Here is a 143,831-nt window from a genome sequence, read left to right on the forward strand (position 1 = left end):
TCAACAAGGCCAAGTGCAAGGTCCTGCACATGGGTCAAGGCAATCCCAAGGACAAATACAGGCTGGGCAATGAGTGGGCTGAGAGCAGCCCTGCGGAGAAGGACTTGGGGATAATAATGGATGGAAAACTGACTATGAGCCAGAAATGTGCACTTGTAGCCCAGAAAGCCAACTGTGTCCTGGGCTGCATCAAGAGAAATGTGGCTAACAGGTTGAGGGAGAGGATTGTCCCCCTCTACTCTGCTCTTGTGAGCCCCCACCTGGAGTCCTCTGTCCAGCTCTGGGGCCCCCAACAGAAGAAGGACATGGACCTGCTGGAGTGGGTCCAGAGGAGGCCACGAGGATGATGAGAGGGCTGGAGCACCTCCCCTATGAGGACAGGCTGAGAGAGTTGGGGTGGTTCAGCCTGGAGAAGGCTCTGGGGAGACCTTATAGCTGCCTTCCAGTACTTAAAGGGGGCTACAGGAAAGACGGGGAGGGACTCTTTATCAGGGAGTGTAGTGACAGCATGAGGGGTAATGGTTTTAAACTGAAAGAGGACAGATTCAGATTAGATATAAGGAAGAAACTCTACTGTGATGATGGTGAGGCTCTGGCACAGGTTGCCCAGAGAAGCTGTGGCTGCCCCCTCCCTGGAAGGGCTCAAGGCCAGGTTGGACGGGGCTTTGAGCAGCCTGGTCTGGTGGAAGGGGTCCCTGCCCATGGCAGGGGGCTGGAACTGGATGACCTTTAAGGTCCCTTCCAACCCAAACCATTCTATGATTCTGTGATGAAATTTGTGCGTGTAAAGTTAAAAACTACTAACAACTGTACCAGGAGATAAACAAATCTGGAGATAAACAGTCAGCCCCAGTTTTCATTTGATAACTTGCTTACTTATCCTACAGGTTACCACTGTGTGTATACATGTGGGTGTGTGTAAGGATACGAATATCATGATGTGTGTGAGGATATAAGAGAGGATACTTGTAGTATGTCTACGTTTTGGTTTCTTCCCTCTACTCTTGCAACAATGACCTAATGCATTCTATTGGTTCTTTCATTTGGTGATTTGATTCCTTTAGGTTTAGTATTTGCCAGCCAGCTGTTGGATTTATGTCCCATAACAGTGTTTCTCAAACTCTGAATATCCCTAAGACCGTAATTTCAAAATGTTTTTAACTACTCATACAGACAAGACAAATGCAGGCAAGGGAACAAGATGTGAGAAAATAAAAATCATAAACGGACATTAAGTTTAGTTTGATTTTTATTTCGCTGAAAATTAAACCAGCCACACCACCACTGCATAAGATGGCCTTTGGAGATTTCTTTAAAGTAAGGTGATACCTGTACAAAAAAAAAAAGGTTGGAAAGATGCTCCTCTACTGAAAAGTTTGCTCTTTTAGGTCTTTTCTAAAGGCATAAGGTTTGGCTGTGCAGATGAAATGAGATTTGCTAGAAAATTAGTTTTAGGATTCAAGCTTTAGCCTTCGTACCCTGCATAGGCCTTTACAACAAATAAACCAGGAAAAACTTAGTTCCTAAAGAGTAGTTCATCTTTTTATTCACAAAACTATAAAAAAGTTGTGTTGTTTTGTTTTTTTTTTTAAGTAAAAGAGAAAGAAATTATGAGGTAGCTCCAGCTCTCATGTAGTATGGTCACAACTCTTCTGAGACTCCACTTTGGGAAGTGCTGTCTCACTGCCACATCTCTCGCTGGTGGGAAGAGCACAGTTCCCAAGCCTGCTGGGCATGTTCCGAAGCTAAGCAGAATGGGGACTATACAGACGGGCACTTCAACAGTACTTCAAGAGAGCAACAACCTGAAGGCTGCCCAGCATCTCACCGCAGGCCAGGCGCGGGCTACACTGAGAGCTGAGGGCTGTCACCTGCCAGCCCGGTCCCGGTCCCGGTCCCGCCCGTGCCCTAGCGCCTCGCTCACAGCCCCGCCGCTCCCCGCCGCGGAAGGGCGGGAAGGGGGCGCTCTCGCCCCGCCGCCACAGCCGGGGAGCAGCCGGGCCCCGCGCCCTGCGAGGGCTAACGGGACAGAGAGAGAGGACTGCGCGGAGCCGACTTCCGCCGGCTCCGGGACGGCATCCCCACTGAGGGGTGGGCTCGTCAAGCATCTACCCGGGGCCCGCCTTCGCCTCAGGCGGCGCGCGGACCGCCCCGCTTCCCGCCAACAACGGCCGAGGCTCCCGGCCCGCCCCGCCGCCCGCGGCCACGTGACCCCGCCTCACATGGGCAAGATGGCGGCGCCCAGAGCTGTCAACGTGTGGCGGAGCGGAGGTGAGTGCGCGCCGCCGCGGCGGGGGGGGAGGCGCGGGCCCGGCCCGGCCCGGCGCGGCCCTTTGCCCTCCTCCCGCCCTTCCCGCCGGCCGCCGCCGAGCTGGGGTTCGCTTTGAAATCGAGGAGCAAAAGGTCCCGCCGCCTGCCCAGCGGGGAGCTCGCCGCGCCTGCCGGGGGCAGCGAGAGACCGCTCCGGCAGCCGGAGCGCGGGAAGGCGTCCCGGGGCGGGGGGTGTCAGCGGGGCCTGGGAGCCGCAGCGAGGTCCAGCAGCAGCCGCCGCCGCAACTGTCAAGTCTCGACTTTTATTAGTGTGCGTTCCCGTGGCGCTGCGCTGCGGCCCCGAGCTGAGCAGCCGCTGCCTCGGCAGCCGGGAGCCGGCCCCGGGCCCGCCAGGGGCGGCCGGGCGGCGGCAGTGCTCGGCTCTAGTTCTGCTGTCATCGCTTTTGCTGTTACAATTTCAGCGGTTGACGGAAAAAGCAATCTGACACAAGTATACGTGTTTCTTCTACCAACCCGTTCAACTGCAGAGCTTTTTGCGTGGTGGCGCGTCAGTGTATGTAGCAGCTTTTCAGGCCTCATTATTCCTCATACTCCCAGGTCCTCCTTAAAGCATGTTTTCTACCACATAACCTTTCACAGTTGAATCACTCCCAGTGTTTTATTGGCTTATTAATACAGGATGTTGTACTTTGCTGAAAAATGCGCTCTCTTGCTGCTGTAATGTTATTATCTCTTGTTCCTTCCCCTCGGTGTTTTATTGCCTCATGTTAAGTAAGATTGGAAGCTCTTTGGGCTGTACTATTCTGAGTGTTTGGTTTTAACTCCCGTTGTATAATCTTAAATGTGTGAACAGAAGGAACTACCTCACAGTGATCCTGATGAAAGATTTGTATGATTACAGTTTTTTAAAGACTGTTAAATACTTAATGTAGTAATAGGGGATAGACTGATCCCACATTAATTTTAACTTAAACATTAAACTGAATGCTGTGTGCTTGCAGCTGAAGCATAATATTACAGTGCTTTACAGCTGACATAACAAAATTTCAATCACTTTTCTCATGTTACTGATTCTGATCTACAGTACTATTATTTTTCATTCTATCCAACAGTCTTGAAAAACACTGGAAAATATATAGGCCTTTCCTTCATAGTCAGTCCTGAATTTTGCAGGGCAGAAGTGCCACATCATGGGTTTTTTTCCATGGTGAAGGCTCGTATCCGTAAGTAAATTTTGGATTGACTGGACTCTTGGAATCTGAGCATCAGCTGAACTTTGGGAAAGGCTGCAATACTTGGCCTCCAGAGTCTCCTATTTGTTTTACTTCTAACAGCTGTCAAAATCTTCCCTCCTTCGCATGGGTGAAAGTCTGTGGAACAGAATCACATTTTTTAGTATATAATACCATACACACAATGGATTTTTTTGTTTGAATCTCAAATTAATTGAAATTTAGTGTGGAGCTTCATACTGTTCTTCATTATCTGCTTCAGCAGTTCTGCAACCTTTCTGTTCTGGATATTGTTTTGGTCCTGTGTCCATGCCTTACCACACCCTCCAGCCCTCTCCACACCTAGAAGTGTGTCTGTCATCTAGTTAAAAGAGCCAAACCGTTTAAATTTGTTAAATCCTCATACTTTTCCTTCAGGCATCAAGCCTTATTTGGCTCCCCTAGTGGATATGCATTTCTAGAAGTTGAAAAAGCAAAACTGTCATAGTTCAAGACTGATTAAACTAAATCCAATTTTCTCTGAATTGGACAGTTCAGTATAATTTAATTTGCAAATAGTGAAAGACTGTAGTAATTTAAATTAGATTTCTGTTCACCTAAGGGAATCTATTCTACCTAAACTGAATTAAAATTACTTTTTTATAGCCTCTTTTGTGATATTTTTTCATATTTCTGATGTTATGTTTTTATAAATGATGAACGGAAAGTTTCCTTTATTATGGAACTGTTTCTAGATTAGTGCATTTGAACAGCAGAGATCTTGGAAGTTTTTATACTGGTTAAATACTTCTTCCACATATCAGAAGGACTTAGGCAAGCCTAAAAAAAACTTTATTATATTAAAAAAAATAGAAGTTGAATGAAAGATTGTAGGAAGTTAAAAAGGCAGTTTGTGCCTTTTCAGCAGCCAGATCGGTAATTTATTTAAATAGACACTGCCTCGCTAGCATCCGAATTGCAACACTGTCAACCCAAGGACAAGGTACACAACTTTATAAGAGTGTGAGTGGCTTGCACAAACCTTTGTGAAATTCTGTATACTCAAACACTGCATTTAAGAGTGGTCTTGCAGTAGGCTGAACTGCATTTTACCTGCCACCCTTTCTTGAACAGTATTTGAAAAGAAGTGTGAATTGTATTTACTGTTTTATAAAAGAAAACTAAGAAACATCCAGAATCAACACATCGAATTGGTGTGTCATGTCATGGTTTGTACTTACAAATAGTACAGACTATATGGTGATTCACTGGTTTGTAAAAGGTCTAATTGCATATTATGACAGTTTCAGGTATTACAATAATTGCATCTGTGATACTTCATTGGTAATAAAATAAAGTAGAAGACATCAAAGAACAGCATGTCTACAAATACAGCTTAGATACTTTAAGGCATAGTAGTCTCTTATTGATTTATTAATTTCAGGCAAGTAAATTACTGTAGAGTAGAAGCCCCTAATTTCTTGTAATTAAGTTTCAGGACTTTGAGCCACAGGAAAATAATTACTGAGAAGACATCTCGTGTACAGTGAGTTAGCTACTTTGTTAAATACTGATATAACTGCTTTCTGATCTTGCTTCCCTATCTCTAACAATGCATAAGTATTCTGTAATAACCTATGTAGTGTATTATTGGCCAGGTTTTTAAAGTTAAGTCACTATAAGTGTGTGATCCACCTCTTAGATGTGTAGTCTTTGTTCCCAGGCTGTCCATTTGCTTGTGCACTGCTTTGTTAAGCCACTTGTGGAACTGGGATTTAGTATGGAGGCTCTTAAACAGGTACTGGTAAACCTGGAACTGCTCGTGGGAAGAAGCAGTAGCTGTCTCCTGCACCACAGTATGTGAGATGTTGTGAGATACTTTTCTTCTGCAGATGCAGAGCCTTTTAGAAATTATTATTTTCAACATTTTTCTGAGAATGTTACTCTTTTCTCTTCCCTCTGTTAGTAAGATGAAGAGGAGATACATAAACGTGTTTGTAAACTTTTTTTTAAAAGAGCAGGGAGGCATAGCTGGAGTTTGATCTTGTTGCAATACAACGTCAAAGACTCACACTTCCAAGTTTGCCTGGAAGTGCTGAGTCTCATGAGAAATCAGAGGGGGGTTGTTTGTTGGGTGTGTTTTTGGTTTGGTTTTTTTTTTTTTGTTTGGTTGGTTGGTTGATTTGGTCTTTTTTTATATTACAGAACATTCTTATTTAGGCCATATAGATCACAAGTTTGGCTTATGGGTCTTGTCACAGTAATGCATGGTTGAGTATTGTCTATACTTCATAGTTAGTCTAGGCAAAATTGAGCATTTCCATACTCAAAGAAATATTTCAATATTTCAAAGAAATAATAAACTCTTCTCCAGCAGGATATTTAAATGAAAACCATCAAACTATTCTGAAGCATTACAGAAGTTAGAAATAATAGTTTGGACCCTGCAGAGAGTGTCCTAATAGAAGAAGGTGTAGCAAGTGCCTGAAGCAGTATGAAGTGATTTGGTTTACATCCTTTAGATAGGGTGCATACATATAATTTTACATAGAGTTTTTCTTTGTGGTCAGACATGGCTTTGCCATTTAGGATGGTAAAACTGCTAGTCAACTTTTAAATTACCATTTTATGTTGAACTCTGCATATTAGTGTACAGAAGCATGCTATAGAGTCTCTAGCTGGGAGGTGGTTAAATAAATACATCAAGTGTCTGCTGTAAATCTCTTCAAATCTCCATTTCCACTGCTTCTTGATTTCCAGAAACGTAGTCAAGATCTAATCAGTTACCTTACTGAATTACATCTATCCAAAACCATTGCAGTTTTCACCACCTGCAAGGGGAGAGGACTGTCCTCACTCTCTGGGAATCTTTTTTTGCAGCAGTTTCTGGTACCCTATTGCTGTCACTAACCCACGTCTGTAAGCAGGAACCTGGACTTGCTAGCATGTCACCTCCTCACCCACACAGCCTGCTACAGGGAATCTAGCATCTTTCTGAATCATTAGCAGAATCTGTATCAGAAGTGAGTTGAAGTATCTTTCCCCCAGTATACTTAGTTTCCTTTTCCTTTATATTTCTTTCACTTTTATTCATTATCCAGAATTCATCAAACACCTCTGGTCAACTTTGTTTCATGAATGCAGCTGAGGCTGCCTGCTGGTACTGGTGGAAGCAGGGGACACCCCTGTGAAAACTAAGGTACTGGACTGTATTTTAAGGACATTTAATTTCCATTACCTTAACCTTAATTTGGAGTCGATCTTGATCATTATTGATATTTAGCCAGTTTGCGCATTCTGTCCAAATGGGAACCTGTTTCCTGCACTCCTGCATTGGAAGTGGAGTTGACGTAAAACATTCAACCCAACTTAAATTGAATGAATTTGGATTAGAAGATAGAACATTAATGACTGTCTAATACAAGACTCCTGTCTCTTGAGTTATCCATAAAAACTTTACTGAATCTTTTACTAAGCGGTATTTTTTGGTTCACATGATCCATATCTTGCATTTTGTTAGTCTTAAGCCCTTGATAATGCTCATGGTCTCATGAAATGCAAACCTTTCAATATTTTTAAGAAGTAAAAGAAGAGCTCAACATAAGGTATTTCATTTTTTGCTGTAATCAAAGCATGCATATCAGATTTCTCAACTGCCATACGCTACTGAATCAATCTATTTCCATCTTTTTTATGGTAAGTTTTGAAATAGGAGTTACATTTATTTTTTAGAAAAGTTGTAGCTTGCCCTTTGATAAGTGTATTTAACCATAAACTTCAACATATATGAAATTATTCTCATGTTAAGAATTAATCATAAAAATCTTCTTAGCACTATCAATATTCAAATGCTAAAAGTCTGCCTTCTTCCGTATTTTCCTCGCCATTAAAAAGAAACTTAGAAATGTACAACTCAAAAAAATTAATCCTCACCTATGGTAACTTTCAATACTTTTAAGCTAATGCTTTTTAAAAATTAACTGCAGCATATACAGATAACAGTTTTGGGGAGACTTGACTAAATGTTGCCTGGTATTCCAGACTGATAATGAAACATGTCCTGTAATTCTGAGGCTTTTTGGCAGATGAGGAAAAAGTGATTGAAAACTTTCGCAAGAGAGTTTTCAAGATCAAATGATGCTTGGCTACACTGTGCAATCTATGAGCTGGGCAATTAGCTGGAAGAAAATATTAATTCACATTTTCCATTAATTTGTAGACAGACTCATGTCTCCAGAATTTGACATTAGCATTATCAGCTGCAAATGATGCACGGTGGAAGTTCAAACCATTTGACTGTAGTACACTTTTAACATTTTTCAAATGATCCTAAGGTAGTTTCATCCCTGTCTTGAAAATAATCAGGCAGACAAGGAATTATTCCCATTTCAACAATGCAGCAATGAGTAACTCTGGGGGAGACATGCACTTTCATGGATTGAGGCATGAGAGAAAAAATATTCCCCTTTCAATAAAGTGTTTAATTATTCTCTTCTTTCAGTTGAGTGGTAATGTATTGTTGGCAGCACACAGAGCCTTTGTTCTGACAAGATCCATCACTTCTGGCTGTGGGTGGATTTGTAGGGTGTGGTTTCTCCATGAGTTTAGGTTTCTCAATCAGCATTAGCTAAGATTTCCTTTAAATGAAGGAAGGTCATTAGCAGATGTCCAGCCGTGGTGTGAATTGGTTCAACTTGTTGATCTACCTGAAAACCAGCTGCGGTGGTAGAGGCTGTGTTGCGGCTGGCAGCTCCCTGGTCCAGTTTGGTGCTAGGAGGGAGAGCAGCTTATAAAGCAGCAGCATTTTCATGTGTGGTTACATTTAAGTGATCTGTGTAAGTGACATTAGGCATTACCCGAGTGTTTTTAATTATTGGCTAGCTGCTGAAACTCAATGTTTTCTGCCATATCAACAGCTTTACTGTTGCACGCCTACTCATGCAGCCCTTTGTTCCAGTATATAAAAAGTTTTTTCTTCTTTGTAGGAAGGTGCCTGTTGACATGGTGCTGCGGCATCACCATTGCAGTTACAACTAAAATCCATGTAGAGACAAAATTAATGACAAGTTCCTGGAGCATACTTAGTTTCAGCCTTTTGTGAATGCTTTCTCTGTTCTACGTGCCTTATATCTTGGATGGCCAAGTCCCAGTCAGTGTCCTATAACTGATAATACCTAGTCTGTGATAAATATATTGGACTGGTACATTTTTAGATACCAGAAGTTAAGTGAGGTAAGCCTACTTGTAATCCCTCAGGCAAAATCGAACTTCTTTGGAAATGTATTTTACATGTATCACTTTTCATTTTGCAGAGTTTTCCTTAAAGCTCACCTGGGCCCTTCCCTAAGCAGAAAGGAGTTGCTTTTTCTTTCCATTCCAATTGCAGAGCTCTGAAACGTTTCCACTGTCTGCAGCAGCTCACTGCCCTGGTGTGGGGATTCGCTGTCAGGGCTGGTGTCCAGCTGCATGAGTAGGCAGCTGACCCTGAAGGAAAATACCAAAGAACTCTGGCAAAGCCTCTACCACGAAACGGGGATGCCTCATCATAGGGACTTGGCTTGCTGCCATGTTTCCAAAGTGGGTTTTACAGTGCTCTCTCAGTCTTCAGAGTTAGATATGGGGATGTCCGAGGGTGAGGAGCATGCCCTGTTTGCTTGCACTTCTGCATTGCCTGCCAGAGGCTGCTATCCTCATCTGGTGTTTCCTTACCTGGCTTTAGGTATAGAAGCAAAGGCTCAGCATAGTACCATGTAATAGATTTGAAAGTCTGAAATTGAAAGTTATATCTGCGATTTTAATTCCAGGTGATCAGTTTAGTGCTGTCTTTGGGCAGCACAAAAGGCAAACTTTGTCTCTTACTGAAGGGGTAGGTCTCCTCAGGCTCACAAATGCATTGTTAACTAACACACAAGTCTTAGGGTTGCTCTGCAAATAACCAAATGACTGATTTAACCTCTATACTCATACAGCAAATGAATTAAATAAAGGATACCACTTCTCTAGGGATTTAATGAAAGAAAAGAAAAAAAATACAGAAGATGACCCTGACAAGCCCATGTACAGGATCAAACTGCAAGTGAAGTCTCTGGCTTCTTGGTTCTTGCATGTTCTTCTGTTGTTTAAAACATCAGGAATAGTGGTAGAATATATCACAGGTCTCTGGCGGTCTCTAAGCTTGTGTACAGTAATATGTAGTGTTTGAAGAGAAAGAATGAAGGACCGAATCATCCTTGAAGAAATTCTGGACCTCAAATTGTGAATGATATTGTATTTTAGAGCAGATAGCTCCACTGTCCAAAATCACAGGATCAGATGCCCTGTGAGCATTTTTTTGCCTCCAAGAGCTCGTAGAACAGGTAGCTGCAGCAGATACAAAGGACTGAAATAGTGAGCAGTAGCTGACAGATGGAGAAAATGTAGTGCTGAGGGAGTAATTTGTAGAGGGTCTCGTGGCAGCGTGGCATCCACAGAATGAAATGGGGCCTGAGGCTGCTCTTATGCCTGCTGCTCCTAAGCTACCAGGCTAACACATAGTTTAATAGTGGATGTATGTGAAGTGGCTTTCTGGATTTAGCTAATGTATTCCTTTCTGCTCAAGCATTTGCACTGAATTACCCTATGTAGACCAGAAGCTGGATTTAAGGTGTGCATAAACCCAATGTACTATATTTGTGTAAAATTTTAGAATTGTGTCTTGTGAGTATTCATTAGCTGTGCAGGGGATATTGAACTGAGCCAGTCTGGCACACTTCCGCTTGTTTCTTGCATGGTTTTCTATGTATAGCTAGAGTTGGAATGTAAGGTTGAGCCTACAAAAAAAAAATATTTCTGTAGTCTCATGGTATTTTATTTTTTTATTCTGAAGAGACCTGAGTTTCTACTGAAGTCAGCTTGAAGACAAGCTACTTCTGGTTTTGAAGCTCTTCTGGTGCTAAAGTTGCAGCAGAAGTCTGTGTCATGAAATCTAAGCTGTTTTTTCTTTTCACAATACTGAGACATACTAGACATGATATTCTGGTCGTGACAGTTGTGAATCATGAGGAAATTTAAGCAAAAGCTTAGGAGTTTTTGAGCATTTGTCAGTTCTGCTGGTCCACTGCAAACTATGATTTCAAAGTAGTGCTTGATCATGTATACAGTCTGTAAAAGGCCTTCTCTGTTCTAAAACAAGCTGTAGGACCTCTAGTTACGATGATCTTCTCGATTCATGATTATATAATTTTTCCTCTTTTTTTTTTTTTTTTTTTTTTTTCTGTACCTCCTTCATTCTCTCCCACTCCCGAAGAAGTACATTCCTGTAGCACTTGGAAATGCACATCTGGCGAGAGAGACTTGCTGCCTCTTCTCTTTGACAGTTTGACGTGATGATGTGCCAACCCTGGATAGCTTGCAGTGCTTCTAGACACCACATCCCAGTGCTGTCGATCTAGCAATATTTATTAGCATTAAAATTTAATTTCAAAACATTTTGAAGTAATGAAGTGGGAGGGGGAGTGGGTTACAGGGCAATTGCTTTTTTATTTTTCTGATGTGCCTGTTCAAGCTGTATGCATTTGTCACAGTCATTTCTTTTCTAAGTATTTATCTTTAAAAATCAATGTTTGTTACAATATACTTGTGTGCCTGGTCTAACCTTCGTATTACATACGTGAAAAAGCAAGAGAACTTATACAAGAAACAGTCTGTACGGGGTACACTCTCTGCCTTACAGTTACTGCATCTTGTAGACAGAGGCTGTTTGGCTACAGCAGTGTTTTAATTTAATTTTTTAGTTTTCAGTTACACATTTCTGGAGTCTCCCTGACCACTGCTGTTACCTGATGGCGCCTATATTTCATCAAGTTTAGACAAGCAGTCTACCTGGATTTAGGCCCAGAGGAGCTGCTGTAACTGATGAACATGATCCCCTCTGCCTGGGAATCCAAGACCTGTAGTACCATGATTCCCAAGGGAATTGAAAGAAAACTGTGTTCAGGCCTGGCCTCCTGCTTTTTTTATTTTCTTTGTTGTTTTTAGGTAGTATCGCCTGGTACTGATGGGTAGTGTACCTCATCACAAGTAAAATCTGGTAATAGTTTGTTGATAATTAGGAGAAAAGACTCTTTTAAACCTAGACTGAAAACAGAAGCAGCAAAGAGCAAGAGCACAGACAGCGACAGAAGTTAGTCTGACATCTCTTGATTACTGCTTACAAATAAAGTGACAAGTTATTAAACAAAGCAACAAAAAATGTTGCAGCACTAGTGTTACCATGTTGGGGTTTTTTTTACTACATTATCATTTTTATGCTTCCAGAGTTTAGTGGATACAACTGCGTATTTTAATTTTGTTCTTGCTTGTTTCTCTTTAATCTGTTTCATTCTGTTGGAAAAACTGCATTATATAAACAGTGTATATTATTGTAGCTGCAGAATATTATCATGGTGAATTTTTTTATTTAGAAAATGTTTTTAGATTTTTTTATGATTGCAGAGTGAATGTTAGTGTTCAATGTAATTAAATTTAATTGCATTTCCTGTATGTTTTATTTTTAGTTTGCTCTTATATGCCTTTATTTTCATCAGAGGTTGTAGATTTTACATATTTTTTTAAAAAAGCATGGAGTTGGCAGTCAGACACAAGCTCACTTTAAAGCAAGGAAATAATTATCTTAACATTCTTTTAAATATGGGGGACATGTAGTTTCCACTTAATGATCAAGAGATGGTTCTTCACGTTGTTTTGGATTGTGTGACCTTGTTAGTTTTTTTCTTTTTAAGTTTAAAAAATTAAGATGGGAAAAAGAAATAAAAGCTGCTTCTTTCTTCCTATTCTAGCTTTTATGTCCAGGTCAACTGGTCAGGCAGGCAGAACATCTTAATTACTCTTTTAGCTACATATATTTTTGCTGTTGTTCATTTATCTTTTACTGCTTGTGTTTGCTGAACTAACGCGTTATAACATTACTTGTAGACAGACCTTTTTCCTTGATATCTTAAGAAATAGTGTGGAAGAATTTGCCTTCAACTATTTTTTGTTTTTCTGTTATTGTAACAGTTTGTCTGGCTTACTTATTTTTTAAACCTAAACTGTTTGCCCGTGGAGGAACTGCAGTGGCTGGAGAATTTGTAAACCACATTTTGCAAATGTGAAAACTGAACGGATAAGGATTCTCAGATTTACTCATTTCAATCTAGTGACTAATAAACATCTGAAATAAAGATGTCATTACTAAAAATTCATTATTGTTTTTCTCTGTGTAAGGGAATATAAGGTCTGCTGTAGCACAGTACAGGTATTGTATTACAGTTCACATCTTCCAGGCTTCTTGTCTGCTCCAGATTTGACATTCCTGGTATTTCTGAAGTTTAAAAAAAAAAAAAAAAAGCATGGAAAAAAAGCTGTATCAGCTCTTTTTAAACCTCAAAAAGGTAAAAGTACAATTATGTGGTATAATCACATTAAGATTTTTTTTCCATTCACCAGCGAGTGAGAGAGTTGCCGTTCTTGCTAGACAGAGTTCATTCCAAATTTTTGATAGAAGACGCCAGAGGAGTGAAGCTGAGGTTGTTTTCTTGCATCGTGGCAGTACTTGGAGGCCACAGACTTCACGTTTCTGTTGTCTGAATTGTAGGAATCTCCTGCCCTGGAGACTGTGCAGCACTTTATGAAATAAATAGGGGAGAGAGGCAGAGGCTCTTGCTAGCACAGAGGCTTTCTCGGCTCGCTGCTCAGTGGTGAATCAGTTTGAGAAGCTATGTTGTGAGTCTCACCTTGGTGTCTTGTGGACTTCCCACTTCCTGAGGTCGGTGTTCCTGGTGGGAGCTGGTGATCCTTGGGAACTATTCTGGCTTTGGGAATGGGAGGCTCTCCTGCTAGTTTGAGGCTGTTCTGCTCGCAGTAAGACAAGTTCTCCTGCAGCTGCGTGGCTGAAGAGAAGGCATGATCCCAACACAGGGTGAGGCTCAGGTCCTTCACTGGACTAGGAGCCAGGAGCTAGTGATGTTGGAGCTGGTGGTGTGCATGGCTTTGGATAAGTGATTGTACTTTCAGTGTCTTTCTCCACCTACAGTGCAGACATTTATCTACCTTGCAGGTGCATTGGTTGAGATTAATGAGTTGTTTGTAAAGCACTTGGAAGATGAAAAGCACTATAAAAATGCGAAGTATTATTATGTATGAGATCTTGAGTGCATAATGGCTGTTTGCCTGCCAGTATTTAAAGCAATTTGTTACATACTAAGTATAAAAGGCACTGTATGAAGTCAAGTTCTAGTTTCCATTTAAGAAAAGTCACTTGTATTTTGTGTTCAGCAGTTCAGGTCACACCACTGGTCTTTGGTGTTATCTCGAGTGAAAACAGACTCTAGAAGATTTTTTAAAAGGAACCGTTTCAAAACTTTAAAATCAGGTTATTATTATAATAAAGGTCTTCCCAATCAGTTATTTCTTACCCTCTTTATATGTCTTGGGTTTTGTTTGCCAAATTCCCAGGTCTTCTACCTTCTTCCTTTTTGACAGTTGTTTCTTACACTTCTGTGTGAACTGCCATAACTTTTCTCTCCCTGACCTTTCCATCCATCTCTGCAGTTGTCACCAAAGCTCCTGTTCTTTGCTCTGCTTCTTCTTGACAGCTCTTGCCACGTTGCACAGGTTTCCTCAGCCCTTCGTCTACCCGACCCTCACTTTGGTCATTCCTGCACCCAGGCTTCCCCTGCGCTCCTGCCCCAAGTAGTCTGCTGCCCATGCTGCCCAGTATGGTGCTCTTCTTCAGGATGCTTCTCTGATAAATGTCAGAATGAACTGCACGTTGGACAGGCAAAAACATCCACAGAAGTGGCAATGCTGCTCTGTGTTTGAGAGCAGACCTCCCTGTCTGTGACCTGTTGGTTCAGTGATCTTCAAGATTTTTGAGCATGGGTTTTTCTAAGCATTCTCCAGTGGCAATGTGGACTCCCTTGCAGGGAGCTGAAATTTAATGAACTTGCTTCCTAAAAAAAAAGTCTTTTCATGGTATTTGCATGTGGCCACCAAATTCCCAGCTTCCTCTGAATCACAAGTTGAAAACAACTGTCTTGTTTGTTATGTATCAGTACCATATAGTCTGTCCAGCTTGGATAGTAAAATACTCACTTTGGCCCTAACCTTGGTTTACAGCATCAGGTTAGAGAGGTGAAAGAAACAAATGCCCCATCTTAAATAGATTCACACATATATAATTACTTAAATGCAGTCCCCTTCATTTTGTACGATGTGTGTCATAACCAGAATAGTGCATGTTTTAATTGTATGAGTAAAATATGAGAGGGTAGGTGTCATGGTTTGAGCCCAGAGGGCAACTGATCACCACACAGCCACTCGCTCACCTCTTCCCCCTCAGGAATGGGAAGGAGAAAATAAAGCAAAAGTCTCGGGAATAGAGATAGGGACAGGGAGGAATGACACCCATTACAGTCATGGGCAAAAGGCAAACTCTTTAGGGGAAGAAAAAGAACGTTAATTTAATTCAAACACTAACAACAACAACACTTAACAGAGTAGAACAGTGAGAAGCATCTTAAAAACACTTTCCCTCATCCCTCCCTTCTTTCCAGGCTCAATTTTGCTCCGGATTTCTCTACCTCCTCCCCACCAGGAGCACAGGGGGCAGGGAATAGGGATTACAGTCAGTCTACCACTCCCTCTTCCTCAGGGGGAGGACTCCTTGCATTTTTCCCCTGCTCCAATGTGGTGTCCCTCTCACTGGAGACAGCCCTCCATGAACTTTCTCCAATGTGAGTCCTTCCCACAGGATCCATTCTTCCCAAGATGTTCCAGCATGGATCTCTCTTGCATGTTGCAGTCCTCCCAGTACTGAACTACAACAGTGGGGGCTTCTTCCCTCAGAATCCCAGCCTTCTTTGGGCACAGCCACCTGCTCTGGTGTGGGGTCCTCTACAGGCTGCAGGTGGATCTCTGCTCCACCGTGGACTTTTATGGACAATAGGGGTGCAGCCCTGCTGTCTCGCCATGGACTGCACTGGCGCACACCCCCCTAGTTCTTCCTCCTTTCTTCCACTGACCTCAGTGTTCACATAGGTGTCCTCCTCACAGTTCTTCCTCACAAGTCCCAACTCCTCCTAGGCTCCCCTTCTTAAATACGTTATTGCAGAGGCACAAACACCATTGCTAATTGGCTCAGCCTTGGCCAGAGGTGGATCCAACTTGGAGCCGAGGAAACTTTGAGAAGCTTCTCACAGGGGCACCGCTGTAGCTCCCTCCCCTGCTACCAAAAACCCTGCCACTCACACAAACCAAGCACAGTAGGCATGAAAATTTGTGTACCACAGAGTAAGGTCTTATAGTTTATTGGATGTAATTCAGGCAGGAAAATACAGTAGGTGGCTATGTTTAGTATGATAAAAAGTGTCAGAATTCTCTATTTTGTATTAGTTACTGCATTATCTTGCTAAGTTTTTAAAAAGATCTAGGAGAAATCATTTAAGGTATTATTTACAAGCTGAACTGTTCATTGACAGAGACCTTTATCCATATGATAAGTGGCTGTACCTTGGAGGTAGTTACTACAGATGTTCCTAGACAAGGGAAGTTTGAATTATTTTTTCTTTTACATTCCTTTGAGATAGTTCATATTAAAAAAAAAAAAAAAAAAAAAAAGTTGAGTGGAAAACAACCTGGAAATGTTTCATGACATAGAAACAAAGTATGGAAAGTTTGTCTATTCCATGGGGAGTTCTCCTTTAGAGCCATTGTCCTTTCCAAATCAGTAGATGGCTTTCCCTTTACTTCTTAATTTCTGAACAAAGAGAAAAATGTTGGAAACCAAGTGTTCAACAAACTGCCCTGCTGCATGGAAGCCTTAGAAAAGGGGAATAAAGGGCTCTTCAGAGCTCCTCAGAGATCTTTTGGCATGCATACTCTGTAGCATGCAGCCTGGGAAAACTTTCATGAGTGTTTTTGAAAGTCACACTGTTCTCTTTCGAGTTTAGATGATAAATAACCAGCCACTTTAACCAGCTGTATAAAGTCTCCAACTTTCACATTTTAAAGATATTTACTTTCAGATATTTATGGCTAAAATACCTGTTTAAAGCTATATTTCAGTTTCAGATCAAGCTCATTTTGAACCATGAAGGACTATTGCAGTAATGAACATGATCTAAATTCATACATTAATACTTATGGAATATCAGATGTTCTCTAAAGGAATGTGTACACTTCTCAGATCATCTGTTTCATGTTTAGTTGTACATAAACAAATTAGGTGCTGCCTTATGTATTTTTTAAATTATGAAAGTCAACAGATGGGGCATAATACTGAAAGAAAATGGCAAAGAAATTGTTTGTTTCTCACATAAATTCCAGCTGTTTGGTCTCAGATTTTCTGATAGACACAGGCAGAGATGGATTTTGAAAAAAAGCAACGGTGAGCTCCTAACCTCCTTCCACAAGTCATAAAAATTAGGTGCTCTATATAATAGATAGTGCAGTAACTGCAGATCAGCTTGTATGCTGCTTAAGTTTGTAGCTCTTGAGTGTGCTTGGAAACTCATCTAGAGGTGTTGAGTTGAGGTCCTTCTCCACTGGACAAAGTGGATAGTCATCTTGCAAAGATGTCCTGGTTTGACACCAAGATGAGGTGTTGTCCACAGTGATTTGTGTGAGTCTGAGAATCAAGTCACACTTGCATCATGAATGAAATGGTAGGCAATGACGAGACTTGATTTCATTGCCATGTGCTTTCTGAACTAACACCTGTGAGGTGACCAGACAGGTCTCACCCCTCTGACCTATTTCTGGTTGTTCTGCACTGATTATTATTAACATACTTATAGCTCATGACAGAGACTTAAAGGAAATGGCTGTTCTTTAAGGAGATAAATAGTGTGACTTCTCTAGCTTTATATTTATTCATGTTCTGGCACACCCTACTAATTCAGCAGAAGCTCAGCTCATACAAGTTCTTCTGGAAAAACCTAAATTGGTTCCTCCAAAAGCTAAGTTATAGCTCTGTCCCACTGGTTTTCTGAGTGGTATCATTACATTGTTTAAGAGTTTTGGGTTGTAGAGTATTCTCCTTAACTAATACATATTTTCTGGCAAACCTTTAATTGCAGAGTGACCCAAAGACTGCGGGAGAAGTAGCTGTTTCTAAAACCTGTCTTGCTTTTGTTCATTTGGGGTCTGTTTTGTCCAAATAACTCTTGCAAAAACTGTTCCACAAAATCAGGTATAGAATAAGGTACCTGGTAAACAGACTTTGGCAGCTTTTGCTGCAACAGTATCCTCAGCTGTGGGAACCAGCTGGAGGTTGCAAGCGGGTTGGTGGGCAGTTGGCAGCTGGAAATTCAGCCAGCTGAAAATAATCTTCTGGGGTGCCTGGGGTAAAGGCACGGGTTCTCTCCTGTCCCCTCTGGTGCGGCAAGTGGTGATGATGGACTACCAGCCACTGCACCATGAGCAGGTATGGCAGAGGCACGGGCACAACGCTTCTGCTGACTGTGCTGTTGCAGCTCCATCAGAATCAACATTGCTGTAGCTGTTTGCTCAGTGAATGTAAATCAGGAGCCCTGATGTTTATGACATTGTGGCCAGGGCCATAAAATTCGAATTCACAGTCACTTTGTAGTGGGCCATGAGGGTGGATTAAAATGGACTTTACATTTTCTGTGATTAAAATATGCAGCAGGATTCTTAGTGCATAATTGACTGAATTCAATGTTTTGGAGATGACTTTAGAGGCAAAAGGAGTTGAGGCCTCCTCCTGTACATGTCTTGGCTATGATTTTGTCAAAACACATAACTTCTGTTATCACATCTTTCATATATTTTAGCACCAAAGCTTCTCACTCAGAATTTATCTAGGCATTGGATCAAAGTCTTACAAGAGACAGATGAAAGATATGACGTTGAACACAGAAGGTGCCTGGTTCTGTGGCTAGGCTTCTGCAGAAAGTTGTGGGAGCACCAGCACTTGTTCCAAAGTTGAGGCTTTTATACTCTCTCTGTCCAGCTCTATTTTATAAATTTCGGAACAATTTATACTTTATTATGAATCATATGGACAGAGGTTTAATGAACAACTTCACTGACCTAATTTTTTAATTAGAAAAATAGTTCCTCTGCAGCTGAAATCACCGGTAAAATTGAGACAATGGTGTTTCCCCACGCAGATCTGCAGGTTTAGTAAAGCACTGTCAAGATGAGTCTGCACTATCATCAGATTTACCAGAGGCTGCCAAGATCACTGGCCGGTGTGTACTTCTTGCCACATGCATGGCTTTATTACTAGCCCATTTTTTATTTGTTTTTTCAGTCCTCCCCATGAAAAATGCAATATGTGCCCATGCATGACTCAGAGACAGCTATGCAGCCTTTTCTTCCAGTCATGTTAAATTTTTCTTAGTAGTAAAAATGCCCTTCTTTTGTATCAAATTGAATGGGAAGCCTTTGCAAAAATTTTTCTTTTTATGCAATTAATATCTTTACAAATTTTGTCTCTCGTATCTGTCGTGCCTCCAGAGATCCTTCTATCTAACCAAAGCACCAAATAAATAAATACGAAAGTGAGCTGTGTTCTGGTTGAGACTTCTCACTTGCAAGCAGCTGCCTCCTGTCAGAGCAACTGGAAGATCCAGCTGTGGGCTCAGGTTGATGCTCACACCGATCTGTCTCTCCAGTGTGCAATACTATTGCAAACCTGTATATTTAAACCACAAACCTGTAACAACAACAAAAAAGGAGAGTTGAGGTGAATGTTTGACAAATCATGCAAGACAATCTAAAAGTTCTGTGTTGAGTTTGCAAATTAGTAATTGGTTAAGTGGGATGTCCCCATGGAGAATTTCATGGATTATTGGCCGGCTTTGCAGGCAAGGTAACTAAGCCTACTCTGAAGAAATGTCTATCATATTTAGCTGGCAAGTTAGATTATCGTCATCTTGTGGAAAGCAAAACATTTATTGCTTCTTATAGATTTACTATCTGTGCAGAAAAGAGCTGTGTAAACACTTTTCAGTCTAGAAAAAAGAGTTGAAGACCTAATTTCTTGCAAAGACCCTTTGCTTACTGTATCCATCTTAGAAAATCAGATGGTGTAGTAGTCCAATAAACTGTACAAAGTGAGTGAATAGCCTGATAAAGATAGTTTAGAAAGTATTCTAATTTTTTTAAGTTGACCTGTGTGGGGAGTGGCTGTCATGGGCCTTGCCATACCCATCCTTGGAGCACCTTATGCACTAGGGAGGTGTTATATGGGTGACCGATACCTGTACAGTGTGCATAAGGAGAAGTGACTGGAAGCAAGATCAAGATTTGGAGGTGAGAGGCACTGACTAAAGTACAACTGGACTGTATTGCATGATCCTCTCTCTAGGAATTAAGCAGCTGCTGTAATTTGTGATTTCTTGTCTTTATTTCAACAAGGTAAGTGCTTCTTGCAGTTCTTCCAGGAAATCTCCTGTGGCAGTAGCTGGGGTGTTGACTGTGGGGTATGGGACAGTGGAGAAATCCAGAGGTCATTCTTTATTTCTCAGGGCTCCCAGCTAGCCCTTGGGATCCAAATGTGACATTTTCTCACTGGAAAGCAAAGGGCCAGATGGGCAGGGCTGGAGCCAGTCCCAAAGACGTGCTTTAGAAACTCTCAGATGTTGTATGTCGGTTGTCTTAACTCCTCCTGATGTGCATTACGTGGGGCAGGGCACAGGGGAAGCAAGCATGCCAGATACTGACCTGCACGTGGGTTGTCACACCATGAAATATGCTGACCTCTCCTCCATGTTCCCAACACCTAGGAAAGGTCACGGCGAAGACTGAACCTTAGTCATCATAGTGGTGGTTATTGTGTAATTTACTACCAGGTCAGTAAGGCCACCAGGTCAGTGCCCACAGATGCCTTAGCTCTTTGCACTGAACAGTTACTGCATCCCATTAAGATGCCTGCTGTACCCAGCTGTTTATTAGGTACTGGTGAAACACTTGTCCAGGACATGAGTGTTGCAAATGGAGTCTTGTGAGGTCTGAATAGTTGGAAACCTCCTACTTTGCCATATGTTGATTAGTTTACTTTAAAGTCTAAAGCTCTGTTCCTGCCCCGCTTCTTTTGCATCCATGGATTGGAAAAGGAAGCAATGTGAAGGCTGTCAGAGGAAGCCGGTGGCCAGTGCCCAAGCCATGTTATTGGTTTTCATATCTCAAAGTCAGTAATTTGGGATTGTGTTGGCAAGTGAGTGGCCAGTATCACTTCTGGAGAAGAGATGTTATGTGTGCTGTATCACTGACACCTATTTAGCAAATAACAGCTACTTTCAACAGTAACCAAAACCAGTTTCAGGAGTTTGTAACTAGAAAATAAACTGAAACATTGATGGCTGTGCTGTTATCAGTGTGTCTAAATAAGGATGGATGCAGAGACCCCTCACTGGTAAGGCTTAACCATCCACTGCTGGATGTCCAGCAGCTGTGAGGGTGGAGGTAAAGGAGTCCCACCACCCACCTGCCCACTGCTTCACAGCCCCTGCATCCCGGCTCTGAGAAGCTCGGACCTCCCCTCTGTTGTCCAGCAGGATCTGCCCCCTGGTATGAACAGCATGGGGTTTCCCAGGCAAGCTCTGCCAGCCCTGTTATATCATAATATTATCAAACACGTCATCTCTGCCTTTATAGAGATTTTGTGCTGTAGCAGTACTTTTGTGTTTGAGGCAATCTTGATCACTTTTTTTTTTTTTAGTCCTAATAATATATTTATTGGATAAATGAGCCTGAATGTTTGGTACCTGATCATCCTGTTACTTTCTGCCTGGTTTGTAATTATGTTCTTTCCCTTTAGCATTTACTAGAACAGCTTCCCTTTCCACAGAAGCACTATGCTATTTATAAATGACCATTTTATTTGCAATATGCCATATATGAAATGGGCCGTAGATGATGGTTACATGGCTTGAGAATAGAGCCCTTAATTTTGATGTGTTTTATAAACAATTGGCAATAAACGGCCTGATCCTGTGTCCTTTGACTTTAGTGGGAGTTTTCCAACAAGTGTGTTTACAGAAGAACAGCCCGTCTGCCAGCACAGCGTCAGCGGGCAGCACGCCTTTGCGTTCAGCGCAGTTGCACGTCCCCTTGCCAAGAACGAATTTTGCCGATTCAAATTTGCTCAGTTTGTCAACACACAGCTCCCATTGAACTTTGCGGGATGAGAATCATTCTTGGCAGAGGGCCGCGGGCAGCCCGGGGAGCGCTGCCGGCACCGGCTGCGGCAGGAGCTGTGCACCAGCGAGAGGAGCAGCGCCCAGCCTTGGCTCCCTGGCTGGCGAGGCTCCCGGCTCCCGTCCCATGTGTTTGCTGTTGTTTGACTAGTGTGAAGAGTCGGTCATAAAAAGAGATTTCCTAGGTTAGTTTTCAAGGCTGCTTTTTTTTTTTTTTTTTTTTTTGGTGGCTGTCTGGATGATTAATGTGAATAGGAAAATACTGTTGACCCATTTAAATCATGTTAGACGACATCCATTGCTCATCTGCATAATGAAATACACACTGAACATTACAGCCTAAGCATAAGAGCCAGTGAACTACAAAAATAATATTTTACTCATTTAGATTATGAAGTAAAATATAGGACATTAGTACTAATCATAGTATTAAATTTTAAGCCATGCAAATTGTAATTGTCAGTGAAAAAGGACTATAAGTTGAAAAGGCTATTAGCATTTCAGCTTTAACAGTTAATTTGAGTAATCTTTTTTTTTTTTTTTTTGCTTGTGTGAAGCTTAGAAAAGTCTATATGCAAAACATTTAATAGTAAGTGCAGGACTGTCTGTTTTATATCATTTAATTTCAGTTGTTAAAGAAATGTTAGAAATATTAATTTGCAGTATTGAAATGTACTAACATTTTGTATTGCGAAGAGTAAAGTGTAATCTTTACTTGGATAAAATCAAATATTGAAGGCAAATTATTAGTAACAGTGAGATGAAATAATGTAAAGCATTTATTTAAGTACCAAAGCAAAACCTGAAAACTTTAAAAATATGGATTTCATCAAATAGAAGCATCATTTTCAGCATCTTAAACTAAATACAAATTTTAAAGTACTGAATTTAGGCTGTCAGGTTTCTATGGTTACCTACCTTTCCAGCAGTTTGGTGAGATGTGTAAATAGGCCTATGAGTCACTTGTAATTATTTGTTTTTTGTTTGTTATAGTTGTAATTCTGTGTTCAGTTTGAATCTAATATAGTTCACACCACATGCTTTGGTTTATATATATTTTAGTGTGTATGATTGACAGTGATTGAGCATTTCTTATGGAGTGCTTGTTTTTTTTTGTCATAAGTGATGTATGTTGGTACTTCTGAAAATGTAAACAACTTCTTCCTGTATCACTGTTTGATAAACAGAGACTTTTATGATAAGAAAGAGGTCTTTGTAACTGTTAAGCAAGGAGATAAGTGAAAGGTAATGTTTAAAAAAATTAAAACAGCTCCCAAGCATTATACCATATTCTTCCAAATTTGATCCATAATCCTATCATTATAATTCATTCAGTGTCCCAAATGTCACATATTCATGAATAAGATTCCAATTTATGCATTAATAGCATATACTAATGACTGACAGGTTTAAAAATAAATGTTTTAATAAGGATGCTGCAAGTTATCTGCAGCAAGCTCTTGATTGGAACATCTTCCATGTGCAGAGTATCTTCTTGAAAAAAATAAGAGCTTATTACCACCACCACCACAATAGTTTAGTAGAAACAGCTGTAAACTCTTACACCTCTCTCCGCATATACTTTGAAGTCTGGGTTATAGGATGTTATTCCCCAACCTTACACTCTTTACTCTAGCAAAGGACATGTATGTGTTTTGTCAGTAAAGACTCATAGTCCTAATGTAACTTGTGTTTTCATGTGAAAACAGGACAATACAAGTAATTAACAACATTTCATACAAGGCAAGAAACACTGCTAGCTGTCATTTTACCAAATGAGTAGTAACGTAATACTGTTTTATTCAGTTATTCATCCAAAAATTGCTAGCAGTGTACACTTTTTTTTTTTTTTTTTTTTTTAATTTTGAGATAAGACTGGCTTACAATTCAGAAATCACCCTGTATCCTTACAGATTCAGCTGTAGGTGTATTGAAAATAATTACTGCAGTGGCTCTTGTATTTTGTGAAGGGAAAAGACTCCTGACAGCCCATTCTCTTCGTATGCTTCAAGCTACTCAGAAAATCCTGATACAGTGTTCAGGAGCACTCCTAAATTTTCTGTGCAATGATTGCTCTTATTTCAGCAGCCTTGCTCACCCACTAAAAGGGTGGCGAACATTTTTTGTGGTGACTCAGACATATTTTTTCCATTTCAGATTTATTTTTAACATTTAATGTCGTATCAGGCGTGTATATAGGGCATAAACATGCCAGCTGAAAAACAGTTGTTTTACAGAGCACCTGAAAAGATTTTATCCCGGTAGGATTCAATGAATGTTAAAGCTGTGGGTGGGTGCATATTAACAACAAGATTCGGTATTGTGTGTCTGTGTAAGGACTATTTGAATAGCTTATTATTTTAATCTGAAACAACTCCTATTTTTTTAAACTGAGTAACTTGTTCCAACAGTTGTTGCTCCCCTACAAAATGGAAATAATGAATACAATAACCAATCTTTCAAGCAAAAGTAATTTCTCTGATCTTTTAAAAAACCTAAAGATAGGTAGAGAGTGATTGAAAGATTTATTTATATATGCAAACTGGAGCAGATATGTTTATCATTCTAATTTATTCACTTTATGATAAATTAATTTCCTCAATATAGGAATGCAGTAACATAAGAGTAATGTTTCTCCTGCTAGTCACAGAAGTTGAAACTTGCCAGATGCTGTGATCTGGAGCCTAAATTCCCCTGATATTAACCGTATGTGAAACTCTTAATATTGCTTTGCCCAGCTTTTGTACCTGACTTGTTTCATTTTGCTGTGATACAGTTTCTTTTTGTTTTCTACTTGTGTCCTTCTGTTGGAGAGAGAAAACATACTAGAAGTAACACTGGGATGTAAGGCTCTATTGGAGAACTGCAATGCCCTGTTCCCAAAGTTAAGGCTGTACAGCCCAGTCACATTTTCTGTAATAGACAATTAATTTCCTTTGGAATATGAATGAATATAATTCAGATATATTTAGATTGTACTCTGTATTTTTTAGATCCTATAATAAAATGGGAAAGTACTGTTTAATGATACCAGAATTTTATCCAGTCAGTGAATTTCTTTCTTATACTGGCTTGCTGTGACTGTGTGTACATATATGTTGCTCAATTGTTTGAAGGGCTTTTTAAGGATATAAAATTAATTTTTCCTTTTCTTGTTGTTTGTTAAAGTTGCACAGTTGGTTGCTGCTGATAAAAGGTGGCACCAAGCCAGCTTCCTGAAGGAGCTATGGGGAGGGTCATGGCTTGTCATGACCTGGGCACCGTTACTTGAATGTTGTTATTATTGGGATGAAGTACCCTTAGGCTGTCATCCTTCCTGTAAATAGAAGAGGTTCTGATTCTCTGTGGTTTCCCAGTTTACCAACTTGTAGAACAGCTATTTTGTTGGCCCTGAGTTTGACTGAATAATGAATTAGAAGAACGGCACTATTCCAGAAGGCACCGATTCATCATTTTAGTGTGCTGGTCTAGACTAAGTCATAGTAAGTAAAGCCAAACAAGAATGTATTTCCATATAGTTTATAAATTTAAACCCAATTAAAAAACTTATTTGTATTGGCATACATCAAACAAATTGCCCGGTTCCGCTCTCTGTGAAATAAGGGCACAATTCTAATTATCAGGGAGCATAACTGGTCCTGAGGGCCAAACTTGACTTTTTTCAGTGTTGTGGAGGAGTCCCGGTGGTGTTGGCAGAGGGACTGACTCTGCTTCCTTGGAGTCGGTCAGCATTTGGCCATTGCTTTGCTTTATTGCCTCTTATGAGAGTAACTAGAACAGCAGTTCTATTAATGCCTTTATTAACTAAACAACTTCTGTTGTTAATTTTCAGTTCATTTCAATAATTAAATAAAACAATGCCAATTAGAATATAATGTTTGCAAGATACTGGCCTGTGTTTCGGTTTGTCAGGGTAGAATCATAAGCATGCTGTTGTTGAGGTTTTCACCAATGTGTTGCTGTTGTAACTGAAGTCACATCTATCCTGATGAATATTTCATTTCCCCAATCATGCTATTAAAAACAGAGTGTTTTTACCCTTTCATTTCTGTTTTCTCTTTTCCAGTACCATCATGACAGCTGTGGCTGCGTCCTGTTTACAAATTGCTGCTAGTCACATTTTCAGTAGTCCTTGTGGGTTTTGCTTTCCCCTAATATGGGCAATTAGGAGGAAATATTTCTCACGAGCATGGACTTGCTCTTCTCCTTGTAATGACATAGTCCTGCAATCCAGGAAACAGTGCTGCATGGTGTCCATGTCCATGATTTCCTGATGTGGGAAAAACGTGTGGAAAGCATCTGGAGAGGAGGAGACCCCCTTTACCAGCTTGCTTCCTGTAAGCGAAATTGGAAGACCTTGTCTGTGCAAATAGATTTCAAAATAGAGTCTGCCCTTTGACTGTCTCCATAATTACACAGCGCTCTCTGTATTTTATTTGGCTGCCAGAGCAGTTAACCCCTGGAAGTAAGGGGCTGATGATGGCGTGACCAGCACGGGTATGCAGACATGACCATGTGAATACACTCTTGTTTGGAGAAGCCTGTCGTTAAGACCTCGTTACAATATACTTTTACCAAATTTAAAAATTATTACGTGTTGGGTTATGTTGATTAAGATACGCTATATCCTTAATGTATAGAAAACGCAGAGGTATTAGTTGCAAAAAAGGAAAAAAAAAAGAAACAGAAAAAAGTTCTTTCAAGGCTTTGATGTAATCAACATCTGTCAACAGAATGAATTTGCTTTTGTTTAATTTCAAGGCCTCTTGTCCTTATACTTTACCCAATCGGTTTCAACTTCTGCCTCAGGCATTTCCCTATGTTGTTCTTTTTTTTTCCTCTCCTTTTTTTTTTTTTTTTTTTTTTTTTTTTTTGCAAATACACAGGTTATTGCTTGTGAAATGTGAGCCTCTCTTCTGCTACACAGGTTACACAGAAACAGAGAATTGGAGAGAACCTTTAATCTTTCCCATCCTATTTTTGAAGCTTGGATGTACCTTTGCAACACAGGGATTACAAAATTAGTGTTTTATTAGACAGTTACAATTACAATTACAAGTTAAATGTCTTTCAAGCCTCAACAATTATTTCAGATTGAAAAATGGGAGCATTTGGTAATTAAAGGTAAAAAGCTATATATTCTTGCCTAGGTTGGATTTCACATATTATTACCCTTAATGATTTTTAATACTTCACTTTAAACTTCATTCCTCTGAAGTTTCAGCAAAATGAATATTTGCATAAGAAGCAAAATTATGATATATTAAAATGACCTGACAAGCCAAATAAAAGATCTCTAGTGTTTCACCCTCAAGTACATATATGCTAAGAAAACCTCCACAGTTATTCTTTTTTTTTTTAAGTTAAAAAAAAAAAAAAAAAAACCAAACAAACAAAAAAAAAAACAACCAAACCCAAAACAATAAACAAACAACTAAATTGCATATTTTAAGAAGTGTTATGAGGACAATGCTTTTGATGTTGTTAATTGTTCATGTATATTAAGATTTACTTTGTCAAGAGCAGGTTGATTTTATTTCCTAAATGGGTTGGATGTTAATTCTTGTAATTCTAAATAATTTTGGTACTGTGCTTCTGTTGATAATATGACCAAATTATTTTAAAATATGTTAATTTTATTTCTTGGCTCTTTTAAGGTGCAGCCTTGTATTTATTGTACCTTAGAACTGTAATGAAGTTTATCCTTTGGTAATATTTTTGCTAATTGCTTGAAAATTTTAAGTCTTTCATAAATAAATACCAAAAAAATAGTTGCTAACGATCACATTTGATGAATCATGTAGAAGAACAGTTTTTTGCATAGCTACCTCATACCTCATTCATTGAAAACATAGCTGATAAATTGCTGTAACTGTTAAACAAGAAGCATTAGAAAAGGGTTTATGTAAGAGTTCATTTCCAACATCTCCCTTTAAAAATACTTCTTGACCAGAGGAAAATCACATTTAAATTACTAAAATCAACTTAATTAAGGGTCATTAATAGAGATACACATAAAAAACTCTCTACTCTGTGAGTGAAATGGGAGCATTTCATTATATAGTGTAGCATGCATGAACAGATAACAATTAAAATAGACCTAGAGTAAAAGGCTAATAAATATAGGGCACATTGTGCTGTAAAATCAGTCACTTAAAATGCTCCCACCCATCATCATACTTGAATTCTGTATTCAGCCCCTCTGACTGACTCGTTTAAAAGAAAAAGAAAATGTAATTTCCACACAAGATGAGTTCATCTGGTAATTCACAAAAGCTCACAATGCGTATTTATATTATTAATACAAATTAAGGCCTGGAAGGTATGCTGAGGAATCCAGCGGCTCCGGCAGGACATGCGTGCATACACATTGCACAGTGTGATTCACTGGCAAGTCAGAGGAGCAGTTGTCTGTAATTTTCTGTGCTCAGTACATCGTATCTGCTGATGTGATTCAGTAACACTGGTAATAATTCCCCTTATTGCAGCTGATAGTAAATATTTTGTTACTCCTGGCAGGTGATGTAGCCTTGCTGTTAGGGGAGAGAGGGAACGTGTAAAGGGTCAACTTTGCATCCTGGCTGTGCTGGTGTCTTACCGGGCGGCCCGGCTTCAAACTCTGGGCTCTCTCTGATGGCTGCAGTTTCCGCTGGAAGATGCATAAATCCTGAGTTAATGAACTTACGGTAATTAATATATACAAAAAGCTTAACAAAAAGGATGTGCTTGAGCGCCAGTGTTGCAGAAGTAAATAAATCTCTGAGGAAAGCTTTGATAGGTGTAAGGGATGGGGAGGAGGGAATATCTGAGCCAGGCTTGGAGAATATAGCCAGTTGTTCCTGTCTCCAGTGATTGATGATATTGCTATATTGAGTTAGCTGTGAATATGGGAGCTTAAAAAATAAAAGGAGCTGTGGAGGCATTAGGAAGGCCTTCTTAAGGAAGTGTGTGGATGGAGTCCAGATTTTAATTGTAAAACAGTAACTTCATTATATTTTAATGCCATTTTATTTCATTTTATTTTTACTTTGTAGGAGAATGTTTTCTGTTATTATTTTTTATATTTCAAATAAAGGTTTAGTTGTCCTGTGTTTATAATTCTTGTGATGTATTTTAGGAGTCATATTATACTGCAGTGATATTTATTTGGTTGTCGCATTTCACCTGTTCAAGTAGTAGATATTTTTGTATGCGTCTGGTTTATAATGAGTAGTTAGTAGAATAACAACAGACTACAGTACCTTATTATCCTGTTACCTTGTGACAAAACTTACAGTGTATCTTTGGGAGAATAGATGTAAAAATTTTATTCCAAATAAAAAGGTATCCCTTCTGAATGTGGGATAGTCGATAGGCGTGCACCTGTGAATATAAACTGGTGTAATGTATTTAAGATTGTGTATTTGGGACAGTTGGAATTTTATTGTTGAATAATTGACAAGCACACTTGCACCTTTTCTTTCCCAATTAAACGTTTACACGATAGACAAGGTGCCTGGGCAGCATGCTGTGCATCAAGGAGAGCATTTGAAATACACCTTCACGTGCTGATGTCTACATGGACTTCAGCTGACCACATCAGTGAGTGTGGGTTTTCAGTGTATTTATAATACCTTCAGCTGTGGTAAGAAGAAGGTACTTCCACTGCACTCTGTAAAAGAGCTGCCTTAGCTTATGCTGACAGACTGATTGCCAGCTTCTGATGGCCCAGAAGTTGCTACATCAGCAGATTCTGTGCTTCCAGAAATGGGTGCAAACCAGCCAGAGACTTTGTAGGATACTTTGGGCTCTTTGGATGTGTATATATGTTGTTTCACGTTAGATGGCCCAGATTTTTTTTTTTTTAATTATTTTTTTCTTGTGAAGGAGACCCTAGGAAAGCAGTAGATTATGAGGCTGTTGATTAAATTATAGTTAAAACACCACCAAACCAATCCAGCCCTCTGTTAACTGTGCAACTCCACTTCCATGGGGACATTCTCTTTCTTTTTGAAGCGGACAACTTCCATTGGAGTAATTAGGTTATACTGAGAGCTAGAGCTGAGCCGCGCTCTCCAACTCTGCTCTGTTACTTACCAACAATTAAAGAAAAAAAAAAAAAAACCAGTAGTAATTTTCTTGTATTGGGTAAAAGTCTCTACAACCTTTCAGATATGGGTAACTAAATGTAGCTCTGATCAGTGTGCAAAGAGACAGTTGGGAATGCTTCTAAAGCAAACCCCATGCAACTATTTCATTCATTCTGGGGTTTGGGGCTCCAAAAAAGGTGTGTAATTTGTATCTCCTGTATATCATGGAATGCTGTGAAAGGGCTGTGTATGCAGCCAAGTGTATATGTGGAAGGATAATTTCTGCATCTGAACATAATAAATGCATCCGATGGAAAGGAAGGAAGGTACAATAAAAGCATACAAGATATGGAAGAAGATCTTCTAAAAAAAATACCATTTTTACATAGTTAGAAAGTATGCAGTAGATTAATTTATGTGACATAAAAATGTTTAGTTACTTCTGTTTAAACAAAAACATTTCCTTTTTACTAAGGAGTAATTATTCGTATGGGTTACTTGCCATAAAAGATCGCTCTTGTGTTTGTATACATATGACATTTTTCAGAAGCAAATTAACTATTATGTGAAACTTATGTTTAAAAAAACCCCTCTGTTTAGGTTGGAGAGTGCTTGAGTAATGGATATATGCACTACGTGTAATTGTAGTTTAATTGGTCAGTGTCAATAATTCTTTTGAATTTAGTGTATTTCCTGGTTTTGATGCAAGCATCGTCTTTTGTGATGCATTATTTTGGTTTTGATGTCTCTGACAACCTTTGGGCCTCAATGCCCTTTTTTCCCCCCCTTTTTTTTTTTTTTTCTTTTTTGAGGGGAGAAAAATGTGTCATTACCTGACAACTAAGTTTGAGCAATGAATATGCTGATGTACTGCCATCCCGAATTCCCAATGTGAATTAAATGGAAATTTGTTTCAGATGTTCCAAGACAATTACAAATTTTAATTCTTTCAATTACCTTTGACCAAGATTAAAAATATCTCTTGTTAGTTTGTTCTGTTACCCTGCTAGGCAAGACAAATTGAACCTCCTTCCTTGTGTCTTGGCACTAATGACGAGAGCTACATTAACTTGGTTAAGCTCAAATCTGTGACCAATTCTGCAAAAATACAGCTGAAAATATTGTCTGAAATCAACATGAAATAATTTTTTCTCTCCTCTTTCTTGCTATTGTCCCTTATTCACTGTTTGGCCAAGCCTTGAACAGTGCAGCTTCTAGCCGTGCAAATTGCTCCAGGCAGAGGCCAGTTGGAGTGTCACTTCTGGCTGTAATCCTTGGGGAGTATGCCCATGCTACTTTTTAATGCATCAAACCAAAACAGATCTGGTATTTTATAAAGCTGCAAAGTATTGTTTGGGGAGTTTTTTTGTTCTCATTGCTTCTCAGTGTTAATGCTCTTCCTTTAACGGTACAAGATTTGAACAATCTGAACTACCCTCAGCTACTACATGAGTTCTGTGGTTTGTTTTACATGATGCTTTTATTTTTGCATACTTTCCATTTTGTAATGTGGTAGTAGAAAAAAATGTTAACCATTTTTAACTTATCTGTTAACAGGCTCTGTTACTGGCTGCCACGTAATCTTTTCTTCGTGCAATCGTATCTACCTGCACAAGCAGTCAAGCAATCAACAGCAAAGATGCTTCTTTCTTCAGGGACAAAGAAATACTGCTTTCAGTATAGTTTGGCCAGCCACAGTATCTCCAGCTCACCCAGTTCCTAAGGTACTGCAATTTCTATTATCTAATCTGTTCTTCAGTCAATACAGAGTTCAACTGCAGGCATGATCAAGTGTATTCGTTGTCCGACAGCTGGGGGTTTGGATCACCATCCTGTTGCTTGGTCTGGTATTTGAAATAGGAGTGCTGGTGAGAGAAGTTTTCAGCTGTCTTCCATGTTAAACGCTGTGGCATATGTAGTTATTAGGGTGTTTAAACCTGGGACTTTTTCAGTTATGGTGGTATAAATGTGGAATATTATAATCACCTGTCAACACTTAACACTTCTGGGTCCAGATTCTCATTTTGAGCAGTTATAGATGGTCATACCAAAAGTCAGTAGGAATCATTCATGATTATCTGACTCCTTTTATGTATAAATCTCTAGCAAGCTAATTATAAAAATGTTTATATTTTGTTGAAGGCTTTTTAATTGGGTATATCAGAATTAGGAGGAGAATGCACAATACCTGCTGGTAGCTGCCCCTCAGCCCCACTGCATGTTCTAAACTTGTCTTTACTGTGCCTGAGTGTTTTTTTTTCTTGCAACATATACTTTTATTTTTATTTACTTTAGAGCCAAAATTAACTTTTTCATGCAATTTTAACACATGTTCCACTTCTGATTTCGTTTTTTTTATTTATTTTTTTCCCTATTTAATTACAGTGTACAGATTAACTGTTTAGTATCTTTCCTTTAGCCAAAAGAAAACCAGTGCTTTTCAGGATGTATATTAGTAGTTTTTAAAATTTACTTTTAATTTCATTGTAGATTTCTTATGAAAAATATGAGGTATTTCTGTGGGCAGTAAAAACAGTAAAAAGTTGTTAGGTAGATAAGCAGGTAAGGATGCTGGATGTAGGGCTCTTACACCTAAGAGACTGTAGAAACTGTGTGCAGAGAGAACATAGGGTTACAGGCTTTATTTATTTTCAAAGGTTTAAAAATTGTAGCATTTACAAACTTTTTTTTCTATTTTTAGATGCTTCTCTTAGGATAAAGAGGGAGAAATATATTGTCCTACTGAGAAGTTGTCTTCACAGATCAGAGTTCTCAGACTGTCTAAAAATCAGTCCAGTTCTTCAATTCTGAAAACTTGAGGGCAAAGTTATTACTTTATACAGAGTATGTCAGAAATCACATTGAAATAACATGGTTTTTTTCAAGATTTGGTGTGAAGCTGTATACACAGGCATTTGTATGTGTGCTGCTGGGGGCTTCTCCCTGAACAGATCTTACAGGTCAGCAGGGTCAGGTCTCAGCAGTTACTAGATAAGTGCCCTCCAAGGGGAAAGCAAGGGTGCTGCTGTGTGTGGAGTTGCTAATCCAGTTAAATGATGAAGTTTTTTCTAAATTAAGTCCCAAACTACTGCAATAGGATGTTGTTAGGGTTGATGTGCCATTAATTTGAACAAAATGTAAATTTGAAATTCTGTTGACTTAAGTGCACTAAAGATAGTTTCACTTTTTATCAGAGTAGAAATGAAATACCCGTAGAGGTAACAATAGTCTTCCTATTTAAAGTCCTGCTTGAGCTAATTGGTTGCCCCACTCTTCTTTATTCCTACACCCTGCTGTTTTATGGTCTTGCTGTGCACAGCCCAAGTGCCCACTGTGTTTTCTGCTTGCCATCTTGATTCGGTATGTTGTGAAGCCAGGGCAAAATTCACTCTGTGGCTGAGTGGCAGAGAATCAATCCAGCTGTGGTGGGTGAGGGGACTCTTCCCCAGCCAGTGAAACAGCCCAGGACCCTCCAAGAGAAAGTGCATTTCCCTGTCTGTGCAAAATGTTGCCATTATTATTAGTTTGTTGTGTTTATACACGTATCATGAATGTTTATGGATTTAAAAAAAAAAAAAACAGAAATTAAATTACACCTCTGTATGAGGGCTGAGAACTTTAAGTGTGGAAAATAAGTTTATTACACTTTCCTTAACACAGCAAATTGGGATACCCTCGCATAGTGTTGTAGATGGACAAATTTGTGCACAACATATGAAGTAGATTAGTAAGTAAAAACCTCTAAATTAAAACAAGTTAAATCCTAAGAAAAAGCAATCTCATGGAAGTTAACAGGAGTTTTGTCTGAACGAGAAAATGAGAATTTTATCAGTTTTATTTTTGATCCTAATTCTGTATGTATGTCTTGTCAGTTCCAGTGTTTAGATGCCTTTTGTAGAAAATGTGCCTCTTTGCAAAAGAAAATGAAGAGTTTTTAAGTCTTTCTCTCACAGTTTCAAAACTTGTGAATGTCTGTGCTAGAAGTCGGCTGCAGTATCTGAGGTTTCAACACTGGAAGGCTAGCAGACTGTGTAAGGCAGTAGTAACAGGCAATGTTAAGTTCAAAAGGGCAGTGGAAGAAATACTGAGGCAGCCTTGAGGGTTTGCCCTGATGGCTTAGGAAGGTCGATACTACGACAGAAAGGGCAAGCTGCCATGAAGCAGGAGGCAGTATCTGAGAAAATGATCCCATTGTCATGCTCAGTTTTCTGATCTTCATTTTCAATCCTTTTTCTCCAAGCACATAAAGAAGCCAGACTATGTGACGACAGGCATTGTACCAGACTGGGGAGACGACATAGAAATTAAGAATGAAGATCAGATTCAAGGGCTTCGTCAAGCTTGTCAGTTGGCCCGTCACGTCCTACTTCTGGCTGGAAAGGGCTTAAAGGTAATAATTACAGATGTCCCATAGCAGCTTGGATATATTTTATGCTTTCGCTTACTTGGGGGTTTTTTCTACTATTTTGTTTTTTTAACTTTCCCATAATGTGCATACAACTTTAAGTGAGATCCTGAAAAAAAGAAAGATTTATTAACTTTTTATTCAGTCCATGATATGCCTATTTAATTATTCATGTATTTTAGACCTATGTAGTACTTAGAGTGAGTTGCTAGCTCAGGTGTAGTCTCTGTCTGTCATCTCCCGCTGTTCAGATTGTGCCAAATCACGTGAGTTTCTCATAAGGCCCATGCTACATTTTTTTCCTTTTTTTTCATGGCCCATCATCCTCATACATCATGTGTTCTGGCTCTGCATGTGTGCAAGTCTGAAGGACTGGGCTGCCTTCTCCATTCCCATCCATCCTTCAGCCACTCACTGTCCCATGGTGTCCGGTGCGACTCATAGAGCTGCTGTTGGAAAAAACAGCTGTCAAATTCTACACAATTTTCCAGAGTGCATTGATAATAAAGCCTCATGGTTTCCAGAAATGTTTCTACAGAATGCTTTTTGGGACACCTCCCAAGTTAAAATGTACTGGGAGGAGCCTACTACCAGATTTTGCAGATGAAGGAGTGCTTTTTTAGCCTTGCCTTGGTATTTCATGTAATAGCATACTGGATAGGGTAAAATGAGTTGAGTAGCTATGAGATGCAGGGATAGACAGAGACTAGAGGTCAATGCCATTGACTTAAAAGGGGGAAAAAAATACCAGTTTACCATGCATTTTTCTTTTGGCTATCATCACACTTTGCCAGAGGTTTAATTCTGAAGCTGGGGTGGCCAATAACAAAACTGCCTGAAGCTTTAATCTTGCATAGGCTTATGCGTGTTTAACTTTTTTATGTGCAATTATTTCCCAGTACAGTAAAACTTAGTAATGTAAAGTTAAGGGCATATACATGTTTCTGAATGATCAGGGTGCAGTGCGGGTTTTGAATGAGAGCAGTTTTCCACTAATACTCTTTGGTTGTTATCATGTATAAAATACATATGTGTGCAGCGCGGTGTAACTTATGATGCAGTTCACAGTATGTGCCAAATCATACGTAACAGCAAATTACTGCATACACGTAATGAACATTTTGGAGCAAAAAGGTGGATAAGGTAAGAATTATGTGACCAGGAACTGTGGACTGGGAGGGAGGTGGCATTTGGAGTTCCGGTGCCAAGACTGCTGCCCAGGTCAGCCACAGACAGGTCATGAGCTCCATTTTACACCAGCAAGCGTTTGGCCAAGACACCTCTGACAGAGAGGGTGCTCCAAAACCCTCCCTCATCAACAGTGAGCACCTTCTGCTTTCTAGCCTGACTCTGCACGTGGGCAGTTTATACCCATTTGCTCTTGTGCCAACACTGCTCTTTAATTTAAACAGCTTCCTGCCTTTCCTTGAGTCTGTCCCCTTCACGCAGTAATAGAGCTATTACAGCTTTCAGTGTGCCAGGCTAAACAAACCGAGCTCTTTTAGGCTGTTCTCATAAGGTAAACTCTGCATTCCTATTTTATCTGAAGAGCCCTATCCGTCCACCTGTTCTTGTTGTCTTGCTGAACCCGCCTTGCATGCAGCCCTCCAGACCTGCTCTTGCCTGTGCTTTAGCTAATGGCGGTAACATCCCCCAATATAACAAAGGTTCATTATAGTGCATGGATGCAGAGAGACCAAGTTTGGTCTGAGCGCGGTTTTGATATTACCATTTACTGCCTGTGGGACTTAAAAATACAATATGGTATTGTATTTTGAATAATAATTATTATTATTATTATTATAAATAATAATGATAGCATTTCCTGGATTTGGGTTAAAGATTTGGGAATAAAGCAGCAAATTCGATAATGTGGAAGTATTATGCTAGACACCGTCAGATTGTCCCAGGCCAAATACGGGATGAGGTGTGCAGTAGATGCCTCCCCAACCTTGCTCAGCTAGCAAAAGCTCCTTTAAAAGTAGAGCAGATACTGTTAAAAGCAGAACTTTTCACAGTGTGTAAGCCTGCCGCACCGGGAGCACAGATCTGTCTGCTGAGTGTCCAAAAGCCACATCGAATTCCTTGAGCAGAGCAGTAGCAGACAGCACCCAGCCTGGTACGCAGCGGTTCAGTTTGTCTACGGGCTGAAGCGGATAGATGGGTGAGCAAAGGCAGGAGCAACAAACCCGTGCTTATCCAGAGCCGAGGGGTACAGCACGCCGGGGCTGCAGTGGCTACTGCAAAGCAGGAGGGTTGCACAGTAACCCCAAGTCTGGGTCTTGAGTGGGTTTATCCCTCCTCATCTGCCCAACCACACTTTTGTGCTGAACAAGGTGCAAGCTGAGCAAATAGACCTGGTTTTATCCTCAGCACAGTACACAAGTGCACTCCACTGTATTCACTGTGCGTGATCACTGAATATTTCAATATATGGATAAGTATGCCTCCTGCGCCACAGCCTACCTACATTCCACATGTTACTAAAAATTCCTCCAAAATCACAGCTACTGTAGTGTATGTGTACGAAGTATGATTTTCAAAGGCTCAAAACTCATTCAAATCAAAATCAATTTGCAGAGGAACCCTCAAAGGCACTTCTTCTCAATGAGGAAGGTTTCCCTACCAAATTTCAAATTTCAGCTCTAACCATTCCAGAGACATAGTCAATCCAAAAGAAAAGTGAGAAGAATGTTATTTTAAGCACGTGCGTTTTCCACTCCATGGATACTCAGAAAGTGGCTGAATGATTTATGAGAGGGGGTTTTTTTAATATGTAAAATCATGAGAAAAAGACACGTTTAGAAAATGTCAAGCATAAAAATGAAGATTTCTAAAAATGATGGATAAGTGCTTGTAGATTCAGTGTGATCATCCAGGCAATGGCAAGTTTAAGTAAAATATCCTCAAGATATGGAGCCAAATATTTAAATCTTCTATAAAATTAAAGAATACTTGGAAAACAAATTCATAAAATGCACAAGTACATTATGATAAATATACTGGGCAGTTCTAAGAATTAAGATCCTTTCTTTTACAAATAAAAGGGGAAAGTAATGTTGTGTTTTAGAGGACTGAAAGCATTGAAACCAGACATTTCTATAGTAGCTACTGAAACAAGATGCCATGGAAAATTGGTGTCTTTGAGAAATCAAATGTGGAAAAAAGAACGGAAGGGAAGTAGACAGTATTTTACGTTTTCTAGGAACCTTTGAGTGCTCATTTCTACTGCATGCTTTATTTAAAACCTTTTTCTCTTTAAAAAAAAAAGGTCCAATATATCAATAAAGTATATCAGGCAGTTTAGTGTTTTGTATCAAAGCAGCGTATTTGAAACATCCAAGATTTCATTGAAGCGCTTGGCTGCAATCACATTCAGTAAATATGAGAAACTATCTTTGCTTTTTTAACAGGATGTTATGTTTGGTATTTTAGGTTGGCATGACAACTGAAGAAATAGATTCCATTGTTCATCATGAAATAATCAGACAGAATGCCTATCCGTCACCTCTGGGCTATGGAGGTTTTCCAAAATCTGTTTGTACTTCTGTAAACAACGTGGTATGTCATGGTATTCCTGACAGGTATTTCCCCAATAATATACATTTTACCACCAGGAATGAAAATGTTAAACAGATATTAATAAATTGTGTTTAATATTGAACATACTTCAGCTAAACTGTCATATGTAAACATATTGCAGATGCATATCATGTTACCACACAATGCTGATAGACATTATAGAAATGTATGTGAAATAGAACAAAAAATATCCTGTTTGTCCAGATACTTGAAAAAAAATAGCACAATGCCTTCAGAGTTGAGTGTGTGGAAAAAAAACAAAAAAAAAAACAAAAAAAAAAAAAAACAAAAAAAAAACAAAAAAGAAACCAAACAGTACAGTCTGAGGTTTTTTCCTCCAGCAAAATAAGTATAGGGTAAGGAATAAATATATTTGCATTTATGTGTTTTTTTTTTTTTATTTGCGATACATTCAGCTACTCACAAAGTAAAATATGAACCCTAGTGAGAGAAAAAGAATAAATATAATGGTAGATTTTTCAGGTGTTGGTATGTTTTTCTGGTAGTCGTTTCTCATTAATTTATATTCAGCTACACTTATTCTCTAAGTAGTGAGAGCTGAACATTAAAAATGGTTATTCTGTTTGCCTCTGGCTTCCTCCATCACAAAATATCTACCCTCTGATTTTTTATGTATGTGTCATTAGGTGTTTATTCTTATATTCCCTTTGTTGGGAACTGTCTGTCACCATTATTTTTTTTTTTTCTGTTTATGTTTCAGTCGACCTCTTCAGGATGGAGATATTATCAACATTGATGTCACGGTGAGTAATTCATATAAAAAATAGTCTTTGATCAACTTTAGAATCACTGGTAGCAACAGGAAGAATAGTGGATTGGAGATGGGGGATGCACAGATGGATGTGCTGTTTACTTCTGAGCCAAGTCACAAGCAGCTGGTTTCCTTTTTTGTTTTTAACTGTGTGTTTATTCCAGCTAGACCCAGGCCTGACTTGAATTTAGGACTGGAATCAGATGCACTGAGATCAATGTTGGCCTAAGTGAAATGTCAACCCAATCCTGCTATGTGTCATGTTTTTGAGAAGGTGTAATTGTTATTGATCCACTGTGTAGTTAATGCAGAGCACTACAGTACTGGGCAGCAGCTGAAGATAGATATGTATGAGATGAGCTAACATGAAGAAAGCCAGCATTTTTCCTTCACTCTGCCAAGATTGATCTTCCTCTTCCTGCTGATTTTGAGTGGGGCCTGTCATTATCTTACTCTGTCATTAGAGGCTACATTGGCCTGTGTATGTCAGTCTATTTGGACAGCAACTCTTTTGCTAGCAGTGTTCCCTACATTTATTAAAATCCCCGAAGGTAGTGTTGTGTTCCATTTCTGGTATAAAAGCCCTGAACCTTCTGCGCAGAAACAGAAATAGTGTGATATAACTATGACTTAATATTTCCAGATAATGGTCAATTATAGCTATTTAAATAAACACTGGCTGGATTTTCTTAGGAGCAAGAAAGTACAGAAACTGGAAGCCTAATTCTCATTTCATTTATTAAAAAAAAAAAAAAAATTCTCACAGAAGCTTTTTTTCTTTTTACTGTACATGTTTTTATTTTCCCAAAGTGCCATTTATTTCCAATATGAACACAGACGTCTTTTGAATCCCACTGTTATTTTGCAATAACATCTCACATGCAAGGGAGTAACATCTCATAAAAACAAGCTTTTTTAATCATTAAAGAAACTCTTGGTAACTTGATACTATTTTCCATGGGCCCAAATTTCATACTGACAGAAGCAAAGAAATCTCCAGCAGACCTACCTCTGAGCATGAGATTCAAGCTTTCTAAAATATTTTTGCTATTAAAATTAGGGTCAGTGACCTTTTTCCCATGGTATACTCACGTGTGATCCAGAACTGGGTTTGGTTTCATTAGGTTTCTTAATCTTTCTAAATTCTTCCCCATCTCCATACTTTCTAATTGTAGAATTCTAACTATCAGGTTTACACAGTGTGATCTATCATTTTTAAAGCATATTTTTAGCCTACTTTTTTACTTCAGTGAACTGGTGTAGCTTTGCTCATTTTATTAGACTAAATCAGTTTGCAACAGCTAAGGATTTAACATCTGAATTCTTTGTATCTCATTAGGGTTCATTTTATTTTTTGTTTTATCTGTCAGGATAATAGTGTGCCTTAGATTAAAAAAAAAGTGTAGATTTATATCACAGATACTTTCCACGATAAACTAAACAAAACATTTTTATATTAACTTAGTGTGCATATCTTGTTTACTCTGCTTTACAAATAATGTCTGACTAAATGTTGCTGGTCTTTTTGAAGACATATTTTTTTGTTTTCTGTTTAAGCTCATAAAATAAAATAAATCTTGACGTTTCTGTGAATGTGAAGATTCCTTCAAGGATGGGAATTGCTGATTAACTTTGTAAGATTTTTTTATCATTTAAAACTGGACTGTGCTGTGTTTGATAATTATTCAGTTCCAAAATAGCTGAGGAAAAAAAATACTGGTTTTCAGTATTGCTAACTGATCTTTTAGCTTATTTTTAATGAACAAAACTGGGACGTTTCACAGGTGGACAGAATAAAAATCAAAGTAAATATTGCACAACCAATTGTTTATGATTGTGTACAGGTTCTATAAAATGATTAAATAATATTCTGGTTATTAAGTGTAAACACTTCATGCTATGTACAAATTATTTGAAGAAAAAAATCAATTTTTGCACAATTAAGATAGTAAAATTTCATAGATGAAATACAAATTTTATTGAATTGAATCATGTAGCCTTTAAAGTGTATTTTAGTGTAGAAACAATAGCATTATCCATCACTGAATCCTCATCACAGTGCAATTTTCAGCCTGCCATTACCAGGTTAATATTTCTCACAACTTGGTTGTTTCATTGACTTTTAAGGAATTAGTGTGTTACAGTTGCTGTGTTTGTAGCTTATTAATGTCAGAAATATGTAATTGCAGTTGATGGGCTGCAGTAAATATTATTATTCTTAAGCTCTTCTATGTTTTAAAACTGCATTTGCTTTTCCAGGATGATGATGTTTAATGCTGGGGTTTTGTGTGTTGTACTTGCTAGAGCTAAAAATTAACTAGTTTAGTTTGAACTAGCTAGATTAAAACCTGCCCAATGGGCATTAAATTTAAAAAAAAAAAAAAAAAAGAAGATTTAGTGGCAGTCTGGACTGGCAGAGGAAGGTGTAGAGCAGGGGATCTCAGCTGCTCTCCACCAGAGTGGTGGCAACACAGTTGGGCCTTTGCTGTCACTCACCTTTCTTTAAAACACCTCTTGCTCCTAACTGCCGGCATTTTCTTCACATCTCAGCCTGAACACAAACCTGGCCTTGGGATAAACTGTCTGTAGCAAATTTTGTGGTTTTTTTTTAGTTTGGAATTGACCAAAAAGAATGTGAGTCTGTCTTTCACAAATAGCTCACCAGTGGCAAAAGTTCAGTGCTTCGAGCTTGGTGAGTTATTAGTCCTAGAAGGATAGTTGCCCACTGTTTGGGGGAGAAAAAATGTTTTAGAAGATCAAAACTGTGCACCATTATAATTTGTCTTTCTGTAGGGAAATTTGGCTTGATCTTACAATTATGTGCCTGCCGGCCATCCTGCAGAGCTGCACACCCCACTTCAGTGGTGCATTGCCGAGCTCCGTGGTGCATAGCCAGGGTTTCCTGTGCCCGGCAGAATTTATGGAGAGCTGACATTTAAAACCTGTGAAATGTACCCCCAAAAATGAATTAATTAATTCAACAGGGTGCTATGTTTTCAGCACATGAAACTTTGCCATGCCAGAATGGTACATTTATTCTCTTTCAAAATTCATGTCTGGAAATCAGAAGTAAATTCCGATGTTGATGCCACACTGTAGTTTAAAGATGAGATTAAAGAAAACGTGCAATGGCTGGCAGTGGATTTGGCCCATGCTTTCCATGGGGCTCCCTCTGGGTGTTGGTAGCAGGGCACATAGACCACTCACCCAGCTGTGCACAGCATCACCTCAAAACCCCACTGGGGAATGCTGGTTGCAGAGGTACGGGTCTCCCAGCACTCACGGCCAGCACCGGGGCTCGACGCCCTACCCCTGTGGGGTGCAAGCAGGTCCCTGGCCCCAGGGGCAGATGGCAGGGGGGTTGGGTACCTGACAGCCCCCAAGGCCCCCTTCAGCTCACGCATAGCTCCCACTTGTCTTCTCACACACAACCCAGTTAGCCTCATGTCCTGTGGCTGAGCAACATCATCATCTAGTGCACTGCTGGGCAGCAATGCACAAATTTCATTTTTCTTGAATTTTTAATTGGCAACCCTTACACACCTTGCAATCCTTCCTATTTTTTTTTCCTCTGCAATGTTTCACTTTTCCAGTCTCATTCTTGCAAATACAGATTACCCATGGTCTATCTGTTGCAATATATAACTCGTTCCTAGAAATAATGGATTTAATTAAGGAGGTGATCTGTTTCTGGATGCAAAACAGGAAAACATCTTTACATTTCTGCATATGTTTAGGTGTATTACAATGGCTACCATGGTGACACTTCTGAAACCTTTTTGGTGGGAAATGTGGATAATTCTGGTCAAAAGTTAGTGGAGGTTGCCAGGAAATGTAGAGATGAAGCAATTGCAGCTTGCAGACCAGGGGCTCCCTTCTCTGTAATTGGAAACACAATCAGGTAAGCCTTATATTGACAAGTAAAGGGAGGGCTGGCAAGTGGGACAAAGGTTATTGGTGGTTTGGTATAAAGCTGATGACATGTTTTATGATTCAAAACCATCATTTCAGTCTGATATCAGTATGTGAACTGCCAAGCTATAACGTTGTTCCTTGGGTAAGAGATTTTTTTTTTTTTTTTTTTTAAAGTGAATTATACCATGGTCAGCAAAGATAACTATAGAAAGAGGCAAAGATATTCCTAAGGTAGATTTAAATTAACAGATGTAATTTACGGTGGGGTTTTGCTTATTTTTTATTTGTGTGTGAAACTACATCACATCTGTCTAACAATGTAAGAAGGTTAGAAGCCATTGTTTTCGTTGTATAGCAATAACAAATGTTACAAAGGAATTAGTCAACATAAATAAGTCTCTTTGTTTAAAAAGTACAAAAATATTTAACTCGAGAGCTTCTGATCTTACAAAGAGCAGTGCTACAGGGAAAAAAGAGCTCACATTCAGAGATTTTTCCCTATTTTGCATCTCTTCTAGCCTTCATGTAAATGCAGTCATGACTATTCTTCTGCTGGCAGTTTTGAATAAAAATATGTCTTAGTTTTTTGAAGGTACCTATGGATTATTTTAAAATGTTTGCCAAAAAAAAAAAATAGACATATATCATATACATTTCATTAAGCAATACTTCTCTGGACTATTAATGGTCCCAACATGCTATTGAATACATTCTGATTACTTAAAAGCTGCAAGGCTTAGTCACCTTGAAAGGATGCTGCTTTTTTTTTTTTTTGTAAATCTTCAAATACTTTAAGGAAAAAAGAGAACGGCAAAATATCAGTTAGATGTATTTATAGCTTTAAAAATATTGTAACAGAGTCTGAATCAAACTTTAGTAAAACCTCTTTGGGTTATATCTGAGAAGCTTTTATTGAAGACTTTGTATAAAATTGTGTTTTTGACAGTTTTAAATTATAGGCTAACTAGCCTGGAGAAAAAGGATAGTGTCTTTCTGTTCTTTCATAGGAAATGTTGAATCAGACCCCTACTGGGAAAAGAAATTTAATGCATATCTCACTATCTTACTGTCCATGAATATAATAGAAGTGAATTCAAAATGTAGTTTTCTTTTTGCAAATGGGATGAGTCGATAGATGCACCTCATATTTTTGAACACCTAGGGTTCAACAAATTTACTGGTGGTGCTCTTGCATTTTAACAAAATTTATTCTTGAGTAGAAGGGGGCACAGAACACTGGATTCTTATTCAAGCATTCTATCGAGCTCTGCATTCATGGCTGTGTCTAAAGGGCATGTCAGCCTTTGATTCTCTCTGAGAGGTAATTATCCTTTTCCTGTCACAGAACAACAAATGATAGCTAACTACAGAGGCACATTTGCAGTAGTCACATTCATCAACTGCAGAAAAAAAATTCAATTTAATTGTGCAACACAGCTGCACATAGGCTTTTTGAGCATTTCTGTTGTTCTCCCTGTCTTGCTATTCCTCCCTCCAGATCTATTTTTTAAACTTTTTTTCTGGTTATTTTTTTCCCCTTTTTTGTCTCTTCTTCCATTTTTACTCTCTGTACTTTCTTGTTAAAGTAATTTTCCTTTGTGGCTCTCATTCTTTTTTCCCCATTGAAGGCTATGAATGTAGAAAATTATCACAATTACTCATATAATTGAGCCTCTTTGTAGCAAGTGCAACTCCAGTAGCCTTTCTCCATCATGAAAATGGTTTCATTATAGGGTTTTTCATATTCTCTGACACCATCTACACAGAGGAACAGGCGTGCAGATGAGATGTACTAGGAACAGGGTAGATCAGTAAGGTCACAGTAGGAATAATTAGCTCTGCTATGGAAAGAGCATCTAGGCCTTTTACTGCTACATAAATGTACTGTCCGTGGCTTTTAGTCACAAAAAAACTTACTAACAAATGGAGCTCCCGCCTACTACTTTGAAAAAAAGATTTGTATCAACACTACAATTTTCCATCATTAAGACTAATAACACAGAGCCTAGTATACATCAAGGGGAATAAAAAGAAAAATCTCACATTCAAGTGGCGGCTGGGTGCTGACCTTTGTTCCCTTTTTTTGTGTTCAACTTAACTCTTTACAAAAAAGAGCCACACGCCACACCAACATGCAGGTGAACTCCAGCTAGTGCTAGCAAAGCATGGCATTCAATTGGAAAATCTGATAAATCTCCATGCAGGATAATGCATTTCATTACAGATTCACTACATTAATTCTAGCTGTATTAAAAAAAAAAAAAAAAAAAAAAAAAGAAGAAGAAAAAGAACAGAATTGAATGTGACATTGGATTTTTGCTGTGTTGGTACAGAGGTCAGTTTACTTGCAAAGTGTAAATATATAGTCAGCGCCCCCTTTGAAAAGCAGATTAATCAAAGCTAGTAGCTGTTCAAAACTACATATGAAATAGCAGGTCATTAACTTTATTTCTCAAGATTTTATGGTGTCAATGATTTAAATGTGCTGATTTGTTTAGAACTACTTTAACACTGCCTCTGCTGAAAGATCGCCTTGGTTTGGTGAAGCTGTGTGTTTGGTTATTTGTCGTTTGACATCTGAATGCAGACAGACATATATAATACATACATAAATCAAAATCTTAAGTTTCAGGAGAGTTAGATATCATAAATACCTGAGAACAAGCACAAACAAGCTGAAAACATTTAGGCCCATCAGAATGGAAAGGCGTCTAGGTTTCTTTCATCAATATTTCTCTAAAGGTGTTCAAATGATATGCAGAACATATCTTAGGCACAAATAATCAGGATATTTCCTTTCTACAATAGGTTTGGGGATAATTATACCGCAGAGGTAAGTTTGCATTCAGTATTCTAACACAGTCTTTGTTATGGAAGCTCGAGAGCTAACACTGAGTATTTCCTGGGTAGCAGTTCCTTTTCCCATCAACTACAGGTTGCAAATAAAAGATTGCATGGATTCATGAGTTATTTTGCTTAGAAAAATGTGAATCTTTGCTAACCTGTTCTTATTGAAGGTGGTGGCAAAACTGTTGTTCAGCTCCAGTGGAAACAGAATTGGGCCCTATGTTCCATATTCTTCTACCATTTCTGACATTTTTCTTTCAGACAGATACAAATCTAGTTTGAAATCTACTTTTTAGACAGTGAGTTCAGGTACGTGGAAGTGTTGTGAGTGTAGAGAGCTAAAAAACATAAATGTGATATTGTTAAATAAACCAATTTCCAACTCCTAGGAAAAAATAGTAGTGATGAAAGTATTAATAAATGGTTTAAAATGTTTAACTCATAAGTATATGTTTTCATATTAATTTAGAACAATATAAAGCAGATTTTTTTTTTTAAATCTGTTTCTATCAGATTATGCACATTTAAACAATAAGTGGCTCAGGCAAAATAAGTCATTTTAATGTCATCTGTGATAGATTTTCCTTGACAGCTACTGTAAATTACAATTACACTGCTTCTCTCTGCACTTGAAAGTAAGCATTGCAATAAATTATCTTTTATTTCAATCCATCATGTCTGCTTTCAGAAACAGAGAACCTCAAATAAAAGTTCAGCATTATTGTAAGAAAAATACAGTAATTTGTGTTCCAGTTTGAAACTAAAATGTACCTTTCTTTCAAAAAACAATTGTTGGCTTTCAAAAATATTACTAATTATACCTCAACATTTATTGTCATTATAGGGAATCCCTGAACTTGTGCATTCCCTCAGTGTAGTATTACTATTTAAGAGAAAAATACTTTAATATTTTCCCTGTAGAATTTTGTAATTTTTCAAATTAGATAATAAGCTACTATTCAAAATATATATTTTTATCATGAGCAAGTCTAGTTCAGGCTGATGCAGTTTTCAAGAATTCAAAAAGTAAAAGAGCACATATGCCATTCAGTGGTCATTTTGCTAACAGTATATCTAAGAAAAACATGATTACTTCTATTTTAAAAAAAATATATATATATATGTTAATTTAGATCCCCCTAGTTAAGAAAACAATTATCATAGATCTGTTATCTCTCTCAGTGTTTCCCAAGAGTATTCACAGCCCAGAAGTGTAAGACAGATTTGTTCAGCAACTTCAGCCATTCTGCAAGACTGCTCCTCTGCAAGACTGTTTTTGATAAAGTTTCATGCCTGGGGAAAGAAACTGACAGTGCAGGAGAAGTGTCCCTATCTGGGAATTGGTTCACTGGGACCTTCAGCCTGGGTAGCAAAACTGTCTGTGCTGTCTTCTCTGATCAGCCAAATTCTTCTGTGCCACCAGAGAGAAGCAGTTGCTATCAATACTGAAAATGGGATTTGTTTCACTTTATTTCTTCTGTGAGGGCTTAGAATACTGGACCAGACCTGCCTTGAAGAAAAAGTGACAAAATTTGGTAAAAAGAGAAGATCCAGGTTTTGAGGGGAGGGTTGGAGGGGTTCCCCCCACGCCCTGCCCTGAAAAATGGGAGTTCTAGTCCTAAAACTGAATGGATTGTTTTTCCTCTGGAGCTGGGATGGCTGTTACCCTGCAGATGCTCCTAGAAGCTATCTGCACAGGGCCAGCCCCCTAAGGAAATTCTTTCAACCTGCTTTTCAGCTTCTTAGTGAGGGGCATTTATCACCCAAGAGCTCCTTCCAGGGGAGGCTCCAGAGTATCAGGGAGAATTTTGTAGAGAGTCGATCCTGCCTGTTGCTGCTTCATGGCAGTTTCCCTGTTGGGCTGCTGTCGGGACAGCAATGCATGTCTCCACACTCATCCCTCCTTTTGGAAAATTAGCTGTTGTCTGGCAACATGGGAAGAAGGATTCTCGGGAGGGAACTGACACCCAACTCTCCTCTCTCTGCCTACTCTCAGAAGCATGATACCACCATACGAGAGGCTCTGCCTATGGGTACAGCCTGGACCTCAGTGATATTCCTTTACTGGCTTGGTCACTGCCAGTCCATCCCAGCGCCAAACACTTTGCCTGGCTTTGCCATCAGCAAAAGAGGTGCAGCACTGCAGGTACTATTGACTCCTCAGCCACTGGAACACATGGCAGCAAAACATAAAACCAAGTACGGGGCTTGTTAAATGATTATGCTTTTAATCCTGCCCAATTCACCTCTGCCCAACCATGCAACATGGCTCAAAGAATAAAATGTGTGATGATAAGTGCTGTCAATGGATATTTTTAACAATGATTATTCTGAAGAACCTTTTTTTTCCCTCGATGCTGACAGTGTATGTGGCTCTGCTGCCCCAGCCTTTGCTCTGGGAGCGATTTGGCTGAGGCGCACCCCGCAGCCAAGGGGAACTGGCAGACTGGCCTATCGATGCCAGACAGCCCAGCTCAGCCATGCTGACTCCTTTCCCGCTTGCAATCAGGACTCCTTCAGCCGCCTGTCTGCAAGGAGCAGCGTGTGGAGCTGGGGCTGCAATCTTGTTAAGCTTGCCTTCCAGGGAAAGCTGGAAACAAAGGCCACCGCTGACAGATCCTGAGCTGGACAATGAGACAGCAGGACCAAAATGTTGAGCAGTTGTCAGCAGCAAATAGCAAACTTGTGCAAAAAATGTGCCACTCCATGGCACCCTGATTTTTTAATCAAATTCCACAGCTTGGGAATCCCGGAGGCTGGAGAGGCTGACCAAGATCAACAGTTCAATTCACTCGCTCTTCTCCCAGCTGTTTCAGAGTCCTGCCAGCATTTACAGCCAGTATGTACATTTAAAGGCTTACCTTTGCAATTTGTAATTGGGGTTAGTAGCTTTGTTTTTTTATGAAAGCTGGGTGTTTTACTGGAACTCCACAAGGGTGTAAGAGCTCACTAGGATTTTTTAAATACTCCAAAGTAGAGCTAGTAGTTCCGGCATGAAATTCCCCATAAGGTGCTTCTGAAGCACATTCAGATACTAAAACCAGATTGAACATGACTGAGTTTCATAACCCGCAGCTTATTTTCTCCACAGGTTTTCTCATGTGTCACTTCAGGTTCATTGACCATGTTACATTTTATGTAAAGAATACCCAAGCTCTGTATGTAGACATTATTAAGTGGGAAGGAGGAGAGACACAGGCATCTGTCAGTGCAGATGTCAAAGCCCTGCGAGCTCCAAGGTCCCCTATTTTGATCACAGACAGTAACCACTGAAGTACCGATGCCAGCAAGAGTTGTTTTCAAGCTGTTTGGCAAGAAAGTGGCAGAATTCACCATTGAAACGCACCAGAACTACTTCTTTGACCTGCATGAGGACAGGATACTGTCTTGGCACTGCCTTCTGTGTGCCCCAGTGCTTCGTGTGGCCGGTGCCCAGCACGCAGCAGCGGCTGCCACCGTCACTGCCACCCTCCTGGGCAGCAGCTGGGTGCTGGGGCGAGAGCTTCCCCTGCCCGCAGGCGAGCATGTAGCCGTGGTGCTCAGAAGAATAGCTGTACAGAAAAAAGCTTTCTGTCTTGTTACAGAAATACAAGGCATCTCAAAAAAGGACCGTGCTCTTTCAGTGGTCAGGGTTGCCATGTAAGGACATCAGCAGAGCTGAATAGCTGGTGGAATTGTTTGTGCTTTTGCAAAAAGACTTGCAGAAGAAGGTGAAAGAAAAGCTTATCACATGTTGCATGGACGGCTTCTCCCCTCTCTCTTCAGAGAATCACTTCACTCATATGGGAATCATTATCTGCATTGCTCTGGGCTTGGTCACTGGAGATCTTCCATTTTCCTTTGTGGGTTTTTTCTGAGCAATCTGGTTTTCTAACTCCTCACTACTCCCCATGCTTCTTCCTTGGCCTTCAGCATCGTCATAGCCAGCAGGCCAAGGCTCTAACCCAGATGTGGGTAATGTAATAGAAAGGCAGGGGATAAAGTCTTTTCCATCTCTAGTAGGACTTTTCGCTGCATAAACCTTCATGATTTTTTTTCCACATGAATGATGTAGGAGGTCAAAGGCTTGACTTTGAATACAACCAAATGAAGCCCAACTTCTAGCCTTATTGGTAACCCTCTTTGCCAGTACTTAGGAGTTTGGGGGTAGCTAAACTTGAAATCTCCATTCTTCTCCAGAGTTAATGAAAGAAATGTGATGAGTCTTTGTATCAGGGCAATGGGTAGATAAAAGCTGATATACAAATCCTGTTAAAATGTGCTCTTAAGGTCTGAACACTGCAGCATTATTAACCGTTGACCCAGCTCTCCTCTCTCATTGCTGTTTCAGCTGTGGTGGAGCACCATGTCCCTCAATTGCAGTGGCATTACATTCTGGGATGGTGACCCACAGGCACTGGAGCCAGCACTGCAGGTCTGTGAAGCCTGGTGTGCAAAGGGATTTACTGCGTACAGCAAGCTGAGGCCACTTTGCAGCTGAATAAGAGTCTCTCCATGGGGTTTAGCATGCTTTAAGTGAGAGCTTACACCTTTATTTGAGCTTCTTAACTTTTCCTGATTTTCCACCTGTAGTCAAACTCTGAGAAAGCATTTGTTAGGGATGTAAATACAGGCAAAGCTGACGTTTTTAACTGCCTACCTTGGTTTAAAATGAACAAATTAAGCTTCTAATGTTGTAGGCAAAATCTTTTCAGGCTAAGTGTCTTCTTGTCTTGCTCCTGCTTGATTTTAGAAATTGTGTGGGGATGATATGCAGGGACAGGGGTAGCTTCCTCATTACTTCTAATCCAACTCCAGGTCCTCCCAAATCTCCGCACATTTCTGTTTCGGATGTGAGCAGTCCTGGCTGAGCTGCCTCAAGTCACCCCCTCCGCCACTGCCTGAGTAAGGGCAGAGCCTGAGAGTGGAGCCTGCAGGCACAGGGTGGCCCCGCAGCTGGAGGACTGCATATCTCCAGATCCTCCGGTTTTTAGGGATCGGGGTAGGAATTTACTTTCCTGACATGGGTAGGGATTGGTGCCCAGCCATGTTCCTGCAGGCAGCTCTCAGAGACGCTCCTCCCTGAGGCAGGCCATGAAGGCAGGACAGATCTCCCAGGCAGAACTGAAACACCGTAATTGTTATGATTTGGTTTTGCTACTGTGGTGATGGGTGCATTAAAAATACATTGTTAATTAGCGTGAACAAATTTGCTGGATTTTCAGTACATTTTGGTACTGAATGTTTGCAGTATTCTGAAAGGGAAGGGGTAGGGCTTGCAGCTCTCCCTGTCAGCAGCAGGACCCTCTTGCCCTGCAGAAGACCCAGTGCAGGGTGGTGGGTACAGTGGCCCAGCACGGGCTCTGTGCCTGGGGAGGACTCAGCAGAGGCTGCGGTTTGGTGATGTACTGGGGCCTCGGCTGCACGACTTGTCTGCCATTTAGCTGTCCCATGTTAAAATGAGTTCCCAGTGTGCTGATGGAAAGGGTTACCCTCCATCAGACAGGGAGACAGCACACTCCCATCTTGCTTAGACAGCAGGGCTGGCACAGGAGCTACCAGCCTCTGCTGGCAGGCGTGTTAACTCTGAAACCTAACAATGGCTCACCAGTGCTAGCTCCGATGGCTGCTGTCTTTTGGAGCAGGCGCAAAGTGGTGGCCCTGGTGCTGGGGCACGGGTGAAAGCCTGCGGGAGCCAGGGCGATGCTGCTGCCGCTGGCAGGAGGCGGTGGTCAGGGCTCGCTCCCTCAAGGTGTCCTCTTTGCCCCCAGCAGCTCTGTGGCACAGCAGGGCAGCTTCCAGGTCTGCCCCTTCTTCGTCGGCCACGGCATCGGGTCGTACTTCCACGGGCACCCCGAGGTGTGGCACCACGGTAAGTGGCCCCCACCAGCCGGACCCGCCTCCCCCCGCGCTGGCTCCGCCGCCGGCGATGAAATGACTCCACGGGGGACAGAGGGAGGGCGGTGAAACGAGCAGAGCTCCCCCCTGTCCCCCCCGCGCGCGCTGCCGGTCTCGGCGGGGGTGCCGGGGGGGGCTTTCCATGCTGGGAAGCTAGCGGGCACCCTCGGCCTTCGTTTTCTGAGGGTCGCGCGGGTATTTTTTGAGGACAAATTGCTCGTTTAACAGAGTCGTCGGGGCAGCTTAAGCCCCACGGACCGCCTCCCCCTCCCCACTCCGGGCAGCCGCCGTTTCCCGCGTGTCCGTATCCCACCCGCGCCCGAGCCACACAAGAAAAGTTTGTTACGGGGCAAGGAAAAATCTCTGAAACGCTAAAGCCCCCGCGGAGCCGGCCTGGAAGGAGCCGCCGTCGGGGCGGTCCCGCCGCAGCGGGGGTGGCCCCGCTGTCGGCGGGTGCTCCGGTTCATAACGGGGACCGGCGTGCGCGGTACCTGCGAGCCAAAACCGGGTTTAAACCAAGTGCTGGTTGCGTTACTACAAGGGGGGGGGGGGGGGGGGGGGGGGGGCGGAAAATCCCAAACATCCACAAACGCGTTTTTATTTTCTTTTGTAGCCAATGACAGTGATTTGTTAATGGAAGAGGGAATGGCGTTCACAATAGGTTAGTAACTCTCTGCTATGGTTTTCTTTAAAAAAGCACACACCGATCAGCCCAGATCCTTTCCATTTTTTTATTGGGGTATAAAAATATCCATGTAGATAGAGAGATGTCGGCGACACTGGCCCCTTAGGAAGGAGATTGAAATACCATTTTTTAAAAAATGCATTAAGGAACCGATTGGGTGAAGTAGCTTCCAAATGGATAAGATTTAGCAAATGAATGTTTATTCTAAATCTTATGAAATGGCATAATTGACGCGTATTTTTGGCGAGGCGGAGACTCTGCCGGCGCACTTGGGCGGTGGGGGCTGAGAAGGATGCGGTTGTGTCCCCGAAGCCGTGGCTGACCAGCGAGCAGCCCGGTGGCTCCGGTGTCACCCGGGGCCGGGGCCGGGGCCGGGGCCGGGGCCGGGGCCGGGGCGGCGGGAGGCAGCCAGAGCCAGAGCCAGAGCCTCGCCCCGCAGCCTCAACGTGCTAAATACCGATCATGGCGAGCTGAGGAGGGAAAGCCCTCTTTCTCACTGCGTGGCTAAATGGCGCGGCAATTAGAAGGAAATAAGAAAATTGTTGTTTTGCCGATTTAATGAACATTTTAAGCCTGTTTAAAAAATTCCAATATTTAAAACTATCCGCTGTTTGTAAGTGCTGTTGGTGCTTTGGTTATTATCCACGGGGTCTTAATTAAAGCTTGATTAAAATTCCCCGCTTTTACAAAAGGGGAATGGGCAACTTCCCACCTTGATATATTGTCTTCTTCTTTAGTTCACATTTTAGTGTTGCAAGAGAGTGCCGGCCCAGGGAGAACAGGACATGTGTGGAAGGGGAGCTACCTGCTGGGACACCCCCCCTTCTTGCTTGCTTCACAGTCTGCATGAGAGTGGAACTAACTTTAGAATACATTTTGTTTTTCTTGCTGCAGAGCCAATAATAATGGAAGGATCCCCCGAATTTAAGATTCTGAAGGATAAATGGACTGCAATTTCTGTAGACAATAAAAGGTGCCTGATTTTATTTTTTGATCTTTCCTAAGCTGCGGAACTGATCACTGACAGCCTGGAAAAGAAAAAAAAAAAAAAAAAAAAAAAAAAAAAAGGTGAGTTTTGCAGGAATGGTGAATGCATTTGCCCTCTAATAACTACTAAATGTGCATTTCAGATCAGCGCAGTTTGAACATACCATTGTGATTACCTCTGAGGGAGCAGAAATCCTCTCTAAACTGGTGGAAGAAGCCTAAGGATGGAGCAAGGAGCGGATGGACTTGCTGTACTTCTGGGATTTCCAGTTTCACTCGGGACAGAGGCAGTTTCTGTAATTTCTGTGGGGAATGGGTGCGGCATAAATCACTGCAGGGGACAGAAAAAGCAGCTTGAGGGATCGGCTCTGGATATAGTCTTTTCTGTGTGTTACCTGGTGAGTATTTAATAAAAGAACCTTGGTTTGTTTGTGACCCTGGAAGCATCCATGCACAGCCTGCAAGTGCAAAGGCTTTGGGTTATTTGAGGTGAGGGGCAGGGAGCAGGTCCCCTCTGTCCCAAATCCTATGTGGGACAAACACCTATCAGATGACATGGTGCCTGTGCAGCTGAGAGGACAGAGGAACATAGTATTTTCCCTTTATAGCAGAGCTATGGAGTCCGTTTGTCTTCACTGCGATTAGCACAGTGCTGTTTCCCAGGCTGTAACTTCTACTAGGATGGAAAAAAGTTTCCCGAGGGTGGCAGGCAGAGGCAGCAGCCTCTTCCCCCTCAGCCCTCCCATCAGCAGTCCCCCCCTTCCTGCCTCAGCTAATTTCTCTTTGCACAGCACAAAAAGTGATTAAAAATGAGATAGTGAAGCGCGCTTCTCTGGAGATCAATAATTGCCCTTCCTGAAGAATTAGCCGGTTTGGGGTAATCACTGCTCTGCAGTGCCCGTGTTAGTTAAAGGAGAGGCACTCTGCAGGTTAAGCGTTTAACCGAAACAGAGGAGTTTGCAGTCTGGAGGATGAGCCCCGGCTCCTTCCCAGAGTTTGGAGCTGATGGTCCTCATGAGCTGCGGGTCCCACTCGGGCCCGTGCTCGCTGCGGTCCTGTCGCGGGCCTGCCGAGTGTGGAGGGTTTGATTTGCAATTAGCCGATTGCTGACCGCCCCGTCGGGCTGGGCGCGTCACGCCTTCCTCCGTGGAGGCTTCTGGAGCAGGACGCGGTGCCGTGAAGCGCGGGGTAGCCTTGGAGAGAAGCGAGTGACATCCAGAAGTGCCCCAGACCCGCGGCAGCAGCAGTGCGGTTTTGGTACAAATAATTTGCCCTTAATTGTAGGCAGATGCGGTCCTGTGCCGAGGGCTGCGCATGCAGGCGGCCGGGACTGCTCAGCACCGGCTCTCTCAGTGGTTCAGGGCAGAAGTAAGCCGCTTACTTACAGCTTTACTCTGCTGTTTGTTTTCACTCGAGTACAGCGAGCTGTCAGCTCTAATAGTTTCTAACAGCATCTTTTCAAAAAGCAGGACCCCCCCCGGAACACGGCTAGCACCGCGGGGCAGCGGCTCAGCTCCGTCCTCCCCGAGAGGAGCATGGAAAGCCTTAAAACCTGTAAAAACAAACGGTGCAGCGAGCAAGTTTACAAATGCACAGAGGTTAAACAGCGCGCTGCGGCCGCGGGAGGCGAGGGAGATCCCAGCACTGCCCGGTGCTGCCCCTCCCGCCCCCCCCCCCCCCCCCCGAGGGGCTCTGGGGTTCCGGGGTCCCGCCAGTGGCGCCTCCGGGGGGGGGGGGGGTTGGCCGCGCCGGGAGCCCCTGGGTGGCACCGCAGGTTGTTACGGTTCCCCCCGTCCCCTGCCCCTCCGCCGGGCCGACTCTGCTTACCGCGGCGTGGGGTCAGGCGGGAACGGGGCAGCCGGGAGCAGGGACACCCCCTCCCGCAGCCTGGCGTAAGGGGCACGCTGGCAGCTCCTGGTAGACGCTGTTTGCTCGGAAGTCCCCCCGGTGACTGGGATGGGACCGCGGGTTTTAGCGGCTGCCGGGGAGCGGTGGCGGCCGGGCGCTGGCACTGATGCCGCCCGTTGGTAATCCTAATTATGAACGAGCCTAAAGAGACGCCTCGGCTGTGCGGGGCCAGGCAGCGCCTCGTACAAGCCCTTCACGCAGGAGGTCTTGCCGGGCACACACGATGAGAGACCCGACGGGGCGATCGCCCCCGCGGGGTCGGGGCGGCCCCTCCGCGCCCGCCGAAACCCGCGCTGCCCCGGGACCGGCGCTGCCCAGAGGGGCGGCCCCGGCGGCCCCGCTCAGGGCGTGAGCAGAACCGCGGGGTTTTGGCGTTGCCGGCCGGACTGCGGTTCTCCCCAGGGCTGCTTGCGCCCGGCCGAGCGGAGGAGGTGGCGGCGGAGCCGGCGAGCACGGAGCAGCCTCCCCCGCCCCGCAGCCGCGGGGCTGGAAGGGGACGAAGGGCCCGGAGCTGCCGGGGAGCCCCATCCCCTCCTCGGACAAGCGCGCAGACCCGCCTCGGGTGGTCACTTACATCGCCGGGGGGGCAGAGCCGGCTGCTGAAGTCCGTGTGGGGAGACACCGCTACTGCCCCTTCCCGCGCCAAGCCGCCGCGATTTTGTGAAAATGAACTTTGCGCATCACGAGAGAAAAAAAAAAAAAAAAAAGGAAGGAGGGGGTAAGAGGAAGGAGGAAGTAAAATAGGCGTTAGGAAATAGGCAATTAAAACCAACAGAGCCACTAATGAAACTTAAAAAAAAAAAAAAAAAAAAAAAAACAGGAGCAGAGGGGCTCGGTCTTGTCAGCTTTGAGCAGCCATGAGCCGGTGGCTGCCAGGCCCGGCGCTGCCCGCGGAGCCCCAGCCCCGCTGCCGGCGGCGGAGGTCGGCGCTCGGACCGGTAACGGCATCTGCGCTGCGAGTTGTTTTGAATGTTCACTTTTATTGGTGTTCTCCCTTTGCCAAAATGCGCTTGATTACATAGATGTGGTGCCGTGCTAACTGCGCACCCTAGACAGCTTAGGTGTAACCGGGAAAGTTCAGCCCAGGCCAGATCAAATCCCAGGCTGTTTAACGCTGGAAGGCTGCATGTTGCTATTAGTGTTAAATATATGGCTAATTATGCGTATGAAAATTAAACATCAGTGTTATGCTAATGGGGCCGCCTTCAGCTGTGGATCAGAGCACTTGAGACTAGCATTTAATCAAATGAATCAGTAACTAATACATCTGCACGTGTGAACTTTCACAAGATCATTTTCCTGTTACAGTCACACCGCTGAATTATGAAAGAAATAATTATCAACACTTTCTAATTATCTAACAAAGTAATTTGGGATTCATCGTGGGCTTTCTGGGGAGGATCTCCCAAGTCCCACCTCATTTACCGCTCACGCACGCGGAAGTTTTCATTTTAAGCTCAAATGCGCCGTTTGGCCCGTTCAGGGCGAGTTTTGTTTCGTTGATTTTTTTTTTTCCACCCCCCCTCCGCTTTAAGAACAATAACGCCGATAACCGGGCGGCACGCTCCGGAGGCGCAGGCGGCGCTGGGACCCGCGGGCCGGAGCGGAGAGCCCCTGCGCGCCCGCGGAGTGTGCGCGGCCGGGCAGCCGCGGGCCGCCCGCTTTGTCCGCGGGTCCCGCCGCCGGAACGGAGCGGGGCGGGGAGCGGGACCCCCGCGGCGGGTCAGCACCCCCGCAGCCCGGCGGAGCGCGGCTGCCGTCCCCTCCGCGCCGCCTGCGCGGCGAGGGGCGGAGGAGAAGGGCGGAGGGAGGCGCGCTACCTCCCGCCGAGCTGCGGCTCGGCGCCCTCCGTCGCCGGCGGCGGGAGCAAGCGGCCCGCGATGGGAGCGGGGGGGCCCAGGCGGCCCCTCGGCCGGCCGGGGGGCGGTGGCGGGGTGCGGAGAGCGGGCCCGGGGTGCGGGCCCGGGGTGCGGGGCCGGCGGGGCGTGCGGCCGGCGGTCGGGGACGCGCGGCGCTGCCAGCCCGGCTCTCCGCGCTCACCGGGGTCCGGGCGAGCCCCGAGCGCCTTGGACCAATCCAAAGCGATTATGCAAGACGGCGGACCAATCAGCTCCGCCAGCTCATGAATATTCATAGACTTGGCTGAGTCAAAGCTTTTAGGCGAGTTTGTGTAGATGTACAGCATCATGCTTAGACTTTTCAAAGAGACAAACTCCATTTTCTTATGAATGGAAAGTGAAAAACCCTGTTCCGCTTAAATTGGGTTCTTTCCTGTCCTGAGAAACACAACAGACCCCAAAAAGGCAAGCTGAAGAGAGAACACACACACAGACCAAGCGACAAGAAATGACCATGACTACCATGCCAGAGAGTCTAAATAGCCCCGTCTCAGGGAAGGCTGTCTTTATGGAGTTTGGGCCGCCCAGCCAGCAAATGTCTCCTTCTCCCATGTCCCACGGACACTATTCCATGCACTGTTTACACTCCGCGGGCCACTCTCAGCCTGACAGCTCGTACAGCACAGCTTCGTCCTTCTCCCGACCGCTGGGCTACCCCTATGTCAACTCGGTCAGCAGCCACTCGACCAACCCCTACATCAGTTCAGTGCAGTCCTACCCCAACAGCTCCAGCCTGACTCAGACCCGGTTAGAGGAGACAGGTAGGTGCACTCGGCTTTGGGGAGGGGGGGAGGGGGGGGAGGGAAGGCAAGGAGGGAGGGAGGGTGCTTGTATAAAAAAAAAAAAAAATCTGTCGGGGGGGGAAAAATTAAATTAAATTACAAAATATTAGACAGGAGAGGCTGAGGATCACAGGGGAGCAGTACACAGAGCACACAATGCCTGGCTGGAAAAGAAATCAACCCAGATGTGCACGTATTAGTCTTCGTAATTATTTATTGCGTAGCTCTATAAACAATGTATGCAATTAAGGGTAATTAAACCTAAACTGCAGCCTGTAAAAATAGCAAACTTTCTCTGGGAAGAAGCCTGGGCTGCCATAATCGCCCAGAGCCTTTGTTAGCGTTACTCGAGCTTCACTTTTCTTCCTTCTCATTATTGTTATTGTTGATGTTGCTGCTGTTATTGTTACTACTGCTGCTGCTGCTATTGCTGTTGCTGCTATTACTACTATTGCTGCTATTATTATTATTTATTCTGCATGGTTTGTTGTTTGTAGGGGCCGAATCGGAGAAAAGCACTGTGGTAGAAGGAGGGGAAGTTCGCTTTAATGGAAAAGGGAAAAAAATACGCAAACCCAGGACTATTTATTCCAGTTTGCAGCTGCAGGCTTTGAACAGGAGGTTCCAGCAAACTCAGTACCTGGCTCTCCCCGAAAGAGCCGAGCTCGCAGCGTCTCTGGGACTCACCCAGACCCAGGTACAGCTCCAGCTGAGCCGGCCCTTCTCCTGTGTCCTCTCCCTGTCCCCACCGCCAGCGTGGGAGACCCCACGCGTGATGCAGACGGGTCACAGCCGCGGGCAACGGGGCCCAGTGCGACGCCCGCGGGGGCCTCCGCGGCACCGGCTGCGCCTCTGCGGTGGGGCGGGCGGAGGCGGGGGGTGTCTTACCGGGTGGTTTGGCATCACGAAATGGCAGCGGGCACAGCAGCCACGGGGGGGGGATAAGGGGGAGAAGCTGGGGGGGGGCGCCGGGTGTGGGGGGTCCGTCGGAACCCGGGGGTGGGAGGTGAAGGATGCTGGACCGTAGCGAGGGATGCTGAGCCCTGCCCCGTTCCCGTTTGCAGGTGAAGATTTGGTTTCAGAACAAGCGCTCCAAATTCAAGAAGCTGATGAAGCAAGGAGGGGCCGCCCTGGAGAGCAGTGCCTTGACCAACGGCAGGGCTCTCTCGGGCAGCTCGCCACCGGTGCCCCCGGTGTGGAATACCACCTCCGCCTCCGGTAAGGCCTCGTCGGGGACCCCGGGCACCTACATCCCCAGCTACACGTCGTGGTATCCTTCGGCCCACCAAGAAGCTATGCAGCAGCCGCAGCTGATGTGATTATAAATCTGTTTTCCCCTACTGCAAGCACTATCGGTCCCGAAAAGAATTGAAATTATTACGGGGAAAACAAACAAACAAACAAACAAACAAACACACACACACACACACACACAAAACAACAAAAAAAAATAGATAAAATAAAAGGAAAGGGATAAAAAAAAGAAAAAAAAAAAAAAAGAGGGGAGAGATGAGAGTGAGAGAGGAAAGCCACAAAAGACACCCAAGCGAACAAACAAGCAGGAGGTCTCTTGCCCAGCCGGCGGGCGGGCGCGGCGCGGCGCGGAGCGGGGCAGCGCAGGTGCGGTGCGGGCCGGCTCCCAGCGCGGCAGCTGCCGGGGCGGCCCCGGGCGCCGCGCAACAGCCTGGGAGCAGCGGCCGCGGCTGTGTGGGACAATCGGAAAAAGATGTTTGGGGGGGGGGAAGCCCTCTCCTCTGTCCTGTCTGTCTGTCTGTGTCTGTTGAAATGTAGGTCATTGATTTACTACCCCGATCTGACGGTCTCTTCGATTGCAAGGGGGAAGGAAGCTGTAGAATTTCCAGAGCTTCTTTCCCTCGACATTTTCTGTACTTTTCACTCTCCATCTGTATATTTTTTGTTGTTGTTAAAAGGGGAAGACAGGGGTTTTATTTATTGATTTAAATTACCACTATGAGAGTGCTAGAAACGAAACGGACAATCCGGCTTGCTGAGTGCACTGCTCGGACGCACGGTTTGCTTTCAACAAAACCATGCACGGCCCCCCGGCCCCGGCCCCCCCGAGAAATCACTACAGGAGAAGGATGCGATTTTTAACTTTTACAGTAACTTTTATACTTCGCTGGTGTGGAGAGGTTTGGCCCGAATAGATTTGCATTTCTCGCGTATTTAACAAAGGAAATAAACGCACATCATTGTTTGCTACTCCGGAGTGGAATCGCAGCAGCTGCCGAGCGCTTTGCCGCGGTGAGGCGAGGCGCGGAGGACGGAACGAGAGCCCCGAGGGCGGCGGCGGGGGCCGGGGGGGGGGGGACCCGGCGGGCGGGCGGCCGCACCCGCGCAGCTCCGCGCAGCCCCGGCGAGGCTTCCCCGCGGAAAGCCGGCCCGAAGTCGAAATGCACAAACCGACGTGCAGGAGCTACTCACTGTACATATCTTATTCTTAATTATTATTATTATTGTTCTGTAAACATGTTGCACAAATTTAGCCTTTTTTAATTATTATTAATTATTATTATTTCCGTTCTGTTTCGTGTGGCTGTAAAACATGATGCTTTGTGTACTGAGATCTTGACATTTTACTTGTGAAATTCGGAAGATGTGATAAACTGAGCTCGGCTGTGTTTAGTGTTCTATATGTCAAAGTTTAGTTTTATATTGAGAATGTTAACTTATTGCTTTGTATCTGGGAAAGGAAAGGAAAAAAATCACACAAATCTTTGTACATAAGTTATAAAGTTTCTTTGAGACAGTAAAACTATGGTTTGGAAAAAGAGACACGCGTGCTCCCTGTCTCGAAGCGGGGCCGGGAGCGGGGCACGAACCCAGCTGCGCGCTCCGCGCTCCGCGGCGGGCCGGCGGTGGCCGTGACCGGGAGGCGAGGCGGGGGAGGGGGCGACGCGCCCCGGGCCGGGCGGTCTGTCCCCGGGGCGCCCGGGCGGGTCCCGCCATCCCGCGCCGGACGCCGCGATGGGTCGCGGGATCCTCGGGGACGGCGGAGGACCCGGCAACAGCTCCCGGGCCAGGAGGGGGACGCGGGTGGTCCGGGACAGCCCCGGCCTCCGCCACTGCAGCCAGGCCGGTTCGACGGCAGAGCCGTCCCGCTGCCGCGGCGGCTATCCCGACGCCGGGCTCAGCCGTGCCCGCTCCCCGGGGCGGCCCGGCGCCGGCACAGCCCGCAGCCGCTGCCAGGGGCCGAGCGCTGCTGAGCGGCGGGGAACCGGGAGCGGCGGGGCTTGTCAGGCTAGGCTGTGCGCGGCTCTCCGCGCAGGTTCCGCGGGGGAGCGGGCGTGCGGTCCCGCGGGAGCAGTGTTTACCCGCCCCGAGGTACGCGCCCGCTCCCCAGGGCGCGGAGCCGGCGCGCAGCCGCTGCGCGGCAGCGCAGCATCCGCCCGGGCGCTAACACGCGGTGTGCCGGCTCCGGGCCGCAAAATACTTCCCAGCTCGTATTTCCCGCGGTGCCACGACCCGAGCCCGGTTCCCGGCAGCCCGAAGCCCCGAGCGGAGGGCGAACGGGAGTGGGGCGGCCCCGCCGCGCCCTGGCCCCGCGCAGCTCCCGCGGAGGCTGCAGCCGGGGGCCAAACGCCTTTGACCGGACAGGAACGGGGCGGTCAAGCAGCTCGGAGCTCTTTAAAGATATATTAGCTTCTCCTAATTCAATAACGTCTTGCTAACAGTTCAAATAGAGAAATTATTAGTTTTCTCTCAGCGAGGCGGTCTTGAGTTAGAGTCTACTGTAATTGTACATTTGAAAATGTTAATCTCAATACAGGCCTAATTAATTCTGCCTTGTTGCTGACAAGTAGTTCATCAAATATCTGATTCGAAGATTTTCATAATGAGGATATTAATTAAACTATGAATAATCCAAAGGTGCTTATATTGAAACAATACCTCATTACAATGATTAAGTCCTGATTTCTAATATTATACCTTTAGCAATTGTCACCCCGCAAACACAACCTTATGGATGAGCCTGTAAATGGCAAAATGTAATTTTGGGATATATTTTTTCCTTGTTGGGAAAAAAAAAAAAAAGTGCCCCTCATTTTCAAACACTTCTGAAATAGGTTACACACAGCTTAATGATGATCAAAATGACTCTTTTCTGCAAAAAAAGACCCCAAAGTGCGCGTACAGCTGCAAACCCAAGAGGGTCAGCATCATTTCACTGTATTCTCTTCTTGATTACAAGCCGAGCCCATCAAACACAACATAATTACAGTAATTTCAGGTTTATTTATTCTAATGCAGTTTCCCCATCTCTCTGGTAATTATGAGCAATTTTTTCGCCCAGGGAATCTTTTTGCATTAACAAAAGAGATAACGCACTGAAAGCCAAATTTGCTGTGCATTGAGAAAAGCGAAGAAAAAAAAAATAAAATAGGTGCGAGCTGCCATCTCTGCAATTCTCCTATATTGGAGCTCTGCAAATTGCTTGCAGGTGTATGGAGCAGAGCTGTCAATAGGAAGGGGCTTCCAAATTAGCAAATGCACAATGTTGAAGTAATGAAGACAGACTTAGCAAAATTGCCAAACAACAGATACCTCTTTAATATCTTCCACCCAAAAAGAAAAAGGAAAAAAAAAATCCCTTTGGAGTGTCCCTGCGAACCCCTTTGAATGGCTGGGGGATGCTGTACATGTGTCAATCTAATTGCAGAGCACAGAGCGGCCCCTGAAACTAGAAAAAAATCAAATATGAAGGCCCAAGCCCGTTTGCATTCGGCATTTGCTCCCTTCGTTTGACAGAGGGGGGTCAGAAATCCCCGCCACCGCCCGCTCCGCTCGCCCCGCCGCCGGCCGCCCGCCCCGCTCCCGCCGCCGCCGCCGCTCTCACGCCGGTGAAAAAGTTCCACGGCCCCCCCCGCGCCGCCGCCCTCCCCTCCCGGCTCCCGGCTCCCGGCTCCCGGCTCCCGGCTCCCCGCTCCCGGCTCCCGGGTCCCGGCTGGGGACCGGCCGGTACCGCTCCCCTTTCCAAGGAACGGGCACACGCACCCCGCGAAACCACCACCGAAAACGAGCGCGCCCCGGCGCCGGCAGCTGCCCGCGGCAGCCCCGGGCGGCGGGTGCCCCCGCTCCGCCCCGGCGCCGCTCTGCCCGCGCAGCGCTCCGCGGCTCGGCGCGGCCCGCGGGGTGCCCCGGCGCGGCTCGGCTGTGCGCGGCGGCCCCGCCGCCCGGCCCGGCCCCCGCTCCCGGGAGGTTTTGCCGGGAGGACGGGCCGGCGGAGCCGCCGCCGCTGCTCCCCCCTCCGCGGCCCGCGCGGGGCATCCATCCACGTCGCTCCCCGTGCACTCACCTACCCCCGCGAGAAAGGAGCCTGTGTCGCCACCCTTACCTTGCGCCTCAGTCCCTGAGGCTCTGGACACAAGTCTTTGCTTTACAACAAACCAAAGGACCGAACGCGGCTTTTCGCTACGAAAGTTACAGGAGCGAGAGAGTGTGAGAGACAGGGAGAGGATCGGGGAGGAAAAAAGAAATGGGAGGAAAAAAAAAAAAAAAAAAAGAAATGAACCCGAGCACAATAATAATATCCTGAGAGTGCAAATGTGGATTGAGATCCCCCAGAGATGCACAAGCCTCTGAGCGCAGCAGCCTTTTTGCAGCTCTGCTCTTGCAGAATATGACTGAAATTTTCTGCTATATAGCCTCTGTCTTTATAGCTGATGAAAAAAATTGCAGATTATTAGCATAAATGTTTACTCTTCATTACGCTGATGACATTGTGCACTCGAGATCTTGGTAATCTTTGGGAAAATTATGAGTAATTTTTAAAAATTTTAAAGCAGCAGCAGTTACCATGCAATTCAGGCTAATTCTGCGTAGGCTCCGAACGGATATAATTATCGAGGAGTCAAGATGTTATGCTAAAAACTATGCATTGATATTCCCATTTATTATGTACATACAACTTTGACAATGTTGATGCTTGAAATAGCAGGAAATTGTCTTGCGCAAAAATTACAGTCCATATTAGGACATGTGAAATTGCGAAGAATTATATAGTAATTGCAGGCTTTCAGATGGGAGAGCCAGAATGCTCAAACTAGTGCAAATGTGGATAAAATTACAGATCAGAGCAAAAATTAGGGAAAAAAGGGGTCTGGGATTTTTCAAGTTGGCTATAGGATTCCGGAAGTGTCTAATGCCACATGATTGCTGCAGCTTTAGGGGAGACATTCATGCCTCAAATAACTCCTTTTGCCAGAGCCGCTTTAATTGAATTTCTCGTGCTTTTTCTTTTCACCGGGGCAAATGAGTAAATTGCCTACCCACGGCACAAACCCGGCCGGCCCCGCCCGTGCGCCGGGGGGGGCAGAGGGTGCTCCTCGCCTGGGCGGCTGTCGGGCCGGCCCCCCCGGCCCGGTCTGGCCGCGGAGCCGTCACTTACCCCGGCCGCCCCCCCGGGACCGTCTCCGTTCAGCCGCCCCCGACGGGGGGGCGGGGGGGGGACCGTCGTCGCTGGGACGTGGAGCGGAATCGGCTCAGCCCCCTCGCCCCCCTCCCGGAGCACTGGGGGGGTAGGGGCAGCTCTCGCCCCTCGGCTGCCCGGCTCCCCGCGGCTCTTCCCGGACCCGGGCGGCCGAGCCCCGCGTAGCTGCCGCGCTCCGCGTAGCTGCCGCCTTGTGCGGGGCCACACATTTCACAGCGGTGCGCGCCCCGTCCTATCGGACGGGAAAAGAGCACGAGAAGGCAGATTACAGACATACACATATACCTATACGTATGTATCTACGGGGCGTGCGAAGCCGCAGCGCGCCTACGCGGGGCCGCCCGCCTTGGTCGTCCCCAGCGCGGTGTGAGCCGCGGGGAAACGAGGAGCCTGGAAGGGCTGCGGGAGCAGCGGGGACGCTGCAAGGTGAAGCACGAACACCCCCACGCTCACACCAGGTGCGGACAGCCCAGGGAGAGGTGCTGCTAGCAGGCTGCAAATGCATGCTAATAAATAAATAATCAAATAAGAAGTAGCTAAATAGGAGGAGGAAAGCGCGGAGGGCAAGGGGGGTGGCCCGCGGTCTCCCCCGTCCTGGTGCTCAGCTCCCGGAGCGCTGACAAGAGGCCACCGGCTGGGCACGGCCCCGGGGACCCCACGCCGGTGGCGGCATCCTGCCCGAACCCACGGGGCCGAGCCACGCTCCGCACCTCACCGCTGCGGCGGGCTGGAGTCGCTGAGTGAGGAGGGACGGGGGGGGGGGGGGGCGGGGGGAGCAGGTGTTTTTTTGGGGGCAACTTTATTTAACAGCGAGAAGCGCCTGTGAAAACGACGGGGCGGGGGGGAGGGGTGTTTGTCTCCGTCCTGGCCATGTCCCGTGCCCGCGGTTTCCTCTGGCATCCTGGACGAGCGGTTTAGCCAAACTTGTCACCTGGCAGAGGGATGTCCCAGTCCCCCCTCCCCCCCCCGCACCCGCCGGTGCCCGCGGAGGCAGCGCGCACTGCTGGCAGCACAGACACTGCCAGACCGCGGGGGCGGGGGGCTCCGCCGTCCTGCTCACCACGCGTGTCCCCTCCACGCGTGCCCCTGTATCTCGGGGCGGCCCCGCTGCCTTTTTTCCCCACCCCGCCCCACTCCGTGCCCGCCGCCCCAGCGCTTCGCCGCACGCCAGCGGGGAAACTCCTTCCCCCCGGCCCTGGGGGGGGGTGCCGAGGCCGCTGCCGCCGGGTCTCCCCGTGGCCGGCGGGGGAGTTGTTGCCGGGCAGAGGTGGGGTCCGGGCCCGCCTCGCCGTTTCCCGGGGCAGCTCTGGGCTCTCCTTCCCGTCGGGGCAGCGCCGAGGCCGGCGGGCAGCTGCCGCTTCCCCCTTTGTCTCTCCCGCTCCCTCCTCTCGCCGCCTTTGCAGCCGCCTCTCTCGCCCTCCAACACACCACCCCCCCCCCACCACCACCCCTCCTTCTCTTTTCCTCACTCCTCCTTCGCCCTTCTGCCCCTCCTCGCTCCCAAGCCTTCCCCAAGCTCTCTGGAGCAATCCGCCCTCCCTGCCCTCCCCCCTCCCGCGTGTCCCGTGTGGGGCCGGAGCCCCCCCGCTCCTGCTCCGGCCCCGCCCGGGCTGCTCCTCATGCCGGGGCCTGTCGGGAGAGTCCCGGCCGGGCTGCACATTCCCTGCCCGGGGGAACTGGCCTGGACCTCTTCATCATCTTGTCTGCAGCGGGATCCTCCGCACAGGTCCCTTCCCCGCGCCACCAAACTGGCGGGACCCTCGGGGCGACAAGGGTCAGAGACACCCCCCCTCGCCTCCCGTTTCTTCTTCCAGCTGCTAGACCTCCAAGGATGCAGCCCGGAGAGTACAGCCCTCAGGGTTACAGCTTGGAGGAGCACACCCGGGAAGGGCACGTCCCGAGGGGGTCAGCCCGGAGGGGTACGGAGATTCACAGAGGGCTACATTCTGGAGGGGTCCAGCCCTCGAGGGATACATCCCAGAGCTGTGAAACTTGGAGGGGGTGCAGCCTGGAAGGCGGTTCAGCCTGGAGGGGTCCAGCCTTCCAGGGGCACATTCCAGAGGGGGTTCAGCTCTCAAGGGTGAAGCCTGGAGGGCTAAATCCCAGAGGGGTACATCCTGAGGGGTCCAGCCCTCCAGGGGCACATCCCAGAGATACCCAGCCGGTGCCTCCAGCCCTCAGTGGGACATGGAGTGGCTCGGGGACAGCCACCAGATCATGCCCAAGCGAAGCTCCCACGCAGGCTACCGGCCCGGGTGCCACCGACGGAGCGGGGGGGGCGGGGAGGGGGGTGGAATTTCTGCGGGGCACGGCTGCGCCCGGGGACTAGCTGCAAGTGTCCTCCGGTGCCCGGCCACGGCCCTGCCCCAAACCCCTCCGGCCCGGCTGGGAGACGGCAGGAGCCGGTCCCGGGCGAAATGTCGCTGGCGCCAGCAGGCGGGGCGGGGGGGGGGGGGGGGCGGCTCCGGTCTGCTGCAGGCAGCGCTGAGTGATTCATGGCCTCGCTGAGAAGACGGGCAGGGGCGAGATTTTATTGTAGATGGGAAAGGAGCGGGGGGGAAGAAGGGGGAACGTTGTCGGCTTGCGGCAACAGTTGCAATGGGGAGGGGACGCTGCTCTCACCCTCAGGGAGTGCCGGGGTCTGGATCGACACCTCCAACCTCCCCCATACCCAAAGAAACGGCGCGGACACCATGGAAACAATAATTTATTTAAATAATCTCTGCTTATTGTAAAAGAAACATTAAAGAGTGTTTAAGTTTTCCATAATAAATAACCAAAAATACCTCTTTTTTTTTTTTTTTTTTTTCACGACTCTTGACATCAAACGGCTCAGGGGCAGGACCAGTGGCTGGGTTGCCGGCGATGGGGGCGGAAGGGAGGGCTCAGCGCCTGCCCCGGGGAGACCCCGTCGGGGCACGAAACCCGCCCGGAGGCACCGCGCGGGAGGGAGCCCCGCCGCCACCGCCGCCTACCACCGGCCCACCTCGCCGCACGGCTTCGTTCACGAATGAAAAGGATAACTTAAACACAGGAGGCTCTTGTTTTAAATCTACATATAAAAATTAATTATCTTTTTTTTTTTTTTTTAACATTTTATTTTTTTAATCCCCAACATCAAAGTGAGGTCATCCGCAAAGGCACCTATCAACTTTAAAAAAATAAAAAATAAAGTTAACCAAAGTTCTGCACCGGTGGTTTGATGAAAAAGCCGGGGCGGAAGAAAAGGGACGAAAGGCGGGTGCTTGGTCCGTAGCGTGGTTATTTTGGCGGCGGGAGGGCGGCCCCCTCGGGGGCCGAGAGCACACCGGGACCACCGCCGGCGGCGCGACGGGATGGCGCACCGAGCGGTTCCTCTCCGCCGGGACGGCCGAGGCCGGGCTTCACCAAACCACCAGTGCTGCACCTCGGTGCCCCGCGGCTGTCGGGCGCGGCCCCGCGGGCTCGAGTCTCTGCGGCGCCTAGAAAATGCCGCCGCCGTGGTGGTGCGGGGGCTGCGCCGGCTGCGGGAGCGGGGCGGCCGCCGGCAGGTGCGCCGGGCCGCCGGGCGCCGGCGGGTACCACGAGTAGCTACCGAGGAAGGCGGCGGCGGGGCTGGGGCTGGCGGTGCCGCCCGCCGTACGCGGGTGCGGAGCGAAGTCCCAGGCTGGGGGCGAGGCGGGGGGTGGCGGCGAGGCGCTGCGTCGGGGGGGCGGCTCCGCCGGGATCTCGCCGCTCTTCCACATCTTCTTGAACTTGGAGCGGCGGTTCTGAAACCAGATCTTCACCTGGGGGTGGGGGGGAGAGGGGCGTCAGGCGGCCGCAGCCTCCGCTGGACCGCCACGGCGCCCGGAACGAGCGGCTTTCGCAGACCCGATCGGCCCCTGGGCTGCTTCCGCGGTGCGGCCTCTTCCCCGGCACTCCCGCTACGGGGCCGTCGCGGCGCCGTGGGCCGGCCCCCCTCCCAGTCCCACGCCCACGCCCGACCCCCGCGGAGCGTGCCCGGGGCCCGGCGGGCGGGAGAGCCCTACCTGCGTCTGGGTGAGGCCGAGGGAGGCCGCCAGCTCCGCTCTCTCGGGCAGGGCGAGGTACTGGGTTTTCTGGAAGCGCCGCTGCAGAGCCGCCAGCTGGAAGCTGGAGTAGATGGTCCGGGGCTTCCTCACTTTCTTCGGCTTCCCGTTCACGATCCTGATCTCCGGTTCGCAGTCTTCCTTCTCTGCTGCGACAGAAACGGCGGTCCCGGTGAGGAGAGCACCCCGCGCCGGCCCGGGGCCCTGCTCCTCAGCGCGGCATCACCACCCGCCCCGTCGGGGCGGCGCGCCGAGGACGAGCCCCCCCTTCCCGGCCCGCCCCGAGTCCCTCGCCCCGGCCTCTTCCTCGCCGGGCCGGGAGGGGCCGCCCGGCTCCCGTCGGTTCCCCCGAGCCGCCTGCCCCGGGCTCGGACGTACCGGAGTCGTTGTTGGCCGGAGAGGCCCTGCTGCCATAGGGCCCGTAGGAGCCGTAGGCGCCCGCGTAGCCCAGGTCGTAGCCGGCCTTGGCGGAGTAGGGGGCGGTGCCGCCGCCCGCGTAGGGGTAGGAGCCCACCGGGCCGTAGGGCGGCCCGCCCGCCGCCCCGTGCTGCTGGTTGGTGTAGTAGCTGCTGTCGGTGGCCGTGGAGACGGGCAGCGTGGGGGACTCCTGCGGCTTGTGCAGGCCGCCGTGCTGGTGGTAGCTGCCGGCGGAGATCTGACTGGCGTGCATGTCCGGCACCAGGCTCTCCAGCACCCCGGTCATCCCGCGCCCCCGCCCGCCGGGGCACGGGCCGCCGCCGCCCCAGGGCCGTCCCCCCACCCGGGAGAGGCGCTCAGGGCCGCGCCACCATGCCCGCCGCGCTGCGCTGCGCTGCGCGCCCCGCGGGGCCGGGCCGGGCCGGGGCGGGCAGCTGCGCTCCCGCCACCGCCAGCGGGACGGGCTCTGCGGCGCCGCGCGCCGCCGGGACGGCATTTAACACCGGTCACGTGGCGCGGCGCACGTCACCTAGCAACGGCCAATGGGGCGCCCGGCCTCGCCGTATCCCCGCGGGCTCGCGGGGCGCGGGACGGGAGCGGCGCCGGGCGCGGGCACGAGCGGCCGCGGGGTCGCGCCCCGGCGCCGGTACCCGGGCCTTCCCCGGCCCCGCCGTGCGGCTCACACCGCTGCCCCTCGCCGTGACCGCCGCCGTCAGCGCGGTCCGACGGGGCGGTCCGACCCCCTACCCTCTCCCCCCCCACCCCCCGCCCTCCGCCGCTGGCGGGCGCTCGGGGCTGCGGCTCGGCCCGGCCGCTTCTGCCGCGACGTGCCCGGTGCCCACCCCCGGCCCGGCTGGCGACCCCAGCGAAAGGTCCGCGGCGTCCGTCCCCCTGGGAGAGGCATCTCCGCGCCGGCGCGGCTGGCGGCGGGAGCCGGTAGGACGGCAAGCGGCGGGCAGAGCAGGAGGTGGGGCCGCGCCCAGGGGTCCCTCCTGGGTCTCCTGGCCCTGGGGGATCGGCCACGCGTGGGGAGCGCTCCTCTTCCCCACCTCCGTTTCAGGGGGGGAGCGCGTTCCAGTAAAAGCTCCGCTGGAGGGGCGACTCCCCGTCTGGTACGCACGCACGGGTGTTTCACACAGCAGCTGCTGGCGGCATCCACGGGGCGTCCCTCCCTCCACGCGGCAGCCGGTAACGGCGCGTTGTTGCGGGATCGGCGGTGCCGGGCACCCCCGAGCGGCCGCCCGTCTCCCTGCCCCGTCCCCGCCCGCTGGCGGCCGCACCGTGGACGGCGCTGGCCGACGGGGGGGGGGCGGGCACGGCGCCACGGGGCAGGAGCAACTGGCGTGGCGGCCGTGGGCAGCCGGAACGGTGTCTCAGAGGCGCAGGGAAACGGCTTCGGAACTGATTTTTTACCTTTATTTTATTTTTTCTCGCGGATCAGAGCGGCTTGCGGGGAAACGCGTTTCTTTCTCAGGCGGATGTTAAAGCGCGGATGGTCCCCGCGCCGCCCGGGGCCACATCCCTGCGCGTCGTGGGGGGGGAGGGCGGGAATCTCACGGGTGTTCAGCGTGGGCACCCGCAGAGAGGGAAGGGAGGGAGGCGGCACTGGTGCGAGGGTGGCTGCAAATGGGACAAAACTGGGGTAAAAACAGGGAAAAAAAAAAAAAAAAAAGACAGGCCTCCTTGGCGTTATTTGCACGGCCCGTGGAGGGGGGGGTGGCTGGTGGCCTGCAGCGCGCCCCCGGGAGCCCGGCGCGTGCCGACCGCCTGCCCCCGCGAGCCCCGCGCCGGCGCGTGCCCCCTCAGGGCCTTTCCTCGCGCTCGCCCCCGCCGGCGGCACCGGGGCCCGTTCCCTCACGGCGCAGGTGCCAGGGTGCCGGTACCGGGGTGCCGCTGCCGGGGTGCCGGGCGGCTCCACCGGGCGTCCCACCCCCGCCGCGGGGCGGCCTCGCCCCGGCCGCGGCCCCGCTGCGGTGGCTTTGAAGCGGGGCGCGGCTGGAGCCTGTCCGTCTGTGCCTGGCGGGGCGGCAGCGCTGCGGCAGGCGCCGGGCGAAGGTGAGCGGGGCCGGGGTGGGGCTCGGCGACGCCGGCGGTGGCAGGTGGCCCCGGGAGCGGGGCCGCGGGAGGCGCGGTGCTCGGCCGGGTCGGCGTTCGTTCCGGGGTACAGCCTCCGAAAAAAGCGACGTGCCGAGAGCCCGGAGTAACACGGGCGGTACCTGGCGCCCGGCCCTGCCGGGGCGAGCGGAGCCCGCGGGGTCCCGGGGACGGGCCGCGGAAGAGCGGCGGCACTTACGGAGAGGGCCCGGCGCCTGTTCCTATGGTCTCTCGTACTGCAGTCCCTCTCAAACATAGTACTCGGTGCACAAGAAAGCTGGATTATAAAATCCGCAGTCTGAGTTTACTGCTGTCCCAAATTACACCTTTGTACGACTATTCCTGTCCATTGCTGGATGGGGGCCGGCAGCCTCAAACAGCCACTAACTGGCACGGGAGAGAAGGGGAGAGGAGACAGCATTTAGTGATTGTCAGTAGAGATCAGAACAATAAGCGACTCTTCATTAGTCACATTTTGAAGCACACGAGGTAGTTTAAAAAAATACGAAGGAGAAAGGACACGTCACCTTATACTATCCCATTCTGAGGACTTAATAATGCAAAGGACTTCCATGGAAATCTGTCTTGCTATGTGGCAAAGCCTTTTTTTTTTTTTTTTTTTTTTTTTTAAATAAAAATAAATATTTTAGTGCTATACAACCCCATGCATGTGCATGGTGATTTACACAAAAAGTGAAGGGCATAGTTTTGTTTACTTCAGTTTATACGAATAGTGTTTCTCATTGAAGTTCTTCCTCATAAGTTAGCATAAGGCTCACACGTTTAAGTGAATTGTTACATGGTAGCTGCTCCAGAGTCTTATGGCTTTGTTCCTGCAATTTGTTTTGCCTGTGTGGAGGCACAGGCTCCACTGGAATGACCGCTGGAGAGTTACTTACGCGTATATTCACATGGCTGATCTTGTAGATCTGATTTTATTATTTCTATTTACTTGAACTTTGCTGGTGAGTAAGGTGGTTGTTTTATACACCAACTTGTATAAATAAGGGCATGACTCTCTGGGCTGTGAAGGTGAACAGGTTGTGGTTCAGGGAGGGAAGACATCAAGCACCAGGAAGGAAAGAGGAAGGTTTGTACTAGGTAAGAGACAACTCGACTACCATGAATGTTTTAAAACACGCTCTTCTGAATCAGTCTTGGTATTAGCAAGGAGTTTAAAAAAACCAATGGCATTAGGCTGGCCCGTGTTTATGTGTTTTCGTGTTCTCATGTCAAGCTAATAATTTTAATACTACTTTTTTTATCTCTGTTTTGGGAATTGTGAATGTTGTCTGGCTGGGTAATTAGAAAGGACCCAGGGAGACTGAGGCATGAGGTAAAACTCCGAGGAGTGAAGGAGTGTTTTGTGTATCTGCTATAGCTACTTGGCAGTCTTGCTCTTGGTTTTGGTGTAATAGATCATGTGTTATTATTTACGTCCTGTGAGAAAGAATGTTTGGGTGATGAAAAATATCTATCTTCTGGACATTAGTCATTCCGTTGCACATGGGAGAAAGATGCTTGCCTTCTCATTGCAGAGCAGTTCAGTGTTCAAAAGATTTGGTCATGAGGTTTGGATAAATGTACAGCACTTATTGCCAGAGGCTGCAAAACAGTTGACCTGGCTTTGTTGTTGTTGAGTTTTTTTGTTTTAGAAGCAACCTCATGCTGCTAGGACTGTGGACATATTTTGTTTAGCAGCTATACTAAACACAGTGTATACAAACACAAGAAAGAACCATCAGTCTTCAAAATCATCATATTTCCAGCTGATTTGTTTGTATTATTTTTTTTTTTTTAACAGGACAGTTGTTTGCTACAGTAACTTATGCCTGGTATGTTTTGTTTTATTTTTTATTAACCGTTATTTCTATGATTCTATTCCTAAAACAGACTTCATCTGAGAAAAATGTGAAAGCACTTAAGGGCTGGTTTCCTCAGTCTTTAGATATGGTATAGATTTAACCTAGGGATCATCAGAGCAAGTTGTTCCATGTTTTATCTGAAGTTTGACTTGAAGAGAACCACATTCAGCATTAAGAAAGAGATTAATTTTTAATCTACTGTAACTGTTAATATTATTTTATCCATTGTGATCCACACCTGCCTGAGCCATTTCACTTATTTTGTTGGGAATGTGGTGAATCTTGAAGGAAATGGGCCTGTTATTTCTGATAATGTTGCAAAAAACTAACTGGACAGTTGTCTCTACTGCAGTGGCATGTTAACAAGTACATGTTTCTTTTCATGGCTGTGGGAAATGCTTTCCAGTAGATTTATGGTGTTACAATGCATGATGTAGTCCTGAGCATTTGTCTTCATAATATAAGGGTCATTTAAATCATGTGCCACATGAAGTTATGAGGAGGGTTTATGCTTGCATTGTACCTATGAGATCTGAAGTAATGGCAACAGTGAAATCTTCCTTTTTTGAGGGATTAAGCATATCAGCTTTTAGGAAATTGTATGAGTCTTTTCAACACCCATCCGGAAGCTTGCTACCTGCTGTGCTTAGTTTCAGAATCCAGCGTTATCATTTTCCTCTCTAAAAACTGTTTATTGTCTCATCCATCTGTTCATCAGATTACTTCATTCCAAAAATCACAAAACTCTTCTGGGAAGAATATGCCCCCTCGTGTGGCTCCCCAAGGTTTCCTTTCTTAGCCCCTTGTTGTAAACAGCTTATACAAGTGTGATTGGAGACATGGGCTCTGTAAAATCCCTTCAGAGTTCTTTATTAAGCTGTTTTGCCCTCAGATTATCTTTCTCAGTTAAGATTCACTAGCAGCTCAGCCCCTTTCTCCAGCAGAAACCTTTGCAGACTGGAGCACAAACTGTGACTTTTAATAGAAGATTAGTCTGGTGTTTTTAGTACAGGTGTTTCTCATTTGTTTCCTTGTACTATATTGAGGAAGTGCACAGCCTGATGCATTGGGGTGAGTGTCTAATATCAGCACATTCTTGGGTCTAATTATTGCTACAGATGCAGCAGGGAAAGAAGGTCTGTGTGCAGAATGTGAAGGCAGTAGAGCAGCAATCCTCCATGTGTAGCATGTGGGTTTTGGCAATAAAGCAGAGCATGCCCAAGCAGTCCCTCTTGCCTCCTTTATGGCTGTGAAACCCCATCCAGTGCTTAAATAGGGCCCTTCAGGCTGTTCTGACCACCTCTTGTATTTCCAGATTTTTTTCTTTACCAGCAATATCATAAGTAGCAGCACCAGCAAAGGCTATATGCTTTTTTTATTCTATAGAAGTGGGTTGGTAGAACAGCTAGAAAGTAATCTTTTTAATAGTGCTATATGGGAATGTTAACCAGCCACAGGCTGGGCCACCATGGCTGCAGGTACACATACACGCTGGAGCAGGTGGCTCTGGGCCCACCTTATAGTGGATTTGAGCAAACTCAGGTTCAGCCCACAGGCAAATCTTTGTTGAAAGTATTTTGTGTGTGAATATTTAGATGGAAAAAAAAATCTTATGTAAGAGCATGCATGAAAAATACTTTAAAGATGAATCATTAGATAATTTCTAATATTGCTGTAGATGACAAGTGTGAGAGAAGCTGAGAGCTGTATTTTGTGGGAGCAGATTTAGGATGAGTTGATCATTTGTCTCATTATGAACTCTTTATTTGCACAGGTTGTGGAGAACAGATGTTTTTGCCTTGATTGTACAACCTTTACCTGTGCAGTGTAAGCACAGTTTAAGCAAACTGTTCAACAGGGAGAATAACCTAGACTGGTTTGGTTTAGTTTAAGTGTGATTATTTTAAGGGTTCGATTTGGTCGACAATGATATTTGGAGCTGAGAAATATTAGATCACCTCAGTGTGCTTGGATGAGTTTTGATCTGTAGTGCTAGTGAACTGCCTGAGGCATGGAGTGTAATTTCTCCTGCAGCATGTTGCTTCAGCTGACACCTCCTCTGACTGGCAAATAACAAGGTCTGTTCCTGCTGGAAAACATGTATGTCTTGCTTGGAAGGATAGGATGTTTGTTTTGCCTCAATAAAGATATGCTCAAGAACAGACCTCCTATGTGGATTATGCAGCTTCAACACACTTGGGACAAGTCCTAGATGGCTTAATTTCCATCTGAAATGCCACACTAAATAGACTCCCATTGTGGGCCATGCAAACTGCAGAACATCTTCACTGAAACACTTGGACATAGCTCTGGGATTTGGCACTGGCTATCCCCAGCAATTTAGGTAGAGACAGTGCTTGAAGGTGTAAATTTAAAAGAAAATAATCTTCTTTCCTGTAGTGAGAAAATATGCACATACAAACCACAAAAAATAATTGTAATTGAAGTTAATTTGCTTTTTGTTTTTAAAAGTAGTGAAGTCAACATGATCAGAAGTGAGTGAGTTGCAATGATTTTGACTTGTGAAGCCACAGCTGTCCCATGAACTGACTGGGGAACTTTTCCTTGAGCTGTATAGCTGTTGAGGGAATTTTGGGTGGTGAGTTGTCTGAGAAGCACTCACCCTCTCAGTTTGCACACATAGCTATACTGAAATTATAGCTTGGAGGGAAGGGGATGAGGGGGACTGTTTTCAGATTCACATGAGTTACTGGCCTTTTGTTTTCTTGTGGTTGCTTAGCTTACAATATTGTCAGGTGCTTTACACATGTTTTTCATCTGATAGTATTTTTCCTGTTGGCAGAATGCCTAGATCTGAGAATTACATGCCTTTTATGAACACTGCTATATATATAAATAAATTAAATTAGAATGTTGCTTTTGACTTGTATGTATGGCTGTCCTTCAGGGGTTAGTGCTGCCACCTAGATCAGCACAAGCTCCTTAATTCCACCCCCCCCCCTTTTTTTTTTTTTTTTTTTTTTGACTTGGAAACTGTATAACCCAGAAGAAAATGTATTGAAAACTGAGGTAGAGCACAGCAACTGCTGGGAAGGTATTACATAAAGTGGTGGGTGGGAAGTTAGCTAAGCAAATTCTGTTGCCTTAAGGCCCTCTTACATTATTAAGTGAATTTGCATCTAATTTGATTGAACAACTGGATTAAAAATAATAATGAAAACATTAAAGTGTAAAGAATCTAAGTGGCCACAGGATGTCCCCACTGTTCCACACTGATGCATTCTGATAGGCCATTTATCCTGTGGTACAAAGCTTGACACATTTCTTGAATGTGATACTTTATATGTTGGAGGTTTAGCATTCATTTTCATATTCCCAATGTTTATTAATTGATAGGGCAACCAATTAACATGTGGTCTGATGGAGGGAGAAGGGAAAAAAGGGGATAGTCTGCTTAGCTTGCTTGCTTTAGGCCTGAGTTCTCTTTTAGCTTCCAAAGATTGAAAATGGACAAGACTTGTTTTTTTTGAAGTAACCTTTATTCATTCCATGTAAATGTAATTTGGTCGCTCAAATTAGAATGAGAATTTGTTCAGAAAGGTAATTTTCTGCCCACTTTTAAAAACTTGCTACAGTTGGTTTGCATGTTGACTAAGAAAGCAAAGGGGCACACTTATCTAAGGGCTTGTCTGAACAAGACTGGTGGCATTGAGTAAATTAAGGTGTGAAAATAAAAGTAATGGGTTTGGGCTGTTAGGGTAACCTACTGTGGAAGTGGTTTGAATTAAACAGAAGGGAGGTGTTCTGCAAAATAAATGTATCCATGCAGTAAGCTGGTGTAGAAAATAGCTACAATGATAAAAGGTACATCCTGGCTTCTGAATAATTTATGTGTCCCAAAACTCTTTATGTACCATATGTGATGGACCAGACTCTGGCTGATGCTCCACAAGGATATATGCAGGTAAAAGTATAGAGCATAAAGAGCTCTCTGTTAGGAGTGGGATTTTATGTGAAAACAGACTCCCAAGTCCAAGACCATGCTGTTACATGTATGTCTATGGCAGTGATGTTTTCCTTATGAATTCTTTGTATCTACAGCAACTATACCCAGTTGTTTCAGATTTTCAGCACCTCTGAAAATCACAGCCTGTGTTTTGAAGTCAGATAGTATTTGAGATGAGCAACAATAACATTTTGGGTAACCTGGCGTGCCTGAAAATCCATGCAGTGAGGCTTTGTACTCTGGGTACAGACAGACATACATATGTCCATATTCATACTTTTTTTTACGTGCATGTGGCCATTCATCTTTCTGGGAAAGACTGAAGAGGAAACTCTTCTTCCCTGAGCAACTTGTTGGTTTTGATTGTCCTTTCTGCAGTGCAGAAGCTGTGAATTATATGTTTGTATCAGCGGCACACTTGCCTTTTCTTACTGAATTGAATGCTGCACAATTGAAACAGTCTTGTTTATCTGGTAGTTTCCAGGCTTGGAATGTCTATACTATTTTAAATAGCTCTGTAGACCAGACTTGTCTAAATAACTATGGTAATTATGCTGCAAACAACAGATAACTGGGATTTCATGGAGAGGTGTTTCCTTGGGAGTTGGTGAATGTGAATTTACTTTCTTAAGAAGAACTACTCTAGAAGTAAGCTTGGAGTGCAGCACTGAGTTAACATATAAACTAAGTTTATTCTTTTCCATGTGGACATGCTACTGAATCTATATTATTGCATAAGCTTTTATTATTGAAAGGGCTTGGGAGGAGACAAATGTTTTCTCTTTTCCAGCAAGCTATGCCTTCTGGGTGTTTTATGTGGAAATACAAGTTACCTTTTTTGTATTTAAGGTTTTCATGACCAGTGTGAAAGGATTTTTATAAAGGGAACATATGCTATCATCCACTTTAGTACATGCAAGTTTCCTACTGGACCAGATTCATACAACTGCTACCACTGCCTGCTTAGTCAGTGACATTAGAAGTAGCTTTGCACGAAAGAAAAAACTCTGATGGAGTTGTTAGTGCAGCTAGCACTGTTCAGAACAATGGGACTCTTATGTGTCCAGAGACTGCAAATCTTCACTCAAGCCTGGTCTTTCAACTCTTACATTGACTGATGTGAAGTGATCCAATGATGAAAGCTGATCACCAAGTAGATAAAACTTTTACAGTGCTTCTGGAAATGAAAGGCTGGAGTTGCAGTACAGTGTCTGCAAGCTACCTGTGAGCTGGAAAGGTGATGTATGGGCAGCTGGGCTGTTGAACTCGGAGTTGTCAGGTTTTGTAAGGAGCCTGCAGTGCTGCTAATAGAGAATCCTGTTGTATGGATCTTAGGGCTGGAAGAATAACTGCATTACTAAGTGCACTGCAGCAAAGGAAAATGCTACCTTACAAGTGGGGGATTTTGGTGCTCCCCCATAGCTGAAGAACTGTGGACAGTTGCTCTTGAACAATGTGAGGCAGCACATACTGGAGGAATAATTGCCCTTTGGACATAATCCATACAGTATATGGGTTGCATGCTTGCTTCATAATACTTTTTATGTCCCCTTGGCTGCTGCCTTCCTTTTTTCTTCCTGCATACACAATACCCCTCTGGAATGGGGAATAATTAGTGCAATTTTTCAGTGAGACAGCTAGTTGCCCAGAGGTTTTGAATTCTCTCCTTTCCTCATTCCCTAGTGGGAATGAGGCAGGAGATGGCATTCCTGCCTGGGTGGGTTCAGGTCACTTGCTACATCTCATTCTGTATATCTGGACCTGTAAATGGTTAGGAGCAGGCAGCAATAAGGAATGTGGTCTCAGGCCCTTTACCTACAGTATGGCATTGCTGGCATAGCTCTTTTGGCTCTGTGGTGTGTCCGTGTGGCACAAGAAAGCAGCGGTGCTGTGGTTGGAGTATAACAGCTCCCATCTTGATGTGGGAATGGGGATTTGGATGTTGTTGCCTCTGACCAGAAGAGATGTGTACCATGTCATTAGCCAGCTTGACTTGGGGAAGGAAAAACAGGATGGGGAACATTGCCTGTCCAGGTTATTGGCCTCTGTGTTAGCTGATACAATCTTGACAAAACCCAGGAGCAGAGACAGATAGGAAGGTGTCTTCATAGCCATATCGTCAGGAAAAAAGCTTTCTTCCAGGAGGTGGCACATTTCCACTGGCTTTGTGCCAGCACAGCTGTGTCAGCAGGGAGACTCCAGCCTCCTGGCCAAGAATGAAATTCTGTGTTTCACCTTTCTTTCATCCAGCGATGAAGCCAGACCTTTCCTGGCAAACTCTGGAAAGGTAAAGTAGGTATGACAGGAAGCATTCCTCTAACTGGTAACTATCTGTGGCTGCCAGTTGGTACTCACCTAGCATACCTGTAAATGTTAAATTCTGTTGTTATGTCAGTGGCTGGGGAGCTGGGGAGGGCAGAAGAGTACTGTTGAGTGTGAAAATTATCTGGCTCTGGAGGGGGAATGGGAAGGAGAGAACACTGTCATCATGCAAGCAGGGTGGGGGAACAATGTGTTTTGCTGTCCAGAGATTTGCTTTTAATTACATAAAACATAAAGCATAAACACTGTTAAGTTGAACCAGAGCTTGCTTTACTGTTACTGAATTTCATTTTTGTTATGTGTAAAGAAGACGCTAAATATTTTTGAATTCTAAAAGTGTTCTCACTGTTCTGGGGAGGACTGGATAGAGATAATTTAGCAGTTTGTAAAAGTCTTTGTCTTTAAGATGAAAATGTGTTTTTGTTAATCCTTGGTTTGCATGACCTGGTTAACTAGTTAAGTTTCTTGGAGCTCTGCAGAGACCTAAATAATAAACTTGTGTTATTTGAGGAATTAGCAGTTCTTCAAAGAAATACCAAGGTACAAGAAACATGTTACTGCTGATGATTTGCTCAATTAACTCATAGCAAGGATAAGTAATAAGCTGCTGTGCCATTTTCTGTCCTGTTTGCCTGATGTGCTGCCCAGCAGTTACTTAAACATGTTATAGGAAGGTAAATAAATTGGATCTTTCTTTTTTCAGGTGACATGTCTGACAACTAGCTGTTTTCTTGTTGCCTCTCATGCATTTTCTTTTTTTACAGCAGCTCACCTGATGGAGTTGATGTGCTGTCTTTAACACAAGTCTAGTGTCTCTTATTAAGCCAGGAAGTCAGTGAGTCATCATCTCTTGAAATTCTGTTAATCTTACATTCTCATTGCTGTATCCATTCTTTCTTATACTGTTTTTTTTTTTTTTTTTTTTTTGTTTTTTTTTTTTTTCACTGTAAGGGTAGACCACATTCTTATTGGAGTTGTTAAGCAGTTAAATATAACATGTCACTCTAAACCCAAATGTACATCATATCTGTTGCTTAATTGCACAGTGATATATAATAATACTCAGTTCATCTGAATACAGAAATGTGGGGTTTGTGTTGGCAGTTTTAACAGGAGGTTCTTGAAACTTGGACTTTCTCCCTGGTGATGGTATTTGAATGTGAAAAGTACAGCCCTATACTTATGAAAGCTGGCAAAAAAATTCTCTTTTGTAATAACTGTGGTTATACCCTTGCATTCTTACTCTGTCCCTTTATGACGTATTGAAAATGGATGATTGAATTTGGAGTCAGTGTAAGCTACAACAGTCTTCATGAAAAATGTGAAAAATAGTTTTAACAGTTTTGCCAAGAAGCTTTAAACTATGATTAAGGGTAATATCAGGAAATCTCAGGTGATCCTCTGCAGAAGAACCATCTTGCAGACTTAGTGCAGTTTCTTCAGGAGGCTGCCTGAAGATAGTGTTTGGACTTGATCTGCACACAGCATTAATGAAAAGAAACATCCCTGGCTAACTCCCTATTTGCACAGGTATTTGCACTCTTCTTCCAAGGAGAAGAGCAATACTTGAGCTTTCTTCTGAATGAAACTGAAACTTCAAAACCACATTGTTACTAAATGTGTCTGGTGTGTTTGTATTTTTTCCTATGTCACTGGAGCATGGCAGCATCTCTTGCACGAACATCACTGTTGTGACAGGCTGATTAATGGGTAGGTGCTTTCTAAATATGTCCACTTGGTTGCACTGTAGATTTATTAATGTTACCTTAAAAATCTTCCTCTCCTGGCTTGTTTCCTAAATTAGTACTTCACCTGAGCTTGAAAAACTTTCAATGTCTTGTGATGTTTCCAGATTTCTGACATCAGGACTTTGGAAAATTATCCTGAACATAGTGTGAAGGTATACAGCTTACATCCTCTGCCATATTTTTGTATCTGCTCTTACATAACATGTCGAGTACAGAAATTATGACGTTAAATGTGTTGGTCTGTCTGTGTGTCATATTCAGCATAGTTTTTGGGCACAAGCATTTTGTTGGTGCTAAACCAGCTCTGGAGTTAGGGTAGGGGGTATGAGAGCTGGGTAAAATCACAGGGACTGGCACCCCATCCTGCCGGGGCTCACTTCCATGGCTTGCCACCTCTGGTCCTGGGTGTATGCATAGGCTGGGCAGGAGCCATGGGAGAGCCTCCTGCCCAGCCAAAACAGCTGCAGAGGACGGCTCTGCACCATGCTCCCTGCTCCCCAGCGAGGCCAGCTGCTCCTGTGTCCACCCTGACAGGGCACTGGGCCTATGGGGATAAGTGGGGCAAAGCCAGTGGGACTTGTGCACTATGGGGATGTTAAGTATACATGAATCTACTTGTTTTGTGATGGTTGTTCAGGCTTTCCCGAGCCTCCATCCTTTTCCTCGCCCTTGGTGGTTTTCTGCAAAATCTATTGCATTGTGTGAGATGTGGCTGATCTCCAGTAGCCTCATAATGCTATGACCTCTTCTGATATACAGGAAAATTAAAACAAGAGCAATGCACTGTCATGGATCTCTAGTATGATCTCTACTGATGGGTTCCCAGGCAAACATCTGGAGCCCACCTGATCTGAAAATTGTTTTCATATGATGGGTGCTAGCAGTTCTACTTGTTTTGTATGTGTAGCATTGAATATTGTAAATTGGGAATTGCGTTTCAATAGAATCCCTTCTTAGGATAGCAGAACATAGCTATCAATTTATAGATTACTTCATTCAAATATTACCGATTATTATTATTATTATATTTTAAAATTATTATTATTAATGCATATTGCTCCATCAAACACAGTATTAGCTTTAAAGATCATGCGTAGAGGAACAGTGTTTAGTAATGCATAGCATTAACAAACAGCATTACTTGGCATCCTGACCACCCAGTTTATAATAAAGGCTTTGGCTTTCACATCAGTGAGATCTTTGTATTGCTGCCAGCATGCTTTCCACAACACTGCTTCATGGTTGTGTAAAACTTCTGAGAGAAGAAGACTTACAGAAATAACAGGCTACACCATTGTGCAACAAGATTATACACTGCTTATCATAGATGAAGTGCTAAGTACTGGCTGAATCATCAAAGAGTTTGAGATTGATGTGTGTGTGAGTGGATGGCTGCATGTTTAACTTCTTTCTTGTGTTCCTTAGTGTAATATTGTCTTAGCTGTTAAGCCTGAGTACTTTCACTAATACTTGCTGTGTTTAGCTACTGCCAATTTTGACTAAGCACCAGTCACAAGGAGCAGAAACTTTCTAAACTTGTTCTTCCTTAGCTATCTGGGATACAACTGCCAAATTCCTTAAAAGAAGTTTTATCCCTCTTACTTGATGCTGTCTAGTACTCATAGATTATCTGGTTCTATACCTACAAAATGTGCTTGATCATGATTTGAGAGTGACAGTTTTTACAAATATTTTAATTCAAAAAAGTTCCTTTTATAAAATTAAATTACTTCTTCTCTACTACGTAGATGTATAGCACTTTTCCCCTCTTTCTTGTGCATATCAATGATGTTTACTTCAAATACATCTTAGTTATTACAATGGAATCAAAGTTGTTACAGCACGTGTCTGTATAACTAGAGAAAACAGTGGCTTGACTTAAAGCCAACAATAAAATAATTAATGACTTCAGCTATAAAAACAGAACGTTAATTTCTCCAAAACATTTCATTCTGTCTGGAAAATCAAGAGTCTGTTTTACAAAATGGTCTGGAACATTCAGAAAATTTACAGGTGAGGTCATTCAAACACTCTAGTGCTACCCTGAGAACAACCAGAGTCTATGACAACTTTATCTTCCATCCTACAGTTCTTATTACCAGTGAGGCATTAACACCTTTTTTAGTAGGCAGAGAACATTAATGTCTTAATATTACAGAGAAAGCTATGCAGCAGAAAATAATAGCTTGCTCTTTCCTGTACAGCTTAAAAATAGATAGTGGTAGCATGTATATTTAGTTATGTGCTGTACAAGCACTTCAGTTTAATTGTACAAGAGACTTTATTGAGCATTTATTTTTTTTGTTTAGATGCTAAGACTTTGTTGGGTTTTTTTTGTTGCAAAGAGTCAGTGTTCAAACTGACAAGCAGTGCTCAGTGGTCAGTAAGCTTGCTCCCAAGGCTGACTGAGGTGCTGCTAGTAGTGTCAGGCAACCATAGCTCCTGTTGGCTGAAACACCACAGATTCATGCTTTTCGAAAGGCTCCTGCAAGCCTCAGATGAGGTCACTGCATGACTTCAAAAGAGCAATGACTGGGAAGCAATAAAGTTCTAGGGTACTAATTTTTACACTGTAAGGAAATAAGGGAATCTGTAGATCTGCTAGAAAACCGTGGAATGAGAGCTGAGAAGAAACAAAGATGCAGCAGTAATCTGAAAACAGCAGCAAGTGTACTAAGAGCTGTCTTCCAGGGTTAGGGGGTTTGCTGACTTTTAGACCTCTGCCTATTAGGTCATTAGTGCCTGGTTTCAACCTTTGACCTTTCTGCAACTCTGGAAGCTCTCCTCAGTTTTTTCCAGCACAAGGCCAAAGTTGTGTGATTACAATGGGACCGTTGTACTAAACATCCCACATATGGATGCAGCACAGAAGACTCAGAGAAGTGGCTTATGTTGCAAGAATGCAACAATCTGCATTGTACAATGTATGTTCATCTCAAAACAGCCTTTATCAAGTGAATAAGGCCTGATTGTTTTTGTTTAAACAGAGCTTTTTTGCAGGAGGGAAGATGCACCTCAAGACAAGATAAGAGATGGATAATCTAAGGTCCCCTGTGAAACATTAGGCAGAGAAGAGGGGGCTGTTTGTCAAGTCAGAAATATTGGAGATCAAAACTCTTGGGAGAGAATGAGGAGCAGCAACATGAGACTACAAAAACTTGGGGCCAGCAACACTGAACTGTGTTATAAGTGTAATGAAACTTGGGCACCTTTGCTGTAACTCCCAATAATGTTATGCCTGGAAAACCACCAGAGTTGATAAATTCTGCACAACAGATTAATTAGGGACTTGACTAACTTGAAATTACTCATATCTCAGGGAGAAGTGTCCTCTGGGTCAGGATGGGAGATGCTGGATATATGTATTCCTTAAGAAGGGTTCCTCTGTTTAATTTTTGGGAAAAATTTTCTTTTCCCCTTGGTATTTTGGTGAATTATGTATTAGTGTCTTCAGTGGTTTCTTGTGATTGCCATGCATTACTACCTTCCCTATTGATTTTTATGGGCCAGATTCTTGGCCATTTGGGGGTATCACTGACTATTCAGGAGCATCACTGTAGATTTGGGAGTACAGTGTACAGACTGAAAACACCATGGCTTCCCCATTGTCTTTGGGGTTGTTGTGGTTGGTGAAGTAGGACCAGCCTGGGAGCTCTAACCTCCTTGCCCAGGCTGTGAAAGAAAAGGACTTGGAAATACCTTTATCACCTGATTAGCCAACGCTGCTCTTGCACCTATTTGCTAACACGTCACACCATTCCTGCTTCTAGAGAAATGCCTGATTTTTCTTAGCTTTGCTTTTATTGCACTCCACCACCACTGACAACCTGGACTATGGATCTAGTAAGCTTTCAAACGATTTACAGCAGTTTCTTTCATGTTTCTTATGGCAGCAGTTACTTGCTTTTGGTTACCAGTTAGCTGTGCTAGTGCTTACCAACTCTGACTGAAGCAGACATCTTGTTGGTGTTGCAGCACCTCTTCATCTTCCTCCTCATCTGTATCTAGTTTATTTGGGCCTCCTCCATGTTGCTTAGAGAGCCTGCCCAGGAGTAATGGGTGAAGCATTGAGTCATGGAAACAGGAGCTGTGTGTACTGCACTGGTGGGGTCTTAGAGCATGCTGGGACTGACTCCAGGACAAACTCATTCAAGCTCACTCTTGCCTCTCAGGCTTAACGACTGGCAGGCTCTGTCTTGTCCCACATACCAGCACCCAGATTCACATGGGGTTACAGTGGAGAGTCCCAGGATGTCTGTGCTGTAAACAAAGATGTAACTGTGGAGCCAAATACTGAACTCTTTTGAAGGTCTCAGAGGCTGAAAGGGCTGTGTCATGAAATCCATTTCAGTCAGTTCACTTCAGTGACTTTACATCTCTCTTTTCCATGTTTTAAGGATAAAAACCAAAGGGAACTACTATATCATCTGTCTTGGTCACTATCTGACACTTCGCCTAGCTACCAACATATTTATCAAACAAAACCGACAAAATGTGTAATAAACTATAATTAGAAGGAATCCTAGGACAAGTGTAGGCACTGATAACAATAGGAAAGTTAAGAGTCACATTGTAATCAGGGGATGGTGTCTAAAATGCTGCCATTTAAAAGAATTTAAAAAAGAGAAAAATCTTGTTTTCTTTGAGATGCCAAAGATTTCTCTATTTGGAAATGATGTGTTTTTTCATTATTAAAAAAGGAGCATGACAGCACAGCTAGGCTTCCTGTTAAGATTTGGTATCTTCCTACACAGTCAGTAGGAAGAGAGTGTTTACCAGGAAATGACTGAAAATCTTTCTGGAATATTGCAGATACCCTGTCCAGAGCCAGCTGTCTCTGATAGTCCTGGTAGTGGTGGACCTCTAATAGAGTCCAGTAATTTGGGATTTATTTCAGTTAGTGGCAGCCCTTCATTTGGGTTCAAAGAACTGGTCAGTAACTTTCTGCTGTCAGTCAGAGCACTTAATTTTACATCCTGTATCTTGCTGTGTTCAGTCTGAAGAGTGAAACTATTAGTTTCCTGTTGTTGTTGTTTAAGCACTATCACTTAAGCAGCACATCACAGTGCCTGCCAATGTGGCATTAAAAAGTTGAAGTTTTTTACTAAAAAAGGAACCCGCAGCCCCGTGAATTTGGCTTGTCTCACTGCAGCGTTGCTGTGCAGCTAGCTATGCGTGCTTATCCTCAGCTACACTCAGTTTGGTCTGTGTGGGTCTGTGGAAATGAATATCCAGCCCAGGGGTGTCAAACTTCATGTGGAAATTGGCTGTTCTGTTGCAGTGACTGCCAATTTTGTTGAGGAATAGAAGAGGCCCATGGAGCCAAGCATGGTAAAGATCTGGTCTACTTACTGGTTGGGAATGGTTTTGGAAGTGCACATTGTTAAAAGTTAGTTGTGGTATACTGAGTACTCATTAGAGCTCAGTATGTAAAAACTGCAGTCAGCATGCCTTGCCTGTGCTATTCAGAACAGGTAAAATGAGGTGGGACACTGGAAATCAAGAGTGGGCAGGATGTTCCCGCTGCAGGAAGAAGCATGCCCGTTGACAGTAACTTGTGTTACTGAGCCCAGCTAGTCTGCTGTGTGGGTGGGGAGTTGGAGTGATGGAGACACTGGAGGTGGCGTTTCTCTTCCTTTTTTATTTTCCACTGCTTAGCAGTGCAAAGGCACCTCCCCATATTCCGAAGCTGGCTGGGATCCTGCAGACATTGCAGTGCTGTGTTTGTGCTACAAAGGGCAAACCTGCCCAAGCAACCGTAAAGTCATCCTCATCGTTTGAATCAGTAATGAACCAGTGCTGAGGCATTCCTGCGCAGGGTGGGGTGAGGCAGGGAAAGGCAGGTGAATGCAACATATAGCTTGGGTGCTCAGCCTGGGCTGTCTGCAGTGACTGACAGCCCTTCCAGCATCGCTGCTGCTCACCTTCACACATCAGGGCAGGCAGCCTCAATTAGCCTATCTGCTCCTCTGGCCTTGTATGTCTTGTTTCCATCTCATGCTGAGCTTCTCACATACCTAAACAGAAGACCCGGGGACTCATGAGGTCTTTCACAGGTTGGCTGCAGTCTCATCTTCACCCCTGAACTCTCCCCGGGACCCTTGGTTGGGCCTCTGCTGATGCCTGAGGCTGCACTACTGGCTCCAGGGCATATTGAGAAAGCTTTAATAAATCCTTAAAGGAAGTCAAACTATGTGAGGATTCCATTCCTCTCCTGGTCAAGTTTGTCCTTGCATACTAACACCTCAGGTCACATTAGCCTGGCAGAGGCTGGCACTGTGGCTGAGAGAGGTGGTCCTGCTGCCCCTGGTTGCTCTCTCCTCTACAGTACCGACCCCTTTGTGTGCTGGAATAAGAGTACTTGGATTAAACTGTGCATACAGTAGTGTGGCTTAATAGGGAAATGACAGTCTACGTGCCCTTAAGTAGTACATTTTCCTGTGTGGTTGGCACACATGGTGTTAGATAAATCTTAAGGTGTGTCCAAGAAACAGTGAGGCGATTTTGTGTCTTGAGGTGTAGGACTTAGGTTTGAGAAATGTGTTGCAAAAATTTTGAGGGGGAGGCAGGGAAAGAAGGAATATTGGCCTTTTCTCCCCCATTGATTTTCCCTACGACTTGGGAACACAGGTTTGAGCTGTAAGGATTGTTTTGAAGATTTCAACACTAGACTCCTTAAATTCCACTCTTTATGCACTTTGTGTCTCTGGAGTGACAGAACTGAGGATGGATTTTTCTTTCAGTAAGGCAAGTGCAAACTCTTTCTAAATGGGAAGACATTTTAATACTCAGAAGCATTTTTCTGTAACTGAAAGGCTGCATCTCCAGCATCTCTGGTATTTGTACCCATCCCTGAGTTGCTTCCAGGGGTGTGCAGGTAGGAAGTATTTAACAGCATGGACATAGGAAAGTCTGAAAACAAAACTAGCTATGTAAAAATTCAAATGATATTTCTCTGTTCCCTGGTTTTTGTTCTTTTTACAAGATGATGGCAGACAGTGGGTTGCTCGACTTCTGTTTCAGCTGCATGTAATATATTCCAGAGTAGCGGAAGACACAAAAGCCATTATGCTGAATGTGTAAATTAGCTTGTACTCAGGACTGTTGCCAGATCAGAGGATAGTGTGTGAAGCATACCAAATGATAGAGCTGGGTATGTGGCAATGATAATCAGTCCAGAGAGGCTGCCACCTTTTCGCTCCAGCAGTATAAGAATTGGCAAGGAAAGTGCCCCACCTTGGAGCTATTCATGAAGAGGATAGAAAAGGGCATTAAATTAGCATTTAGTGTCTCCAGCTGCCAAAATGTCTCACTTGTGCTGCATGTGACTGCAGGGTTGTGTACTCCCACAGCATGTTTCTGGAGCCCAAGGAGGCTGGGGAGGAGCTGGGGAGCACCCGCTGTGGTGCACTCCCAGGCTGCAGTGGCATGTGAAGGCAGGAGGCAGCTGCCAAGTGGTAGCTTCTACTGGATAGTTGAAGCATCTGACCCATCTGTGAAAAGCTGCCTGGGGTGTTTACAGAGCTAAAATGAGTGACAGAGTTCTGTTTAAACTTTAGCTTCCAGCTCTGTACCAAGATTAAAGGAAAGACGTGTGGGTTGGGCATGCTTAAATGTAGGAAGGAAAACTGGTCTTCAACTGAACAATGTCTTCATCTTGTCCCAGACAGAACAACCTGTAAACTATTGGCACAGAAATGTACCACCTCCATATATATAAGACCAGCATGCAGTTGAACAACGCCAAATTGCCTTGTCTAGAGTTTGAGAGTTTTTATCCACACTCTGACATTGTACTGGACTAGAAAATAAGAAATAGAAACAGCAGAATGGTGTGAAACACAGCAGTATGGGAGTTACAGCTGAAACAAGGCTCAGATAACTAATGTGTTGTTCATGAACAACTGGCAGATGAAATTCAGGTATTCCCAAGAAGGCTTTATTTTGTGTGTTTTGAAGACAGAAACGTAAAATCTTTCTGACAAGAAAAGTCTGCTTCCCTTTGTAATAATATAATTTTTAAAAATTGCATTATCCTGATACCTAGGAATCAGTTAGGGGCTGTGGTCACATTGTGCTGGACAGATGCAAGGAGGTGTAGGCCATCAGTAAATAGCTATTGCTGAATACAGTTACTTTAACAGATTTGCAAAGCGTTGCCCATTTATTATTTTTTTTTTTCTTTTGCAATAGTTTATCACAGGTTTCATATTAAATAGCCAGCTATATTTATTTGGTTTTCAAATACTGCTTGGTGGATCTTGTTTTGGTGCAGTCTGGTCTCATTTAGAATCCATGTTGATGGATGTGTTTAGTAAGCTGCCCTTAAGACTCTGAAGTGTATATTAGCAGATTATTATCCTTAGAGTTGTTATGTGGATTTTTAGGTATGCTTTAATCTCCTGCTGCCTCTTCCCTGGAAGATTGATTTTTAAGTAGCAAAGCTGATTAATGCTTTTTAAGTTTTGGTTGTTTTTTTTTTTTTTTTTTTTTTAAAGAAAAGGACTGCATGCACTTTTATCTCTTAACTAGTGTTCACCTAAGGTATGGGTAACTGTTTGCTCTCATAGTTTAAAATAAAGCCTTTGTGATAGTCACTGGTTCCACAATGTTCAGCTGTGACTCTGGTGCTAATTTATTTAGTTAATCATTAAAAGAACAGTATTGCTGACCAGTCACAAAGAGGAATTTGAGACTGAAAGAAAACTGCTGCACAGGCTTAAGGTGGAAACTAATGTAGGAATAATAGAGATAGACCACCAGCTGGGTAAGACTTGGCTCTCATGTCTGTTTACTTTTAGATGTAGAGGGCGAGAGTAGTTTGGAAAGAGGAAGAAAAGTACTTCCTAAATCTCTACATGGTATGAACTCAGTCCAGCCTGTTTACTGTGATAACTAACAGAATCCATTTAATGTAATGCATTCTCATTTACTTACACTTACTTAAAAATGAAGGTATTTCAAACACAAGCACATTATTCTGACCCTCAATGTCCACATTAATTGCATTTCCCAGTATCCACACTCTGAATTGCAACTGAAAGACCTTTGATTTATAATGATGTTAAGCATCTCTTTCTGTTTTCTGGGTTTTGTTTTTTTTCTTTCAATAACTTAAAAGTTTGTAATATTTAACATAGCTACATTTAGTAGGTGTTAGCATAGGATTCATCTTACTGAATAACAGTGGATACTGGAAGAAATGTCCATCATATAAGAAGTATGATTTTGTGACTAGGGCCACAGTGGGATCTAGGTAAATGAACTGTGATTGTCCATTTTGCAGCTGAGTTAGGCAAGTATTTAGTATGGTCTGAAGAAAGCCACTTCCTTTTTCTTTGCCTCAAATCTCCAACAGCTAAATGTGGTGGATGCTTCCTTTTTCTTATGATTGTCTATTTGTCTGTTCAGACTGCGAGTGGTCCAGTCTGATATCAGTTGAAGTATTGTCATGCTCTCCAGTACAATTCAGAGTGTTTAACTTAATGGGGGGAATCAGAAACCATCTTAGTGTGGACACTAAGGTCATTCAGAAGCAGCCTATGCAATGCAACAGATGGACTTTTGCAGTCACTTAATCTGATTTAATCTAAAATATGAATTAGGGGTGGTGACCAGAGGAGTATGTTGGGTACCAGCCTGGGGGATCTATCAAACATTCTCTTTTCCTGGGCAGTTCATCTTTTGTTCCTTGCCTTCTGCATTTAATAGTTTCTATGATTGAGCAAGTTCATCGCTGAGAAAAGTGCCAGACTGATGTCTATAGGCATCCCTGTCTTCTATGTCCCTTCACTTGTGTCTGATATCTGTAAGTGTGACCCTGCGTTACAAAGGTTAAAAGTACCTTTTCCTGTACATGCCATCTTTGTATCCTTTTTCCCTTGTTCATGTTGCATGTTTATAATGTGTGGCCTGGGGCTACTTTTGAACTTGCTGCACGGTGCCCTGTGTAGAGGCCCTGGCTGATACAGTGTGCCCAGGCTGCTGGCAGCCAGTCACCACCTGGGTTAGAGTCTGGGTTCATCATTCCCAACTGACCCATGTCCCAGGCAGTCAATGCAGCTTCTGATTAAGTGTTTTGTGGTTGAAGAGTGCAGGTGCTGTGCTTAGTTGCTGATGGGGAAGAAGGCCAGGGGATGACATGTCTTGGTTTATTACCTGGATGGAGGAGTTACTGCAGAAGTGCCAAACGCAAATTAAATGCAAGCTATGAATATGGCCCTGTTTCTTGGTACAGCTATTACTAAGGGAATACTGACTCTCAGTCAACAATGTAATGTCTGTTTTCTTCATGCTAAATGCACTGAAGACTTTTAAAATTGCTCTCAAAGGTTACTTCTCATATATGCTGTGTGGATAGGGGATAATGAGATTTAGGAAACCTTTAAGTAGAGGCATGAATAGCTGTAAGTTTCTATGGATGCTGAAAAGTAAACATGCTGAAAAGAAGGCTGAACATTAATATGGGGGATGGTCATGGGATGAAGAGGCTTACATGGGTGTTTTTTCCAGCAATTGCCAGCAGCAGATTGGGGAAGGCATGTAAAATCAAAGTAAGGGAACTACAGATTGCCCCTTCTGTGTTCTCCAGTCTGAAGCAGTCAGCAGCTGAAAGAGACCCCAGGGTGAGATGCTGGACATGAACTGCTAAGTTTTATTAGCCACTGGTCGACTTACTCTCCATGGACACGTTTAATCACTTTTTGAAAGCATTTATACTGTTGACACAGGATACCATGGAAGCATAAAAGCTTAGAAATTTAAATATTCTTTACATTTAAAAAGCCTTTTTCTTTGTTTAAATTCTGACACTTAATAAGAATTAGTAGTAGTGAGTGAAGCCATTTACAAGAGACGAAATAGTCATTTGCTACACAGCTTCTCTTATATAGACTGCTATCACTGGCCATCTTTGGAAGAAGAGAGGCAAATTTTACTTCTGGTATAGCACCATAGGCAGTGATGGCAGGGACTGGGGAAAGACAGCCCTCAGCTCTGTATGCCATCAATAAATTAGCTTTCTGTGCACAACATAGCAATGATAAGTTACTGTTGGGGTGTACCAATAAAGTGACTTCACTCCAGAAAGTCCTCTGTATGCAAGAGATGTAGGGTCAAGGAACAGCTGACACAAGATAGTCATAAAGCAGCTATTTATTGGTGAGCATAAGCATTATTAGCAATAACACCATATCCTGTGTGTAGGATACGTCCTACATTAGTGATACCTTATATTTTCTAAGCCATAAGAATGCCAGCTGTTACTATCTCTGTTTCACAGTCACAGACTGATGGGACAATCATAGTTTGACCCACTAAGGTGAAGAACCCTAAAGGACTCGCAATGCCTGCATCCTAACCATTATAACCTCTTCATCAAGCAACTCATGGACACAGAATATTCCTTCAGGTATCAACTCTTATGAGAACAGGGATGTTTGCACATATTTTGGTCTATATTTACAAAAACATTTCAGATACAGAGACATCTGCTTTTACTCCTGAAAAAATGGAATGCCTGACTTAACTTTGAAACCATGAACTCCTAGTAACAGTTCTAGAAAAACAATCTTATTAAATAAGAGATTTCAAAAAATTATTATTAAGTAAAATTTGCACTTGGACTTATTTTGTGGTCCAGAGAAGGAAGTACCGGTCATATTCTGAGAGAAACTCTTAAAGCCCATGTTGTCTCATTGTTCTGTATTTTGATTCATAAGGAAAGAACAGGGTTCTGAAGGAATGGAAGCAGTTATTGGGAAGTTTATAGTGAAAACTCTTAAAAATTGTTTTTATGTTTTCCTATTGTTCATAAATAACACAAGCCTGTCTGCACTGAATTAAATATGCCCTTGCAGGCTTTTCAAATTAAAAGCTGGATGTGAAGTCCTGTGAGCATTTGCCTTCTGGAGGCTGTTTCATATGAAGCAGAACCATTTGCCTCCCTCAGTTATACCATTTGTTTGAAGAAAGCAGTAGGTTACTTCCTGAGCAACTGATTACTCTTAGTCAGCAGCCTCAGCCCTGTGGCATCCAGGAGCTGGTGCCTTCTTTCTAGAGGCTGGGATGCAGAGCACTTGACTTGCTATAAGCTGTACCTTGCACTTTAGCAATTCATATGAGGAAGCCCATCCTTAATTAGTTTGTGAAGCTTTTAGTTAACAACTGCCAGTTGTGCCTTTCCCTCTGGGAAGGGTTTTTGGCCAGCTCTGCAGAGAGAGACAACTGCTGCTATTTCCTGGTGTGGTAAGCCCAAGTGGGAATGGCTTGAAGGAGGAACAGACACACTGTAAGAAAATTTGATGCCCGTAGCATAACATAATCTGACATTATGATGTAGCTTTAAAAATAACTCTACAGGGAAGAGAACAATACTATCACAAAGTAGCTGTTGCAGTATTTCTGCCAAACTTCGCTTTTCAGCAGAAAAATTAGTTTAAGTTCTTCTGATTTACACTTCAGCTACAATCAAACTTCTCTGTGGTTTTACTTAGTTTGTGAGTCAGACTTCTTCTTTCTCTTTAAAAATAACAACCTTCCTAGTCTGGGAATAGCAATACTACTGTACCCACCAGTTCCCTTCTTCCCCGTGAACTCTTGTTGCCCTACATTGCATAGCACTGCTGCCCTGCAGAGAGGTGTCCAGGTGCAGCTGCAGTCTGTGAAGCAGTAGCCTGCTCTCACACTTGTCTAAACACAGCTGGTTCCTACCTACTGTGATAACACCTTCAAGTCCTGGATCACCTTGGGTTAGTTACTGAGGAGACTGGAATACCCATCTGAAGTGAACTTCCTTGTTTCAGAGGGAAAAGTAGGCTAGGGGTGGCTATAAAGTCCTTTGCTGGTCTGGGTTGCTGTTCTGGAACACTGAGTAAGAGTTGTGCCTTTCCTTCATGTTTCTAACTGTGGCATGTTCAGGAAGTCTGCAAATATAGCCTCTGAAGCTTTGGTCTCTGTGACAGGACTCCGTCTCACAGCATAGTTAGGCACATGGTCTGGGAGAGCAGCGCAAGATGAGAAGCTGCTATGCTGGCTGAATGCAGTAGAAATTTAAAATAGCTTGAGTGTGCCCTGGAATGAAATGAGAGCTTGTTTTTTACTAAAGATAATACTGTTTTGTTGTGTCATCTGAACCTGGAGAATTGGCAGTAGTTTCTTCAGACCCTTGCTCTTCCTTGCTGGTTACAATAGCCAAAATATCTTAATATTTTGAGACAACTATATGAGAGTATGGACCTTAGGATAGGATATAACATACGAAAATGCTTAGTCCCTTCTACGGATATTAGTGTTATAAAATTTGGGAGTACTTGGTATAAGGCTTTGAGTTTTGCACTTTAATGGTATGGTATACTGATACAAAATTAATATCTGATTCTTTTATCCACATGTAGCTGGGAAGTGGTGCTGTCATATTTTAATGTATCCTGTAAGAACAGAAAATGTGCCTTTTGGAGACTAAGGAAAAGTGTCCATAGCACTGCTTGGCTGGGACTGTGGTCTTATTTGAGCAAAGGCTGGGGTCACTGAGCCAGCACAGTTATGTTTATTGGCTAACCAGCCAGCTTGCAAAGAAACTGCTTTTGTTTCTAATTAGAATGTAACATTATTAGCACTATTTTATACAGAGGAGTCAGAACCGCTGAGCTTGTTTGAAACTTTCCCTTGGTTCTCTTTTATTTTTGTCCTTTTTTTAAAAAAAGTAAAGATGTAATAGTGTCTGCATCCTGAAAATGCTTGCTTTACTCATGGCATAAGAACGCTTTTCCTGTGCTGTGTGTGCATTTTGAATAAGATCCAGAGTTCAGGAGTGATTCATGATGACTCTGTAACAGGCACCTGACTCATGTATATCATGATGAATCAGTTTCATAGGGCTGGCAGATGCTGTTCTGTGAAAGAAATGTTCTTTGGGCATGGTACACCATACAAGCACAAGTTCCCAGTCTCTTTCTTTCTGTGTTTGTCCCATCAATTACTCAGACTGTAAATACACGTCTACATTGTCTTACTGTTTGTGCAAATTAACATTTCAGAAAACCAGTGTTTTGCTATTGGTTCAGTTTATTGTATGAATAGAAATTTTTGGGCTGCTTTTACAGGGCCTCAGGGTGTTTTATTCTTTGCCTTGTGACATGTTACTACTAGCTGCCTCAGTGGTAGCTTTGTCCTCACATCAGAATGGATCTGCAAAGAACAGATTTGTAAGCAGAAAAATGTTGCAATAGAAGTAAGTCTCTAAAGCTTCGCATTCAGCTTGAATGTAGTAGGATGAAGCGGAAATGAAACAGGAGAATTTAGTTTAGGGAAAAAGTACCCATATTTTGGAGGATTTCTTAAGATTAAGCTGACTTGACTCTTAAAATATGTTAATTGACACTTTGTTAACCTCAGTGTGTTTGGAAGATTGAGAATGATTTCTTCTCTCTCTCCATTGGCCCAAGGAGAATTTGTGTTTGCCTTGAGTTATATGCTAGACATTGCCATAATGTAATTATTAGAAGAATGACATATGTGACAAAAGCTACTTATGAGAAATGGCTATGGGCAGATGACATTTTGTGAAATGTGGACTAGGAGCAATTTTCTGTCTGCAGATATACTTCTTCAAACCGATAGCGATTATGATAGGACGTGATTTCTTAACAGTGAAATATCTTAACATAAACAAAAATTAAAATGGCATGCTTTTTTTGAAAGTGAAGTCAAGTGTACCTACCTTTCTGATCAAGAACATGTAAACTTTTTAGCTCTCAGAAGAATTTTGTAGGTGCTTTGTTCTTAACAACAAATATGATACAGGCATATGTCAACTAATGTTTGTTATGTCATGTGCTTTGATTTTTGGGTGTCTGATTTTGATCATGAATCATGAGAACTGCAGTACTAGTCTTCAAGGTGTGCAAAATACAGGACTATTATATGCAATGTGTATAATTAAGTGTTAATAATATACAGAGCTAATTGTATTGCTTGAAATAAAGGTTGTCTGGCACTTCTCTGTAAAATATCACTTTTCACATGCTTAGAACTTTACCAAATTTGAATCTTTTGGACTGATGTTTTCTATGTTTGATCTGTGCCTGAGGGTGAAAATTTATGTCCATAAATTTTAGGGAAGTTGTTTTTCTGAATATGGCTTGTATTGGTTCCATATAATGGAATTTAGAATTTAGAGTTATTTAAGACCTAGGGAATCACATCTGAAACAACTACGTTAAATGAACATATGTTAAGTGCAGAGTGAAGCATGATTAGGAAATACTAGAATTAAATTTTCCTTTCACTTGGATTCAGTAGTTTACGTGGAGTGACAGAGGCATCAGCTACATACTTACTGTAGAGGATTAAAGTAAATACTGAATACTCCAATACTAAATGAAAGAGTATTATGGAGAAAACAATGCTCTAATAATGTAATTAGAGACTTACAGCCTAATGACTATGCAAAGAGTCACCTGAGGTTGCACATGTAACTTTTCTTTGGGTGTGTCTGCAGTCTAATCAACTTTTTTTCAGTTGGTCATTTTATTAGACATAATAAATTTCTCTATTTGTTGTAATGCATACTGAAGCTTTTAATGTTGTTATATTTAATTTCCAGTAAGGTGTCCTGTACTGGATTTCATATTTTATTTCCACGATGAAAGTAGCTTTTGTATACTCCCCTGCTGGTATACTTGCAAGAAAAGATGAAAGTGATTTGATTCATAGTTAAAAGACTGCATTTACATTGAAGTATAACCTGGAATATTCTGTTGATTTATAAATGGGAAAGAACGAGTGGTTTACATGCATTTATCAAGTGTGTAATAATTTGGAATTCTTGAGCATTATGGTATGACTTCTATACTATGAAAATGGTATAAAGAGCTTACACCTGCCAAAGATGTGAACGCAGATACTGTGTTTATAGCTAGGTACTATTACTACAGTGGTAGTTCAGAAAATACTACATCTCTACAACTTCTCTTCATCAGTCTCCAGTTTGGAGACAGTGGTAGAGGAGGTTGCTACTGCTGCGGATCTGTCTGCAGCAGACTGGCTGGGGTATGTGCCTGAGCCCCTGAGCACTGGGAGCCAGAGAGGTACCTGTCTCACTGCTTCGCCTTTTTTTCCCTTCCTGAGCCCGCATTTTTTCATAGAAGAACTAAAATGTGAGAATGGTGAATTTGTAAGTTCTAAATTCATGGGAATTTTTAGATCTTTATAAATATAAAAATAATATCTAAATAGAGATGTTTATAAAGTTGTTTAATTATGAATTAAGAAGTATTTCTAGCAATCACCTGTAGTTGTGCCTGGCAGAAACTGCCCATAAGCAAGGTCAGACTCCCATCAAGAAAATAAGATTCAGCAAAAGGCATCATGAAATAAGTGGGATCACTGTGACTGCCAGAAGCAGAAGTTCCTTAAACAGAATTTAAAGTTCACGTGAGTGTCTTAATAGAATAAGAGGGGGAGTCAGATCCTCAGTTCTCAATAGCTAAAACTTCTCTCTAGCACGTCGCTTCTGTTGATGTGAGAACATAAGTGAGGAGAATATTGTATGGGGCTGGAAAAATAGGTTTAAGTGACTTTTACGGTTTCCCTCCAGCAATCTCCCTATACAGTGAAATGCAGCAGGGAGATACACGAGACATTTCGCCTTACTTATAGGGAGCTTAACTGCCTTACTTGAAACAGCCAGAATAGGAGTGTTGGACATGTCATATTAATACCATCCACAGGGCATGCAATTCTTCCTTCAAATATTCCAGCTAATTCAGGAACGCTTCTAGTGTTGACAGGTGGTGGAGACAGCACAGCACTAATGGCCTTGCAAACATCCAGGACATCTGTGTCACCCCCTAAACTTTAACCATATCTGGACAGATGGCTAACAGATCTCTGACAGTATGGGCTGTTGGTTGTCACAGGGTTGCTGAACATTATCAGTTATTTTCTGATCATTGTGAACATATGTGAGGTAAACCCCTTGTATAGACTTAAGAAAATGTCTTTTCTTATTTGAAAGTTCTGGACACAGTGCATGTGCTGTGTGTCCATTTGCAGCATGGTTGCACAAGCACAGCTTGTTTCTGTATCGTCTTTCAGTTGCTCTGAACACAAGCTGTACCTCTGTCCCCAGAGTTGCATTTGAGACTTGTCAACCTCACGAGTTAGTTTCTTGGGCAGAAGCAAGGAAAAGGAATACTGGCTGCATAAAAAGCTGCAGTGTTTGGTTCTGGTAATTAGGGAGGGTAGGATTGATTTCCCTAACATGTACCAGCTTATACCATGCAGCTGTAGCCTGTTGCCAGGAAATGGATTTTGCAGACCTGGACCATTTCTCACTACAGTTGCAAGACCAAATGGGCAAGTTGTCCTGTACTATCATGTGAGTGTGCTTAGGAGGTAGTAGAGTGTCTTGTGGGGCTATGAAAATTGGGATATGACTGCAGTGAGCTGTAGAGCTTGTCATGGCTGGTGTTCATAGTGCAGCCCAGCAATATGAAATGATACTATACTGGCAAGAGGAAATGCAGATACTTATCTTATGGCTAGTGTGCAGTATTGATGGTGTTAGGAATGTTTCATGAATTAGAAGGGTTCTTTGTGGGTTTAGGAGATCTTAATAAGACAAAAAGCCTTTCTTATTCTTCCCAGCCAATGTGAACTTTGCTTTATCTGCAGTGGAGTCTGAAATCCAACATCCTACTGTATTGTGTTTCCCTATAGACAAACAACTTCCTTATCGGTCTTGATAAGAGTCAAATAACCTCCTGTATTCAAAAGGCAATGTTCACAACTGGCTTCTAATTTCAAAGCCAAGATCTTATTTCCTATGAAGACTATTATGCTGTGTCAGCTGAAATTGTTATTGGAAGACACAACAGTAATCAGCTTCCACTGAAGATGAAATGTTCCAGGGTGAAATTTTATTTTGTGTTCCAAAGATGTTAGCTGCATAGCAGGCATTGTAACTTGCAGGAGGAGTTTGAGTGTAACAGCTGACACATTTTTGAGAGTCGCATACATCCTTTAAAGTTGATAAAAATTTAATTCTAATGACTTACTGCAATAATAGCCCCCCCCCCCCCCCTTTTTTTTTTTTTTGGCCTGGATGTTGTGCAGACATCACAGCTGCTGTGATAGTTATCACACAGTGAGTAATGAATGCTGTGCAGCAGAAGTGGACCTTGCCCAGATGGTGGCACAGAAAGCTGGAACTCCTCCCTTGCAAGTGCTGACCATGCCTGGCCCTCTCTGCCTTTTCCAAAAGGATCTCTGTAGGTTGCCAAGATTTAAGTCATTTCAGTTTATGAATTTGACACAGATTTGTTGGCTCATGTTTTTTTCTGAGTCTGCCTGCTGTGTCTGGTAACATTTTTGCCTAACAAGTGTGGGGAGTATATATCATATATATATAGAATGGTTATGCACTGGGTTTAGAGTAGTGACGAGCTTAATATGGCTTCATGATTTTGCCTAAAAGAAACTGTCTGTGCAATTGTATCATAGAAAAAACCAACCTACAGCTGGAAGGATGAAACAGCTGCACTCTATTTCTGCAACAAGTCATGGAGAGAGGCTTGTACAAAACTTCTTGTGTAAACCAGTAAAATTATTTTAATGAATTTGAGTTCTATTATAAAGAATCATCTTGGTAATCCACTCCACATCAGCCTGGCTCTGTGTGTAGTGAATGATAATGCTGGACCAGAAGGGAATGTGGCTGAGTGGTCCTATGATGGTTTTTGGCTGGAAATTGTTGAGGCAGGAGATCTGCTGATGCATCTGTGGGCAGTATATTTCATTTTCAGTTTTATCAGTAACAAATGGAAATGCTACAGCACTTCCAGGACTTTTCTCTGTGCCTTCAAAATAACAGTTGCCAGGACTGCTTCCCTGCTTTACTACTTTGTTTTACACTTTCCAAGACTACAGCAAAGTGGCACATCTGGCCTGAATAGTTAGTGGATGACGTCTGAGTGTGGGGTTGTATCATTATGACTTTCTGAAAACTGAAATTATGAAGTATTATTTCAAGGTTGGGTAGCCCATTTTAGCTGACAGCACATTGACCCATCGTGGTCCTCGGAAAACATTATTACTTTATCTGGCTTGGCTTATTCAGGACTGTAAGTGGCTAGTTTGGTAGGTTTTTTTTCTCTGTGGCATCAGCTTTTTGTGGGCATTGAGAACACTGCTAGGACAGGCCTTGATAACTGTGTTTTAGGGCAACATTTCCTATTCATGGCAATTTCTAACTACTTCAGCAAAAGCTGTGGGGCTGGACCTGAGTTAGAAAGCATCAGTAGTGAGTTTACTGATATGCTGCAAACCAGCTTGGGAGTACAAACTTAGGGAAGCAGTAACACCTACCACAGCCTGTCTGGGCCAACAGTGACTGTAACTCATAGGCAAAGAGCTGAATGTATGTGGCACTGCCTTTTTCCCATATCTCCTCTCTTCTACCTGGTAGCTTTCCCTCCTCTGACTGTTTTCAGCCCAGGATGGTTTCCTGAGCTTGATGTGCTTTGTCTGTCTAGCAGCATGAGGCAGGCTCCTTTCCAAGTGTGTGTGTGCTCCTCCACACCATTCCAGTTCCATTTAAATGTCTCCAGGGCAGAGCTTGGCTCAGATCTCCAGAGTTGGGTCAGTTGTGTGCAGAAATGCTATGCATGTTTGTTCTGAACTGACTCCCATGACTTCATTTGCTGGACCCTATCTCCAATATCAGAAGAGACTGTGAACAGCATTCTCTACCCTCTCCTTCCTCCTTTTCATTTTTTTGCCACCTGCTCCTGAAGCCATTACTTTCACAGGCTGAAAAATCATAACCTGCCCAGCTGAACCATACTTCTCTTTTTCCCTTTTGGCTCCTCTGAACCTTTCATGTGCTGAGATAAGGGGACTAGTCTGAACTGTGCTCAAGGTCTGCAAAGAGCATGGATTTATTCAGCTGCATAACATTGTTTTCTTTTGCTCACTGTTCTGTTCTTAATAGTTTAATGGGTTTTTGCTGGTGGCCAAGCACTGAGCTGATGCTTTCATGGAACTATCAAAACCCCAGGCCATGCTTTAGAGAAGTCATGGCTAGGAGTAATCTCTTCCTCCTCTGAGGTGAAAGAATCTGGTTTCTTATACAGTGGGGGATACTAGAATCATACCTATTCTGAAGAGAGTTTGGACCTAGTAATTTAAAAACAATCATCTGGACGTTCTGCAGTCTTTTTAAAGTGGCTTGCTCATAATATTCCTCTAAACAATACTGTGCAAATCTGCCATTGCTATGACATCTCAGATCTTCATATGGATTTGTTTATAAAACTGTTTCTTGTCTTAGTTTTATTGCAGTTGTCTAGGTTGTTGGAGGCAGACTAGCATTTGCATTTAGTTATGCTATACATCTGAAAAACAAAAGAAGTTACTGTTTTGTGTGTCAGTGGATATGAACCCTACAAGCTTCAGGAGCCCTCTTTTTGCCTATTGTCAGCTCTAGAGAATCACTCTTACTCATACAGTCCTGGAAATTTATGCTTGACTGCATTTGCTGGAAATACTAGAAACATCGTTTTATATTATGGAAACACCTACTGTGTAGTAGTAATGAACCTGGGGTTGTGTTTTCTATAGGCTTATATAATGGACATAAACTCTAGGGTGTTTATTTCTAAAAAGTATATATAAACTGCACCTAGACGGATAGTGGCTAGAAAGAAGCTTCCAGTACCGTCAGACTGTGCTCAGGCTGTTCATGTTGAGGAAGATGCAGAACTTGAAATTCTGATAACTCTTCCCCAAAATACTCGGTAACTGTGTACAAGGTTGTTCCTGCATTATTGATGTTTGGTGCAGGTAATACTGTAGTGTCAAAGAGCTGTAGCCATATGAGTGGTCAACATGTCAGGATAATAAATGCACAATTAGATGCAGAATTCGTGATTGAACAATGGTGTGATTAACAGGTATTTTTCTCTCTCTCTAAAATACATACATACAAATCTTGTATAAATCCCTCTATCTAAAACACTTAAATATGAAGTAAATTATTATACCTATATTAACTGTATATTTTTAATGAGTTTCCACTGTCTTCTTGCTACTTACCTATTAAGCCTGGTTGAACTGGAAACAGAAGTAGCTTCTAAACAGGGGAAGGAGGGTTTCAGGACAGGAAAAAATAGTAGGGTGTCCTGTGTTTGAGTGAGTGGTGGGGTTTTTTGGTAGCAGGGGAGGGGGCTATAAGGGCGGTCTCCTGTGAGAAGCTTCTTGAAGCTCCCCCAGCTCCAAGTCAGCTCCACCTCTGCTCGAAAACTGAGCCAATCAGCTGCGCCTCTGCAATAATGTATTTAAGAAGGGATGTGGTGATGAGCAGTCGGACTTGTGAGGAGGAGTTGCTGCAGCTGCGTGAACACCAAGGTCAGTGGAGGAACGGAGGAAGAAAGGAGGGGGGAGGTGTGCTGGAGCAGAGACTCCCCTGTATCCCATGGTGAGACGGCAGGGCGGCCCCCCTTGCCACCCATGAAGATCTACGGTGGAGCAGACACTGATTTATGGCCTGTGTTTTTCGCCTGGATGATCAAGGTGCTGTGCCCAGAGAAGGCTGGGGTCTCGTAGGAAAAGGTAGACCCCGCTGTTGTAATTCAGCACTGGGAGGACTGCAGCATGTGGGGATGTCCCACGCTGGAGCAGCTCAGGAAGGGCTGCAGCTGTGGGAGGGACTCCAATTGGAGAAAGTTTGTGGTCCCACGACAGAGCACTGTGGGGAGCGCTGTGTCCCATGGGAGGGACTCACAATGGAGAAAGTTTGTGGACAATTGTCTCTTGTGAGAGGGGGAACCACAATGGAGCAGGGGGAACAAGTTCCAGAAGCTCCCCCCCCCGAAGATGGAAGAAGTGGGAGCACTGACTGCACACCCCCCCACACACCCACCCCCCCCCACCCCCCCCCCCCATTCCCTGTCCCTGCAGTGCTGGGGTGAGGAGGTAGAGATATCGGGAGGAGAACTGAGCCTGGGAAGAAGGGAGGGGTGGGGGGAAGGTGTTCTCAAGATGTGGCAATGCTTCTCACTGTCCTACTCTGTTAAGTGTTGTTAGTGTCTGTAATAAATGTATGTTATTTTTTTCTTCCCCTAATGAGTCTGCCTTTTGCTTGTGCCCATAAAGGGTGATTTTTTTTCCCCATCCCAGTCCTATCTCGAACCACAAGCCTGGCTCTCTGTTCCTTCTTATTGCTGGAAGAGAAGGGAGAGAGAGTGGCTGCGTGGTGGTTAGCTGCCGACCAGGCTCAAGCCACAACGTAGGGCAAGATTTAGTAAGGATGGGTAGCATTTGTGAGAGTAATAAAAGCAAAAAGTATACAAGTGAAAAAAAACAAAGTGAAAATTGGCTAGCGATATGTGGCAAACCCTGATAGCCTATATGCAGCCAGGTTTGCAATGGCAAAGATGTCTATTTATATGGTGTGTCTGTCAGATTCTTTCTCTTTTTCCTTTTAGTCTGCTGTAACTCTTGAACCTATTTGCTGCAAAATTTAACGGAGAGCTAGATGACTCAAATATATTTCAGTTCCTACAAATTTAACACAAATCAGTAGCTGGATAAAAGAAAACAGCCTGCTTAGTGCTCCCTGCTGAGAAAAGGCAGCTACATCTTGGCTTCCAGTTGCCTCTGCTGGGCATCAGCCAGCTGGTCAATGAACACGCGTATCCTGGACCGGCTGGTCAGCCAGCACAGATGTAGCTGTGCAAACGTCGTGGCCCATATGTCACTTGTCTGGCTAAACAGAGTGCTTGAGCATAAGTGGGTTAGGAAATCTACGACATGTCTATGGGAAACCAGGCATCCCATGTCTAGTGGCTCATGGAACAACATGTTGTTTTAGTAGTAACCAAGATGTGATGTTTTACCTCTGGTCAACTAATGTGCACTTAGAAAGCTTCTAGATATGTGATATTGAGAACTTCATGGTCAAGCCCCACGTGATGGGAGAGGCTCTGAAAGTACTGCTGGAGCTCCTGCTGTGGTTTGAAGGAGGAGAAGTGGCCACTGTGCCCATCTCTTTGTGGAGATGCTGCCAAGGGAAAGGTGGAGAAATGGAGAAAAATGCAATAAATACTGTCATTAGCTTTTTATTTTAATTAAGAGTGTAATTTCTTCAAAGGTTTTTAGTGAGTTTGTCTCAAGATCTCATTTTTCTAACTCTTAATGTGTGCTAATTCATTTTCACTTGAATGAAGGACTAAGAAATTTGGCCAGCATATTTTTGAGGTAATGCACTTTCAATTTTAGTTACACTGATGCAACTTTTCTGTATGGCCAACCTTTTATGATATGAAGGCACTTTTATTCTTTATTCAGTTTACCCAGGTAAACCTGTCTTAACAGTATATTGATGATGCTAAGATGATTGTAATGAAGAGAATGGGGGAGGGAACCCCCTAATAAACCTATAAATTCTTTGAAGAACTGGGAGGGAACCAGAATCTGTGAGGACTTCCAAAGCGATGGCACCTCTGTCTTTGCAGCTCTGATTCAGAGGCACATTGATTGCTCTAATACAACATTCATCTTCACTCTGTGATGTTCCCATGTTTGTGCTAAACTGTCAGTTTCTAAAATTGGTGTAGTGCTTGTTCCAGTCCCTGTTTCATGAGTTGAATCTGGGAATCTTTGTCCTGTGCTGGACAGAGTTGGGCTGGAGAGAGGGAGCAAACCTGGTGGTCACTGCAGAGACTGTGGGGACTCCTGACCCCGTCCCAGCCCTGTGCTATGGGGACAGTGCTCATTAGTCTGCTCTCACCTGGGGCTGCCTAATGATCACATGGCTAATGGTGATCCTTATTGCTGTGGTCATACAGGTGGTGAAGCGATCTGTGAAATGATGACATTGATGTCAGCTTTTCTCATCAGTATTAGGAGATTATTACCAAGCACTTGGGAATCTCTGTGTAAATACATAGGAAATTGTTCTCTGAAATACCTTTAAAGTTAGGATTAGGAAGAAGAGATTACTCTAGTTTTCAGATTTATTTGTGATAGTTCCAATGAAATATACATAAGTTTAAGTATTACATGAAATATAAATACAGTTGATTTTATGATAATTTGGTTTATGTTGCAAGTTGGAAGGCATGCTTTATTTTAATCACATATATATATGTGAGCAGGACTAAACATACTGATGAGTAACTTACTTAACCTGGGTGATAGGTGGTTTGCTCTCATGCATGTGCCATGCAGTGATGTATTTCCAAATACAAAGGATTGTAAAATTAAAAATACTAATTTCTGCAGAATGTTGTCACCAGTAGGATACACTGGTTAATAATGGGGCTTACATATTTTTCCAGTGGAAAGACTATCTTTGATATCTATAACACTTCTATAAATATGGCTGTATCTTTCACAGTCAAGCTTGGAGAGTGTTTGAAAAATTACATATAATGGCAAACAAAAGTCTGAATTTACAAATGCCTTTGTTACCTATATTTACCCATTATTTTATTGGACAAAACAGCATGTAGCAAAACAAAGAATTGTTTGTTTAGCAGGATCTTTACATTGTAATTTTCAAATTAATTTAGCAAAGAGATGAAATCAATAGAAATGGATGGATTGTAGTAGAGTAAAAGTGAACAGAAAATGCCCTCCCATTATTTGGTGATAAACTATTCTATACTTACATCCACCATGAGTGAGTGTCTGGTCTTTCCTCAAGACAAATGAAGAAAACACAAACAGTATGTGTAGTGTGTGGTCATCTCCACTTCAGGAAGTTCCGGAGATTCACCTGATAGTACTGTTTTCTGTGTTAATGATAAATAAAGGTGCTGAGATATTGAAGATGGGTTTTTGGGTGTGGGGGTTAAGAAGAAACCATAACTGATTTAATACAGTGTAGTGCTTTTTTTTTCAGCAATAGAAGAGATGATTTCATGTTCATACTCATGCTCATATTTGGCTGTATTGTACAGTCAAATACCCATTAGTCTCATTCAGTTACATCTTCTGTATTTGCTTTCTAAATCTGTTTGAGGTTTTACACCGTTTTTGATCACCACCATAAATTTCATTAACAAATTTCTCATTCACTAGGCTATGATCCCCCGAAGCAGGATTATGTGATATTGTGCGACTTAATAGCTTTTAAAATTCTTAAAAGGTAAGGTTATAGTAATCAGTGGAGGTAAAATCATATGAATAAATGTATTCTGGAGGGAAGCTGATCTAAGCTGACAAAAGTCATGCTATGGAATTAGCTGAATTGGAAACAGTAAAAGAAAAACAGCTAGGCAAATGGCATTACTAGAGGGGGAGGTGGAAAGGATTTTTTTATGTTAGGCTAGCAGGAACAAGTTTAACTGAAAGCAATAGAAGATCTATATGAGACTGGCAAATGTGTTTGATGTTTGTGATGAGATACTGAAGGAGGGGCTGTGCTCTGAAATGATGCTCCCTTTGCTCTGACTCCTGTCTTGACTTAGAAGCTTGTCTTTTTTAAAGTACTATATTTCTTTGTGCATAGTGGGGAAAGGAATAGAAATGTAATTGTGCTAAAATATCTAACAGTCTAGCAGAGCATAACAATATTAACTACTATTTAAAATCTGCATTATCTTTGAAGAATTACGCTTTCAATAGTAAAAACCAAACACTTTCATTCAGAAATTTGAAATTGGTACTAAAATCACTGTCAAGTGAAACTGTTAGAAAAACTGTGGGCCTCGCTTTGATTTCCTATTAGAAATAGCTAGAAGAAATGCATTATCAACCTCCACTACTTGACTGATGTAAAACTAATGGGGAAGAACAAAGCAGATAAAAACTTTCTATGCTTTCCTGGGTGGGAAGGTAGAGGAGGTCAGTAAACCGATGCTGAGTTGTTGCCCTGGGTTATTCTTCAACAACTTCCTTGCCTAAGTAAGTTCTTTGATTTACCTCTGGTACAGGTTTGCAAGTAAGTTTTTCCTAAAATATTGTTAATATATTTAATAACACTGATGACAAGATAGAGGGACATTATGTGGCCTGAGACACTGTTTATCCTGTGTGTTTGAAAGATCAGTGCTTTCCTGAACCTCAGAAAGGTTTAGCTTAACACAATAGCAACAGGGAATGAGCTAGCTACATGGAAGAGGTAAATAGCAGGAAACTAAAACCAAGCTGAACCCAACCAGGGTCTCCCCCTCCCCCTGCCAAAAAACAAACCCTGCTCTAACCCAGAGAACCCCTCTATGAAGGGAAGGAAAAAACCCCAAAACACTCTATGTCTTAAACCTGTGTTTCCTCTATTTTAAAGGTATTTTACAAATTAAGTTTTAGATATACTTTTTTTTTTTTTTTCTTTCAACCTTTCTTGACCTGGAAGAAATAAATCTTTGTTGGGTGTTGCAGTTTGAAGAGACATACTGTAAATTGTATAGGCAATATTTTACATTCCAAGAGAATGTAATTTAGATGAACCTAAGAAATGACAGTCAACCATTTAATTGGCATTGTGTGCAAGGCAGAATGTACACACTAAAGGTTACTTTGAGGTCTGCAGCTATAATTATCATTGACCAAACCAGACTTTCCATTTAATCAGCCCCCTGTGAGAAATGATGTTGCAAGGTTAAAGGATTACCATTTTTCAAGAAAGATGTCAATAAGGAATGAAGACTGCTTACCATTTTAGTCTGTCTTGTCTCTGCTATGCTTGAAATCTGATAGAGTTGGACCCTTTAAGTATGAAAGAACTGTATTCAATACTCATTCCTACTAAAGAACACCCTCCCCTACCCCTGCCACCCCCCCGCCAAAAAAAAAAAACCAAACCAAAAAAGAACCAAATAATTTTAAAGGTGGGAAGAGAAGACATTCAAATATCTCTTAAATAACTTTAAGACTTGATCACATTATAACATTTTTTTTTTTTTTTTTAATGTAAACTTCTAAAGAACTGAACTGGGAAAAAACGCTGGAAGTCCAGGAGTATTCCTTGATGCAGCATTGGATATAGTGGCAGCTGAGATAGTTTGGGGTGCTGAATTCACAGCTGTATAAATTTAGGAAGAGACAGGTCATGGCAACTTTAATGGCCTTAACAAAGGCTTCTTAACTCTAAAACGTGCTTCCTTCCTTTCACAGGGGTTCACGTTTGGTTACAGTGAGAAAATGCCAAGAATTTGTTTACTAGATACTTTCTAGTGTTGAGGTAAAGGGTTGATTGATGACTTGAGGCTAGGACACATAGGCTTGAGAAAATACATACTGTGACAAATGTCCTGTGCAGCCTGAGCATAGAAATACAGTTCAAAATCATGTAAAAAAGACAGTTACTGCTAGCATTTGGAAGAAAAACGTGGGAGATCCTTCCACCTTTAACTGTATCCATAGGCTCTGTGCAAATGGGGTCTCTGACAATTTTTGTTAATGAGCTGAAAACATTGTAAGTGGCTCCTAGATAATTTTGTGCCATGGCTTGATTCATGTAAAATGGACAAATCTAAACATCATCTAAAATGAGACTACACCTTGTCTATGTGGGTTTTTTGTTTGTTTGTTTTCATACCTTGGGATAATGAGTGTGATAGTTATCTGAGTGAAAACACAGCAAAGAGGAAGAGGTGCATTAACACTGTGTGCTGAGAACCCTTCCTCCTCCTTCCAGGGAAGCTGCATCGATGGGATGCTGGAGCAGCAGAGTAATTTCTAGGCTTTGGTGTCCCCCTTGCAGTGTTCAGATGCATGTCCCCAGCAAGCAGGGGTGGTGCCATGCCACCACTTGAAAAGCACAGGGCCACTGCTGTCATGCTATGCCCCTCTTCTTTTGCTGCTGGTCAGGAAACCTGCATGTACCCTTTTGTTGTTGCTGTCACCCTTCCTTTCATGTCACCTCCTTCTATCTGCAACAATGTCCACTTTCTGTAGCAGTAAAATCTAACAGCTAGAGAGTGTGGGGCAGAGTTGGCTTTATGGTGACTTGTTCATGCAGCAATTAGCACAGTGAGGCCTCAGATTAGTGTAACAACTGCTATCTTAGTGAAGACCTGACACTTTGCTGTGGATCTCCAGAATTAAAAGCACGGCCTCTGTGCACATCTCAAGAGTTAAGTGGAGTAGCTGTCAGGCTCCCATCCTTGTCACATGGAGGGGCAGTGCAGCTGAGTGATGGGCTGCATTCCTGCAGCCGCACAATAGCACTGGCACCTAAGGAGCAGTTATAAGGGGCCAATGCAAATATATTTATCTACCGTGTGGGAAAAGTGTGGTTCCTGGCTCTTTTATCTCTGAGCATTTACATATAGGCCATACCCAACCAGTCTCTAGCTAATTTGGTTAGCATCTTAGTGATTCTCAAGTTACTTCCCTTTACCCCCATCTGATTTTCAAATCAACTGGAAGATTCAGGATGTGATAGGGAAAGATCTTAAATGTTCACAATAAGCTCAGCTTTCCAACTTTCAGCAAGCTAGAAATATGTATTTAAGACAAAACATGGAAGTCCTACAAATTATCAGTGAATGCCTGTGTTCTCCTTTTCAGGAAGTACGCTTTGGCTTACACATCCCTCTCAGTACAGAGTTCCCCAGCAGTCTTGCTGGACAGTTTGAAAGTGATTACCTTGGTAACGCCACTTCCCACGGCCAAAAAGCTTCAGGCAGCTGGTCTTAGTATTGCCTTTGTGCTTAGTGTTCTTAACAATTACAGTAAAAGTCCTAATTATCCTGCTTCACAACAACTTTCCTTCTCTCCTGCTGGAGCACTTGAAAGGGTGCAGTAAGTAGAATAAAGCAAGGATTTACATCTCTGAAACTTGTTCAAATTCAAGTCCTGATGACAAACTATAATGCATTACAAAAGAAAAACGTTTTGATGATTATTTTCCTGCTGCTACATCCTCCTGTTTAATGTTAGTGTACACACACATACTCTTCCTTTAAATCTCAGAGGGGAATATGAGTATGATGTTAATTAAGAGTATAATGCTAGAACTACTAGACCTAAAAAAGGTGTGGCTAAGTGGGAGCAAGACAAAGTGGTTATCTGGTTTTGTTTTCCAAGTTTCTCTTGTGGTCTGGTTTTCAGGTGTTGAGCACCCAAAACTATACAGAGGGCGAAGAAACTGTACGTACTTGATGTTTCTGAAAATGGGGTATTAGTTCTTCTGCATCCTATTCTAAATATGGCTGTCTTGTCTGTGTTATGGCAATGAATGTTTTGTAGTGAGTCTGACAAATGTCCATTTGTCCCAGGATTGTAAAGCTACAGTTCCATAAGGAAAACTGCAAAGGTGAGGAGATAGAGAGTTTGCGATCATTATCTTGGAGGCAGCAGTGGAATGCAATATGGTCCTTGGTGCTATTTTGTCCTGTTTCAAGGGTTGACATTGGACACTTTCTTAACTTAAATTTGGGACTGTTGTAATTGCTTTGCATTTGAATTCAAGGACTTGCTCTATTAATAAGTAAATCCCAAACCCTACATTGAAGTAGCTCTTGCAACTGAGGAAAATGCTTCTGCTTGTTACAGGCCTAGATGTCCCCTCATGTTTAAAAGGTTGTAGCAGAACACAGATTTGTTTTTCAGGATCTATTGGATATATACTCCTTGTAGAGAGAAAGCAGGAACCTTTTGTTAGCATGGGATTGTACTGTTTATATAGGTAATGTCTAGTATTATGACAAAAAAATCTGTTAGTATTTGTTAGAAAAAATCCTGCTTGTCTTTACATTATTAGGAAGGCATATATCTCTGTTAGGGAAGCAAAGTGACTATTAAACTCTTCTTTTGTTGTTGACAGAAATTCCATGTTCAATTGTGATGTGTCAAGTATGAATGTAAAAGATCTGCCATTCCACAATAGCTGTCTACAATATATCCTGATGACAGTGAAGCCAAATTAATCTGCTGCATGTCAGTCAATATTTGCAATTGTTTAGAGATTTTCCTTGATAGACATTTATATAAATAGTGGTTCATTGTCCCTTAAGTGGATGTCACCTCCTGAGAGACATAATCTCCCAGGGGGAAAAAAACAATCATGGCAAACCTATCATCAGTCCATAGACTGAGGGACATTCACTTTCTTTTTGTTTCAATGTGAATACCTTTTCTGTGTGCCCAATACTGTGGTTTTTTTTTTTGTTTGTTTTGTTTTGTTTTGTTTTTTAAATTTTTTTATTTTTTTATTTTTTTCTGTAATGTATGATTGCAGTTGTCTAGTTTGTGCTATTTCTTAGCAGAGATTGGGATTATCACATTTCACACATCAAATCCTTCACACAAAGCAGAAAGAGACACGTATATAAATTTTTTTTTTGGTGCACAATTGTTTTCAGAAATTTACAATTCTCTCTTATTCAATTTTAAAAATCAAGACTATACAGTTAAAAATGTAAGATATGAAACATTTCTGTGAAATTCAAGAACTCCTATGGACTTGGACTAATTCACAATTCAGATATTGTACGAAAGGGCCACCAGTATGTTCAGCTCATCCTTAGCAGCTTCCTTGTCTTCTCAGGTCTTCTGCCAAACCCTTCTATAGTGCTGACAAGCGTCATGTGTCTTCTTCCTCTTCTATAACCCAAGCATCTGTAAATCACTGGGCTGTTCAGTATTGAAACCTGCTTACATAACACAGCAGTAGGTGATATATTTTTGTATGTGAGCATTTATTTAGGAAAGAACAGTGTTTGGTTAACAGTGTTTCACTGTGCACTTTAGCAAATTTATCTTTACTCTGCTTTGCTAGATTACTGACAGGTTTAACACTATGCTTGTCAACTCTTATGCTTCACATAAAGTAAATAGTGGCTTCACATTCCCTAAATGTTCCTTTGAAAACTTACCCAGATAAATGTCTTTGCTCCTCAATACTTTTGTGAGACAAAAAGTTTTGCTTCTGGCTCCTTTAGTCTTCCATTTTTAAAATTAGTGTGTTAGGAAACTTCTCAAAGGAACTTCCATCTACACAAGTGGATTTTATTTATAGAAGAGTGGAGTTGATTCTTTTGCAGGAAAGACGTATTTCTTCTGTCAGAAACAAAGAAATAAGCAAATTGAAACAAGGGAAATGTCTATTTTAGCTGTGCTTACTGATTAAAGAATAATAAAAAGGCAAAAGATGGGCATGGGGAGGGAGATCAGAGTTTGATTTGCTGTTTGGCTTCAGTTTGTAACTGTTTCTCTGGCTTATTGTTAGGAATCCTCTTCTGTACCCTCAGTGTCACAAAAGAGCAAGGGGAGAAATCTTTGGGTCACAGATGTCTATGGAAATGTTATTAACTTCAACTAGCAATGAGTTACTTAAAATACTCAAGAGAGAGACTGACCTTCTGTCAGCCCCAAAAAAAACTGGAGAGGGAAGAACTGTTATGGTAGTGGGATGCTTGAAAAAGGTGTCCTGAAACCATCCTTTTTCTTTTGTGTGTGAAATGGTTCAAGCTTTAGGAGAATAAATTGTGTCCTGACAAGCTTGCCTGTCAGTCTGTGACACCAGTAACATTCAGCCCGAAGGCAGCTCATCCTCAGCCTCATGTACTTGCCACGCTGGGCTTGCAGGCCCTACTTTGCCAACTTCGAGGCACAGTATGTGGGCAGGGCTCCTGGGAAGCATGACTTCGTTATCTGTGCCTGCCTGACTATACATGTAACATTAACAGGCTGTGGGTCACTTCTTTCACTCTAGCTTGTCCTTCTCACCCAACCTCCGAAAATTCTAGACACATGAGGAGTTCACAAACAGATTGTGCGAAGGGAAAAATACGTTATTTGAATTCTCCTATTGGTAGGAAATTTATTTCAAAGGTAGGCATTTTCTGTGTCAGAGGGGCATGATTTCTGTGTTGCTGTGCCTTGTGATGCTTGGGTTTCTTTTGCAATGATATTACTTACAACATTTAATATCAGAACAGTCCTTTAAAAAAAAAAATCAAAATTAGAATTAATAATGGTTTCTTTGTGTATACGTGTCTGTGTGTGAGATTAGTTTTGCTTAAAGCTAGCCAGGAAACAATTATTAAACAAAACTTAAAACAAAGCAAAACATGTTTGTGGCTTGACTATATACAGAAGCCTCTGGAGCACATTAGAAAATGGCAGAATAAATAAACAAAAAAGGGAATGGGTTGATAAATAATTATAGAGGTATTTGAAAGAAGGGTAGTTTACAAATAAGTACTGTCTTGTGAACACAGGACTAGGGTATTCTGTGGTGCTCCTGTGGTATTTGTGCTTGGCCATTTGGGACTGTCACTATCTTAGTGCTGGGAGCACTAATGCCTCTCAGCACTCCTACAGCTGGAGGATGTGCTATCATGCAGGAGAGCTGAGGGATAGGAGAATGTAGCTTATTCAGGGTTACCCAGGAACTCCAGCTGTTGAATTCCTGTGGCAAAAGCACTGGGATTAATCTTCTGCAGTGCTGGTGGATTCTTCTATATGCCAACTCCTAGACAACTGATATGTAGCAGAATAGCTCTGCAGGTTTCCAGATTTTGGAGGGTGACATGGCACATTTCAAATGACCACTGCAGGTGTCTCATAAGTGGCTTTTATCAATAAATTAACTCAAAGTTAATATTCCTACACTTCACCAGTGCTTTTTTGTTTGTTTGTTCCATTTGCCTTCTACCCTGAATATTAGAGGAGATGCCAATGACAAATAATTTTGGGCAATACCCTGTTTCTGGAATTGCTTTGGATGTTGATAATATTTCTCTGCAATGCAGCCTTGGAGACTGTCATATCCCCCACGCAGTGGCTTGCAAGGAATGCATTGGATAATGACAAACTGCAGTGCACTGTGCTCAGAGAGCTAATGAGGTGCTTTGTTCTTCAGCATCAGTACATATTTCATCTACACCTTTCATGTACAGAAATGGGGTTTTAACTGACATTAGATGCATCAAAAAGGAAGTGAATTTCTGATGCAAGTGTTGGTACTAATATCCTAACCATAATGATTTCCTTATGTCCTCCAAACTCAGCATCAGACTGCCTTTGGGGGAAATAGATGTTTTGAATGTAAGGTAGGAAATTACCAAATGGAATTGAGGATGCCCTTCTGAAAGGGTGTCATAAAGATGCTGTGACTTGTTAGAAGGAACAAGGGTGTGACCCATGCTCAGACATGGCTTTATAAGCCTTTCCTTGATACTAAGCACCTCTATTGAATGCTAAGGCTGCATTTCTACAAGGTGAATGTAATCATATGATAAACATGCAGGAGATATAATTTCAATCTTGTCATTTTTTTTGCCTTTTCTGTGTATTAAAAAAGATAATCTCACCATGTCACTTAAAAGGCTGGTATTTTCAGACCACAACTCTGGGTGGGAGTGAATGGGGAAAACATGCATTTTGACTCTTAAGAAAATGATGTCTCCTAATACTATCAAAGTGGAGATCAGTTGTTGGAAAAGTTGAACATTGCTATCTGTGTAAAAGGATGTTGTTCTGAGTGCTATAAAATATACCAACTTGCTCAAGTTGTCTCTTCTATTGTATAGACTCTTACTGTATGTTCATCACTGCTGCGTCTGATCATCCTGCATTAGAAAATAAAGTGATACAGCTAATATCTGCTGTGTGCTCTTTCACTGTTCTCTTGCAGGGAGAAGTATATGGAGCGAAATGTTTTATTTGGGATTTTTTTTAACTCTGTGCATATACAGTCTTGCACATGTTGCTATGCACTTGTGCTGGGAGGTCAAGATCTAAGAAAGAGTGTGTTTTTTGACATTTCACAATCCAGCTGATTCTTAAGATAACTTTGTCTTCTGCCCAGCCTAGCCTACTGTAGTGTTGCTTTTGCCAGAAGAGCAAACTGTTTGCAGGGTTCTTGAGCTCTCGAACAATGCCAGGTAGTAGGCCCACTCTGAGGTTATTTTGACAATGATCTACAAAGCCAAAGAAAAATCTCAACAAAGTACAATTTTCTTTCCTAGCAAGTCTGAGTTAAACTGCAGCTCTGCTTCCCTCCAGATTGATACATATTTAATGGATTTATTTATTTGCACTAGTGTATGTTCTCACTGCCACATCCCTTCCCTGTGTGAGTCACATCATAGAAATGAAGTGTGCTGCCTGAAGTACAGATGCTCTGAAAGAAGAGCTGCTGGTTGTGTCTGCTACAACTGCAGGAAAAATTTTAGTGTTTCTTCTTACCTCCTGCACTGTTCATCTCCTCCCGCTCCTCTGTTGCGCTGTCCTAGACAGCTCTTTCTTACCAGAAAGTAGCTTAAATGCAGTGTTAATAACATGAGTAGTACCAGTGCTTGGACATGAGCAGGAGATGGGATAAAGGATGGAGACTAGAGGGCCTTCTGGTAAATCTCTGCACTGAAACTGAGCTGCAAAATTTGTTAATTATTTGGAAAATGTCTCCTGTGTCTGTTTATTGCTGCCTGTCTGTATTATCAAGATCTACTTTTGGAAATCAATGCTAATGCTTTTGGAGCAATATTTCGAGGTGAACTAGAATCCACATCTAGGCTATGAATTTGCTTCAGCTATATTGCAGACACATTAGTGCAGATTAAATAGAAGAAGATAAAAGGCAAGTTGATGCAATCATATTTGCAGAACAATAGAAGTGAGAGTGATCAAAGGCAAGCACGCAGCTGGGTCACTTTGCTGGAGTAGTCCTGACACATAGGTCTCTTCACTTGAGCTGCTCTTAGCAGTTTTCCAGGCTCTTTGGAGCAGGAATTAGAAGCATGCCCGAGGAAGGTGTTTTTCCATTATACATTAATTTTTATTTACTGCTTGACAGCAGAAAACCAAAGAGTAGAGCGTGTTCTTTGATACATGGCTGATTTACTACCTCTTTAAAGTCCTCTCATCGGTAGGAGTTATGATTCAGCCAGTCCTGAGGGTCTGAGATATTGAATGCCTCTTTGGTACATAACAGGTCTTTTGAAGCTACTAAAACCTGAAGCACCATCAAATTTCCAAATTGTAGAGTGTATAATGGCCCATTAGAGAGAATAAGAAAGTTAGGCAATAACAGTGAAATGTCCAAGACCTACAATTGGATTCAGTATGGGATTTGGTATGAGAAGAATGCTGATAATACACTGATGTTTTCAGTTGTTGCTAAGAGATCAAGGACTCTCCAACTCCTCCTGTCCTGCCCATGCTCAGGTGTACAAGAAACTGGAAGGGAGCAGAGCCAGAGCACTGGACCCAAATTGACCATTGAAATATTCCATATCATGTAATGTCATACTTAGTGTATAGAGCTGGGGACGAGGGGGTTCTCTCTCGCTTGTGGGATTGTGATTGCAGGATCTTGGTATTCTGGGATCACTAGCTGGGAATGGGCTGGGTATTGGTGGGTGGTGAGCGATTGCATTGTACATTACCTCTTTGTACCTTCTGTTATTGTTTTGTTTTATTTTACTACAATTATTAAACTGTTTTTATCTCAACCTACGGGTCTCCCTTTAACCCTCCAATTCCATCCCACATTCCCTGGGCTGGGGGAGGGCGAGTGAGTGGCTGTGTGGTGTTTGGTGCCTGGCTGGGTTTAAACCACAACAACCAGCCCATTGAGTATAGAATAGACATTGGTAAAAACACTTGAAGGATGAAGTACCAAATGTTACAACTCAAGAGAGAGGTTCAGGAGAGACCCTGGGGCTAAGAAGGAACTTGCTGTTCACTCAGTTTCCTTACAGAAACTGTGGAGATCAGTAGCTTTTGTGAGAAGGAGAGGATTGATGGGCAAAGGTGAAATGGCACTGGTGAAAGCTGAGATACCGCTTGATTCATGGCAGCCACCCACAGCACACTGAGCACCAAGGGCTGCTGAGGTATCATGCTGCTGGTGTTAACCACTGAAAAGGGTGAATGGTCTGGTTTTGAGCCAGACATCTTCTACATTTTCTAAATATGACATACAATGCTGTCATCTTGCTCTGTCTAGGGTGAGAGTTTGCTCCAGAAGAAATCTTACATTGTTTTGACTAAAGACTCTAATGCTCAAAAGGAGAAAAATGACCCCCCCTTCTCATCCAAGATGTGTATTTTGTAGTAGATTGGTTTTCTGACAGTTTGAGAATGGGGTTTTTCCTTAATCTTGTTTATTACTCACCCTAGCTATTTTGTGTGGTGTTTGGAGATGTTCATTAATCATGGCAGCACTGTCATTTCAGATGGGTTTGGTGAGGCATCCAGCATGTTAGTTCCTGTAAGCTGTCTGCCTCCTGCTCCAGCCAGCCACAAGATCACACCAGTCTGGCATAGGAATAACTAGCTTTACCTTCCCCCATTTTACAAATCTGCTGAGTGGGTCAGTATGACTTCTTTCTTTCCTTGGCTTGCTTCCTTTCCAGCTTTCACTCTGCTGTATCTTTGAAATACACAAGAGATGATAAAATACCAGTTTTAGAGAGCAAAAAGAGAAGAGAGAGAAGTGAAATGGCTTGTCCACATTCAGGAAATAAGTAAGGCAAGAGACAGAAAACAAACTCCTTAATTCCAAAGCCTGTCTGGTAGAGCCAGCACAATCCCCACTCTGACAACTTCTCTCTCTGCCTCTTACCATTTCTTTCCCATACACATTTGAAGAAAGTTTCAGGACTGTATGCTTCCTTCTGCACTTGATCTCAGTTCCTGTAGTAACTGAAGTCATCTGAGATTCTCAGATCCTTTTAGTTACAACAGCCTTTTTTTCTTTATTTAGCTGCAATTAAAATACCAGCCAAACTGTGTTAGAATTGTTACTTGCCATGACTACTTCTGACAACCCTCAGCTGCTTTCTGGCATAGGCTAATAGGGGTGCTTGAGAGCAAAGTCTAGTAATGCAATTTCCTTTTTCAGTAGATTTCATTCCCACTCTTAACCTGTTCACCTCCTCAATGGCAGTATCTGGGAAGTCGTGCCTCCGGTTTAAGATTAAAGACACTTCAGAGATTACTTCCATAGCATTGGAAGATAATGAAAGAACTTCTGTTGCAAAGGTTACCAAAAGTATCTTTAGCAAATACGCAGACAGCCCTTTGCAAATGAAACTCAATGTAGACAGCAGTGATAGGGAGAAGGAGAAACAAGCCCTGAACTTAGTTGCACCTGGGGCTGTGGATGGCTCCCAGACTGTGGACTGATCACTGGTGTTGTGGAAGGGTTATTTGACAGAATTTATGCAGTTAGTTTTCTGGACATTACTGACCAAGAAAATAGTACTGTTTGTCACCTTCAAGGTAGATGTGGACTAGATCCACCAAATTCAGATTTTCAATCTGTATACACACTTGTTTCACAGTTGCGTACATTTTGAATATGGGGTGCCTGACTCACCCCTATCAAATGAAATGCTAAAACATAACAATCAGGACATACAGCAGTTAAGAAGACTAACAGGCTGAAGTGCAGTTATCATAACCTCAGAGCATGTCACTCTGAGCAGAAAATAGGTACCTAAAGCCACAAAGTGCCTGATCAACCTTGGGTCTGTGCTGATGCACAAGTGGATCTCCATATGTTGCAATGCAGCGTTTTCCAGCCGCTCTTCGTGGCAATTTCTAGTCATCTGAACTTGCTCCTGAGTTTTTACACTAGGATGTTGGCTACCCAATGGGGTAATATATTGATTTTATTCTTCTTTAATTTTTTATATATAAATAAAATAGATTTTTTTATTATTATTTTTGGCTCAGTTAAATACTCTCTTCTGCTTCAGAGTGTACTTGTATGAATTTGTGTACCTTTTTAATGCATAAAAATGGCTTCATAGTTAAATGTTTTTCTTCAATGCTAGTCAGATACTTCATTTGTATTCCCTAGTAGTTTTTGTTCTAAGGGCAGGAAAGAAATGGATGAATGAAGTCTCTATTTTATGCTCGGTTAACAAGGTAGTTTTGGATAACTTTGTCTAACAGCTTCATATTTTTTACTAGCAAGATCCCTCAATCACAATTTGATCTTTAGAGATGATTTCCAAGGCCTGTTTTACAGGGAACTTTTGCATGTCATTTAAGAGGCTTCCCCGTCAATCTTAACTGACATTCATAATCTGGGAAAGAAAACTGTTCAACTGAAGAGGTCTCTTACACTTCTGTGGTGTAAATGTGACATCACCCATTCTTTCAGTGTTTTGTGTGTGTTGTTTTTGGTTTTGTTTGGGTTTTGTTTTGTTTTGTTTTTTAATACTTTGCTGAAGTGTAGCAGAAGCAGTATAAAGAAAGTTTCTATATAATGCAGTTAAATTCAATGTTTTACTGCAGTGATTAAGATAGTATTCTACCATGTCTGACTGTATTGCTCACTGATTTCCTTCATTCCCAGATGTGAATTCTTATCATACCCTTTGCCTGCAATTATCTCAGCTAAAGTAAAGATAAAGTTTCTAGAATCAACCATATTCCATTTCATGATTGTTCTAAAGAAAAATCAGAGTCTCTTTCATTGCATGTTTGGGGCACCTCAAATAAATAGCAGGTCAAATTACTAATCTATTAGGTCTTTGTCTGCCATGGTATGTGCAGTCATGAAATATTCATGCAATTCAGGAAAAACGTTTGGGGGGGGGAGCAGAGGGAAGGCAGCTTCTGAAATGAAACCACAGTATCATAAGGTCAATCAGCTTGCTGCTCTTAGATTCAAGCGCAGGTCAAGCCTTTCATCCTAGAAACTTTGGGCAAGAATTATTTACTTTCAGCTGTCAAGCTTGTTAAATGAACACCTAAGTCAATAGTGTGCATTTTCTTTATTCACTGCAAGATTTTTATAAATTACTTTTTTCCCTAAAGGATTACATTTTTACAGTACATGGTTCTCTACATGTAAGCTTTTCACAGAAGGCCTAATCTGGTTTCAAATTAAATCGATTGGCAACTCCTGTTGACTTCAGTCAGAACAGCATACCGCCTGTCTGTCTTTGTGCATTTGAAGAAAAGCCATTCAGCAGTAGAAAAGCACATTCAGTGGCACATAGTTATAAGATTACTGGGTTTAAAAGAATATGAAGTTGCGTATGCGCCTAAATGCAAAACTAGATGTACTTGGTGTTCCTACCCCATGTCCTCATCCAGTCCTGGAGAATGAAAAAATGCATGATAAAAGAGGAAAAAATCTACATTTTAAATATGAAGAAAAATAAGAACCTGTGTTAAACCTATGCTAATATTGTGTTCATTGTTATAATATCGAAGTACCTTCTGTATAGAAGTGACATACATGTTTTTTCTTCTTCTAGTGCTTCCTCATCAGTGTGAAAAATGTGTAAGGGAAGGTTTTAGTTTGAGGGTGACTTTTTTATCTTTAAATGCATGTATGTATTAGAGAAGGTGAGAAGAATCCAATTTGTAATCTGGAGCAAAAGGTGACAAGATTGGCGGCTCCAAGGTTAGTTGATGGAAAATAATTTCATGGATCCAGGCTGATACTTGTAGAAGCTTGCATCTTTTTCCATTATGTCAGGTGAACAAAGTGTTTCTTGTCATCTCTATTTCAGCACATCATTTTGACTAATCTGGTTTAAAGTTTTGGAAACTTTTGCAGATTAATACCTGAGACTCTTTATATTTGGCCAGAACATTATACTCTGAGGATGTGCACAGCAGTATCTTGTAGCACTTTCAGGTCTCTAAACACATCTGGATTTTTGACACAGTCCAAGACAGGAATGACTTTCTAGTTCAGGCTAGAGAGACAGACTAATCAGAAACATTGACTGAGAATACATAAAATCGTGGAGTCATTGGGATGTTGGGTAGAAGGGACTTGTAATCCAGCATCCCTCTTCAGGCAGAATGATTGCCATGGGGTCAGCTCTAATTTTGTCTAGCTGCATCCTGAAAACTTCCAAGGATGACGATTTAACTTCTTCCAGGTTTTCCAGGGTGACCTGATAGACATTTTTTTTTTTTTTCCTCCCCCCCAAATATCCAGCCTGAGTCTCCCGAGTCTCAATTTCCAGTTGCAATTTGTCATCCCATGTTACACTATTTGTTACTAAGGGAAGGTTTAAGCTCCATTATCTTCATAAATGCCCTTGAAATAGCCATAGGCTGCAGTTAGAACCTCTTATTGCCTCTAGCTAAGTCTAGACTGAACACATTAGAAAGGACAAAATATTTTGTAGGCAAATTTTACTGTAGTAGAAAATGTATCCTGTGGCACATGCCATATATACACATCACCAGTGTCTGAAGCTGATGAATTATGGTAGAATAGAAGCATGATCCATAAAACGTGAAGTTTCCACTGGCTTCCAGCCAGTGTTTTTCTTGAACAATTTAATGCTCCACCCTGTAGCAGGATACCCTACCCAGAAGCAGGGTCAGGAAGTGGATGCATGGATTTGTTTTTTGAATAAAAGCCGTCACTGGCATGAAAAGAAAATGCGTCTAAATCCAACTGCCTTTATGCATCCTCCAGGGGAACTGACACATTCCCATAACCTGTTCCTTTTTAGTTAATGGTATGCGCAATCTTTTGGTCTAACATGCTATCATTAGAGATGGAGGAGTCCTGGGGAAATGGATCTGGTGTTGGTTCTAGCTATAGTGTGTTACTGCTAAAGAATCGGGTAAAGACCTTCACATAACCCATTTCCAAATAGCACCTACAGTGTTGCTACAATGTTTACAGTAAAGTATAAAGTTTCCAAGACTGTAGCTAAAAAAGATTTGACATATAACTTATATCAAATCATTAGACCAGTGAGAACTTTTTGGCCTACTGTAAATCCTAAAGAGGTAAATACAATGAAGAATTAGATATTCTGAAGTGTTACATTTAGCTCAAATTACTGCACTGTATTAAAATGCTGAAGTGAACACGTTTGCAATACATGCTGCTGTTAGGAAACTGATGGTGGTTGAAGAAATGTTTTCTGGGATATTTAGGTACTGCTCTTTTCATGGGAGGGGAATTGTCTGTTTCTTGTGCCATCCCACTGACTATGCCTTGCAGTAAAGCATTCATGATTTTGTAATACGGAAGTTAGGATTTTTTAATAGGAAATACACTTTTTGTTGCCAGGATATGGAAAAAATAAATTGTACACTTTGAAAAGATGATTATGTATGTTATACAATTAGGATTTCCTTCAAGAAAAGGCAGGTTTAGGACACTGTAAAAGAGCCTGTTTTATTATCTGTGACTCAAACTGAAGTGTCATTGAATTTAAAAGTGTTGTGCATGCTGTTTGTCTGCACAGTCTTCTGCTGTGACCATGAAATGAAGATCAAGTGCTGTGCAACCCACTGAGGTTGAAATGCTACACGCTGTTCTTAGTTGCATGTGCTACTGGATAATGGCTGCATCAGTCCCAGCCCCTGGGGAGGTTGTGGGGACCTGTAGGACAGCCCCTGTGTGGGAGCCTGTGGTGCTCACCTGAGTGCAGTGTGGGACGCTCCCTCCCTGGGTCTGCTGCTGGCACACGGAGCCCTGGGCCCTTGCATGCTCTGCCACACATGTCTGTAGAGATCCTGTAGTAAAAGACTGTAGATCAAAAAACTAATTATGCAAACTTCTATGATTATGTCTCACAGTGAGCTCTAAAACAAGGATTTTTTTTTTTTTTTTTTATATTGTCTGGCAGGCATATCCTCCAAAACCAAAATGAGGCACAGCCGTCTTTCCTGTGCTAGCTTTTATTCCACCTATACAGGAGTGTATTTCCACTTGATTTAAACAAAACTTGAAATACATTTGGAGACATGCTTCTGTGGGATGTAGACTCCTAACTCCTGTCAGAGGCACTGGGAGAATTTCTGGTTCACCGGCATAGAAGATTTCTGCCTTATTACTATAAAGAAATAGAAACCCACCATGCATTGTCAGGGATTTGTGTGTTAATTAACACATTTCTCAGCTGAATCTGGTCCATGGTAACATACCTGTAAGGAAGTATTAAATCTACAGGTGAAGGAGCACAGCTGATTAATGATTGTCATGATTCTTCTCATTTGCAGCTGGAATCTGAAAAGGACATGAACTTGCACACTAGTAGAAAATTTATTTAATACTCCTTTACTTTCTTTCCTTGTCTTAGATGATTTTTCTGTGTCTGGTTTTAAGGGGTGATAATAGGAAAATATTAAATTTGAGAACATAAAGGTCTATATTCAATGTCTGATGTTATTACAGTATATTTAGAAATTGGTCTTTGATCTGTTCTGTATTGTTCCAAAGGTCAGGTCTAAAATCAAAGCACTGTACTGGATATGAGAGAGATGAGTTCCTTTCCCAGCTTTTCTATTTATCTGCAGATTTTTGTTATTGCTGAGATCTTTCTAGTTTCGCCATCTCTAAAGTAGGAATAATTATACCTATTTCCTTGGCAAGGCATTTTGACAATAATGAATGTAAAGAGTTATTAAGAGCTGGGGTTTTATTTTCAGATAAATATTACATTCAAATTATTTTTATTTGTCACTGAATTAACATATTTTATTTGTAAACTTTGCAACTTTTCTTTCTCCTGTATTGGAATAATTTTTATTGACAGTTTTCAAAAGGTATTTCATGAGCATACTTTTTTGTTTTGGTATTTTCTTTTTTTTTTTTTTAATGTACTCCTGCTGGATTCTAGTCAGTACATGTTTTCCCATACTTAAGTTTTTATTTAAGGAATAACAATGGAGACAGCAGGTGTGGTGATTGATTCTGGTGATTGATTGACTAGTTAAGTGCTGATGTCTATAGGAGGAGTTAAAGCCATTTTTATAAAATTGGAAATGAAAGAAAATTATAAGGGGGTGGATTTTTGTTTAATCATTGAGATAGCTTTTGCTGTGTATTGTTAGAAAATGAATTTCCTGCACAGTAGCAATTAGATTGCTTGAATTATATTATCATTCTATTCAGTTTAATATTATAGTTGTCACTTATATAATGAGCCTTCTGTATGCAGCTCTGATACACTGAGCCTTGCTATTTCACACTGGGAACATGAAAGAAATAAATATCTACATCTGGATTTCCCTGCATGTCCAATAGTCTGCACAGTAAGTTTTCAGATCCAAATGATGGAACCGGCATGATCTCTAAATGGTAAAAGATGTCCTTTCTGCTGACTACCACTGAGCAACACCAGCTCTCAGGAGGCATGTTTTCATTTCTGCTGCTTTGTTTCTACTTAAATTCCCACATCCACAATGATTTGTACTGAGAAATATTGGTGGTTTTATTTGCTCAGATATGTTTGTGCATTAGTGTTTACTTTTTTACTTAAATTGTACACAAAATATAAAACAATGTATTTCTCTAGCATGAAGACACACAGTCAGAATAGGAAATAAGGGCCATGAGACCTGGTATTACAAGGTAAATGATAGAGGAGATTTAGCAAGTATCTTAGTGTTGTGCTACCTGTGCCTTCTCTTAAAAACATGTTTAACTACCTTTCCTTTAGGATAGGTCTCAGATTTGTTGCGATCGGGACTGTTGTAGCTTCTCAGCCATGTCATGCCATTGAAGGGAAATAGGTCAGTTCCCAAGGAGCTAGAGGGAAGAGGAACTAATGTGGGCAGGTTGCCCAAAGGTTTCGGCTCAAAGCCGGATGGAGCTGCGTGCTGTGACACATAAAAGTTTCCAGGATGGCTGGGATCAGGGAACTAAAACTACATTAGCAGGAATTAAAATGTTTTGGAAAGTGCTTTCCTAGCACAGAGCATGTCCAGTGCAGATGAAGAATGCCAGTGCCACTTGGAAAACTATGAAGAATGAGTCCATTTAATTTGACCTGTAGATAGGACCAACCCTGGTCCAGTACCATTCATAAATTGTAGATAAATATACAAACTGACATCAAAACGCTCCCCAGTTCCACTCTCCAGACTTAAAAAAAAAAAAAAAAAAAAAAAAAATTCCCCATAAATGTCAAAGCAAATTTGTGGTCTCTTTGCAATGTAGTAGTTGGACAGAAGGCCATAAAAGAAGTGAAAATGAAGATAAGGATGTACCTCATGAGGATTGAGTTAAACACCTTCAGCAAGGTGTGCATATCCCCAGTCAGATTTTAAACAGGTGCACTGAGAAAGATGTGCGTTTGTGTATTTATATTAATAAATTAAGCCAGCCTTTAACTTGACATGTTACTATTTCTGTTGACCTCACTGAAACAAGGGTGTATTGTAGGATATGCACGTTTAGGATTTAGACTGTTTCTGAGCTGCTTCCCTTGAAATAAATAAACTAATCTCCTTGTTTATTTGTTTTTTGCCAATATGCCATGCTTGCTCAAGGTAGTTGGCAATATCAGAGCATCTGAAATTCTGTGCTCCTAACAATAGCTCACTTCCCAGCCAGCTCCAATTCAGGCAGGACTCCAGTGTTTCCTGTTACAGCAGTGCCTGGTTATTTCCTTTTTGTGCTTATTAGGTCTTGTATGCTTAATGAAATTTTGCTCCTTAGAGACTCCAAAATGCACACCAGTCTCTATCTGGTGTTGTTTTGGATGATCCATGGAGTTTCTCTTTGGTTTGTACCCAAATTAAATTGTGCTCATGTCTGCAGTTGTGCATGGCCCAGCTGCCCCATGGGGCGAAAGCACCCAGAAGACTGATACATCCCCCTTCTGCAACAGGAGATCTGTGGGGAAAACAGGGGCAAGGAGACCTGATGGATGAGGTGACTTTGCTGCCTGGCAAATGCCTGGGGGTTCTCTCCTCCCTTTTCATGTGGTAGGAAATTGGGGAAGCACCTAAACCTCTGAAGGAGAGCCATAGCTGTGAGCTGAAGGGGCTGTGCATGGCGACTGGTGTGTGCCCTGGCAGGCAAGACTGGTGTCTCAGGGGGAGACACCTTTTCCCCAGCCTGTGTCAGGGGTCCAGTGGTGCTTGAGAGACATCTGCTTCAGGCACCCACCTACCCTCCACAAGCTGAGCCTGGTTGGCTGCCTCCTCATGCACTAGCCAGACAGCTGCCACTCAGAGGTAAAAGGGACTGATGGGTTCAGCTGCAGCATGAGGGATTTCAGGAAAACCAGGCATTTAGTTTGAGGCTTGGCTTGGGCATTAAAAGTAACAGTGTTTGTGCTTGAGGAAATAGGCTTGTTGGCTTCAAAGGCAGCTACTTAGTCACATTATGTGCAAAATGGTTTCTGTCTTTGTATGAAGAGCATGTGACTGTTTAGAAAGGGGGAAGTTATGATATTTTATAATAGAAAGAGAGCTAGTGTATAAATAAGAGGAATAATTCAAAAATCCATGGCTTCCCTGACAAATCAAAACAGATTTTTTTCAGTGTAAGAATTATTGGTAAATGTGCTATGTCTGATAGAGGGATGCCATCCTCATGGACATGAAGACTAGTGACCACAAATCAAAATGAGCAAAATATTCTTCCATAAGTGTGGTGCAGAAATGGTTTTCAAATCAAAGGGCCATTTTGTTAAACCCGCTAGTCTGGACTTCATGTTCCACAGTAACTCCTTGTTTAGCAGCAAATGCTTTTTATGGTAAAATTTTTGCTTCATTCATGTCTCTTAAACTTATATGAATAAACCCTTTCCATTTCACCTACTTGCCTTGCAGCAAAATCACTTCGTTTTAGGCTTTTTAAATAAATGTGGGTTGGAATGAGTGTTTAATTAAATAATAAGGACCTCTTGCTCAACTGTTAAATAAAGATCAAGCTCCATTTGGCTGCAGAAACTTTTCAGACATTGCTTAGCAAAACACACCTTATTTTTATAAAGGCATCTGGTATTTCGGGACACAACATTCTCTGCTAACTCTAACTGCCAGTTTCTTTCAGGGGTGTTTTTATTGTCTTTTAGGATTTGCTAAGCTGCTGCCTTGCCTTGATTTATGTCAGTAATGAAAACCAGTGGTTTGGAACAAGGTATAATCAGTCAGTTTTTCATGCATCCCATGACTAGCCATTGTCTATCTCAACTTATTCCCTTCATATATTTCTGAAGCAATAAGTCTCCCCAATGGACTCTTTTTGAGCAGATGTTACCTTTTCAGTTTTATCCTCATTAACAATTAATCCTTTTTCACAGTTCTTTCTACAGGTAACAATAGGGTATATGTTTCTCCCCCTCACAGTTTTTCCTTCCTTGGACATACATATACAAAAGGACACACTTCAATTTTTAAATATGTTGTATATTCTGCTCTAGCTCATTGTAAACAAGGAGTAATCTCTTAAATTCTGCTCCTTCCGTGCAAGGAGCAGTGAAAACAAAAAGGTAAAAATCACTTACTCTGTAGGATGGTGATCAGTGATAGACATTTGCAAGCAGAAGCATATTTCTTCTGGTAGTAAGACTGAAGTCTCTTTTTTCCTTTGATATTTATAAAAAACTAAGAATGTGATGATGAATCAGTGTTGCAAAAATGAAATTATATAGTGGTAAGTAACATTAAATAAATTGTATTTCAGTGTTTTTTCTACATAGTTGTCAAAATTAGACTCTAGCTCAGGTCCTTTTAAATTATTTTAGTTGTTTATATCATTCATATCTGGAAGGTATAGAAGTCCCGCAGGACTTTTATGTTTGTTTAGTTGCTTACACATGAAACATTGCCAACGCCTGGCATTTGGAATATGTGACTCAGGCTTTCAAAACACAAGTTTAGCCTAAAAACCTGTACATTTTGAGAGGCATTTTTTTGGTCACAGACCTCATAAAGCACCTCTTGAGAAATGTATACTGGGTCAGTACATTGCTGGGTCTATCCTATGCTGCTAGATAGATTGCTCTTGCTCATTTTCCTATGTTTGAGGAGCAGCCTTTCAAAGGATCTTTCTGAATCCTATTCTACTTCATCACTCTTTATGGCAGTGGATCTTCATGATCTGGCTGCATGTCACAAGATCGCCCAACACCTTTCCCTTGGCTCTGTTCCTGCTTGTGCCCTTCCTCTCTCAGAAGTTCTGCCTTACCATACAGATCTCTGGGGACAGGTGTTGGCTAAAGCACTTAGCATGGAGCTTAAAACGTCTGCAAAATCTGTTTTCTCCAGTTATTACAAGAAACCATGATAGACAGAGGTAGTCTCATGCAATTCTGTATTTCAGTATCCTCAGCATTCTTGAGCTTTCTTAAGGCTAAGGTCAGAGTCTGCTCCTATGACTTGGATTCTTTTTTTTTCGGTGGGTGCAATCCAAGTCGTGAAGCAAGCCTGTGGACCTTACCTACTTTCTTGTTTAAACTTACTTTAAATTACCCTATGAGACTAATAGACTGAACTTTATGTGATAGCCATGTGCCCAGCCTGGTTATTAAATAGCTGAGATACTTCATCAGGACACTGTCTGCTTAACTATTGCTTATCTGGAATTCACACCAGAAAACTTGAGTGGCCCTGGATGTCAGTGGGTTTACTAGCTAATAATTGACCTACTTAAACTGACTGGCAAATCTTGGGGCATACTTGTGTAAACAGCTTCAGTTGGGCTCAAGCTTATATCATGCCTCTATAGACATCCACTACTCGGGCATGCTCCAAGTTAGACATAACTTGCAGGTGAGAAAATAAGTGAATTTAAATAGCTGTTAAAGGTACTGTAATCTGAGTTCACTTCTCTAACTTCTCACTGGAAGTGCACAGAAGCATTTGCTTGGTACAGTGACAGCGGAGAAGTAGTTTGGGAAGCTGAGCCCAGGGAGGCTGGATCGCACACGTTCTGTGTGCACCATTTAGTGTATCAGCAGGCATGTTGTGAAGAGTTGGGAGGGGAGAGCAAAATCGCCCAATAGTAAAGCTGCACCCTGGTGCTGTCTGGTACCAGTACTGTTATTAACACTGTCTGTTACATATCACACTTAAAGCTATAAAAGCACACTTAAAAATTAAGTTAAAAATAACCCCATAGAAAATAAAAGGTATTAAGAACAATTTTAATGGCCTTCCTCAGGCCTTTGCTTTCTTCTATGTAATTCTTTTTTCTGTCTTGGGACTTGAAGCCCATGGTTTTGTTCGTGGGTTTTGGATAAGCTTTTTTTTTTTTTTTACCTTTGAATATATGAAAACTGCCTTCAAAATCTTTTCTTGTTTGCTGAAGTGTTTTACCTTGAGAGCATTTACAAACTCATGATCAGCAAATTGCCAGGGTTTTCGATCAAGGACAAAAACTCCCACCAGCCAGCCTTTTCTGATAAAGAACTTCATCTGTACTTTAGCTTTTTCTTTTCCTGCTTAGATGACTCACTGCTCAGCTGAGTCATCTTCCAACTCTGCTGATTACCAAGCTTCACCTCGCATAGGACTCTACCCCTAAATCTCCTCACCAGTCACTTGTTGGCTTATCAGGGCCAGGATTTACTTTGGAAACAAACTTTCAGTTTCTTTCCTTGAAATTGCATTTTGCATCTGTTTTGTCACTTGAAATATCATTCAGAATTAGAAGTCTATTTTAATGTTTACGTGAACATTAAATGAAGCTGGAAATCAAGCTAAGTGGGGAGATAGCAACATATTTTCTCACTCTTCCCATCTACTCTTCCCTCCAATGGCAGGAATAAAGGCATGGGTGGGAAGAGGCAAAGAAAACCCAGAAGTGATTGTGCTGGATCTGCTACTCTAGGGGAGTATAACTGATTTGTCATTAGTTTTACTGAAAGTGTAGTGTCATTAATTGATAGTGTAAGGAAAAAGTCAGATTTCATCAATTGGTGGACTAGGACAATACAGTACTTCTGTTAAGGATATCTTCTTTGCTCTGATCCACTAACGCTGTTAGTAAACTTTCAGTACCACACTGGGAAATAATATTCAACTAAATATGGGCCAAATAACTTGTTTGATGGTGACATTCAGCACAACCTTGAGATAAATAGCAGGATGTGCAGCACTTTGGTCACAGCACAGCCTGGTTCACAAACTGCAGAACAAGTTATTCCCATCTTTTTGTAGAGACAAGTGCTAAGTGGCCTTATTGTAAAATATTTAAGAATTTTAAATCAAAGAACAGTTGAGTGAGTGATAAAGTGACATAAATCTTTGGACTACGTTCTTTTGAAACCTTTACACATACAGAAAAACACACCATACACCATCCCCCCTGCTCCCCTCTTTTTTTTTCCTCCAAGGGCTGGAAGAAGCAGATGGAAAGCAGCACAACCTTGAGGAAAATTTTATTAACTCAGTCAAACTCTGGAGGACTGTTTTTGCTGTTGTTGCTGTTTGTTTTTATTGTCTGAGCACTCAAGTAATTGATAACTGTTGCAAAGCTTAGATGTGGATCCAAACCCTCCCATAGTTTTAGACTAGTAAAATAGATAGTGGACTGTCTGTGGTGCCCTTCTTAAGCTGAATATGTCACATATTTCACCTTTTTTCTACAAGCTGCCTTGTAATGTGTTTCTTTCACTGGCCTCAGAGTTTTAGGGAAGTAGGTATTGTACTAAAAAGGTTGTTAGCTTTAAAACAAACTTAGCAAAAATGTTGTGAAAGAAAACATAAATACACAGCAGCAGGGCTGCAGAATTATTGATGTATGTAATATGTACAGATTTGGTTTCTCAGTCAATGTCTGGTGTATGTTTACCAGCTATGGATTTAATTTGTATTCTTCAATGAGCACCTCAATTGCAATAGATTGCTGGTGATCCAAGTCTGGCTGTTAACCTCGGGACAGCCCACTGGTAACTGTGAGAAAGGAAAACCCATAGCTAGCTGAAAAGGAGAAGCTTATTAACATACAAAGAAATGAGAGTTGACTCTGAAATCTTCTCATGCAGGAGAGTAGTAGGTTTTATTTTCATCAAAATGTATACCTCTGGGAAAAATACATTTTCTTGGGCCTGGCTCTTCTGGCTGGACACTAACTATTTCAGGATTGTGATGTTGTAAATGAACATGAAGCATACATTGCTAGAGTAGTATAAAAGAGCTTTTTATGTAATAAGGATCAGGTATATATATATTTTTTATTTATTTACTGGACACAGAAGATACCAAGGTCCCGATTCCTTGAAATCAGTGGTATTCCTGGGATTGCAAACACTTTTCTGCATGTGGCCTCATCCTGGGAACTGCATGGGTCAGTGAACACTTCTCAGCTGCCTTTTGCTGGTATCTCAGACAATCTCACAGTGGAAAACGCTGTTGTCAGTTAACAGTTCTTCTGAGCCCAGGATGCTGCATGATTTCATGCTCTCAACTTGCTCCTGAATCAGGTTGTACACAAAACATTCATCTAGACTTTGATGCATGGTAACTCCCCACAGTGCTGGATGTCACAGTGGCTTTGGGATTTGACAGGGCTCCGGGCACCTGAGCCTCTCTCATCTGGCTGGTCCTGAACACTTAGTGTTGTTTGTGGATCTGCCCTTGAAGTGCCACAACAAAAGCTTCTTGGAGAGATTGAGCAATATTGTAATATGATCAAGCGAAGCCACAAAACTCAAATGCACAAATATGTGTTATTGATGAAATAGATTCTAATGTCTCTGAAGTGCCAAACCTTCTTTGGGCAACCACTCATTTTTTAGTGCATGGATTTTTGATGTGATAAATCCTGACGGCTCTTGCAGAGCCATTATAGCCTAATGCAAAACCAAATGCTTTTATTACAAAGGCTCATGGCACCAAAAGACTTGTGATGGCTTTCTATTAAATATGGTTGTGGCATGTGTAGTTTAAAAACATGACATTTCCTTTGAAACTCCTCTAGTGTACATATACAAGCCACTGTTCTAAATGTGATTACACAGTCAAGATGTTTCTTCACCTTAGTAGTGCAGTCTGCATTCTATGAAAATAATAGTTGGTACTTAGAGCCAGTCTTTTCAAAGTCTCTTCCAATTTTTAAACTTTTAAAGTATTCTAAGGTTCTTTAGCATGCATTATATCTGTATAATAGTTAAGAAAGCTGAGGTACAAACTGAATGATGTCTGAGATCACAGAATATGTCAGTGGTAAATCTTGGAAAAGAATAGTGGTGTTAAAACCTGTTGTTTCATAGCTCCCTTAATGGATGTTCTCCTGTGTTGCTGTGTTTAGAGGTTAAAGTGCGGAAAATTCTTGTTCAGTTCAGAGATACAGGACTACAGAAGCAGCATTTAAAACTAATGTGTATTTTCACTACTCTGATTTGATTCTGTACTGATGTCAAGCCAAATTGCTTGGTTACTTTGGGGGGGGGGAAGGAAGTGGGGGGAGTCTCGAGTGAAATGTTGTTAAGGTCAGTCAAAAGAGACATGACTGAGGTTGGCTGGAAATAGGAAAACAGAAAAGTTGAAACAACTAATCCTTTTGTGTAGCATTGCAAATAGAGCCCTCATGAGCTGAGAAAGGATTGTGGGAGTGGGGGAAGGGGGGAGAGGAGCATTTCAGAAAGCAGCTAGCACAGCAGTGTTCAGCAGAAGATGATTTTGAGGAGTAGCTGCTTGATAAAGTGCCGTTTCACTAGCATCATAAAACAAAACACCTGCAAACTATGTTGTCCCCGCTCCGTCACTGCTGTTGCAGTGCAGATCACTGTTTTCTGTACTACACACCAGAAAGAATCAATCTCCCACAATAATAAAAACAGTTTGATTTCTCCCCTTCTCCCCCCTTTTTTTTTTTGACATCTTTTACTTAATCTTAAATGTAGGTCACTGGCTTTGGCAAACTTGGACACAGTTTTTGTAACTTAAAAAATCCACACAGCTTGCTCACCAAGGTCCAGCAGACTGGAGGGAGTCTCGTGGTGTGGCAAACACGAGGGCAGCGTGGATGGCGTTCCATCTGGCTGCCTCCTGCTGCTGCTGAAAGCAGTTTACAGCAGCTGAAATGCTGTTCTCTGCTTCTCTGCTTGTGTCAAGAAATTGAGACATTTCTGTTGCATTTTACATACCTGACAGTTTGTGTTTGTGTGTTCAGAACAGAGTGCTGCTGTGTTAGTGCTATGTTCAGATACACATATTTGCTGCAATAAATCTTCTTGTGTGCATATAGTCCTTGATGTTGACTTTATGCTGGAGTGGAGGTAAGCACTATGTGTGAGAATGGGAGCTGTCACTCTCTGAATTTCCCGGTCCTCATGTAATTAAATTATTGGCCACAATATTGTATTATCAGTGGCAGGCAGGCATAGCCTTGAATGCATAAGGATCTCTGGTCAGGTCACCACAAACTGTAGAGTGTGGGTGTCCAACCTACTTGTGCCATCAGGATGTAGGTTTTTCTGAAGGTACAGTGAAGAAACGGGATTAGTAGGTTGGAATCATGCCACTAAGCTGGCGCTGAAAAGTCTACTTGTTGTTTTTCCTCCATCCCAAAAGGGCTACACTTTTCTAATGTAAATATTTTCTAATATAAAATTAATAATTTATATGAATTATTTTCCATCTTTTACATCAGACTTTAGCAAAAGAATATAATGTTGTTTTTTTTTTTTTTCTGTTTGAAGAGTGGTTTCATGCTCACACCACAAGAACAGGATACAAGTAGGGATGGGTAGGCATGTGCTGTCTATGAATGTTACACTATACAACTCTTTAGGAGCCCTGGGGGGGTGTGTTTAGCAGTAGCTGTGTCTGCTGCCAGTTTAGGTGTATTTGTGAGTCCAGGACTATTTCAGCAGAGTTTGCATAATGCTTGTAAAGCTCTAGAAGTCATGTTTTTGGGATATTAACTGGCAAATACTTTTTACCAGAAACCATGACTACTAGCCAGTAGTGTTGTGATACAAATTCAGAAAATACCTCCTTCCAAAGGACTTCTTGAAAGCTCATCCAAAAGATTATGTGTTGCAGAAGAGTTTTATTACCCATTCTAAGATTATCAAACATGTTGGGCCCCAGGAGGTGATTTCTGTTCTGCACTTCAACTGCACTTTTAGCCATAATATTATTTTAGGATCTGACACAAAAGGTGGGTTTCTGCTTTACAGGACATACGTAATGTGTGAGGGCACAGCCACAAGAGGGATAGCCTTTGGATATTAAAAACCCCAAAATATACTTAGAACATTTGTTTGGCTTTGCTTATATGCTATATACAATAGCTTTTTCAGTGTGTGTAACCTGAAGGGGCTTTCCTACATCATGCCAGCTACTGTTTTGATTTGGAAGGAATAGAAACATCAACATGCCTTCTAATTTCCTCTGATCTGGTTTTGTTTAATATAATTAGCTTACTAAGCAGTAAAAGAGTCAAGGTCATTAGCAGAAACTCCATTCTTTGTCTTGACATGTTAGCTACCCACTCTTCCTTCAGACTTCTCCTTAAAAATCCAGTTAATTTTTAAAGTTTAGCAACTATAGGAACACACTCAAATTTGTGTTTCTCTTCTTGGTTTCGTCATTGTGCTCCTTTTGGGTCTGGAGAGGCTTGGGTGGCAACTGCTTTTGTGCAAGTGATTATTTTCTGAGATCCCCAATACTGTTCCTTGTGTGTAGAGAGGGAAATACAGGGTAGGATTTTAAAAGAGCTCAGAGGAATGGGAGTGATTGGCTCCAACTCCTAGAGCCTCATTGAATGAGGTGGATGAATAATTAGGTAATGGCAATATATGAGAAACACCTGGAAATGAACACCTGTGAGATTTGACCCTCAGTTGTGTCAAACAGAATTTGTCAAACAAGGGTGGGATTAGTTTGTAATTTATATGAAAGTAAGCACCCCTGGGCCCAATCTTAGCTCCATGGCAATTTGATCACAGGAATAAGCAATTTTTTTTCTACCTGATTTCCCCTGCTGATCCCTGCAACTGCACCCAACCTTTTGGGGAAAGGATTTTGTTTTCAAGCAGTTTTCTGTTTATGCAGATACTTATCACTGCTTTTCCTTTCACAAGCAGAAAGTACCTGAAAGATTAGAGAAAAAGTACTGGTTAGGGCTTGTCAAATACCTCTTCCATTCTGTCAGATGTTTTATGAACTGAGCTATCTACGTAACTGAATTAATTTTCATCATAAACACAGCAGTTGTATTTATCTGGGAAATACTGTGGTTAAAAATGACTCATGTATAGCTTACAGAACTATTCCACAATAAACATTTATTTTGCATACAAGGTAAATCCTAAAGGCAAAATTTTTCAACTCCACTTTAGTGTCTGGCTAGAATTTCAGACAGATTGTCTATTTCAAAATCAAAATAAACCATTTGAGGCCTCCACATTTTTAGAATACTTCTTTCTTGATAACAACCACCTTGTAATGGAGTCTCTGGATTCTTTGGCATTATCTGTTCTGTGTAAATTAGAAATTAACAGCTAAAAGTTGATTTAATTTTTTTTTTTTCAAACGAAATAATAATAGCAACATTTGCATCTTTGATCTACATTACAAACATTTTCTGAAAAATGCCATGTTTATGTAATTAAACTGTGAAGTTCCTTGGCATTCTATATTAGGGGACAAAAAGGATCTATTATGTCTTTTCTTATTTTTAAGGTACTCTGCACAGTGGTGTCTGCTGTAAATGAAAGAATGCCTACTTATTTTTCTGATAGAACTTAAGTTCAAGTTCACAACACAATTCTTCAGGGAAAAAAAAAAGAAGTCTAAATTGGAAGCTTGAGGTGTGGTGTTTTGTGAAACTGATTTCATAACAGTATTACAGTTGTCACAAGTAAGGTCTGAACCTGGCTATGTTTCTTCAATTTTCACCTCTGATAGAGAAGTCTAGAGTGCCTATAGTTAGATATTTATGAATGCCTTTTTTAGGGTCCAAGGCTTTTATTCTATATTAAGAAAGCATATATTGTCTTGCACTGGAAACTATGGTGACTTGTTAATTTCCTGCTCTTATCTATGCAAAACACTGATTTTACAAGTAATGGTGGGTTTGTACATGTAGGAAACACAACCAGAATCTTAGTAACTATCCTCTTATTTTTTTTTTTTTTTTCCCATGGCAAATATGGTACGGATTTACAGCACTGTTTTGTTGATTGATAAAAGCAAATGTTTTCCTAGAAACTGTATCTTTTCCTGTCCTTGCAGCTGCTGTCCTTGTTCTTTAATCTCTTTTGACAAATTAAGGTAACACTTCAGCTTCATTAGACAAATTACATAATCTGCAAAATTTCAGAGTTAGAACCACATCCAACTGTGCTGAACTTCTGCAGTACCTTTCACCTGGAACACGGTCAAGGCTAGGATTTCTGCAAGGACTTTAACATGATGCTTCAGAAAGCTTTTCCAAAAGCCATGATGGGAATCTCCATAGGAATTGTAGTGTGAGTGAGGAAGTGGCAGGCTGGAAATAGTATAAGTAGGTGTTCGCATATATGCTTATTTAGATAATGGTTAAACAAAGAAAACTGATAATGAGTGATTTAGAAAGAACGCATATAGATGTAATTTTCTGTGGATATTTAAGGCATAAATGCAGAAATAGCGACTGTATTAGAAAGCTGAAGGTTCTTTGACCATGCTTCTTTTAGTCTTTTAAAATTGTCTTATCTTGGAGAAGCTGAGAGGAGCAATGCTGTTGTGAAGTAACGGCTGATGAAGCTGAAGGAGGGTGTTGCATGGTGAGAGGGCTGTTCTCTGCCTTTGGCATGGGCAGTGTCTGGCTGATCTTTGCAGAGCTGCTGTAAGCACTAGAAGTGCAGCCCTTGCTTCTGCAGATATAGTTGAGATGTTGATGAATCTCTTGCAAGGAAAAGATAGGAGTGACTAACCATTCACTTCTTCCTAATGCATGTTGTACGCAGTAATTGATGTGAGCTCCTAGTCCATAATGTGGACTTTTGCAGCCTTTGTGCTATTACAGTTAATATTCCCCTGTGAATTATGTACGGAGACGTAACTGAGATTTTTCCCTCTGTCATACATCTTTTATTGAACAGTTTTCATGTTTTAACTTTTTCCATCAGAAAATACTTTACTGGAGTGTTTGGATAAAACTGTTTCTCAGACTCCCAAGAAATCCTCTAATTTTATTCCAGCAATAGCGAGAGGAAATATTCTCTTTTTCTTCTTCACAGATTTGCAGAATGCAGATATCAGGCAGATATGATAATGATTTTAAGTAGTCTGACTCCAACATTGCTGATAGTTTGGTACAATTAAGTCAGGCCTAATCTTAAAATAGGCCTAAATCCTGAGTAAATATAGCATTAGGGTTGCAATGAATAATTCCTGCATTTCAAAAACGGTAATTGAATGCACAAATATTAAAGGAAAACCACATGGGGGCCCAGTACACAAGATTTCTAATCTACTTAACAGGATCATTTTTATATGGCTAGATTCAATTAAAAAGATAAATACATTCAGCTTTCTCAGTGGAGAACCTACCTGTACATACTTTGTATTCAGCCTAACTCATAGGATGTAATATTAAGCATTCACTGTAGCAGTGATTTTATTTTATTATTTTTTTTAACCCTCCCCAAAACAAATTTGTTGCATTCATAAGGACTCTGGAAGACCTGGCAAATCTTGCTGAGGCAGTTTGACATTTCTCTCTCTAGGTGTCTGCCCTCCTCTTTATTTCCATTCTCTGGCAGGACTGAAGGGCAACGTGTACTTCGGCTGCCAGTGAAGGGCTGGGAGGGTGGGGTTAGCGATGTCCTAAAGAGCAGCTGCTGCAAGGCTCTCTGGAGCTCATCTGTCAACGTACAGAAATTTGTAGGGAATATTTGCTTGTAATGACCTGTCTCTAAGAAATGGCACTTTGGTTAGATTTGAGTAAAGGAGACGGTAAGAAGATCCCCAAACTCTCACATGCAGAATTAGACTGTAAGTTATTTGTCTGATTTGGGTTGATGCTCTGCCCTAAATTGGAAACTTGTTTGCGAAGTATGCATATGATTACCCATTTAGCTATAATATATGAGTAGAGTGAGACTACACTGTTAAGTCATCCGGGACTGCAAATACTAAAGGCACTGAAGAGCTATTTAACATGATGGTATTACTAGACTGTAGCTTTGTCTGGACTGTTTTTTAGGATTGGATCAAGTGATACTATATTGCTAAAGCCATAAACTAGATGATTGAGGAAAATTTCATAAGGAGTTTGTAACTTGTGCAAGAAGCTAACTGTATACTCTGGTTTATTACCTTATTTTTCTATGAGTGTAGAAAAAACTGACCAGAAAAGCTTGCTGTAAATCTCAGCTTAAATTTTGTGCATGGTTTATAAAGGTCATTGTGCCCAAGGCTTCTTATTTTCCACTTAATCAACTACCACTTCCATGGCCTCGTTGCATTTCAGCAAACATCCCTTTAGTGTAACGTGACACACCCAGTGAATTTGCACAATGTGTGCTTGAAGGAAGCCCTGATCTTTTTACATCTGAGGACAATGATTCAAGTGTTTAAAATTATCAGAATGTTCTGCATATCAATTCAGCATTGTTGTAATGCCTGGGTCTTTCTAAATGTGAAATTAGTAGATTTTGGACCCAGAGCTCCCCTGGAGCGTCCCCATAGATAGATTGCAGGTCACAATAACATAAGACAACCTAATTACCATAGCCATTGAACGGAGTGAATGCACAGTAGGCACTGGATTATGAATGCTCAGTTCCAAGGAATCCATTCCCTAAATGGTTGCTGCTGGGTCCTTTGCAGGCATGTATGGTATTTTTTATCTGTTTAGTCGCAAATTTGTTCTACAACCATTATGACAATATTATTACTTAAAAGTATCTGCAGAACTGTGAAAGATTCATCAGCAAATACAAAAAATATTTATGCAAATGCCTAATTCTTTTTTCCTTTTCATGCTGAAACTGGGGGGGAAGCTGCTTGATTCTAGTTTGGATTGTCATGCATATGACCCCTGTGTCCCTTTTACATTTGTTTTTGTTTTTTATGACATTGCAGAAGTGGGGATGGTCCCAGTCAGAAGCCCAGCAAAACTTGAGGAGCTCAGATTTTAACTGTATGGCTGAAGACTTTTTTTTTTTTTTAGTAATGGTAGTAGCCACAACACTGTCTCCACTGCTAAGGAAACTGAGAACCTGCTTCAAGCTGGGGGCCAGATGTTTTTCTGTCTTCTAAAAGTGTACTCTGGTTCAGTTAGAGAACTTGGGTCCAATATAGTTGCTCTCTAGAAATGTTGCTGTATTCTCTGTTTATGGTCTACAATACTAATTTATAAAGCTGAACATAGCAAACAACTTATTCTCCAATGGTAACTGATGTTGCAGTGGTCATTTTTCTATTTATTTTAAAGTTTAAAAATTTAGAAACTCGTGGGCAGGTTGTGCATGGCAGTCCCCAGGTCAGCCAGTCCACATCCTTTCTCCAGTATGGTCCAGGCTTTGCTCTTCTCATAACATGAGCTTGCATGTGAGCACTTACATCTCAAGCTAAATTGATCCTTCTGAAGCTAAGTCATCTGGGAAGGGGTTTAAGTGGAAGGAAAATAAAGCAAGTTTAGTGTGTCACTGAATTGTATGTGTATATTACTAGAAAACCTTTTCACATGTAGACGATGCCCTAATGAGTTGAAGTGTAAGTAACTCTCCATCCACACTTGCCCCCCCATAGCTCCTGGGACTGAGCTGGGCAGGGCTGGTTGTAAACTTAATGAAAAACTTGGTACCCTGAAAGCTTTAATCTTAAATTGGTTCAGCTGCAGAAGTGATTGAGAAAAGAAGCCAGAAACACTAATTTTGTTTTGTTGCTACCACTTTGCCCCTTTCAAATACTGCTTTGAAATAGTTATACAGGGCTTGGTGTAAGCACCCGTGTTTTTGTGAGTCACAAAATGGCAACAGCCCTGAATGACAGTTTGGTTCCAAATGTCACTGTTCAGGGTTGTGCCTGGATCCATTTCTACAGCAGGACAAGGGCAGCCTACCTACAGTTACTGAATGGAAACTGTTTCCACTTTGTATTTACTGCACCTTTTAGAAGCAGAAGTTAGGCTCAGAAGTGAATTGGGAGTTTCCATTTCTACTAGCTCCCCAAATACTTTTTATGGCAAAGCTTAGAGGATTTTAAAGGATGGCTTGCACAACTCTAAAGGAATTGACCTAGGAAAAATATCTGTGGATTGTTTTTGCTTTGTGTTTTTTCTTTTTTTTTTTTTTAAATATTATTTTGCTTTTAGAAAACCACATCCTGATACATTAAAGAATTTACTCTTAAAGCAGTGAAAAGATCTTTTTTTCCAGTGCTTTTTTTTTTAAATAATAATCTGATTTATTAGTAATATTTGAACTTATAATATTAATCTTCATTTTGGTGAGGACAGAGTCTAGATTTGTGATTTTGCTACAGTAAGAATTTATTTAAGAATACAGTGCACAGGTATAGTATTGTAACACTGTAGAGATGGTATATCTTCAATATATACAAGTGCTTAAATATGCAGACAGATAAAAAGTACATTTTGCAAAGTGCCTGAGTGTTTGTGCATCTAAATTTGATTTTAAAGTTTTTCTTGTTTTCAATGGCAATTAAACTCTTTCCCTGTTTCAGTCCCAAAGAAAATCTCCAAAGAAAGTATCTGCTTATTTAGACACATAAGGATGCTTGAAAATACCATTTTTTCTAAGGACCCATCTTCACAAGGAAGTGGAACTGTTGGTGATGGTATGTTTAACTATGAGTCTCCTTGAATTGAGTTTGAAATGTAGCTTCACAGGTTGTGGCAAGAGTACTAGAAGTAGTTTTGTTCCATTACAAAAGGTTTCCCACACCAACTACACTTAAAGTTTCACATCTGTGTGATGATAACACCAATTCCTCAAACTAGGTTTAAAAAAAAAAAATATATATATATATATTTCAGGACTTCAAAGGAGATTTCTTTATTTCTGAGGCTGCTGAGATACAGTAACTGCATCTGGTCCATAAAGCCAGGAGGGTACTTGGGGGCAGGGAATGGAGTAGGAATATTTTCATTTTAAAGTCACCACTTTAGGTCCTGCCTGAGGCTGACACTGGTGCCCCCACATCAGCAGGCAAAGGCCTGAGCTGTGTTTCTGTGGGCTCTGAAAAATGAAATGGACTACCCCCTGCTCATCCCCAGCCCTTGGGACAAAGCTGTCATTATTTGATGGAGACTTAATGGCACATTATGAAATGAAAGTCGCAGAGGCCTGCGTGGCTATAGTCTTTGCTTTCACTGTGTGTTAACCACAGGGTGAGTAATTGAATGCTCATCCATGTGTGATCATCTGCACTGCCGCAAGCTCATTATCAGCATTAGTGTGCTGAAGTCACCCGAGCCTCTGTAATGGTGCTGTATGTGACCACTGTAAGAAGTGCTGCTGTCTTTGTCCTTGTCTCAAGACATCAGCCAGCAGTTCCCAGTAGCTGTTGGAAAATCTCAATTTATAGAATTATTACAATTCCCTTCTGTGCTAGTAAAGCTGTGCACTAGAATCTAAACTCAGCCAAGAAATTTGCATGCTTGCATGGCCAAGTGACTGCCTGCTGGTCAGATGCTGTGGCTCATTTTATTTTTGTATGAGGTGCAGCTGGATAAGCACAGCATACAATGAGACTGTAGAGAAAGAGCAGAGGAGTAAAAAGCAGAATACTTCAGGTGAGATCTTGGATCTGTGGAAAAGCAGTGCCTGGAAGCTTCATGGTGTATCCTGACATCAGTAGGTACCTGGTTATTCCATTTCTGCTGCATTTTCTTCAAGGTTTTCCCGGAAACTGAGGGCTGTATCTGCTTTGCCACATGGTACTAGCAAAGGTGTGTAAATGGGTGAACATGCCTAGTATCAATGGTGAAAACCAGTGGTGAGGACAAAATAAGGATATGGTAAGGTGTAGGGCTGCCATGGGGAGAGGCAGCCTTTCCCATCCCTTCAAGGATAGTTGTGCAGAAGGTGCCCTTGGGAGTTAAGAAAAACTGTTACTGACATTTTCCATCATGTTCTTGATCTCTACAAAAACTAGACTATCTACTAATGCACTAGCCTGGGAGATCAATGATTTCTGAAATCAACTGTCCTGCTTCTCTGTTTCTCAATTGTCCCCCTCGTGTTACCCCTCGATACCATGTTAGAGATCCCATGACACATGGTTCCTGCATTGTAAGTTTCCTGCCAGTGGCATTTGTGTCCTTGTGGTCTGAGCCACTCCTTAAAGAGGCTATTCAGCTCTCCCAGGAGGACCCATAAACATATCCTGCTAAATGCAGTGGGGGGAGGAGGGGAGTGACTTCACAGTTGAGTGAATTGGAAATTCAAGACATATCCCTTTCTGCTGTCCAGGGGAGTGCTGGCTGCTGAAAGTAGATTGATCAGCGTCAAAGGTGAATGAGAGGATGGAGAAGACAGACCAACTTTTTTTATGTCTACATCTTTATTTGGAGAGGAGGGGAGAACAAATGTTAGAAACTATTTCAGGCAGGTTTTGGGGTAAATGACAAAGCATTTTGGTATGCAGGAAACAACTGCTTCCCCTCTAGAGTTTCTGGGCACTTGAAAGGAAACAGGGAAACTCCAAACATCTAAAGAGTGAAACAATTAAAGACTGATTATTCTCACTGTAAAGATTTTTAAGAGTTTATTCCATATCACATGGAATGATGATTCTTCTACATCCCAGTAATACCACTGCATTTGGTTTGTAAGAGTTTACCTCTGTGTGTGGTGGACTGCACTAGAGTTCTATAAAATTCATACCTGCTAACAAGACATTATATGTGGAATATGCCATGTAATTCAGTCCACAAAATATATAATAAGATGGCAAAATAATAAATATTTATTGCAGTTTTATGAAGAGACTTGAAACTCTGCTTATGCTGCAGGAAACAGGGAAATGTCATTGGTTTTCACAATGTTGTTTTTCTGTTTTATAAACAATAGAGCCTTTCCCCCATAATCTTAATTATATTGAGGTGTTTGGTTATTTGTCAGTTTACAAGGACCTGTACCTCAGCTACATGCTTAGTGCATATCTAATATAGTGTTTGTGGTTATGTGCGTATTCTGGGACACAGACTGCTGTGTCCATGCAAACCCTTCCTTACCTCAGAGGTGGTCTGTGCAAACTCAGGGAGGATGTCTGTTGTCTTGTGCTTTGTAAGTCAACAGGTCAGGGGCTTCTGTAATGTGGAAAGGGGGGTCAGCAAGTATCAGGTATGAAATTGTATTTATTGAGCAGGACTAGAGGACAGAGAGAGCTGCAAAAACCTAAGGGGTTTATTAGTGGGTATGTTACTGCTGTGCAAGTGCAGTTGCCTTCATGTTTCACACGATAGCTTCAACAGCATCAAAATTCACTTTGTTAAATCCTCAGATTGCCTAATCTCACATTTTGCTGTGACTGTAACGCCAAGTTTGCTAAATCAGCAGGAATTGTATGCCTGGATGGAGGAGCTCCTGCACTGGAATCGGGAGTTAGATGGACAGCCAGAAACAGACCCATTCAGAAGCTGAGTTTGGGCTTTTAAAGAAGTCAAAGCAGAGGCATTTGGTTTCACTCCTGTATCTATTAGCAGCTGCCTGGTGCTGTGCAGCGCAATTTACCAGTGCAGCCCAGTGCTGGCAGGGATTGCCTGCATGCCTTTCCCACCTGTTGGTGTGGCAGCTGTGGGGTCCCTGCGGGAGCACCCAATTCCTGTGGGTTCCCCCTCCCCAGCTGGCATAGCAGTGTGTGTGTGTGGGGGGGTGGGCAGAGAGGAGCAGTTTCTCTGTTCAGGAGAGACTGCTGTAATCCCTTAGCCACAAGCAGGGCTCCCAGCAATGGGGAGAGGGAACTGAGAAATAGCAGCTCTTAATTGGCTTTGAGCTTTCAGGCATCAAGCCTGCTCCATCTTTTCTGCACTGCTCTCCTTTTCCCTTATCCCCTGCTCCAACCCCCAACCTTACAGACCTTGAAGTCGACCTTTGAATTCGTTCCTGTCCCACTGCCATACTCCTTCCTCCCAGTAATGGCAAACAGCTGACAGCTCTGGATGTGCTTCCCTCATGTCTTGTGCTGGGAGTAGAGCACCAGGTGTTTTGTCTTTCACTTGCATTGGGCACCCAGACCCAAAGGCACAGGATGGGGAAGGCCAGCAACATGCTGTTAGTATGTGCTGATGATACTGGGGTGAGCGCTGAGAGAAATTTGCTGTCTGAGGAGCACAGTTACCCTGGTGACTTCTTTACCTGCAGCAATGTGGAGCCTGTCCCTGCTGTCCTCCCAGATCCAGCCCACTCAGGGCTGAGAGGTGTTGAGCAGCAGCAGAAGGGTTCCCAGCGTGTCTGCTACCCCAGAGAGGTACAGCTGAGGAGGAAACCTTCAATTATATGAGTGAAAGAAGAGAAGGGAAAAAGAAAAAAAAAAATCTAGTAATTACAAAAATGAAAGGGGAAAAGCAAGAGCTATGGGTCCTCTTTAGGAAGGGGTATTGGTGTGGGAGGATGCAGAGCAGCTGCTGGGAAGAGGTTTTTCATGTGAGATGAGGCATGGATTGGTTGAGGCTATAAATAGGAGGGGTGGAAACACCTGAAAACCTTGTCTTCTCAGTTTGCTATGAGAAAAGGACAGTGTGGGTACCTCACACTGCCTGTGATGAGGCTCCCCTCTTGCTTCTCCAGTGAGTGCCAACAGGTGTCTTAACTTTGTTTTTCATCTATCCTGCTTAATTTATTTCACAGGTTTTCTTAGCCAAGCCTGGAGAGTGTTCCTTTTTCAAGCATACTTATGCAGAGGAGGTCTGAGGTAGTGTGTGCTTGTTGTTCATGGACTGGTGGGCTGTTGATGTGTTCTGTTTAACTTAC

General features: G+C 42.8%; 3 protein-coding genes across 4 annotated transcripts; 2 read left to right on the forward strand and 1 right to left on the reverse strand.

The window, feature by feature from the left end:
* Nucleotides 1–1,754: 1,754 nt before the first annotated feature.
* METAP1D (methionyl aminopeptidase type 1D, mitochondrial) lies at nt 1,755–53,241 on the forward strand. Its single transcript, XM_042784446.1, has 10 exons — nt 1,755–2,271; nt 31,294–31,460; nt 33,977–34,126; nt 37,577–37,725; nt 38,445–38,487; nt 42,233–42,396; nt 51,011–51,108; nt 51,748–51,795; nt 52,714–52,792; nt 52,950–53,241. Exons 1-10 carry the CDS (start codon nt 1,755–1,757, stop codon nt 53,026–53,028), a joined length of 1,494 nt encoding a protein of 497 aa, XP_042640380.1. The 3' UTR covers nt 53,029–53,241.
* A 3,523-nt stretch (nt 53,242–56,764) lies between these two features.
* DLX1 (distal-less homeobox 1) lies at nt 56,765–60,186 on the forward strand. Its single transcript, XM_032989739.2, has 3 exons — nt 56,765–57,373; nt 57,892–58,091; nt 58,459–60,186. The coding sequence occupies exons 1-3, from the start codon at nt 57,061–57,063 to the stop codon at nt 58,711–58,713; spliced, it is 768 nt and encodes a 255-aa protein (XP_032845630.1). The 5' UTR covers nt 56,765–57,060; the 3' UTR covers nt 58,714–60,186.
* A 6,361-nt stretch (nt 60,187–66,547) lies between these two features.
* Nucleotides 66,548–68,720, reverse strand: DLX2 (distal-less homeobox 2). 2 transcript variants are annotated; one of them, XM_042784146.1, is made up of 3 exons: nt 68,273–68,720; nt 67,856–68,040; nt 66,548–67,612 (listed from the first exon to the last, which is right to left on the reverse strand). In XM_042784146.1, exons 1-3 carry the CDS (start codon nt 68,595–68,597, stop codon nt 67,307–67,309), a joined length of 816 nt encoding a protein of 271 aa, XP_042640080.1. In that variant the 5' UTR covers nt 68,598–68,720; the 3' UTR covers nt 66,548–67,306. The 2 variants fall into 2 exon arrangements, with proteins under 2 accessions (XP_042640080.1, XP_042640079.1); XM_042784145.1 differs by having other exon boundaries at nt 67,856–68,043.
* Nucleotides 68,721–143,831: the final 75,111 nt, after the last annotated feature.

This window comes from Tyto alba, unplaced genomic scaffold, assembly GCF_018691265.1.
Source record: "Tyto alba isolate M040663 unplaced genomic scaffold, T.alba_DEE_v4.0 Super-Scaffold_7, whole genome shotgun sequence".
NCBI classification, from domain to species: domain Eukaryota; kingdom Metazoa; phylum Chordata; class Aves; order Strigiformes; family Tytonidae; genus Tyto; species Tyto alba.

What these genes read in the sequence shown, in the direction of transcription:
- METAP1D (XM_042784446.1), top strand. Translation starts at nt 1,755, where the DNA reads ATGGGGACTATACAGACGGGCACTTCAACAGTACTTCAAGAGAGCAAC. An exon ending in TGGCTGGAAAGGGCTTAAAG is followed by an intron (nt 34,127 to 37,576) that starts GTAATAATTACA and finishes TTGGTATTTTAG; the next exon opens with GTTGGCATGACAACTGAAGA. An exon ending in GTAATTGGAAACACAATCAG is followed by an intron (nt 42,397 to 51,010) that starts GTAAGCCTTATA and finishes TGCCCCCAGCAG; the next exon opens with CTCTGTGGCACAGCAGGGCA.
- DLX2 (XM_042784145.1), bottom strand. Translation starts at nt 68,597, where the DNA reads ATGACCGGGGTGCTGGAGAGCCTGGTGCCGGACATGCACGCCAGTCAG. An exon ending in TCCGGCCAACAACGACTCCG is followed by an intron (nt 68,044 to 68,272) that starts GTACGTCCGAGC and finishes TTTCTGTCGCAG; the next exon opens with CAGAGAAGGAAGACTGCGAA. An exon ending in TCGGCCTCACCCAGACGCAG is followed by an intron (nt 67,613 to 67,855) that starts GTAGGGCTCTCC and finishes CCCCACCCCCAG; the next exon opens with GTGAAGATCTGGTTTCAGAA.
- DLX1 (XM_032989739.2), top strand. Translation starts at nt 57,061, where the DNA reads ATGACCATGACTACCATGCCAGAGAGTCTAAATAGCCCCGTCTCAGGG. An exon ending in GACCCGGTTAGAGGAGACAG is followed by an intron (nt 57,374 to 57,891) that starts GTAGGTGCACTC and finishes TGTTGTTTGTAG; the next exon opens with GGGCCGAATCGGAGAAAAGC. An exon ending in TGGGACTCACCCAGACCCAG is followed by an intron (nt 58,092 to 58,458) that starts GTACAGCTCCAG and finishes TCCCGTTTGCAG; the next exon opens with GTGAAGATTTGGTTTCAGAA.